Genomic DNA, 142,612 nt, shown 5'->3' with positions numbered 1-142,612 from the left:
CAGATCTTTCGAACTTTTGTTTTTAGATCTGAAAAAGTTGTCTTCAATCCCCAGTTCAATTGCCGTTCCAACAGTGAGAATAATTATTCTTAACATCGATAATTAACAGAGCCGAGTAGTCTTATTAAAGTAACACAATCGAGTTGAATAAAGTTTCAAAAGTTTTGCTTGGTAGTTAAATCTTTAATGTATTACGGCTTTAATTCCTGAAGGCTTGAAGATATCTTTAATTGCTAGCTTTCATTTGCGATGAAAATGTAAGAGCACAAAAATTCAGCGTGTGTCGGTTTGATGTTGATTGCTGAAAACGTTTTTTATTACCCTCAGATTTTTCGAACTTTTGTTTTTGGATATGAAAAAATTGTTTCCAATCCCAAGTTCAATTGCCGTGCCGACAATGAAGTTGTAGAAATGACAAGTTGACACGTTGACAAGTTGACCATTGTTAGTTAACAGAGCATAGAAGTCTAATTGCTGTAACACAGTTGAGTTGAATAGAATTTCGAAAATTTTGTTGGTAGTTAATTTTTTTTAAATTATTACGGTTTTTATTTCCTCCTGCCATGCTCTAACTGCAGATAGAATCAACCTGAAATTAATTTATTCTCATTTATAATGCCTCGGTATTGCATTCGTTTCTTCAATAACATTTTTTTTTATCGACTTTTAACTTTCACAACCAATGGATAAATTTCTGCAATTTGTCTTGCTTTTGAGATATTTCGTTTTCTCAGCGTTCGGATTCAGTTCATAGCTGCTTTAATGTATGAACTAACGTTGTTATGTTTCCTGATAAACACTGTTTTGTAAAGTGTTCAATGTTAGCACAAGAAAATAACAAGCTTTCTTCTGCATATTGTATAAGTTTTGTTTTCCGGTTCAATGAATTTTTGTGGTTGTTAACGTATAAAGTAAATTCTAATTGTTCAAGCATATCTCTCTTTTTTAAATTGATAGCAAATATGGTTAACGTTTTGAACAAGTATTTTTTAATACCTGATGGTTAGATTGCTCTCAATTAAACTCAATCTTTATGCGGACATATTAAATCCAACTCCTTAATTTTCTCTATGAGATCTGAATATGAAATAGTAAAAGTGCTTTTGATATGTCCAAGAAACTTGCAGGCACATATTTCTTTTAAAATGCAGATCATTTTCAATTGATTTGGTTAAAAACAGTAAGGCATCGCTAGTAGAATATTTTCTGAATTGGAACTGCTCATGACTCAAAGATTGTGTGACATTTGTTTTTGCATTTTTTTCTCCAAAACTTTTGAAATTGCTCTTTTAACTTAAAAAATTTTGTAGTTAAACAGAGTTGGGGGGTCGTCATTTTAGCAAAATTCGCAACTTTCAACTATTTTGCGAAAGATCAACAAATTAAAGCTTAATAGCTTCAAATTTTATAATAGAAATCAAGTAGACTAGGCTCACACCTTGTTACAATAGATCCTCATATTTGCTTTTAGCCAATCTAGAGTAACAGAAAACTAATATTTTACCATCAACAGCACTTATAGAGTGATAGTAATACAGAGAAAAAACTATTCACCTGTCAAATACAAAATTATTTATATAACCGCTATTCACCAAAACTATTGAACATTAGATGGTGTAAAGTGTTTCAGTCTCTTTATGGTCGACTACTAAAGTCTCCAAATCGCTGGTTTTGTTCCTATAGGACTTGGCTTGATTTTGATAAAACTAGTTCTCTCAGCGTTTCAACTTTGGTTCATGGCACTAAAGTATGAAATAACTTCGTTAAGGTTTAATGATAAATCATTTTTTTGCGAAGTGTTTAATATTGTTAAAGGAGAAAAACAAGCCTTCATCTGCATGTTGTATAAGTTCTGTGTTAGCGTTCGATGGTTTTTTTGAGGATGTCAACGTTTAATTTAAATGTAAGGGACCAAGAGGAGCTTTCTGTGACGCTTTTTGTTTCACCCGACACCAACTATAGTAGACAACTTTAACAAACACTCGTGTTACCTGTTGGTTAGATAGTTTTCAAATAAAGTTTATTTGCTACGGATTAAACCTGAAACCATTAAGTTTCTGTGTTAGCTCTGCATGAGCAATAGAGTCAAATGCTTTTGATAAGTTCAGTAAAGCCGCTTGTATTTTTTCACACCATGAATTGTTTTTTTGAATTCACTGGGTTAGTAGGAGCGAGTCATTTCTAGTAGAAAATATTCTGAACAGCAACTGCTTTTGACTTTAAGTTAATCTGATATTTCTTTATGAACCGTCTTCTTAGAATTTTAGAAATTGCATCAGTGATTAATATAGGTCTGTACTTAACAACTGAGAACATCTTCCGAACAATTGATACTAAAAAGAGTGTCAAGAAAAATCTAAAAAGGTGACATTTTTGTAATTGCAACAATATACAAACATATATTTTCATAACTCAAGGTTAGTTAAAGATTTGGATTTTTTTTTGTTGGTGTCCCCCCAACTTAGTGGAGCATAACAACTATATTGTCGACTTTTAAAGTCTGCATATCATTGGATTTGTTCCCACAACTTGTCTCAATGTTGATACAATTATTTTTTTTCAAGGTTCATATTTAGTTCATGGCATTTAAGATATGAAATAAATTTGTTAAGTTTTTCTCATAAACCTTGTTTCAAGAAAAGTTCAATGTTATCACAACAAAACAGCAAGCGTTCATCTGCAAATTGTGCAAGTTTTATATGAGGTCCCAATAGTTTTTGAAGTTGTTAACGTATAAAATAATGTAATGGACCCAGAGCTTTTCCCTGATGCCCGCCTTGTTTTACTTGATACCATATATAGTGGACATTTTTTCTATATATATTTGTTGATACCTGTTGGTAAGCTGGTTTAGAATTATGTTTTCTGCCGACGCATTAAATCTCTCTTCCTTCAGTTTGTGCATGATTTTTGAACAGAAAATAGAATCTTTCGGTAAGTCCAGATGGAAAAAAGCTTTTGATATATGTGAAATATAGCTCCCTAGAAACTTCATATATATAAATATATATATATATATATATATATATATTTATATATATATATATATATATATATATATATCATCTAGTTTTTTTGAATTGACGGTGTTACCAAGATTGAGGCATTGCTTGTAAAAAAATTTTTGAATCGAATTTGCTCTTGACTCCAAGATAATCTGATATTTGTTTATGCAGCTTTCAACTGCCTGGGAAAAGTCTACAGATTTTATCTTAATAACTTCAAATATAATTATGGACGGCAAGAATCTCCTTCTTAGTTAACTCTGTGTTCTCAGAGTAGCTCTTAGCTGCTCAATGCGCGTACTTTATGTTATAGGTTGTAAAAAGAACTGTGCTCTTAGCAGGTGAAACTTGTTCGGAGTGCAGAAGAGAAAATTTTGTCACCCATGGGCCGTCGATTAAAGTAACAAAAAAAATCTACGAAAAAGTGACAAGGTTGTGATCTCAACAATTAGCAAAAAAAATGTTCATCTTTCAGTATTAGTGAATGCTTGGGATCTTTTCCTTTTGAGCCCCCAATTTAGTGGCTGCATAACATTTTTTTTGCTGAAAATTGAAATTTCCTAATCATTGTTTTTATTCCTACAACTTGCCTGGAATTTGAAAATTTTTCATCTTTTAACGTTCAAATTTAGTTTTTAGCTCTGCAAAGAATTTCTGGAAAATCTTCTTTTGCGAAGTTTTCAATGTTATTACAAGAAACTAACAAGCATTCTTCTGCATATTGTATAATTTTTATATAAGGATTCAATGAGTTTCCAGTTTGTTAACGTAAAACTAAAATGTAATGAACCAAGATGAGCTTCATGATGCCCGCCTTGCTTCACTTGAGGCTTCACTTGCTTCACTTTATATAATTTTTATATAAGGATTCAATGAGTTTCCAGTTTGTTAACGTAAAACTAAAATGTAATGAACCAAGATGAGCTTCATGATGCCCGCCTTGCTACACTACAGTAGGCGTCGTTTACAAATACTTGTTGTTAGATACCTGTTGATTAGATTTTTTTCTATTAATTGTTTTGCCGACGGGTTAAATCCCGCTCTCTTCAAGTTCTGTTGTACCTCTGAAAGAAAATTGAATCAAATGCTTTTGAGGTGTTCAATAAAGCCGCACCTATATATTTTTCTACCTTAGTTTTTTTCTGAATTGACTGTTTTAGTTAGAATAGGGCATCCCTGATAGAAAAATTTCTGAATTGGAGCTGCAGTTGAAACAAAAATAATCTGATATTTGTTTATGCATCATAATCTCAAAATATTGGAACTTGCATTATTAACCATATAGGTCTGCACTTAGTTACATTTATGAGAACATATTTTTAGCATTATTTGCAAATTTCAACTGTCTGGGAAAGATCTAGAATTTACAATTTAAAAATTTCACTTTTTATAATGAACGGCAATTGGACTAGATTGATAACTTGTTACAAAAGCTCATAACATCTGCTCATGGCCAATCTACTGTATCCGGAAACTAAGATTTTACGATCATTAGCTCTTATATAGTAATATGAATACAGAAAATAAATATTCAGCTGTCAAATACAGAATTATTTTTATAACCGCTAAAAACAAAAACTGGTGAACTTCATGTGTTGCAAATTGCTTGAGTCTTCTTCTTCGTTTGCTCTGTGTATCATTGCCACACTGTTTTTATTTAAAGTCATTATGAGGTGCTTCAATCGCGTACCGTATGTTATAACTTGTACAAAGAAAGGTGCCCCTAACAGTTAATTCTTGTTCTGAGTGCAATTGATGACATTGTCGTTAAAAACAGTGTCAAGGAAACTCTACGGAAGATTGAAAATTTTGCAATTGCAAAGATTAACAAGCATAGTTTTCATATTTTAAAATTAGTTAAAGCTTAGGACTTTTTCCGTTGGTGCCCCTCCCCCACCTTAGTGAGTGGGTAACAACTTTTTTGTAGACTATTAAAGTGTCCAAGTTGTTGGTTTCGTTCTTACAAGTTGGCTTCATTTTAATTGGCAACATAATTATTTTTCTGAGCGTTCAAGTTTTTTAGTTTACAGCTTTTAACAAAATGAGACAATATTGTGAAGGCTTTCTGATAAAAATCTTGTTTTGCGAAATTTTCAAAATTATTACCAGAAAAAAATTAGCATTCATCTGCATATTGAGTAAGTTTTTAATGAGGTCCATTGAAATTTCAGGTTGTTAGGGTATAAATTAAATTTTAATTGGCCAATAGAATTTCTCTGATGCCCGCCTAGTTTCGTTTGTTATCAACTATTGTGGAAAGTTATCTTATATACTCGTTTGATACCTGTTGGTTAAATCCTTTTAGCTTCGATACCTTTGGCAATTTTCATCAAGAAGAAGTCCCGAAAAACCGCAGATATACAAATTTTTATCATCAATTTTTCCGAAATGATTGGGTTACTAAGATTGAGGCAATGCTTTTAGAGAATTTCCTGAAACGAAACTCTTCTTGATTCAAAGATAATCTGATATTTTCTAATTCATCATTTTCTCAAGAATTCTGTAGGCAGCCTTATTGACTGGACTGATATAGTTTTGTAGTTAAGATATTAAGTGGAACTCTTTTTAAGCAAAATTTGCAACTTTCAATTGGCTGGAAAATATCTACAAATCACAACTTAATAACTTCAAATTTTCAAGTGCGTAATCGCATTTGCTCTGAGCCAATATATAGTAGCAAAAAGTTAACATTTTAAGATCAATAACAGCTCTATGCCAACATGAATGCCAAAAAATACACCTGTCAAAGAAACAAATATACTAAACCGCTATTCACCAAAACTAGAAACGCTTGAGTCTTCATAGTTTGCTCTGTGTTCTCAGAATAGTTCTGAATTGTTCAATTCGCGTTTTTTAAAATATAGGTTGTAAAACGAACTGCACTCCTAACAAGTAAAACTTGTTCGGAGTGCAAAAAAAGAAAAAATTTTGTCGCCCATTGGCCCTAAGATAAGGTATCAAAAAAATCTATTAAAGTTTGACAAATTTGTGATCCGAACAAATTGAAAAAATTGATGTTCATTTTTCAGTATTAATTATTTATGCACCTTAGTGGGTGCGTAAAATTTTTTGTCGAAAAATGATGATTTCTAATCATTGATGTTGTTCCAATAACTAGGCTTGAGTTTGACAATTTTTGCTCTCCTAACGTTCAAAATTAGCATAGCATTGTAAAAACTTTCTGATAAATCTTGTTTTGCTTGCATGCTTTCTTCTGCATTTTGTATTAGTTTTATATGAGGCTTCAATGAGTTTTGAGTTTGTTAACGCAAAACTAAATTGTTATGGACCAAGAGGATTTCCATGATGCCTGCCTATCTTCACTTGATAACAATTACAGTAGACGTCGTTTACAAATATTTGTTGGTAGACACCTGTTGATTAGATTTTTTTCTATTAATTGTTTTGCCGAGGGGTTAAAAATTCTGGTTTTGCGAAGTTTTCATTGTTATTACAAGAAACTAACAAGCATTCTTCTGCATATTGTATAACTTTTATATAAGGATTCAATGAGTTTTCAGTTTGTTAACGTAAAACTAAAATGTAATGAACCAAGATGAGCTTCATGATGCCCGCCTTGCTTCACTTGAAAACAACTACAGTAGGCGCCGTTTACAAATACTTGTTGTTAGATACCTGTTGATTAGATTTTTTTCTATTAATTTTTTGCCGACGGTTTATATCCCGCTCTCTTCAGTTTCTGTTGTAGCTCTGAATGAAAACAGAATCAAATGCTTTTGATGTGTCCAATAAAGCGGCATCTAAACATTTTTATAACATAAATTTCTTTTTGAGTCGACTCTGTTAGTTAGATTAGGGCCGATAGAATGTTTTTTTGAATTAGAGCAGCAGTTGAAACAAAAATAATCTGATATTTGTTTATGCACCATAATTGCAAAATATTGGAAGTTGCATTAGTGACTCATATAGGTCTGTTCTTTATAAAAGTTATGGGAACATCTTTTTAGAATTATTTGCAAATTTCATCTGTCTGGGAAAGATCTAGAATTTACAAATCAATAATTTCAGTTCTTATAATGACGGCAAGTGGACTAGATTCATAACTTGTTACAAAAACTTAGAAAATCTGCTCATGGCCAATCTACTGTAACCAGAAACTAACATTTTACGATCAATAGCTCCTATATAGTACTATAAAAACGGAAAATAAATATTCAACTGTCAAACAGAAAATTATTTTTCTAACGGCTAATTACAGCATTTAGTGAATTAAACAGCATTTTGCTGTAAATTCTTTGTTTGCTCTGTGTATCATTGCCACACTGTTTTTATTTAGAATAGTTCTGAAGTGCTTCATTCGCGTACCGTATGTTACAACTTAAAAGGAACGGTGCCCCTAACAGTTAAAACTTGTTCTGAGTGCAAATGAGAATTCGCGGACGGTTGGCGGTAAAATTAATGTCAAGGAAACACTAGAAAAGATTGACAATTATGTGATTGCAAAGATTAGCAAACCTAGTTTTCATAATTCAATGTTCGTTAAAATAAAAAAGAAGCTGTTCAACACCAACAGAGGGGTTCCACGAGGTGATGGACTATCACCTAGACTTTTTACCCTATATAAGGACGAAGCTCTTCAAGAAATTGACCGTGAACTTCGGACAGAAGCGCCAAAAACATCAGATCCCCCGATACACAATATTGATTTTAATAAAAGAATTCAGGCATCAATACCCATACGACGATTGAACTATGCAGACGATGTGTATTTCATCTGGAAGTTCTTGAAAAAGCACAGAAAAATTTCCAAATAGCCGAAAAAGTCCTAAAAAATACAACCTTCAAGTCAATCAGTCCAAGACTGAAAACACTATCTATCACAAAGACACAGACCTAAGAAAAACAAAAAAGGGGAACACCACCAAATGAATGCGTAGGATACCAACGAAGAAAACAACTCGCAACAATGGCCCTGCTCAAATACAGAAAAATACTTCTTTGCAGGAAATAAAAACAAAATATCCTGGAATTTCAAAAACTCAGCGAAAACTTTTTTGATTTATTCAATGTAAAATTATGTAAACTTAATTTGAACTGCAAATATTTTTAAAAATTGATCGATACTTTGCATCATTTCCTAGAATTTGACAGGTAGAGTTAATGATACGTACATATAGTTTGAAAATAAATTTATTCGATTGTGAATCAGTTTCAAGTAAACCTGACGACGAACGCACTGTTCAAAAAAAATGGTTAGCTAGTTTTCGATTAACTTCATTGTCGACGGATTAAATACCATTTTTGTTTCGGTTTGAGCATTGAATGAGAAATAGAATAAAACTCTTTTGATAAGTCCAGTAAAGCGGCATGTATATATTTTATACCAATTTATTCTCGAAATGACTGGAATAGTGAGAGTAAAGCATCGCTAAAAAAATTTTCTCAATAGCAACTGCCCTTGACTCAGTGATAATCTGATTTTTGTTTATGCATCACTTTCTCAAAAACTTTTGAAATTGCTCTATTGTCTGACATAAATCGTTAGTTAAAAAAATTTAGGGGACAGTCTTTTTAAGCGACATTTGGAACTTTCAACTGGCTGGGAAAGATTTAAGAGTTACATCTTAAAATTTTATAATAGAAGTCAAGTTGACTAGATTGGTAACTTGTTACAATAGGTAATCACAAATTTGCTCTTAGCTAATCTAAAGTAACAGAAGACTAAAATATTACGATCAACAGCACTCATCGAGTGATATGAATACAAAGAGTTATTATTCTCCTGACAAATACAAAACTTTAAATAAAACCACTAAACATCAACACTAGTGTACCCTATTTGCTGTAGTTTTAATCTTTTGATCGTCTGCTCTGTGAATCATTCCCAAACTGATTTGTTTAGAATAATTCTGAGGTGCTTCATTTGCGTACCGTGGGTTGTATGTTGTAAAAGAACCGAGCCCCTGAGAGTTTAAATTTCTTTGGCGTTCAAAGAAGAAAATTATGCCACCAGGTGGCCCTTAAATAGATTGTCGAAAAAACTCTACGAAAGAGTGATATTATTCTGATTGCAACAAATGAACAATTTGGATCTTTTACTTTTACGCCACTCCGTACGTTAGTGGGTGCATAACAAATTTTTGCTTACTTTTAAAGATTCCAAATCATGGGTTTGTTTCTTGCAACTTGCCTTGATGTTTATATATTTTGTTCTCTCGGAGTTCAAATGTAGTTGATGGCTTTCAAACAATGAAATAACTTTGTTTCGACTTCCTGATAAATCTTGTCTCAAGAAGTGTTCAATGTTATCCCAACAAAATACCACGGGTTCATCTGCAAAGTTTTATATTGGGGTTCAATGAGTTTTTGACGTTTTCAACTTAAAAATTAAAAAATAAGAGCCCAAGAAGAGTTCCCTGATGACCACTTTGTTCAACTTGATACCAACCTTAGTGGACTTTTTTTAACAAATACTCGTTGACTCCTTATGGTTAGATCCAAAAATAAATGCACTGGAAAAATATGTAAGGGCTGCCATTCCATCTATGCTGGCCAAACCAGCTGACATCTTACCACTAGAAATTTAAAACCTCAAAAGAAAGATTATTCTCTTGTAGGACAAATCCTTGATGAATGTTTTGGTACAGCGCTGAATATTGAATGGCGCGTTCTCGATGCGTGTCGCGAGGCTATAACTCTATTGAAAACGAAGCAATTTACAACAAAAATTTAAAAACGCAACTTGATACTTGGGACTCCGATTGGGGTTGGGAATAGATATTGAGGTATTAGTTCAGACGCAAAAAATTTTTTGACTTTTGAAGTTCAAAAATTTTTCTGGTGTATGTTATTGCAAACTTTTATCATCGCAAACATCCCAAGAGTAACACATTAGATAGAAATAGAGTAAAAACTGTTTCAAAAAATATCAGCAGAAGATCTGAGATTTTCAAAAACTCCGCTCTAAATATTTGTAACCTTTTTTAGTGTTTTTATTGTCAATAAAATATCGCAAAAATAAATTCAGTTGTAAAGCATTTGAAAAATTCTTTGTTATCTTAGTTCATTTTGTAGAATTTAATTGTTATAGTGACAGACAATTACATTTATTTTGAAATAATAATATTTGAGTCTGAATCAGTTCTAAGCCAAACTGACACAAAACGCAATGTTCAAAGCGTTTGTATTTTAAATCTTATTTTTTTAAACTGATATTTCATTTTTCTCTTCAGCATTAACCATTGTCAGTCTGATCATTAGCGAGACCTGAAGAAGGGCAATAGTATGCATGAGTTCAACAATTCTCTGGAATTTTGTTACAGGTTTTACCGGATGGTTCCTATTTTAGCAGCCATAGCGTTCAATCATGCAGTAAAGATTGTCCGATATAAGGAAAAAAGGGGACTTATCTCAGAGACTACAGCACTTCCACAATTCTTGGACTTTCAATTGATCCCGATATTTAAAAATTGGTTTCATAAACGAACAGAATCTTCTGGTCAAAGGCCGATTGAAAACACGGACTGAAATAGTTGTGTGGCGTGATCTAATTATTATTAGCATTTCAAGCCATATATTGAATAACTACAGACCAAATGGTGCACGAGAGCTGACGATCTACTTGACTACGAATAGAAACAAATTTTAAAAGCTCTCATAATGCCCGCGCTGTTGAAACCATGAATTCTTCAAAGAGTTGTTCAGCTTTCGGATACTGGTTCTGAGTTTGACAAAGCACCTGATATCGAAGCGCAAATAGAGAACACAGCCGGAAGAGTACAGTATGATTTACCAGGAACATGCAAATGAAATCATGTCACTGGACATTGTTGTACGTCACTTAGTAAACCTGAAAGCTCTGTTCAAGAAAAAAGGGAAGAAGGTTGAGGAGCGACACAGGAGGTCGGCAGTATAAAAATGAGACTGGTCGAAAAGAGCACAGAACAAAAATTTAGCTCTTGGACAATAGGGTTTCAATTCACCCTGTCTTTGAGCAAGCTTCCGTAATGTGCTAAACGCTACCGAAACAATTGCCCAGGTACTTTTTCAGGCATCAAAATTGCTTATAACAATACATAAAAAATGTCAAACCTTCAGGAAAACAAATAAGCTGTAATCCGATAGATTTTTTGAAAAATTAAAAAGAAATGATGTTTTTGCGGATTTTTTGAAATTTTGTTCCCTCAAAAACGAAGTTTTTGCAAAATAAGTGGTGCAGAGTTTTCAGGTTAAGCTCTTATGAAAAGAAATAGACCGTGCTGAAAAATTAAGTATATTGTTTGACAAGAAAATTTGAGGATGATAATAGAAGCACTCTCAGGAAAGATATGAAAAAAAATTACCATTAATTGTTTACAACATTGGAAAAGAAATGAGATGCCATTTCAAAATGATTGTTAAAAAACTTAACAACAAATTGGCAAAGTTGTCTAAGATACAAGACAGGCTTTTGTGGAATGGCGCAAATTAGAATGTTTTTTTTCAGTGGACGTTGATGAACTCCCGAAAAAGATGCTGGATTTCTTAATTTTAAAGTCCTAGGCGTTCAATCAGAGAAATTTAACAAAGTGCACATCCTTTCGGTTTTAGACAGATTAGATTTTGATTTACAGAAGAACAAAAACGACGATGAAAATTTATGCGAAGAAAAATAATTCCAAAATGGTATGCCAAATATGTGCGTGAAGCGACAATGGGTTGAGAACTTAAGACAATTCGTGATTTTTTGAAAGATCAAAAGTTAATAGCTGTATCGTATGATAACGAGTGAGGTTTTTGTGTGATTAAAGGGACATATTCGGAAACCAAAATGAAATCCTAATGCCAGCATTTGGAGTCTCTAAGTGGGAAAGTGACGATCCAACCGTAAAAACTGAAAAACAGATAAATACCAAATTTTTTATTGATAGAAGATAAGCTAAGTGAAAAAATTCAAATCAGGCCTACGAAAACCGGATTGCAACGGACAAGACTTTATGGACTTTCTCAAGTGTATAAAAAACTGTACTCCGCTTCTGCCTGTTCTGTCAATACCCGACAGCAGTTACCAGAGCCTCAATGATTTCTGTCTCTTTTTCTCCAAAGACCACTGGGGGTAGAAAGTGATACTAACTCGAAAGATGCCAGTGCTGCTCTACCAATTTGAAGCAAGATGAGCAAATAGTGTCCCTCGATGTTAAAAAATTGTAAACCAAAATACTGTTAGACGAGGCTACAAAAATTTCTCTTAAGGAACTGTAGTCCAATGACCAGGTTCCGAAGATTCCGAGGTCGGCTATGAAGAACTTTTTTAGACTAGCCGTAACCCCTTTTTACTTTAGATGTGATAAAATTGTGTACACAAAATTGGAAGGATTAGCCATAGGTGCCTCGTTTGCCGTAAAATGCGCAAATTTTTGGACGAAGTCTTTGAAAAAATCCACAAATACACCAAATGAAGGAGGGAAAAACAAGTTTTGAGACATGGAGGGAACGTTCTTGATTGTAATTGATGCGTTGTTTTCCATGGGAATGGAGTCAAGTGCGAATTATGCAAAAAGTGTTTTCATGCTAAAGGCTACGGTATTACTGACACTAAGTATAAAAATTTGCAAGAAAATGTATTGATGTGTTCCTATTGTGCAGAAAAAGGTAAAACAGAGGACACAGGAATTAAAAATGTTCAGGAGGTATGTGGTTGACATAGTATTCATTGCTAAGGGGAATCCTCGAGAGTACCTTGGGGTTTTCAAATTCTTCAAAAATTACATAATCATAAACAAAAAGGTAAACAATGACAGATAAATTATAAGGATAACGGCATCATATTGATTATTCATAGCTGTGCAAGATTACAACATAAGGTAAATGTGATTCAAGGAATTTTAAATAAGTTTCTTAAGGCAGCCTAGGATGGCAATATTTTGAATAAAGCTCATAATATTAATCATGAGCCCTGAACTAAAAATCAGTATCCAACTAAGTGGTCTCAATTCCCGTGTGTTATGGAGACGCTGCATAAATTAGTCACAAAAGGGAAACGTTGCAACAAAACTCTCGAAGAATGACCAAACTATCAACAAAAATAAAAGTCTCAACGAAAAAGATCTTGATGGGATGTTTTTTGTTCAATACAGACGAAACATGACTCAAATCTTTGCAAGTGGACTGAAAAGAATGTCCTAGATTCAAATCGTTTTCGAAACAAAAACAATAGGAGCTTGTATTTGAATACTGAAATGATGTTTTGATAGAAACTTGCAATCTCATATGATATGTAGAGTTGTTACATATAGTGGATGCAATTCCATCTAATTTGGCCAAACCGATCGACATCTTACCGCTGGAATTTTGGGATCTTTTCCGTTTGTGCCCCCAGCTTAGTGGGTTCATTTTATTTGCAACCCCCAGACACACCTGCCATATTTTTATACAAGAATTTTCTATGTAATGGCACGCGCTCTGTAACTGGGGGCGCATAACGTACGGGGGGTGCACGAAAGGGAAAGATCTGTTTATCAGAACATCAAAAGAAGGATTCTGCTGTGGGACAACACTTTGATTATTGTGGTACAGCACTGACTATGGAATGGGACATGTTCGATGCGTTTCGCGAGTCTCAAAAATATTGAAATTTTTAGCGATCTACATCAAAATGTTAAAACCGCAACTACCAGGGGAGGGACCTGATGTCGAAGTATTAGTCCAGATGCAATTTTTTGAGTTTTGAATTTCAAATTTTTTTTCTGGTGCATTTTAATTTTATTTGCAACCAAGAGCAACCTGAAAACAAGCAAAAATCTTCAAAAAAAGGGAAAAATGAGCTGTAAAGCCTTATGCGGAGAAACAAAATACCATCTTAAAAACGGATATCAAAAGGAACCGCGTGATTCTCATCAACCACTGCGCACCGCACATTGGGATATTGGGATAACAGCAAAAACTCCGAGGAAACAGAGAAAGTCTACCGTGACATAGATGAACTATTGAAATCACTCAAAGGAGAAGACATCATAATTCTGGGTCACTTCAAGTAACTTAAACTAGGTTGTATAAGAAGGACCCCGTAGGTTTGTTCAGATGAAAAATTAGGAACATTTACGGGGAAATGCTATACAAAATTTAGACAGGCACAATTTTATCGAAGCAAACACCATCATCAAGCACCAAGCCAGCCACCTTACGAATTAGGAAGGAGTAATCAACCAGAAAAAAGTTGACAATAGATAAACTACCTTGTAATTCCCAGCTGTCCCAAATTCTCAGGCATAATTGCAAGGTTGAAACGGATCATAGACGTGTAGCACTTAAGATGCACAAGAAACTAGACTGCTAAAGAGCCAAGACAAAGGACACCAGAAGAGCAACAGAGGATTCAGTGCTTATAGATCTAAAGACCAAAAGAAAAAAATCCTTGAAAAGATGGCTCAGGTCAAATCAAACAAAAAAGCGGGCCCAAAAACAACAGCGAAATAGAAGAGTAAGTGCTATCAAACAACGAAAAGCATTCCTCACGACAAAGAGAATGATAGGAAAAGCAGGCAAAATTACTAAAGCAAAAAACATTGAACAAGCAGCGTTAGCCCTAAGGAAGATCATCAAAGGGAACAAAAGAGCAAAAAAAATCGATCTAGGTAAAATCACTCAACACTTCGAGAACCACTTTGCCTCTCCGAAAACAGAAGATACAGCAAAAAAGCCAACAAAATTCTTCAGACTGGTAATTAAATTAGATGACAGAGAAGCATTCAAGTTTCTCTCAAAGAACAAGACATCTGGACCTGACGAAATGACTGCAAATGCCCTGAAAAATCCGACCAGCAAACTGTCACAAAAACACTGAATGAAATGCTCAGGGCAATAGACGAGAAGCTCATGAAGAGATCTATTGTACCGAGTCTTAAACCAGCTAAAAACGGAACAAAACCGGATAGTTACAAACTAGTAAATCTATTATCCACTAACCGGAAGCTGATATCACTCTTAATTTGAAAAAATAAAATAACTTAAAAATTGAAGAATCGATGCTGCCATCTCAAAATGCCTATCGAACAGGGAAATCAACAGATGATATTGTGTTAGCGCACAAATATCTTCTTGCGGGATCATCAACGCAGAGGATCCAGAGGGCTTGTGCAGGAATAGACATGTCCCAAGCATTTGATACTGAAAACAGAAAGAAGCTGTTGGACTCACTGAGAAACAGAAGTATCGAAGAAGAAAATCTCAGCATCATAAAACGCCTACTCAGTCAGACAACCCTGAAAGCAAAATTAATAAAGCAAAAAACAACGCACAAGCAGCGTTAGCCTCAAAGAAGAACATCAAAGGGAACAAAAGAGCAAAAAAAAATCGATCTAGGTAAAATCACTCAACACTTCGAGAACCACTTTGCCTCTACGAAAACAGAAGATACAGCAAAAAAGCCAACAAAATTCTTCAAACTGGTAAATAAATTAGATATCAGAGAAGCATTCAAGTTTCTCTCAAAGAACAAGACCTCTGGACCTGACGAAATGGCTGCAAATGCTCTGAAAAATCCTACCAGTAAACTGTCACAAAAACACTGAATGGAATTCTCAGGGAAATAGACGAGAAGCTCACGAACAGATCTATGGTACCGAGTCTTAAACCAGCTAAAGACGGAACCAAACCGGATAGTTACAAACTAGTAAATCTATTATCCACTAGCCGTAAGCTGATCTCACTCACAATTTGAAAAAAAAATTAACTTAAACATTGAAGCATCGATGCTGCCATCTCAAAATGCCTGTCGAACAGGGAAAGCAACAGATGACATTGTGTTAGCGCACAAATATCTTCTTGCAGGATCATCAACGAAGAGGATCCAGACGGTTTGTACAGGAATAGACATGTCCAAAGCATTCGACACTGAAGACAGAAAGAAATTGATGGACTCACTGAGAAAAAGAAGTATCGAAGAATAAAATCTCAGCATCATAAAACGCCTACTCAGTCAGACAACCCTGAAAGCAAAAATGGTGAAACAATAGGTGAACAGTTTAACACCAACAGAGGGGTTCCACGAGGTGATGGACTATCACCTATACTTTTTACACTAAGTATGGACGAAAATCTCCAAGAAGTTGACCAAGAACTAGGGACAGATGCACCAAAACATAAGACCTTCCAGATACACAATGATGAATTTATAAAAGAATTCAAGCGACAATACCCAGACGTTTGAACTATGCAGACGATGGGTATTTCAACTGTGATATTCTTGAGAAAGAACAGAAAACTGTCCAAATAGCCGCAAAAGTCCTAAAAAATACAACCAACAAGTCAATCAGTCCAAGACTGAAAACACTATCTATCACAAAGACACAGACATAAGAAAAACAAAAAAACGAAGAAAACAACTCGCAATAATGGCCCTGCTCAAATACAGAAAAATATTTCTTTGCAGGAAATAAAAACAAAATATCCTGGAATTTCAAAAACTTAGCAAAAAGTTTATTGATGTATTAAATTTTAAAAAATGTAAACTTATTTTGAACTGGAAAAATTTTGAAATATTTGTCGTTACTTTGACCCATTTCGTAGAATTTGATAGGTAGACTCAATGATAAGTACATATATTTTGAAAATATTTTTATTCAATTGTGAATCAGTTTTTAGTAAACCTGACGAAGAACGCAATGTTCGAAAAATTTGGCAAGGCAGTTTTCGATTATTTTCATTGCCGACGGATTAAATAACACTTTTGTTTCTGTATGAGCGCTGAATGAGAAATAGAATCAAATGCTTTTGATAAATCCAGTAAAGCGGCATGTACCAAATTCTTCTCGAGTTGACTGGGTTAGTAAGAGTAAGGCATTGCTTGTAAAAATTTTTCTGAATAGCAACTGCCCTTGACTCAGAGATAATCTGATTTTTGCTTATGCGTCATTTTGTCAAAAATATTGGAATTTGCACTATTGTCTGATATAGGTCCGTAGTTAATAACATATAGGAGATCGTCTTTTTCAGCAACATTTGGAACTTTCAACTGGCTGGGAAAGATCTACGAATTACAACTTAATAACTTCAAATTTTAAAATAGAAGACAGGTGGACTAGATTGATAACTTGTTACAAAAGGTTATCACGTTTGCTCATGACCAATCTATTGTAACAGAAAATTAAAATTTCACGATCAAAAGCAGCTATATACCGGTATGAATACAAAAAATAATTATTCGTCAGTCAAGGACAAAACTATATATTGTTGTTGTTGTTGTTGTTGTTAATGGGGATTTACAGTTTTCACTGAGGGGATTGTCATCCCAGTCGTCGTCTTAGAAAATTGTCCTATTATTTCTGCAGATTTGACAGTCACAGCATAGATGCCAGCTACAGATATTTTTTCGTCGAATCGATCGTTTACAAACTTCCACATGAAATTTAAAACTCGATTTTTAAGGCCTTTTTTCGTATTAAAATCAATGTATTCTTCTATTCGATTTGCTAGTCCGCATGTACGGAAAAAGCAATCATTTCTCGCTTTTTCAGTTCTGGTTTTCGGGAGCATGAATAATTCATTTAATCTCCCTTTTTCTGAATTTTGTTTCAGCATTGTAAAAAGCTTTCGTCTTCTGTCAATGTCGATAAAAGTAGAATATCATTTAGTTGCATGAACATTGGTAGTAGTAGTATGTTAAGAAGTCTCAGTTGATTTGGATACGGCATGACTTTTTGTCCAAGGATCCATTTGACTACTTTCTTTTGAAATCTTTCAAGCTGTTGTAGCTCACCTCGGTTCGGATTTGTGCATGCATAGCCATATAAGAGTATTGGCAAAATTAGTGACTTGTAGAGTCCGAGCTTGATCTCTTGTCTTACTTGATGAGCTATGTTTAGTCGAAGTAGGTAGAGTACCTTGTTTGCTTTTTTCAGTCGTTCTCCGATGTGTGTCTTCCACGTCAGGTCATGGGAAACATAGATGCCGAGACTTTTGATGACTTTGGAAGACTCTAGTTTAGTGCCCATAAGCTCGTAATTTTGTGTTTGACCTCTTATGCTCAGCTTTGCACATTTGTCCATGGCTAATTTCATTTTATTTTCGTTTACTCACTGTTCAATACCATTGAGATTGTTTTGAACTTGCCAAAACGTTTTCTTCACTGCAAGAATTTTTAGGTCATCCGCGAAGATAAATGGGTCAGAGAAAACTAACACATCAGGTAGGTCATTGATGAATATGCAAAACAGGAGTGGTCCGAGTAGAGAACCTTGGGGTACCCCACTCGTTACATCTAAAGTTTCCGATCTTGTGTTGTCTACCCGAACGAATTGTTTAGAATTGTTTCTAAGTAGTCAATGATAATTTCTAATAGGCAACCTCCCACTCCAATATTTGCAACTTTTTGTGCAAGCTCAAAATGCGGCACTTTTTTGAAAGCTTTGGAGAAATCTTTGTAGAATGCTACAATTTCGGTGCTTGATTCGTTATGGAGTGCGTCGCGAATTGATTTCAAGAAAGATAGCATATTTGTATTAACTGAGCGTTTTTTTAACAAATCCATGTTGGTGTTTTGTTAGGAATTTTTCAAAGTGAGCGTATAAAGCTGAACAAATGCATTTCTCAAAAACTTTACTGTCAATGTCTAAAAAGAGACTGGTCGGTAATTTTCTACTTTACGTCTGTCATCTTTTTGTAGATTGGTGTCACAGCTGCAATTTTCCAGGAGTTTGGGATTTTTCTCAGTCGTTTTATCTGCTTGAAAGGTACATTTAATTTCTTACTTGTTTCAGGTGCTGTACGTTGGAAAAATGCAGGCGGTATGCCATTTGGGCCTCGCGACTTTGTGGCATCTAGCGAAAGAAGTATTTCGTAGATTGCTTTCTTTGAGATTTCGAAGTTTGTAATTTCAGGATTTCTCAATTTTACATCTTGTATACTGAAAGGAATTTTGGGTGAGAACACTGAGTGAAAGAACTCGTTCATCATGTTGACTTGCTCTTGCATTTTTGTGCTCTGTTGATTTTCTTTGATTAGTAATTTTGGAAGGCTGGGTGATTTTTTCAGGCTTTTCAAGTGTTTGAAGATTGTACCGGTATTTCTTGCACGCATGATTTTCTACTGATATTCAATCCTGTCCAGTTCCGATGATTCTATCAATTGGTTTTCAAGTTTAAGAACTTCTTGTTTTCGATAACTAGTGAGTTTTTCGGATAAGAGTCGTTTTTGGGTTTGTAGTCTCTTCATGTTGTAAGAAGTGAAACTTGATATCCAGGGAGGTAGACTTTGTCGGTGTCTAGTTCTTTTGGGGACGTGGAACTCGAATATTTGATCCATGTACTGGTAAAATATTTCGCACATGTTGTTTATGTTAGTGAATCAAACTGGTTTGAAGGGTTCAGTACTTAAAATATTATTTATGCTTTCGTAGTCAGCAATTCCGAAACTTTCCAAGAGTTTCTTTGGCGTCTTGGCGTGGACATTCTAGTGTTAACTGGATTGATTTATGATCCGAGCAGTCGTAAAATGAGGAAAATTTCTCGTCGAGATGTGCCACCACATTACAATTTTTCTAAAATGCTACATCTAGAGTGTTCTGCCCACAGGTGGGGAAGTTTATGATTTCTCTGTATAGGGATTCCTCAAACAATTCAATGACTTCGTTTTCTTCTTCATTTGTACTTGCTAGAGTTTTCCAGTTAACATCAGGACAGTTTATAACCCAACATAAAATGGTCGTTTTTGATTTAGGATTTTCTTAAGGAGTTTTTGGAAATCGTTAACCTCGTAACGGTATGGGCTAGTTCTTGGGGGTTGTAAAAGGCACAAATTAAAATTTCGTTCTCAGCTAATTGTATTTTGCAGACAAGTCTAGAATCCAGTTTCTCAGAAATGACTCTTTCGGAGATGAAGGAGTTCTTTACTGCTATGAGGGCGCCTCCGTGGGTATTTTTGTCTTGATCCATTTGTCTGTCTTGTCGGTAGATGCAATAGTCATTTAGAAATAGTTCAGATGATGGAATGTTATCATTGAGCCAAGTTTCACAGAGACATATAACGTTTTAGTCTGAGTTTATTACAGCATTTGCAAACTTAATTCTCCTTTCTACGTTCACAAAGCTCCTTACGTTTAGTTGCATTTCTACGAAGGCAATCTCCACTTTCGCACCATCGTTGAATAGTTCTAAATTTCGAATTTTGAGTTTATCTCGAGGAACTCCTTCTGTCAACAGTTCTCTTCTTTTTCAGAATCAGGTTTTCTTTGAGGGCATCTTCTTTGAGGGCATATATATCCGCTCTTCACGAAAAACAGTGAACCTTATGTGCTGTGAAGAGCTTGAGTATTCTTCTGTAACTATTTTTTGTTGAGAATAGGTATGATGTGCTTCTGTCGCTTACCGGATGTTGATGTTAAGTTGTAAAAGGAACTGTGCCTACAACAGGTAAATCTTGTTCTGAGTGCAAAAGAGAGAAATTTCGCCGCCGATTGGCCCTAAAGTAGAAAGAAACTGTACGAAAGAGTGACATTATGGTGATTGCTTTAATGGGTGCACATTTTTTGCACCCCCAGACGCACGTGCCATATTTTGGATCCTTTCCGTTTGTGCCCCAGCTTATTTGGTGCATGTTATTTGCACCCCTCAGTTTCACGTGCCATATTTTTACATAATGATTTACTGTGTAATGACACGTGCTCTGTAACTGGGGGGCGCAAAACGTACGGGGGGGGGGGCACAAACGGAAAAGATCCCATATATTTACATAATGAATTACTATGTAATGGTACGTGCTTTCTATCTGGGGGGCGCATAACGTGCTGGGGACACAAACGGAAAAGATCCAAAACTTTTATCGGGTCTTTCCCAATGAGGTATAATTGCGTTATAATGGGGGGGGGGGCTCTTGTACGTTATAGGACCACTAAGCGGGGGAAAGGGGGCTATAACGGAATGACCCCCTTTATCTATGATTGCGTCAGAACATGATCAGTTCTTTGCAGACAGTCATTCACTGTTTAATCTTTGCTGTGACATTTTAGTAAGTAGTTATGAATATTTTAACATCACCAACTCTTGGCTCTAGCATTTTAAACTGCGTTCTTCTGGATCAGAAGCACATTTATGAAGCATACAAACAAGTCCTGTCGTCAAAAACTCAGAGTAAGTGCTCTTATTTAGGAGCGTTGATTTCAGTCTTTATAAGCCTTTACTTCTATTTTGCTCAGCTTTCATTTTCTGGTATTCTATATTCTATTAGCTGACGGGGAATTTGATATCTTCACCTGTTTAGATTCAATATCTCTATGGATGTGGGCATCAAGTGAGGCCAATGCGGCTTTGAGAGATATTGTCATGCGGTTTGCGGAACTTGAAATTCTTGTCGTGAAACTGCTTCAAGGGTATATGAAAAAAGTAAGAAACTGCTATGTAAAACAACATTTTGAATGGTACTTGAACATTGTGTATGTTTTTTTGATTTCCATTAAAGAAACGCTATGACAAAATATGATTTGTCTCAATACTAACAAGACGGCTCCTGCGGGTAGCTCGGAATGTTCCAACATGCACCAAGTTGGCAGAAAAAGGTTCTTTGCTCTGAGACAAAAAACTCCTTTGACTAGCTGAAGCTCATTTTTTGTAGCTGAATTTCTTCAAGCATTTTTTGCGTATCAACCGCAAGTTCGACTTTTTAATTTGAAAGAAAGATTAATGCAGAATCTCCTCATGTTGATATACTTTTACCAGATGAAAAACCAATTACTTTGTCAATTGCCATTTTGTAATAAACAAATTTTTGTAATGAAACAAATTAAAACAGTTTAAATTTTGTGCAAATACTGCCTCCGTTGAACTAAATACTTCACAAAATGGAGTCCCTAAATTGCAAAAAAATAGATTGTTCAAGAAGTAAAAGTAACCAGCAAAAATATGAAGTGGGCCGTAGGAAAATAGGCGAAAACTCGATTAGGCAAAAAAAAATTGTAGCCATAACGCAAAAATTCTGAAATAAGGTTTTGTGGAAATTAGGCGAATACCGATTAAAACACTTGAAGGAGGTACTGCAATATCGGCTGAATAATATGTATTTAAGTAACTGTAACACTAGCTTCAAATACCATTAAAAATATACACGGGTTTTGGTTTTTGACCGTTTTCAAGATGTACGTTTAGCCCAACTCCATCAATTTTTTGTGAGTTTTTGCAGCCAGGGAGCAATTGAACATGTCGTTTAATCGTAGAGAGCTTGTTTTGCTAATACAGATTGGGAAGCGATGTTGTTTTTGACGCAAAAAATACTTTAAATAGTCTCAGCGGTGAGCTTTCCTTAAGAAACATCCAGAAAGTATGCCATTTTCTCCATATGTACTTTATACCGTGAACCAGCAAAATTGTTTATTAACAAACAATCATTACTCTCTCAGGAAGGTACAACACACGGTGACCCCCTTGCAATGTCTGTATGGAATAGCCATAATCCTCCGAATTGATCTTTTTGACGCTTGCTTTAAAGCTCAAAAGTGGTATGCGGACGCTGGTAACGCTGTCGGCTCTCATGATAACCTGAAAATTTTGGCTCGTAGAAAAAACATGGCCCTGCGGGTTATCGTTATGCCAAGCGCCATGTTATTAACAAAGAACATCTTGAAAAAGCACAGCAGATCTTCATTAATGACGAAGTGGAAATAGTTGAAGCCCGTAGAGTATTAGGTAGTGTAGGTTCTGATAATACAAAAAAAAATTGTGAATTGATCAGTAAGACAGCAGAAGTTTTCGTTAAAAAGCGGGCCTTTCATGCCAATGTTTCACCTTAAAATGAAAATGTTTTTAAATCATTCACTTCATCGGTTCAGCATAAATTGAGCTTCTTAGCTTGTACATCAAAGCAATCAAAGATGAGCTATTACCGAATCTGGCAAAGAATCACGACTATAATAAAAAATATATTTAGTTGCCGCAATGGAGGGTAGCCCAAACATCCTTGAACCTGAAGACCGTTCGAAAGAATACAAACGATGAGGTCCAATGTACAATCATTTCCTTGCCCGAAGCCCAACTAAAGCAACAGCAAATAGTGTTTGAATTTAAAAAGGGGAAAAAGCTTGATATCTAATGGAATCCGACAATTAAGAGCGAATTGGATAAGAACTAATCTTTTTTCAGCCTGGTTGAATGCTATGTCTTTGAAGCGATGTCATTTCGACCTAACGAAAAGTGATTTTCGTGATGACCTTACCCTTCGTTGTTTGTGACCCAGTAAAGATGCCTTCAATATGACTGTTGCACATGCTCTCCATTGTGTGAAAGGAGGATACACTTATGAGAAATAAGGAGGATACAAATGAGAAATAATGAGCTTCTTGTTCCTTGAGGAGTCTCTTTAGTGATTTCTTTCAAGATGTTGAGCTCGTACATCATCTTCAGTCGTTGCAAGGGGGTAACCTTTGCTCTAATATCAACGATAATAGTTGATGCAAGATTGGACATCAAGGCCAGCGGACTTTGGGAATCCAGCTTTAACAAAACATACTTTATTGTAAAAAAAATTTCAACCGCTAAATTAGCTAGCACATAAGTAGCATCGGAACTCGCTGTGCGAAAAGAGGACAGCTATGCTGACACAGCTTTGCTCTCCTGAGGAACTTCGTCTTTTAAATTCGAGGCTCTAGGACTCTTAGGCGAACCAGATTGCTGATGCCTCAATTGAAACTGTTTTTGACGAACGGAGGGTGTTATTTTTACTCACCTACTTTCGCCATTAGATCTTGGTTTTCAATAGATTATCTTTTTGTAATGTTTTCATTTTATGAATTTGAAAAATATGAAATGCGTCGTGAAGGCTTGCTGGGAGGGCCGCTGACCAGACAATATTCACCCAGTTTTGGGGAAGGCATTTCTTATTTTAGGTTATTTGAAACCAGTGGTTCTAAGCAATTTGCATTGAAGCTATTGATAAGCGTTTTGATCACCATTTACCACCTTTTGAGTGCAGTAAAAGAGATGCAAAACATTTAAACAATGACATCTTTTGCGTGTACGTTTAACATGTCGTTAGCTTGTAAATCGTTTTCTCGGTTGTTTAGGGTTTTTGTCAAATTTGTAGCTTTGGGTTGATTTTAAAGTATCTCTGTAAAGTATTTTAATTGCTATATCGAATATGGCCTAATCGGATTTTCGCCTAATATCTCAAACCACGAACGCGTATTTGAATTTCATTTTTCTTCTCGAAATGACAAAATGTTCGTCTTTGCGTACTGTTTTAATTAAAATCAAAAGTATCATCTGCGGGCTCCAAATTTTTGGTCATCTTTGTTCGGTACGATGCCTACTAAAAATGAAATATTCCCCATTTTGAAAAATGCGTGAAAAAATTATCCACAACTGCTGCTGCTACTACATTAAAAGAATCAAAAGAATTAACAACTGTTTTTTTCTGTCAAATTTTCTGAACTCAAGTAAAAACTGAGGGGAGACATTCATCAGCGATGTTGTTGCCTATGCTTGCACTGTCTTTTACATGAAAATTTGCTCTGATTAGGCTGTGATGTGACACTTTCATGTCTCGTTTTACCTTTTACTTGAGCCACAAAAATATGTGTTCTTGATGAAAGCACAATAGTCGATCATGACATCAAGTTAATATTTAACTGCATCTTTTTGGTCTTATGCTCAATGCTGTCGTCATGCGTTTTTGCTATTGTTGCTTTGAAATTCACAACGAAGATGTCGATTAATCTTGGCTCGCTGTTTCATCAGACGTACGCAGTTCGGTCCAAAACCCTTCAGATTTGATCTGTATTTTTCCCAAGAAATAGAACTGTCCCGACGAGGACTGACATTCTGAACAATCGGGTTGTTCACAGAGTTTGTCGACTATTACGTTGTGCCATATTTCACTATTCGTCGCTCATCTGCGAAAAAATGGGGATTCTTGCTGATTTAGTTTGAAACCCATGTTATTAGCGTTCCATTGTAGCTGGCTCATCGAATGCTTCATTGATATGAATGGTCTACAACAGCCAAAGGTATAGTGCCGAGAGTTTTGTGTTCTAGATGGTATTGCGAGTTTAGCTTGAAGTCGATAATATCATCGAGTACGCTAACCCGTCTCATTTTCAACGGTGATTGGATGAAGTTGTGAAATCAAAGGTAGCGAAAAGGGTAGACCAACTTTTAAGTCCGCATAGATAAGTTCATACGTAAAGTGGTCGTCCCAGCCTGGCGCTCAAAAACGGCGGTGGGTTTAATTCACAGCTAATAATTTCATCTGGGCCATTAAGTTTTCTTTTTGCTACCTCAAATTTTACCGGAAGTACTTTTTGTTCAGGTTGCGTTTTGACCTAATGGTGAAAGTGAGTAAAATTGCCATGTGAACTAACTTTTTCTGAGCGAGGGAAGTTTATTTCATGCGCGGCGATGAGTGAATGACTTTTTGACGCTGAAAAGAGTTTTTGAGAGTTTTTTGTAGAAGTAAATTTTGATCGATGCCGCATGAATATGCAGCCATCTGAAATCGATACCACATAATTTTTGAGAGCCTGATAATGCGTTTCAAGTGCAAAATTGGCACATATTTCTCATTTTTGTCAATTTTTGGCTTTTTCAATTTCTTCATTTTTTGGATCGTTGAGCGAACTTTCTTTGTCTAAGAAATTAGATACCACAATGTTTTTGAGAGCCTGATAATGCGTTTCAAGTGCAAAATTGGCACATATTTCCCATCTTTGGATTTTTTCAATTTCTTCATTTTTTGGATCGTTGAGCGAACTTTCTTTGTCTAGCAAATTCGTAAATATGGCAACGCTTTTTTACTAATTCTCGAATTGGATGCCTGTTTTTGACGTGGCGTTTTAGTTTTTATAAAATTGTACACATAATATTCCGACACATAATATATTGTCCCAGTTTTCTAAGTTTTTTGGTTGTATTTTGAGTTAAATTACCATGAAAAGTTCTTTGGTGCACCGTCGGTGTTTTCAGTTTCGTGTTGTTACTACTTGATTTGTTTTTGGCGATAACTCTGAAATCCAGTAAAATTGTTCACCATATTTTGAACGTTTTTCCAATTGTTTTACTGTTTCGCAATTGTGCTCATTTCACTTCTTACTGAGGCAGGAAGAACGCTATATAATTTTTTTTAAACCTCGATTGCTTAATAACGAAAAAGCCATATTTTTTACCTCATGTTTTCAATTTCGATTTTTAATTAGTGTTTCCAATTTAATTTTTAATTTGATTTTTCAAAGTGCGAATTGGTTTTTTCTATCTTCTTCACATATTCTGTGTTCTCCACATTCTAGCATGTTTTGAACATTCTCCTAAGACCTATAGTTTTATTTGACATACCTTCATTAGATGGAAAATTATCGATTTTAGCTAATAATTTTTTTTTTGAGTTTTTGAGGTTTTTTGTTTGCAATTGATTTTATTTAATAAAATTTGGCACTGAATTTTTGTTAGCTTTACTTTCCGAATTTTGAACGACACTATTTTTCTGTGTCTTGGTTTTTGTAATATACGATTTTTTGCGTTTGAATATTGTTCTTTCTCTTTAGTCTCTTTCATTATTATTTTCGGTTTGATTAATTCTAGTATTCTAGTTTTTCTTCAAAAAAAGAAAGTTTTGGGATCTTAACCTCGCTTGACTTTTGCTGCTGGCGCAGTTTAGTGTTGTGAATTGCGTACGAAAGTTTGGCTTGTTTTATGTATATTAATAAGGCAATTTTTTTAGTTTAGTAGATTTTATGGGCTATTTATCATTTTTGTTTTTTTGTTTTAGTAGTCACTTTAGTAGGTACCGGTTGATTTAAAAGGTAATTTATTCACCAATATGACTCTTTGAGCCGTTTCCGGAATTCTTCCGTCGATATTTTCATGCAATTTTTTGCTTGACCTTTTTGCGATTTTCTTCTGGAACTTTCTTTGACTTCTCAAGTGACTTTTTCACGCTTTCGTTCTTCATTTTTGATTGATCTCTATTGCTCTCACACCGAAGTAAAGATTTTTGCTAAAATAAAGTCGAATGCAGCATTGCAAGAAGAAGGGCTTGATAGACGAGTGGGCAGTGCTTCTGGTCAGGGAGCGGGTGGTCAATGGTTCGAATCCCGGCGTACTAAACGCACCCCTAAAAAATTTATCTAGGCTACAGCCCCTGAATTAAATTGCCTCGTCTGTCGTTCAAGAGCAATTCCTCCGATATTTAGTCGGTTTATGTTTATTTTTGAATCGAGGATTAATGCTTTTTTCAACCTCATATTCAGAACTCAGAGGTACGAGTGGCGCAGCATTCAGCTATCAAAATCTCCTTCCTGCCATGCCTTAGGCTAAAAAGATTCAACAGAAGTCTTGCCGTTGTCAAATATTTTCGTGATAGATCGATTGTTTGAAAAAAGAGTTCCGAATGGTTTGTTTTTGTTTTGAATGTTGTGTAAACGCGTGTGTTTGTGTATGTGTTTGTGTGCGGGTGGAGAACAATATTTGCCAGTCTGAGCTTATTTTATACTATTAATGATTTGGAAATCACTTGGAATTGGTTCATCTTTGTGTGTCAATAGGTAGAAATTCTGTGATTTAAGTGCGTTTGTTTTCAATTTTTGCTGAAGCTACGGCAAAGCTGCAAATTGTTTGTCGCGAATGATAAGCCATTATATTGAAAAATTTTCTTGCTGTTGGTTTTAAATTTGGCAACTATCTTAAAAATATCAGCTGTCTAAAGCTCAATGATCGTTTCTGTTATCCCTGAACTCTGCAAAACCTGTTCAATACAGCAGCTTTTTAGTTGATCTCAGACAAACTTTGAAGCTATTATTTCGGACTTGTTGGTCTGTTACGCGATTTTTTTCTATCAGTTTTTCATCTGACGATTGATTTGACTTTTTGTCGAGAGAAGCGGATAAATCGGCGAATCTCAAGATTAAGTCTAGGCGCAGATTTGTTGCGGATTTACTCTAAAAGAATTAGAGATAACTGTATAAGAGATTTACTGTCCCTATATGAGATGATCGAAAATTGGAAAATTGTTTCAGTTTGTGGAGCACAGACGAGTTTTGAAGCAAGTGGTGGAAGAAGAACATAATGTTGCTGATGTTCGCAATCAACACCTAGATTATTCAAAGAAAGCTGCCAAATTGTCTTCCAAGGTATTGCCTCTACGTTTTGGACAAATGCAGAGGGATTACATTCATGATATAGATATATGGGAAAACAGAATTAATTAATCGAATTTTTTCGAGAATTAAATTTCAATTTTTGACGATGAGAAAATTGGGCGATACATTTCTTTTTCAGAATAGTCGCATCATTTCTTGGCCGCTTAGCTATAGGTCGCACATTTTTGGTTCTTTTTTCAAAGTTAAACTGATCAGGCTGGGTGCAAAAGTTGCGCGTTGAATCAGAATAGCTGGAAAGGAGTAAATTCAAGGTAACAAGGCAATTTTCTTAGTTTTGACGCGCAGCGTGGTACATTTATCAAATGTTTTCCGAAATCAGCGCTGGAGTGATTTGTTTCAGTAGGAGTGATTTGTTTCATTTGCTTGAAAAGTTAACGCGTGAAAGATCACAAATAATTCCGCAATTTTGTTCATTTGATTAGGAATGTTTCTCTTAATTTTGAAGACATTATTTCAAGAAGCATTCAGCAAACTATTCGTTCTCTGTGTACTATGTGCCTGTTTAAGTTTGTTTAGTCAAAATGATTGTAATTTGAATGTTTTTTTTATTAGAATTTGGCCGAGTTTTCGAACGAAGTTTGAAGCAGTTATTGTGAACGTGTTGCTCTTAAGCTAAATTTTCGCTTGACCGTTTTGATTTTAAGCGTGACTTTTACGCCCTTGACTTTTTCGTCTTTCGGGATTTAAATTTTGCTCTCATTTACAAGTGTCAGCGTCTGAACTCAAGTGGCGGAACTTCACTACTAAAAGTCAAATGAGAAGTGCGCCGAAATTGGAGTATTTTTTTACTTTAAATTTTATTAGTGGTTGTAGAGTTATATGACATTTGATGATCTCATTTAAAGCCCCGCCTCCTCCTAGTGATTTTAGTTACCCCAACCCCAATTGAAGCAGGTTGCAATAGATTTGAGCTCCCATTAGACGATCGAGAGCAATTCTTCCGGCGTTTGTAGTTTGTTTAAATCTTGGAATTTTGCTGATAGCATTTAGTTTTACTGATATAAAATTAAAGAAACACCGAATTTGCAAAAAGACATTAGATAGTTAGATAATCGTAGTATGGAAAAGGTAGTGTGATTTTACTACGAAGAAAACAATATAACAACATAAATGCTTATTAACGCACAAAGAAAAGTAAAGTAATGCTAACCATTAAAATCATTTCTTTCTTTTTGCAAATTAAATTTCTTCCAAGAAATTGAATCATGTGTTACATTTCTTGGGTCACTTGCAAGCTCATTCCAATGAAATTTTTTAAGCGTTTTGGCAATTACTTTTTTGATTGTAGGTTCGGTGAAATTTTGTTCTGTAGAATAATACCTTGACGCATAACGCTTTTTTCGGCTAACTTACAGTTAACCGTTTGTTTGGTGTATAAATTACCTGAGTGCTTATGACAATAGTATTTTTCAAGTTGCCGTTTTTTTTCCTGTTTGTTTAAAAGCTGTTTTCGAATTTAGTAGAATTTCTTTTATATAATAATTTTTTATTGGTAAAATCGAATATATCATTTTCAAGTCACTTTTTTCTATTAAAACAAGCTTTAACAGCCTAGTTTAATTGAAGTTCTAGTTCAGAAAGCAATTATTTATCAATAGTTGACAGAAGTATGGCTGAGTATTGCAGTTGACTTAATACAAAACAATCTATAAATGATTTTTATTTTCTTAGGAACTTAACAGTCTTGTAGGAGATAGAAGATTTTCTTCCTTGCGCCTTTTTGCTCAATAGCATTTTCACTTGATATTGATAGTTTAGTTTATTGTTAAGATCAACGTTCAGATATTTAACACTGTTGTTCCGAAAGTTCGGTTATTTACCTGTAAATCAACATTGCACCTATATTGAAGACATTGAAACAAAAATATTAACCAAATAATTTTTGTTGCATTTGTTTTTCATTTTGAGGGGTTTATTTCGTTCTGCTTATTGGCGTTTTCATTTATGCCTTTTTAAATTTCCCAAATTTTTATGGCAAACACAATGTCCTGGTCATGTCTTGAACCCAATGAAGAACTATGATTCATACCCCGCCTCCCACAATGCCAACCCCTGGTCGGTTGATTGAGAGCATATCATCTGACATTATTTGATTGTGTTTGATGTTATTTTGTTTGAATACATGAAAACTAAATGTTTTTTTGAAAATATTGTTGCTATCGACTTTAAGATATTAACAACAAAAACGTTCAACTGGTGAGTTACGCGTAATGTGTTACTTACTAGTGAACAATCTAGAAAGCATTTTTCTACGAAAGTTACCTAATTACCAGTTTTTTTTTGCTTCAGAGCTTGGATTTTTTGAATCGTAATTTTGTCTTATTCGCGAATTTTATTAGTCTGTCAAATTTTGACGTGGCGGTTTCAGTTTGGCTACGTGTCAGTCGCGAAGTTTTGATCTTTGACTATTTTTAGAGGATTAGAGTTATTTTTTGAAGGGTTAAAGGGGGATGTTAATTAGATTTTTGTTTTGTTTAATTGGGTTGAGACTGGATGTACAAAATTTAATTTTTGAAAGAACTAAATGTCATCTTGATAATTCAGCTTCAATGCGTTTTTAAAGGAATTTTTTTCCATGTAGTTGTCAGTGTTTTAAGTTTTATGAAAATTGCCTGATTTCTGATGTTTTATTCACATTTTCCGTATTTTTTGCTAATTATTATTATCAATTTTGCTCAAAATATGCGTAATTTAAAGATAATATTACTGGTTTTGCGTTCAGTGATAGAAATGAGTTTTCTGGATACTATTTTGGCGAAACTTTTCAAAATGCTGCTTTTATGAAAACTGACACTAAATATGCTTCTTTAGCCCACTTTGTCCAAATTCAACAAAAGTACAAACCAGAAAACTGAACACAATCTTCGTTTACTCAAATCAGGGCTGCTTTTAGCTTCTTTTCGTAACAAGGTGTCCGGAAACTAAAATTTTGCCGGCATCTCGCCTATTTTATTTTGTTTTTTTTTAAATCAAAAATTCAATTTATTGCATTGCGCGTTGGTTGAGAACAATTACGTGTTTATATAGACGCTCAGTAATAGCAAGGCCAGTTTTGCTCTTTATTCATATTTTTTAATGATGTTTCCAGCAACATCTGTTTTCGTGGAGGTGCAATTAATGAGCGGTCCCATGTACGTTCAAATGATGCACCTTGAAGGTATACCATAATTTGAGAGAATAGGTCATAATTTTTTGGGCTTTGACACTTTTTTCGTACTTTAAATTAATTGTTGCATGTTTTCGTTTTATTTTTAGTTTTGTAAATCTGTCTCATTAATCAGAAGCCTCCTATTGAGCTGTTATCGAACATATCTAATAATTTGAGCTGAGCTGATACCTAAAGGCTTATATCACTTCGAATCATTTTTTTAAATTAGTTTTTCTAAAACTTGCTTCTCAGTGAACCTTTTGCTTTTTCTCATAATGGTAGGTCCAATTTTATTTCTAGTCAAACAACAATTATTTGTGTTGGGCGGTTTGAAGTTTTTAAGTAATGTTTTTATTACTTTGATATTTTTTTGCATATCCGAAACACATCTTTTAAAAAAAGAACCTGAAATATCATTTAAAACTATTAATGAAAAGCTAGATGGATCAATTTTTGGTTCACTGAAAAGAGGATAAGAGCTGTCTCTAATCCAACTGAGATACAGTTTGGCTGAAATAAGATTAAAAAGAAAACAACGCTGAAAAATTCAATGAAGTTTTTGAAATATATTCGGAGCGAGAAGAGGCCTTGGTATCAACTGAAAGCAGCAGATAGGTTCAGTTTTAACCCCTTTAGGTAGACAATTGCGCTTTATGTTAATGACACTCGGTCTGAAAGCTACAAAGTAGAACAACAAATGCAGGAAAAAAACTGAAAAATTTGTTGAGGAATAAAATAAATGTTTCCAATAATTGTGGTTTTTGATGTGTTGTCACAGTATCAATTCAATTTTATAGACTGGTCTGTTTTGTTGAACGTAGACCAAGTTTAACATATATAACGTTTTCAGTGATTACGTTAAGGTTTTAATAGCTTGAAGGTCTCAATGGATGTCTATAGAGGTACCAGTGAACTTTTTGATGGTCTTAAGCTGATAGTCATCGGTTTGGTGATCAATTTATTGAACGGATTTTTATTTTTTTAATATATTGAACTTGGCAATTTTTTGTCAATTTGTAACTTAAATCAAGACAGGTCCCAATCAAGTGCTTGTGACGAAATTTTTAGTCTCCACCTGTTTCGTGTTTTAACCGACTTTTTTGACGTTGACACTATGAGTTTCACTGAAATTTTTGTGAGCTTTCGATACTGGTAACTATTTGTGGTTGCTTTATTGTTTCTCATTGCCACTTTAAAAATCGGCCTTATCGATGTCCAAATGAGGCTGAAGTAAACTTTTATAATCTTTTCAGTTAATAGCTTAGCGTTTGTGTCTTTGATACTGTGTTTTTGTGATAATGTATTTGTGTATTTTTGGGTCTTGCCTCTATTATTTTGTAATTTCAACATTTAGTCTCACCAAGGACATGTTCCATTGGCTTCACTTTTAATGACATTTGAATCCCTTTTGTATTTTGTAGTAGAAAAGTATTGGTTAGAATGACTTTGATGTTATTTGTTTTCCAAAAGTTCATTGTATTATTGAAAATTGGCCCTTTTGTTTTTTGCCGACTTGTTGAATATTCCCGTTAATGACAGGCCATAAATGCTTTGCAGTATAGTACACGTTCATTTGTTTAGTTTCGGTAGTCTAATACTATATTGACATTGCTACTAGACTACTGGAAAAAGATACTGAGTTTTGTCCTTAATTTGTTTTTTGCCGTTTTTTCTTGTCGAGTAGTCTCATTGATGTTAGGGGCCATCGGTCCTCTAATATGGGTTTATTTAATTTATATAACTGTTTTATAGCCGCCTCAGCTTCTCAGCAGGCCATTATAGCGCTCCTAATTTTTTCTTTTGCTTCGTCGAATAAAAATTTTTTGCTTTAGCTTAGTTCACAGCTTGTTCAACATTTTGCGTGAAATGTTATGACTTCTCTAGGCTAGTTTCACTCTTCTCTCATTCTGCTAAAAGTGTTTTTAGACAGCGGTTGCTCAGCAAAGCAATTCAGAATGAACAGAGTCAGTATAAAAAAACGAAATCAAAATTGGAAACGGATAAACCCAAAAAGCCCAATTTGTGGCCCGTTACTCGAACTTTGTTCTTAGTCACCATCTCTAATGCTTATTGGTATTGATACTAACTCATATTTGGTCTCACTACGAAACAGGAGTATGTTTAGCTCCAAAATGACACTATTTTGATGTCATTTTGGAGCTGAACATACTCCTGTTCGCACTTTAAAATTGTTTGTGTACAAAAACCATTCTTTTCATTAGTTTTTTCTCTTCTTTCAAACCCAATCTTGGTTATGGGAATCAACAAGGGCTATTTTCGGGATATCTGCCGGGTATGTTTGGTTTTTTACTTTTTACAGTTCTTTGCCCATGCTCCATTTGTTTTTTATTGGTGTTGGAGTTTTTGAAAGTTTCCTATCTTCTTCATTTGATTCATAGCCGCCGTCAGACTCTCAACGGCTATTATTTAGGCGCTCTCCTTTTTACATTTCAAAGAATTTGAATTGTATTGGGGCGTTGTCTTTTTTTAAAGATGTGTTCACACATTTTCACGATTTTTAAAGTCAAATTGGAGTAGTGATTTGGGTCACGTCGGAAAAGAAAGTGGAGCGAAAAAGCGAGTGGTTTTGCGGCGTGACTTTTTTCGCTCTAATTTTAAAGTAGTGAGAAAATAGTGTTTTGAACAAAAATTCGCTTTCTTGTTAATGGTTTCTTGTTCACATGCGGCAATTTCACTTTCATTTTTGCTGTTTTTCGATTTTTTGAATCGGATTTTTCTTTAAATGGTTTTCCCAATCCATTCATAGTTCATTCAGGTCTAGTTATTTGATTGAACCAAATTTTCATTTCTCGCTAGTGGTTATTTGCTCACATGTGGCATTTTGACAATGATTTTCTATTTTGGTTTAACTTTTTGTTTTTTTTTAGAATTGGTTTTCCCAATTCACTCATAGTCCGTTCTAAATCTAGTTTTTTTTATTCAATGAAGTTTTTTTGAATTTTACGTCAGGACTTGTCCTGTTATGTTTTATTTTATTTCGTTTTGCCTTTTGATCACGTTTTTCGTTTTATATAAGTCATGACTTTCACGTTTGACTTCTGACTTGCCTCACTCACTGTTTCAACATTTTTAGAGGATTAGAGTTATTTTTTGAAGGGTTAAAGGGGGATGTTAATTAGATTTTTGTTTTGTTTAATTGGGTTGAGACTGGATGTACAAAATTTAATTTTTGAAAGAACTAAATGTCATCTTGATAATTCAGCTTCAATGCGTTTTTAAAGGAATTTTTTTCCATGTAGTTGTCAGTGTTTTAAGTTTTATGAAAATTGCCTGATTTCTGATGTTTTATTCACATTTTCCGTATTTTTTGCTAATTATTATTATCAATTTTGCTCAAAATATGCGTAATTTAAAGATAATATTACTGGTTTTGCGTTCAGTGATAGAAATGAGTTTTCTGGATACTATTTTGGCGAAACTTTTCAAAATGCTGCTTTTATGAAAACTGACACTAAATATGCTTCTTTAGCCCACTTTGTCCAAATTCAACAAAAGTACAAACCAGAAAACTGAACACAATCTTCGTTTACTCAAATCAGGGCTGCTTTTAGCTTCTTTTCGTAACAAGGTGTCCGGAAACTAAAATTTTGCCGGCATCTCGCCTATTTTATTTTGTTTTTTTTTTAAATCAAAAATTCAATTTATTGCATTGCGCGTTGGTTGAGAACAATTACGGGTTTATATAGACGCTCAGTAATAGCAAGGCCAGTTTTGCTCTTTATTCATATTTTTTAATGATGTTTCCAGCAACATCTGTTTTCGTGGAGGTGCAATTAATGAGCGGTCCCATGTACGTTCAAATGATGCACCTTGAAGGTATACCATAATTTGAGAGAATATGTCATAATTTTTTGGGCTTTGACACTTTTTTCGTACTTTAAATTAATTGTTGCATGTTTTCGTTTTATTTTTAGTTTTGTAAATCTGTCTCATTAATCAGAAGCCTCCTATTGAGCTGTTATCGAACATATCTAATAATTTGAGCTGAGCTGATACCTAAAGGCTTATATCACTTCGAATCATTTTTTTAAATTAGTTTTTCTAAAACTTGCTTCTCAGTGAACCTTTTGCTTTTTCTCATAATGGTAGGTCCAATTTTATTTCTAGTCAAACAACAATTATTTGTGTTGGGCGGTTTGAAGTTTTTAAGTAATGTTTTTATTACTTTGATATTTTTTTGCATATCCGAAACACATCTTTTAAAAAAAGAACCTGAAATATCATTTAAAACTATTAATGAAAAGCTAGATGGATCAATTTTTGGTTCACTGAAAAGAGGATAAGAGCTGTCTCTAATCCAACTGAGATACAGTTTGGCTGAAATAAGATTAAAAAGAAAACAACGCTGAAAAATTCAATGAAGTTTTTGAAATATATTCGGAGCGAGAAGAGGCCTTGGTATCAACTGAAAGCAGCAGATAGGTTCAGTTTTAACCCCTTTAGGTAGACAATTGCGCTTTATGTTAATGACACTCGGTCTGAAAGCTACAAAGTAGAACAACAAATGCAGGAAAAAAACTGAAAAATTTGTTGAGGAATAAAATAAATGTTTCCAATAATTGTGGTTTTTGATGTGTTGTCACAGTATCAATTCAATTTTATAGACTGGTCTGTTTTGTTGAACGTAGACCAAGTTTAACATATATAACGTTTTCAGTGATTACGTTAAGGTTTTAATAGCTTGAAGGTCTCAATGGATGTCTATAGAGGTACCAGTGAACTTTTTGATGGTCTTAAGCTGATAGTCATCGGTTTGGTGATCAATTTATTGAACGGATTTTTATTTTTTTAACATATTGAACTTGGCAATTTTTTGTCAATTTGTAACTTAAATCAAGACAGGTCCCAATCAAGTGCTTGTGACGAAATTTTTAGTCTCCACCTGTTTCGTGTTTTAACCGACTTTTTTGACGTTGACACTATGAGTTTCACTGAAATTTTTGTGAGCTTTCGATACTGGTAACTATTTGTGGTTGCTTTATTGTTTCTCATTGCCACTTTAAAAATCGGCCTTATCGATGTCCAAATGAGGCTGAAGTAAACTTTTATAATCTTTTCAGTTAATAGCTTAGCGTTTGTGTCTTTGATACTGTGTTTTTGTGATAATGTATTTGTGTATTTTTGGGTCTTGCCTCTATTATTTTGTAATTTCAACATTTAGTCTCACCAAGGACATGTTCCATTGGCTTCACTTTTAATGACATTTGAATCCCTTTTGTATTTTGTAGTAGAAAAGTATTGGTTAGAATGACTTTGATGTTATTTGTTTTCCAAAAGTTCATTGTATTATTGAAAATTGGCCCTTTTGTTTTTTGCCGACTTGTTGAATATTCCCGTTAATGACAGGCCATAATTGCTTTGCAGTATAGTACACGTTCATTTGTTTAGTTTCGGTAGTCTAATACTATATTGACATTGCTACTAGACTACTGGAAAAAGATACTGAGTTTTGTCCTTAATTTGTTTTTTGCCGTTTTTTCTTGTCGAGTAGTCTCATTGATGTTAGGGGCCATCGGTCCTCTAATATGGGTTTATTTAATTTATATAACTGTTTTATAGCCGCCTCAGCTTCTCAGCAGGCCATTATAGCGCTCCTAATTTTTTCTTTTGCTTCGTCGAATAAAAATTTTTTGCTTTAGCTTAGTTCACAGCTTGTTCAACATTTTGCGTGAAATGTTATGACTTCTCTAGGCTAGTTTCACTCTTCTCTCATTCTGCTAAAAGTGTTTTTAGACAGCGGTTGCTCAGCAAAGCAATTCAGAATGAACAGAGTCAGTATAAAAAAACGAAATCAAAATTGGAAACGGATAAACCCAAAAAGCCCAATTTGTGGCCCGTTACTCGAACTTTGTTCTTAGTCACCATCTCTAATGCTTATTGGTATTGATACTAACTCATATTTGGTCTCACTACGAAACAGGAGTATGTTTAGCTCCAAAATGACACTATTTTGATGTCATTTTGGAGCTGAACATACTCCTGTTCGCACTTTAAAATTGTTTGTGTACAAAAACCATTCTTTTCATTAGTTTTTTCTCTTCTTTCAAACCCAATCTTGGTTATGGGAATCAACAAGGGCTATTTTCGGGATATCTGCCGGGTATGTTTGGTTTTTTACTTTTTACAGTTCTTTGCCCATGCTCCATTTGTTTTTTATTGGTGTTGGAGTTTTTGAAAGTTTCCTATCTTCTTCATTTGATTCATAGCCGCCGTCAGACTCTCAACGGCTATTATTTAGGCGCTCTCCTTTTTACATTTCAAAGAATTTGAATTGTATTGGGGCGTTGTCTTTTTTTAAAGATGTGTTCACACATTTTCACGATTTTTAAAGTCAAATTGGAGTAGTGATTTGGGTCACGTCGGAAAAGAAAGTGGAGCGAAAAAGCGAGTGGTTTTGCGGCGTGACTTTTTTCGCTCTAATTTTAAAGTAGTGAGAAAATAGTGTTTTGAACAAAAATTCGCTTTCTTGCTAATGGTTTCTTGTTCACATGCGGCAATTTCACTTTCATTTTTGCTGTTTTTCGATTTTTTGAATCGGATTTTTCTTTAAATGGTTTTCCCAATCCATTCATAGTTCTTTCAGGTCTAGTTATTTGATTGAACCAAATTTTCATTTCTCGCTAGTGGTTATTTGCTCACATGTGGCATTTTGACAATGATTTTCTATTTTGGTTTAACTTTTTGTTTTTTTTTAGAATTGGTTTTCCCAATTCACTCATAGTCCGTTCTAAATCTAGTTTTTTTTATTCAATGAAGTTTTTTTGAATTTTACGTCAGGACTTGTCCTGTTATGTTTTATTTTATTTCGTTTTGCCTTTTGATCACGTTTTTCGTTTTATATAAGTCATGACTTTCACGTTTGACTTCTGACTTGCCTCACTCACTGTTTCAACTGAACTGTTTTTAAATCCATTCACTCAATGAATTAAGCAAGATAGTGAATTCAGTAAAGGTTAAAAGAGCAAAATTAAAAGCGCCGCGACGGGGTAAATCGATAAAGCCCGGTCTTTGAGAATTAGGTTATCAAAGTTCATTAAAGTGTTTGCTAGCTGACATTGGTATTAAGCTTATTGGCTTTCAGTTTAGAAGCTGAATTGAGTAGTTTTAGTTACAGAAACCAACTGAAACGGCACGCCGATTCAGAACAATTTTTGACACTGAAAAAAAAAATAGAAAAAATTTGGTCGATTTATCTCTTTTTCCTTATTTTGTTTCAATCCCTATGTGCTTCAAGCGCGTCAACGGGGGCTATTTTCCGGCAATCTGCCGGCTATGATAGATGATTAAGTCAAAATCAAGGATGAGCGGCACATCACCGAGCGTTTTTATTCAATTTTAGTCTGGTTAATAGCTGCGTCAGCAACTCCAGACGGCTATTATTGTGCTCCTATTTTTTTTACTTCGTCTAACAGATTTTTGTTTCGTCTTACCCTGAGTTCTTGGAATTGACTTTTTCAATGACTTCAGTGACTTCTACTGCTGTGCAGTTAAATTTTGTGTTCGTGACGTCATTTCTGTTTTTGGGTCAATTGCGGAACTTACCACACTAAAAAAATGACTTCTGAACTCACTTATGGAACTTCAAATTTTATGAACATTTACTAATTAAAGGTTAATAGTGTGCATCTAAGTAGTGCCAAACTTATTCGCCCTAATTCCTGAGTATTAGAGTATTGAGTTTTAATATCGAATATTATTTTTGAAAATGCTCCATTAGGGTTTTTTCTTTTTAGAGCAAACGTGTCTCATAAAAATGACAGTCGGAATCTAACCCAAAAAGTCTAGTGGTCTATTACAAAGCTGGTGGTCGATCTGTCAATCTTATTTCGATAGTTTTTTCAATTCATGGTAGGCCACAAGTGTCTATCGCGGCTGTGTTTTATCGTTTTGCATTCATAAAATGAAAGTGTTTTTTCTTATGCGCGTTTTAGACTTTTGATTTTGAAGACATTGACAATAATTTCTCTGCTTTTTTCCGTGCTCCCACAAGGTTTCTTTCTAGTTGCATTTTTGTTTTGACGACAAGCTGTTTTTTGTACTGTCCTAAGTTCAAAGATACTATAAGTAGTTTTTGTAGTAATTTTGTTTTATGTTTGAGTTGCTTCTAATTGGAATCAATAATAATAATTGAATTCGTCTTGAACGACTAAAATTACAAAAATTAACATTGATAAGTATATAAATAGCAGATTCTATAAACATTTTGCGTTTTAGGTTTTCTTTTTAAAAGTTTTATTTGTAACCATTGTTTTTGAAAAGCATAACTTTGTGTTCGATGAATCTTGGTGGTAGATTTTTTCGTTCTAGATTGAAAATGTATTCTGTTAGCTCGTACTTCTGTAGCTCTTGCTGATGCTGGCTATCCCTACTGCCTGTTATAAATATTTATACCAAATGGTGATTTCTTTCAAGCTACCGTTCATTTGGTTTCAAATGTATCACAGAAGGTTTGTGGTGTTTGACATTTCATCCTGTTTGAAATTTCATCACCATTTCAAGTTGTTAGAAAAATTATCGCGATTTTTAAGTTTTGCCTCATTTTTTTTCTCTACGTATTTTCTGGGTGTTTGAAATCTTCCAAGATTTCAATGCTTGACTATTTCCCAACAAAATTTGCAAACATTCTGTGCATTGTAGTTTTACACACGGAGTTAACATTTTCTTCGGAAAAATCTAGTGTGCTGTCATTTTCTATAGACAGTAACTTGTTAGTCTAGTTCTTCTCAAACCATGATGGCAATTTGCAGTTTTTCAAAAACATGAAATATTAGGACATCTCCTGGTATACGTATGGTATACGTATTAAATTATTGAGCATAATATAAGCGAATTTTTCATTTTCATTACTAAGTTTTTATTAAGTCACAAATCACCTCACTCTCCTCACTTACCACCCTCAATCAAAATTGACTTTCCTCACTTTCAAGATGACTTGTGCTGACTTGAATAGAAAGTGATAAGGTCAATTTAATGTGTTACTATAATATAAGGTCATTTGAGGACAGCTAAGGGAGAGAGGACACATAAGCCATACAATTTTTTGAAATAAAAATGAGATCTCAAGCAATTAATAGAAAAAATTCTCTTCGATCTTGTTTTTTTTCATCGTCTTTTGGAGACGGCAGGTATACGACGCTATTGCAGCTATTTTTGGGTAACCTGTGACATTGGTTTTGGCAGGACATCTTATCGCCGTAACAACAGTCCGAGACTAATTAAAAATGAGACGTTATAGCACATCTTATGGAGCAAAATATATTGGTCTTACCACTCCTTGGCGGAAAATTGAAACAATTAATTTGCATCATGTAAACAGCAGGTGTATCATTGATTTTGCCTGCCATGTCGTTGATTTTTGTTTTGGTAGAAGTTTTCAAAACGAAAATAATTTAGTGCTCCTTAACCTAGATTTACGTGTTTTTTGATTTTCTGGGGAGCATGAGTAAGGATAAATTGATGTTTTGTTTTGTTCCAAATCTAAGGAGAAACGAGGAAGTTGAAAGAAGAATATAAAAAGGTGGCACCATCTCCAAATTTGAACTAATAGTGTTTTAAAAATACGATCTGATTTGTTTTTAATTAGGTAGATCAGCATGCAAAGAAGCGCGACAGTACGAAGCTGAAGAATTTGAGGAGCGAACTGCAAATTGTAAGTTTCAAATACATCGTAATCAACATTCATTCATTTTAAAGCTTGTATTGGTGTACCATTAATGTTTCTAAGGTCCCTTAGCACAAGAAGCAGACATTGAGTAATTGGGAGGCATTATGTTCATCATAGAATCATCAGTTGATCGCTCGCGGGCAGTGAAGTTAGTTCCCGGTGGCTTGACCTGCTCGCTAATTGTTAGTTCTTGTGATGACGTTATACGTCTCTGAAGCATCATAGTTCCTTGCTCTGAGTCACGACCGAGGGTTAATCCGGAACAGCCGATGTCTTTTTGGAACCCTATGCTGTCCGGGTGAGGTGGAGGGGATGGTACCGGAATGTAGTTTCTGGGGGAGGGAATATCTCGAATAGGTTTCATAGTCATAATTTTGGGGGGCAGAGCTGGGGGAGTTTCACGGTCGATTGGAGTTAGAGCAAAACAGTCGCCACATTTTTGAGGTTGACTGGAATCTGAGAGGTATCCATGAGGCGCACTTGCAGCAGGAGTAGACTGTTTTGCATTGTCATCGTGAGAACCCATATTGATGCCTTTTGATTTCTCAATGTAGAAGTCAAATAGATTCTGGGTAAGGTCAGAAATAAAAAGGCTTGTAGTGTTTTTGGATAGCATTTTAATAATGAATATCCCATCTGATTTCAAATATCCGCGTAAGAATCGTTTCATCAGTTTCTTCTCAGCTGTTGAGTTCAACCGACCACAAAATTTAAGGTGCTTCCGAATGTAATCATGCCTGAAATGCGAACTAAATTTGACATATTTCTGTAAATATAACCTCTGTTTTAAATTAATTAAATGCTATATAGTAGTTGTGATGCCGTCCAAATAGTTAAGTTGATGTTCTGTTCATTATTTACAAATTAAAAATTAGAGGTGTTGAAAACTTTCAAAAGTTGTAATTATTCTCAGACTATTTTATGCTTTTGCGCTTCATCGATGAAGTTCAGGTCTCTCCCCCCCCCCCCCCCCCCCCGCGAAGCTTAATGGAGCTAGAACATAAGGTACCACTGGATTGCTGTCATGCGGTAATAAGGGCTCTTGTGTGCACAGTGCAGGAGTTTGATAGTAAGTGAGTTGATTACTTACCCTCCTACGGTTGTGCAGTTGGCGAACCATCTGATAATACTGACTGAGGAGACGATGAAGAGTAGGAGTAGCCAATACCAGATGAAGAGGAACACGTACTCGTTGAAGATGTTGATGGGTAGTACACAGTGCATGTGATAACCGTGAACCTCCTCTATCGCACGGCCTCTCACTGTACACCAAGTCACCCGAGGGAACAAATAAATTACGTCGCCAAAGCGCATTCTGAAGTAGGGAGCAAGGAGAAATTAAATTTCATCAAAATTTATTTAACCGATGTTGAAGTACGCTAGGATATTTTAAGTAAAGAATATACTAGTGAAAATCTAAAGCCTTGCAGTTGAGATAAACTCAAAACACTCAACTCAAATGGTGGTCATCAAATCTGCCAGTTTCAATTTTCAGCAATTAAAAGTAGTGTAAAAAATTGCTAACCCTTTGTAGAAAACATCAGTAATGACCGTCAATCCGTAGAAAGAGTAGCTCTGTCCTATCCAACATGTTAGGCAGTAGTACTGGAACAGAATGTTGAGTAGAAAGCAACATTTGACCATGGGATACATAATGGTCAAGTAGTTGCCATTGTGTCTGCTCACGTCGACCACACACTTGCCAGTAAGGAATGCTCTCACTTTACCACAGAATGAAGGTTCCGGCTGTTTCTGCAACTCCAGGTACCTGTCTATGTGTCTGGTGATCTTGGATATCACACTCTGCCACTGTTCTGAGTCAACCATCGTCTCAAACGAAGTAGCCATCACCGTTATCTCCTCGAAATTGAAACCCGCGCTGAAATGCGAACAGTGCAAAAGTTCTTTAAATGCTGAATGACCTAGCTTGAATTGTGTTTGTAGTTAATTGAATCTTTTGAGCCAAATGCGAACAACGTGAATGCAATACGGAAATGTAGAAATTGAATATACAGCTCACTGTGATGTTAAGTTGAACATTGATGAGCTTTCTGTCATTTTTAAAACCTGTTTGACGTGTAAACTTGTTTTTGGTTCTGAGTAAAATTTCTAGAACAATACAAAAGGACAATTACTTGAAATCGGTGCTGGGGTTCTTCATTGGCAATCAGCATAAACAGTTCGCTAAAAATGAATTTGCTCTTTGTCTACGATGCATTTTGGAAAAATCGTGTATGCGTTCCTTTTGCATGATTATTTGTTAGTCGACAGATTCATGTAATTTTTGTGCAATAATGAACCAATACGAGTAAAACGGTCAGTAAGAACTCAGCTAGTCTATAAACGATCAAAACGGAATGAAACTGGACTCAAATCTTATTGGCTTGAAAATTAAGCAAATTAGGCTGCTGCATTTCAATACTCGTTATGATCGGTTTCTCATCGGTCTAGAGGCCTTTTTTCAATCCATTAATAAAGCGATACATGAAAAACAGAAGTCTAATTTATACACAATCAACTGAAAAATGTGATAATTATTAAGTATAGCAGCTAACTTGTCGTATACAGATTTCCAGAGCAGGTGTGGCATGGTGAATAGAAGAGACATGAGGAATAGGATGAGGGGTGTCCATTGGTAGTACTCCACCATATGTCCACCCACACTGGGAGTGTGTGTCTGCATGTTGTTGTCGTAGAAGAATCGGGTATTTGAGATCCAACAGTAGTTGTCCGCGTATGTGATCCATTGTCCAGTGAACTGCTGAGGCGACCAGCAAATTATCGCTTCTCCCACAAATTGACGAGTGGTCACTAAAAGATAAAATTTGTGTAAATCATCCGAACAGGTTTTTGCTCTTTAGCAACGCACCACTGTACCGCCAACAGCAATTATTACGAATATTTAGAGCTAAGCGGTCTCGAACTAACTATCTCCTGAACCGCAGTCTTGTGTGTTACTTTTTACAACTCAATAGTAATAATTTGGCAATTATGTTGTGTTGGGCTTTTACCAGCTGGTGGCTGTTAGCTCTATTTTTAAGAAAATCTACAAGAAATCTGTCTCTCGATCTGTTGCTGATTTTTGCGTGTTACAGTTCTCAAAAATTCAAATTTAATTGCTTTCATTAAAAAGCACTCGAATAGAAAAACTGCAAACAATATGAGTTCATACCAATTCCCAAACTCATGCTAGTTTTCGAGAAATAATGTATTTTTTGGATCTATTCTGTTTCGGATAGATCCCCCCAGTGTTTTTACCCCCAGTTACAAATTATATGTTGTTATATTGCACATTACTATGTAAAAAAATAGCACGTGCGCCTGGGGGCCGTAAAAATTATGAGCCCATTAAGCTGGGGGAAGGGGGGGGGGTTTGGGGCTTGGCAAAACAGAATTGATCCATTTTTTTAAACGTAACAGTAGCTCCTTTTGTAATGTATAGTAATTAGGAACTGCTGGTAATGTTCAAGGTGAAGAGGTCATTTTGAGATTTTTTTGTTCCTATATAAGTCACCCCTAATTATCTAAACTACACCGCACAAACCCCCCTCCCCCCACCGGCTATCTACCCCCTTCACCTAACTACCCCAGCACTACCCACCTCCCCAACCTATCTACCCACCCACCCCACCTACCCCCCCCCCCCCCCCTATTCTACCGGCTATGTTTTTTCTGCAAAATTTTCGCTTGACCGTTTTGACTTTTCGAGTGACTTTTACGCCCTTGACTTTTTGTGTTTTGCGTGATCTAAAATTTCCTCTCAATCACAATTTCAAGCAGCTGAACTCAATTGGCGGCAATTTAGTACGCAACGTCAAATGAAAAGTGCGCCGAAACTGGTGCCATTTTCACTTTAAATCTTAATAGTGGTATTTATTAACATCTAATGTGTTTATTTGAAGCCCACTGTTGAACTTCGTAGTCCCATTTCGGCTTCCTCCCCCCCCCCCCCCCGACTGAAGCAGGCTGCAATTGATTAGAGCTCCCACTAGTCGTTCGAGAGCAATTCTTCCGACTTTTAGACGGTTATGTTTAAGCAATACTAATCATGTAAAGTAAAGTTATCAGTAGGTTAAAAAAAAAACTAAATGAAAGCAAAATATTGTAAAATAGGAGCTTTCGATGTGTTAAACTAGGGTCAAATCAGTTTCAGCTGAAACAGGTGTCCAAAATTGTTGCTAATATAGTGAAACATGGATTGAATAAAATTACCGAGTATTCCTAGTCCGATGAGAAGAGCGTTAGTGTATCTGAAGTTGAGCCTGTCTGAAAAGTCGCTGTCCAGGCCACGGTTCACATTGCCCAAACTGTGAATGATCTCCGTTATCATGGCTGTCTCTCGTATTCCGTGTATGAAACTGTTACATTCGGGGCAATACTTGGAGATTCAGATCTCAATTAGAAAGCAGTGCGAGCCATTTCTGTTGCATGATTTTAGTAAAAATGTAATGACTTTGTGATAATTTGGAATTCAATACATGCTTGAAGGTTGCGCAATTCTGTATAGAATAGAAACCAAATATTCCGGTGAAAAAAACTGTGACGATATAAAGCTTTCTTTACTGTATTACTTGTTTTGTTGTTGTTTAGAGCTGTTTTTTCAATGGCGTATTTGCAATTAGCCTCTTGACACAAATCCGCCCTGTAAAAATTTATTAGCTGGTATTTGTTTGAGTGCCGTTACCCTACACACACTGCAATGTAGTTTAGTTATTAAAATCGTGTCGCTCGACGGTGCTGGTTAAGAAAAAAACGTGGTAATGATTTCGGGGGCTAAGCGACGTACTAACATGGGAGGAAGTGTAAATTGAATTTTAACACGTTTTTATCACAAAGTTTCTTCAGGGAAGTCTACGTGTGTTATTTCGTTTTGCATATCTGTTCATTTTTCACTGGCATATGTTGTTTATCTATCTGTGCAAATATTGATATTAAAAAGTACGAAGCGTGAACTACCTTCATATACTAGGAGGAAGGCAGGGTGAAAATGAATTCTTTGGTCATTTATTATAATCCAATATTGGCTGGTGTGATCCACAAAAGAAACGGAAATACCGGGGAAAGTTGTGCATGTAAAAACCTTCCCTTGGTGTCTTCCAGTCGTTTTTTCTGGGAGTTTTATTAATCAAAAGTGATGAAAATTTGCGGAATGAAAAAATGAGAAAAAAAATGAAAAATTTTAGATGGTCAAGGTGCGAAAGTAAACGGAGAGTAGTGTGTTGTTGTTTAGGCCTTTGGGGAATTTTGTTTATTTTATTGATGGGCTTTGAAGAATGAAAATATGATATTTTTCTCAAGTTGGAAAACTGCTCCTGGAAATGGCGATGATGAAAAGATGAGGTGGAATTAAGAGAGCAGCAATAGAAGTAATGTAGTTAATGAATGGATTAGCTAAGCTAATGTCAACTTGACTAGTAGTGGTTAATTATACACTGAGTATTTACGTAAGCGCCCTTCTATTCCTGTTGCCTTTGTTGTTTCTAGGAACTTTTCCTTTTTTCCCTGTTGTGCGATTTGAGTCCCAATTTACAAAGTTGGGTCGAAATTCAAATGAGGCTGGTGTGCGTTTGTGCTTTCCCTCTTAGCTGTGCAAAGTGGTGGAAAAGGTACAGGGAGTTATAATAGGTAGATAAAACGACAACATAGATGGGGTGCCACTGCAAACTGCACCAACAACTCGGGTAAGGTATAATGGGGGGGGGGGGGGGTACGGAGAAGTTGTCGGTAGGTAGGGTGGCGCTAGTGAGCAAGGCGGTGATGAAGCTATCTGTGACTATCTAGAGTAGGTGGTTACTACTGCTGCTTTGGGTAACTAGGAAGGAAGAAGGCAACGGGCGCGCGAAGCAACAGGAAAAGAGATAGTCAAGTTAAGTTGAGCAAGTAAGTTAAGTTAAGGGCCAACTGGCATCTTATTTGCATAGTGTGCTGTTGTGTGAGGGATAGTAAAATAGGAAAGGGAGGGGAGGGGGTAGACTTTGAGAGCCGTGTTGCTTATTTATTTTAGTCTCTTAAATTACGCTTCATTAACTTTTCTAGCCATTATGTGCCACAACTACCAACAAAATGTTTCTGTATTCATAGCCTGCTTCCTCTTCTACTTCAGCTTAACTCACTAACACTCATTCACTCTTTCTACACCATTGTCGCAGCATTACCACCATCAGTACCTTCCCATTAACCTACTTTTCAGCCCCCACCCCAAATGTTTTCGTTTCTTCTTTCCTATCCCGGCTCTTTTATGGCACAAAGTCACTGAACCATGAATAATAGCTCTTTCGATTTAACTGTACACTCAGTTTAAACTGATTAATCAAAGGAGAATTTTGTTGCCTAACTGACGCAGTGATCATAATTTGAAGCTAACAAATTAATGCGCTGAATGATGACGGAGGTCAGAAAATATTGATAAAAGCTAATGCGTTGTATGTCACAAAACGTTTCGTTTCAGGCGAGAAGTTACGAAGAGGAGAAGAAAGAACAGCTGGATGCGGCGGTTCTTCGTTTAGAGGTGCTAAAGGTAAGCTAACTTTGATCACGAATCGTAGTAATAACTGGAAACTAATCCAAAGTTATCGTGTTGTGTAATGCTCGAAATGGAGTGAAAAATAATGATAAACAGTAGCGTTAAATCTTTTGGTGGCGGTGATGGCATGGCGTCTTCATGTAAGTGAGATTGTTAAGAATTGTGTTTATGGAGCGGAGCTAATTTGATACGCAGGGGTTGAAAGTGGGATAGAATTGATTAAAGTGCCAGTTTCACTGTGCTCCTCTCTCTCTCTCTTTACTCCCCACCATGACTTGCCGACTGCACCAACCACTTATCTCTAATCAGAACAAGGCAGAAAAATCTTAAGGTGCTGCTGATATCAGGGCTGTAAAATTTCAAAGTAACTTCCTTGTTTCTCACCTTTTTCTTAGAATTGTTTAATATCGAGCCCAAATTTGAGCAACTTTGATCGCGGCGAGTAATTTCATGGTGAATGACGTGTCACGTTTGCATTACCACCATTCAATAAACAACGCAAATTTTAGCCACAGTAGTTGGTAAAAAAACGTGACTTAAGTTACTAATTGGCAATTTAACCCTGACATTTAACATCCGAAAGGCGTCAGTGGCTAGTGGAAAGAGTTCATCTTTTCGTCATTTAAAAATTCACTGCTAAAATGGCTAGTCATTTCAAAGTAGGTAGCAAAGACTAAAGTATTTAATTTAACGTGGGTCCGGTTTTCTTCATAATCGATGGAAATGAGAGGTGAAGGAAATAAGTTGATCCACTGTTACAAATTAAAATTCTGTTTGGAAACGGTTATCATGACTTGATGAAGGTGGATGGCATCAAACAGGATAAAATCAATCTCCCGCTTCTTGTTAGACCAGATCGCTCCCATCCCCAGTTTGATAGTTGGACAGAACCTAGCTCTTTGATTGGACTTTTGATTACCGCTGTTCCGTTCTGTCTGGGACATAGGCAGGTACCAGTTTGAGGTCCACATTGCTTCTTTATAATGAATCCTAACATTCTTGTTGGCTCTTAAGAACGATTTAGATATGAAATCGAACATGTAGACAGAGATCGGCGCCAAAGTTTTTTTTCGACAAATTTGATGTCCCCTTTTTACCCCCTTTCAAAAAGCAATCTGAGAAAATCTTGCTAAAAATTTCTAATGAAAGCAAAATTTAATTCCCTTTGATTGAGAATTAAATTTTGCTTTCATTAAGCAAACGCATTAAGTGCTTCAGGTAATCTATTATAGATGAAAAACGGCCATGTTCAGCTTTTTTTGGTTTGATAAAAGCATTCGGTGCCATAAACCAATTTGAGCTATTTTAATGCTTGAAGGAGAGGTTTCGGCGAAGGCTTTTAAGTTGAAGTTGCTTTCTTAATTGATACTAGTACATTGAGAGTCAGTCACACAAATGACCCAGCTGAAAATTCGCGATGTTGCGCAGGTCTCTATCCTTGGTCTACTTTCGATCCACATTTATGGCATCAATTTTGACTTTGATTTATGAAAAATGTAATTGCTGTTGACTCCTCTTGTAGGGTGTGCGGAAAGTGGTGACTGCAGTTTTTTGAAGATGAGTCATGAGGAAATTTTTCTGGGGCAAATTTATCTGACTGTAAAAGCCAGAGAAAACTATCAATTGTATTTGTAACAAGCCCAGAAAAAAGATAAAGTCTGCTTTGAATTCTGGAAATACATATTTACTTCATCAGTGATGAGTAAATGTCGAGATATTGAGATTAAGCTAAAAAGCAGTGGTCACGTTACAAATTCGAAAGTTATATTATCCATGGTAAGCAATAAAAGAAAGATCTTATTTAAGCAGGGTCCATTTAAAAAAATGTGTTAGTCTTTTAACCCTATCTAATCTTTTGTTGTTGAATTGTTAATTGCTCTCAAACGAAGTTTGTAGCAATTATATTGGTCCTGTCGGTCTTTTTTTATGCGATTTTTCGCTTGACCGATTTTTTGTCTGACGCTTTTGACTTTTCGTCCTCAAAAACGGAATAAAGAGGTAGCGCCCAGCGGGCAGTAAGTGCTCTTAGAGCCTTTCAGCTCAAACTGTTTTGGAGACTTAAACTGATACTTATGGTGTGAAGGGCGGTTCTTAGAGGTTGAAGACACCCCCACTGTTAACCCCCCTCCCTATTGCCCCCCCCCACCGCGCTGTTGTCCCCCACCCCAGGGTTCCCCCCCAATCTGCCCCAGGTGCACCCCCTCCCCCTCCGTGGCTAGCTACTGACGAACAACCGCTTGCTAAAAGCGCAAAATATACTTTTTTTGCAATTTTTTCAAGCTTTTTGAAAATTTTTGTAATTTTTTGATTTTCAAGGTGCTAGGTGTCAAAGAACCTCCTCTAGGGTTTGATAGTAGGTTACTGCATTGTAAGAGTGGTAATGGAATGTTTTCAACACTTTAACATCACAAATTTTTCGACAAAACGTTCAATTTTTTCAAATTTTGTGACATTTTTTTACCTTATTCAGGTCTTTCCAGACCCAGGGGCCAGAAAACATCCTAAGAGGGGGGTTGATAGTAAGTTGCTGACAAATTTTTGTTGGCCATGGAAAAGTTTTTCAACTTTTTAATGTCACAAATTTTAGCAATTTTTTTGATAAAACTTGCTTTTTTTTGAAGTTTTTTTCGAATTTTTTTGTAGTTTTTTTTAGACTTTTTCAACCTCAAGAGCCAAGGAGCCTCCTCTAGGGTTTGAAAATAGGTTACTGAATAATTTTTAGATTAAATGGATTGTCTTGCAAGATTTTAACATCACGAATTTTAGCATATTTTTCATATTTTTAGCCATTTTTTTTTCCAATTTTTTTTACATTTATACTCATTATTCAAATTTTTTGAACCTCAAAGGTCAGAAAGCCTCCATTTGGGTTTGATAATAAGTTACTGGAAAATTTTTGTTGGTCATGGATTAGTTTTCATCTTTTAATATCACAAGTTATAGCAATTTTTTTTATAAAACTTCCATTTTTTTGAAGTTGAAAATTTTGGTCATTTTATAGGATTCTCTAGCCTCAAGGGCCTCGGAACTTCCTCTAGGGTTCGATAATTTCTTACTGCATAGTTTATAGATGTAATGGAACGTTCTTCAAGATTTTAATATCACAAATTTAAGCGATTTTTTAAAATAATTGCAATTTTTCATGTTTTTGATTTTTTCCGGCAACAGAGGCCCTCGAACCTCCTCCGAGGTTTGATAATGAGCTGCTGTATAGTTTCTAGAGTTAAAGGGATGGTGATCAGCGTTTTTTATGACTCCAGTTTTAGTAATTTATGGATAAAGTTTAAACTTTTCAAATTTTTGGAAAATTTGTATGTTCCAAGTGTATGGATTTTTATGAGCCTGTCAAACTATTTCTGGCTTCAAACAGGGATACCGAATAGTCTCTTGAGACAATGAAATGGTTCTTTAGATATTAATGTCTTGCGTAATGTCATCATCTTTTTTGCGTAATGTCATCATCTCTGATTCTCATTATCGATGAGTTATACTTGAAATGTTTTTTATCATAACTGATCTAACAGGCTTTTTTTTAGGAAACCATTGTTAGTTGCTCTCAAAAGCAATTTGTAGAAAATTTATTAACCCTGTTCGTCTTTTATGCAATTTTTGCTCGGCCGATTTTTCGTCTGAGCCATTTGACTTTCGACTTCAGAAACGGGATAAAGATGTAGTGCCCTGAGGTCACTAAACCGTGGCTAGCTGTTGACGAAGCCAACCGCTCACCGGTCGTTTGAGAGCATTTCGCCCGACGTTAGTCGGTTATGTTTAATTGCTCTCAAACTAAGTTTTTAGCAATTGTAAAAGTCCGGTTGGTCTTTTGAATGCAATTATTGTACTAGCGACATTTCGTCTGATCGTTTTTTTATGGCTAGTTGATTTTTTGTCCTCAAAACGATGTAAACAGGTAAAAGCCGGAGGGCTTGAAGTTTCTCTTAGACCCTGGTTTACTTGTCTCTAAGAGTGCGATTCAAGAAAACTTTAGGAGACATAAATTCATACTCTGGAGGTTGGATCTTAGATTTTGGCCGAGCTCACAAATTCTGCATTTACTAACATGGGCAAACAACCTAATAAGTGTTTTTGCGCCATCATTGTTCATTGTTGAAGAGGAATCTTCATGAAGATAGGGAAACATTCCTGGGAGTTTTGAATTTGAGGGTTATTGTTAATTGTGTACTTTTTGGTATACTTCAAGCACATGCGTTCCATTAAGTTGCACGAAGGACACGCCGTTATTATGCGCGTTTTTTTGCGTTGGCAAGTTGTCAGGGAAAGTTGTTTGGAAAACTGCTCTTTTGAGGAAACGAGATTTTTTATCTCAAAAACTCAGCTGTTCATTCGTTAGCTTTTTCGCTGATTTTTTTTTGAAATAATTTTGGTTTCATTAGTTGAAGCAGAAACGCTTTGAACTCAAACTTCGGAGATAGTTTCTTTTTGTTTGTTCCGGTCCTACATTTAGTTGGAAGAACTATATGCTACACTCAGTCCATGCTCCTTCGGTAAATTTTGGCCGACCGATATGTTTATTGTTGAGCTGTGAGTGGTATCACTAGCTAGCGTGTCAAGCGTGTAGAGATAGAATTAAGGCGTTTTTTTCGTATCAAGGTTATCAAGGTTTTGGCGTTTTCAAGGTTAAAGATTTTGTGAAGTTGACATTATACTGATTTTGTTCAAATTTAAGACCATTTTCGGGCATTTTTTGTTAATTTTGGAGCAGTTATGTCACTATTTTCCGCATTTAGGTGTTTTAGTAGCCTTGAAGTGACAACCAGACAATTATTGGTTTTAATCTTATGGTGCATAGTTTTGTCTGAACTCGTCTGTAGTCAATCGATTTTTTTTAAAATTTGCCGCTGTTTTCATTAAAATTTTTGCATTTTGCCTGTTTTTTGTTCGTTGTTTAATAGCCGCAAAGCGATAGCTGGGGCTATTATTGGCCCTCTCTTGGTTTTTTATTTCGTTGTCAAGATTTTTGTCACCACCAAATGACACTTCAAATCTGCTTTTTGTTCATTCGTTTATGCAATTTCAACTGAATTGCGTGCATGACGTCGTTTTTCACTCTTAGTTGAGAGAGTTTTTTTATAATCCAAGAATTTTATTGTAGTGCTGCTCTGTCTTTCACACCTTTTTTCATGACTTTGAGCTTTCAAAACGGGATAAACCGGTAAATCTCAGCGGGCACCAAGTTTAGAGGCCCTTAGCCACGTTTTGTAGTCATTCAAGTGCTTAGAGTGGTCAAGCTACTGGGAAGATTGCAATTCAAGGTTAAAAGGTTGCATTTCTTCGCCCTAAATGTTGCAATTTTCTCGCCCTAAAAGGAGCCCCAAAACGTTACAATTTTTTTCGCGTTTTTTCGTCTTTTTTAAATTTTTTGTTGGTCCAGTCTACAATTAAGGTTCGTAAAAGTTGATATAGGTCTTTTCCGAGGCTTAATTACTTTTTATGACAATTTTTTGATCTCCAAACATAGCACGCAAATTTATACTAATTTTTACAATTTTTAAAATTATTTGAAATTTGTGCCATGTTTTGAGTTTTTTCAGCCCCACGTGACATCCAACCTCCTCTAGGGCTTGATAGTAGGTTTCTGCATATTTTCTAGCAGTAATGGCGTGGTTTTCGACATTTTGATGGCATGAATTTCAGCAATTTTAGAATTTTAGCAACATGCATATTTGTTGGGTTAGGGATTCAATGGAATGGTATTCAACTTTTATTATTACGCATTGCAATTTTTTGTGACAGAGTTTGAAAATTATCATATTTCGACTTTATCGATCTTTTTGGGCTAGTGAAATTTTTCACAGGCTTAAACTTGGGTTACTGGTTAATTGGTGAAGACTGAAAATCTCTGAAGATATTATTATCATCGTTTTTGCAATAATTTTTTTAAAAAAAATGGAATTTTTCAATTTTTTGAAATTCCATTTTCTTGAGTTTATTGATCTTTATAGACCAATTAAATTTTTAAAATTCTTGCTGATAAAGCAGTAGACAGATTTGAGAGGCAGGCAGCAGAAATGGCTTTGAACATAATAATTTTGGAATAATTAGTAACTTTGAAAGAAAATTGCAATCTTCTGTTTTTCATGTTTCTATCTTCAGGTTTTCCATCGTTAGTCGCCAATTAACCCCTTTTAAGGTTTGCGCTTGGGTTAATGGGTATTATCAAGTGGAAGCATTTTGCCATTGAAGGTAAAAGCTTCAAGAGTTGTAGCAATAAGTTTGTTTAGTTCCTAAACAAATAATTTTTTGTTCCAATTTTGGGACTGTTTGCCTTTTTAGCTGCCGATGTTAATTGATACGTTGGTCAGATGCAGTAGTTCTAACTTACTCTTTCAGTTCTCTGGATTGTTTTTCCGGATTTGTCCTGCTATGTTTTTCATTCGTGGGAATATTTTGTCACACGTGACCTACCTCACTCAAAAATAACCTCCTCGCTCTGAAATTGATCCGTACTTTAATTCAAACAGGTGAAGTCAAGTGAGTGCGTGTCATTCTAATTTAAGGGTATTTGAAGGGATCTAATAGAAGCAGCAATAAGTTAAACAGATTCTTGACCAAAATATAACATCTCAACATTTAAGAAAAAGAAGTTTTTTTTGGTTTGTTTCTTTACTATCTTTTTGAGACTGCAGATCTACGAAGCTTTTGCTGCTATTTTCTATCAATCTCCCAGCTGTGTTTTGTTGTTATAGTCTCATAATGGTCTCTCGGGATGGCTATTGAGGTCTAAAGGTACCTATAGAATGTTTCGTTAATAGTTTTGGGTATTGATTACTTTGAAACTATTTTTCGTAAAATTTCAGTGAATTTGCGAGTTATGACTATAATGGTTATTTTTCTGTGGCTTTTATCTTGTCTTGCTTTAGTGTCATGGAACTTACTAATGGTTTGAGTTCATAGCTAATAGTTTTGTGACTGCCATACGAATTTTAAAATAAACGTGAATTTTGAATTTTGTTCTGACCGTTTTGTTGTCCTGCCTTTTTTCATAAATTAGAGTCTTCATTGGAAACTAATAAAGAATTTGTAACTCTAATTTTTGTTTCCAGCAGATAGTTTATATATAGTTTTTGAGATTTGACATTTGTTTTTTATACTGCCTTATCTTTTAGGTTGGTTTTTCTTAGGTCCAATTGGCTTTCTAAAGAAGCGGAAGTAAGGGATCTAAGAGTGTCCTTTGCTAATGGGTTTGAAACTTGGTTTCTAAACCTTAATAGAAAGTTTTGTCTTTCTGTTTTTGTTTCTTTGTTGTGTTTTTGGGGTTGTAAATTAATCTCATTAACAACAAATTGTAGCGGATTTTACTTTGAATTTTTTGGCAGTTCTTTCAGTTTTTTTTCCACATATGTGGGTTTACTTGATTTGATAACCATTTTGTCGGAGCGATCATTTGATAAGTTCCATAAAGAAAAACTTGGCTAACCGCATTTTTGACTTACCTCGTGATTCTGTAGCGTTGGTGAACTCTATTTAAGTTTGATCTGATACTACATTCTCAATGTAGTTTTACAAGAGTACAGAGGTCATTAGTTGCTCTCGAACGATGTTTGAAGCAATTTTTGTGAACGTGTTGGTCTTGTTTTGTACATTGTTTGCCTGGCTGTTCTGACTTTTTCGAGAGACTTTTACGCCTTGATTTTCCTGTTTTTTGCTGATCTAATTATCTCTGTCATTCAAATTTGTCAGCAGCTGAATGCAAGTGGCGGCGCTTCGCTACTAGTCAATTGAAAGGTGCGCCAAAATTGGTGTTATTTTTTAATTTTTTTTATTGATTACAGTTGTGTATATAATAACCTCCAATGACGTCATTTGATGCCCCCATTAGTGAATTTAGTTGCTCGCCATCTCCACCGACTGAAGCAATAGATTCGAGGTCCCACTATTCGTTCGAGAGCAATTCTTTGACGTTAGTTGATTGTTGTTTTTTACTTTCGCACTGTTATAAATCTGAAACGAGAAGATGAAATTTAATCGAAATTAAATAGAGGTCACGCAAGTTGAAAATAATGAAAGCTTGTAATAGTAATAGTTACGTAAAAGACAATATTGTTTAGCATTTAGTTTGAAATCGGGATAGAGGTTGATTTGTGAATCTAGTTTTTTGTTGTTTGGTGAAATTAATTGCTTGACAAAATTGCCTTAGAGCTGGTTTCATGTATGTCGTTTCGTTTGTTTTAATTCATTAGAGTGAACTACAGAAGTTTGATCTTGACCACCTCTTTTTACACGGCTGTCCATAGTGATTCAGCCAATAACGTGCATGAGTGGGGTCGGAACATATGTGCCAACGCAAATTAGTGAGCCTCCTTGTTATTTAGGTTTAGGGTATATCTTCATCTAACGCCTGTGCTATTAAAATTTCTTTTGAACAAACAGTTAGCAACCAGTTATTCTTCAGCATTATGCGTCTGCATCCCTAAAACCAACCACGGAAAATCCTAACCATATCGTTTTTATCAGTTAACCATATTTCATCCTTTCCAGTAAAACTTGTTAATAGCCGCGAAGCGATAGCTGAGGCTATTATTGGCCTTCTCTTGGTTTTTTATTTATTTCGTCGTCACGATTTTTGTTACGACCATATGACGTCACAACCACTTCAAATCTGCTTTTTGTTGATTCGTTCATGCAATTTCAACTGAATTGCGTGGGTGACGTCATTTTTCGCTCTTAGTGGAGTGAGTTTTTACAATTCAAAGAATTTGAATTGTATTGGGGCGCTGTCTTTTTTTTTTTTTAAGATCTGTTCACACATTTTCATGATTTTTGAAGTCAAATTGGAGTGGTGATTTTGGTCACGCCGAAACAGGAAATGGAGCGAAAAAGCGAGTGGTTTTTAGGCGTGAATTTTTTTCGCTCTAATTGTAAAGTAGAGTGAGAAAACAGTGTTTGAACAAAAGTTCGGTTTCTCGGTAGTGGTTTTTTGTTCACATGCGGCAATTTCACTCTGATTTTTACTGTTTTTTTCGATTTTTTGGATCGGATTTTTTTCTGAATGGTTTTCCCAATCCATTCACAGCTCATTCTGGACCTAGTTTTTTGTTAGAATAAAAATTACATATCTCACTAGTGGTTTTTTGTTCTCCCTAGCAGCATTTTGACATTGATTTTCTGTTTTTTTTTTTGTTTTTTTTATCTGATTTTTTTAGAAATGGTTTTCGCAATTCACCCATTGTCCGTTCTAGGTCTAGTTGTTTGTTAAGTCAATGAAAATTCTTTGAATTGTACGTCAGGACTTGTCCTGCTATGTTTTTTTTGTTCATTCGCGTGATTAATTTTTTGGTCACACTTGACATACCTCACTCTCAAAAATGACTTCCTCACTTTGAAATTGACTTTATTAACTTTAATTCAAAGAGATAAGGTCAAATGGGCGTATGTCACTCTAAATGAAGGTTATTAGAGAGCAGCTAATAGAAACAACAGTAAGTTATACAGATTTTTAATCAAAATTTAACATCTCAGCCCTTAATGAAAGGAATAAGTTTCTTTTTTGGTCTGTCTTTTTTACCTTTTTTTGAGACTACAGATCTATGAAGCTATTGCGGCTATTTTCTGGCAATTTGCCAGCTATGTTTTTAAACTTTCTTTGCAATTTTTTTTTCTGCTGTGCTCCTCAATCGTGTGCTATTTAGTAGGCATGATACTGGTTACAGGCCAAAGGTTCTTGTAACTTCGGCTTGCTTTTAGTCTCATGCCAACTCAAGATCAATTTTAAAAAATATTTCTCCTGAAAAACTTTTTAAGTCAGAAGTAGTAACTCGTGAAATAAGTTTCCAAAAGAAAGTTTTGAAAAATAAATTTTTCAAAAAAGACATTGTTTAAATGTGAAATGGAAATAAATTACTATGGTTGGATGAAGAAAGATCCAGACCAACAATGCTGAGATCTTAGCATAACACTGAGTTTTACGGAAAATTACAGTTCAAAATCTCCCGTGTCTATTTTCACAGATAGGGATTTTGTTTTCCTTCACGTCGTTATCAATAATAAGATTGTTGCTGATTGAGCTGTGAATATCATGGCTTTTATACAGTACTGGAAATTGTAGGCCAAAGTTTTAAATATTTTAGGCAAGCCTGGTGCGAAACAGTCTGGTGATGATTAGTGATGCTGGTGCTCGATTAGCTCAAGGTCTTGAGAAGATCAGCCTCAGTCAGCACAAAGTATCCAAAATGATTCCAGTCATTCCAGTGCATTTGGCCACTCCTACACCTAACAATCCGAGCAACACTACGTGTTACCCTGGTCCGGACGCAACAAACAATTTGGTGGAGAATGTTGCACAGGAAATAGGAATTGTGAGGTCTCTACCTCAAGAGTTGAGTCATCTATGCGAGCCTTTGTTCAAACGAACACAGTACCAGTCACATGCTTCGGCATCGGGCTTTTACAACAATGCTCCAGTTTCAGCCCTTGTAAATCACCCGTTAGCGAAACTGAACCTCGCGCCCCCTCCTTACTCGCCTCCTTCGCCTGCTCTCCAGCGGGATTACCAGTCAACTTCACAACAACACCACTCGCACCCCCACACTCCAGGTGTTCACACGTGCCGTCGCATGAACAGAGTGAAATACTATCAGAATAGAGAGAGTAGTTACAATTCAGACGGGGCCAGTCCTAGACTACGAACCGCTGGAAGGTTCACTGATGGCTACGACGAAATCCACAGTGATGAAGCGACATTCGATTTGAATGATTCAGATTTTGACGATAACTTTGAAAATATTGACCTGGATCATATAAGACGCAGTAGAAGCCAAACAGATGCGGTTACTGGAGGCGGAGCGATGACATCTAGTTCTATTATGACAACTCCCTTCTCGAGCGAGAAGCATTTCTGCGCCTCACCGTCAGTAGATGCTAATGGCTCAGGCAATGAACAGGAGCACTATTCCCAGCCATTGGGCTGGGATCCGGCTAATTTGTTAAAAGATGCGGCCACAACTAATAAGATTTTTGCAGGTCAAGATAAACTCTTTTTACTGGGAAGAGATAGTTGAATTATAACAGGGAGGAATATCCCTTATTCAATTATTTTAGTCTTTCTATCCTGTTATGGTTTTCTGCTGAGCTGAATGTTTCCTGACCGATTATGAATTTTGCATCAAAATGTTCGATGTATCTTATTAAAAGCCGCTCAGCGATAGCTGGGGCTATTATTGGCCTTCTCTTGGTTTTTTACGACTCGAAGAGGAGTATTGGTTTTCTTAAGGTTTTTTACCGGAAGTACTATTCGTTCAGACGGCGTTTCGACCTAAACGCCAAATAGTAAAATTGCCGTGTGAACTAATTGCTTCTGAGCGAGGGATATTTTTTGATCTTGCGATTCGATCAGTGAATGAATTTTCGACTTTGAAAAGTATTTTTTGACAGATTGCCGCATATAGATAACCATTTTTTCGTCCATTTGGCCTATTTTTTCGCTTATAATTTAGTTTGTTGTGTAGAAATAATTCTTAATAGAAGCTGTACTAGTTTGTGAGCCTCTGAAACTGATACTACAGTGTTTTCAGTGTCTACTAATGTGTTTTAATTTCTAAATGAGCACATTTCCCAATTTTTAAATTCATTTTGTTTTTAAATTAATTTCATTATTAGATCTTAAAGCGGATTTTTTTTCAAAATTTTTATAAATCGGTGCATATGGCAATTTACTTTCGATAGTTCATTCATTAAATGCTTCTCTATAAGGCCAGGTATTTTTGTTTTATATAATTGTACACATGCTTGCCCAATTTTGGCAGTTTTTTTGTCTAATTTTCCTGTTTTTTTTAGTTTTCTATTTGTTTTTTGAATTAAATTATTGGAACAAGTCTTTTGGCACACTGTCAGGTATCCTCATTTTCTATTAATAATAGTTGAATTTTTGCTTTCGGTATTTGAAATTCTGCGACAACTTTTTCATAAGTGCAATTTTGGAAATTTTTGACAATTTTATTGCAAATTTTAGTTTCAGATCTATGTTTCCATGCTCTATCTATGCAGGAGGATAGTCATAAAATTTTATGCTAAATAAGGAATTGTAATTTTTTTTACTTCATTGAACTTTCAAAAATCAAAAACTATTCTGTTTTATTCGTGTGTTTTTTTCTGCCCTTATTCTCCGCATTCTAGCTTGTATCAGTCTATAATTTTCCTGAAACCTATAGTTCTGGTCAGCTCTGCTTTTATCATTCGTTACAAGGTAATGATTTTTATTTTGTTTGCAATTAACTTCATTTGAGTGAGGCACTGAAAATTTGTTTGAAATGCCGCTTAAAATTTTTAACTGATAATTACCTTCTGCGAGTTTTATTGCGGTCTTTGAATTATTTTTATTTTGTCTTATTGTTGACTAATTTGACGGTTTCTCAGCTATTTTTTCTCATTTTGAGTCTATTTGCAATTTTTGGCCCATTATATTGTTTTTATTGAATTTGATTGTAATTGATTTCAAGTCTCCTTCCTGTAGGTTCTGTTTACTCTAAAGGATACAAGTTTGTTTTGCTTCAGAGTGGTTTCTTTCTATGCAATTTGACAAAAAAATGAAAAATTTAAAACAATTTTTCCTCATTTTTTTTTCAAAATTGGGACTGTATGAGGACATTAAGGGTTGGCTGATAATTTGTGATTGCAAACTTGTTTGCATTGCATGAAACAACGGTTTTCCTTTGTATGTAATACTGTACTACATTGAAAATAAATTGAACTTTCCTAATTTTACATGTTAATTGTTTCGCCCAAATTTTGCTTTGTTCTTTGACTTAAGACTGTTGTTTTCTCTGTATTGATGCCTTATGCAAGAGATATTAGCTTTTTGAACAGCTAGTTTTTTCGGAGGATATGACCTTAAATCATTTCCGGAATTCTTTGTGTTTTTTATTTTGATAAGGTTTTTATAACGACCGTATGACGTCAATCACTTCGAATCTGTTTTCATTCGTTCATGAGATTTTAACTGAATGGTGTGCGTGACGTCATTTTTCTCTCTTAGTGGAGCGAGTGTTTTCATTCGCGTATGTTTTTGGTCAAACGCGTGACTTACCTCACTCTAAACAATGACTTCATCTCCTTAAAATCGACTATTCAAAGAAAGAAGGTCAATGGAATGTGTCACTCTAAATGAGGGTTATTTGAGAGCAGCTAATAGAGGCAGCAATATTTTATACAGATTCTTTGTCAAAATAACATCTCATCATTTACTGAAAGTAATTTTTTTGGTCTGTCATTTTTATAGCTGCGAAGCTGTAAGCTGAGCGAATATTGCGGTGCTCTTGGTTTTGTTGTTTCGTCGTCTGACGCTCTTTTTTCGTTTTATAATTGTTCACGCAGCAAAGCTGAAAAAATCAAATTTTCTGAATGACTTCTTCCTCTAAATAACGGCATTTGCGCGCGTGACGTCATTTCTCAATCGCTTTAGCAAATGTTTTTAGGTTAATTGCGTGACTAGATTTTGATCATACGTGACTTACCTCACTCAATAAAAATGACTTTTGCACTTTAAAATTTAAGTTTAGTTTGAATTTGTTTGAGGTCACAGGAACTCATTTGTGCATTAAAGGTCCCTAATAAGAGGCTTCTGCGGAATGAATTTTAACAAACTTTATTTATCGCTGAATGTTTTTTACCTAGTTAATAGCCGCCCTCATCTTCTCAGTCGGCTGTTATTGCACTCTTATTTTTTTTACTTCGTCGAACTTTTTTTCGCTTTACCATTTTGCCGCTTTTTCGAAATTTTGCGTGAAATCTTTTTGACTTCTGTAGGCTAGTTTCTCTCTTCTCTCATTCTGCTAAAAGTGAATTTGAACATCAGTTGCTCAGCAATGCAATTCAAAATGAACAGAGTCAGTATAAAAAATTGAAGTCAGAAATAGAAACGGGATAAACCCATAAAGCACAATTTTAGATGCCCGCTATTTGAACGTCGTTCCTATAAGTCTTAGTTACCATCTCTTATGCTTATTGGTATTGATAATAGCCCTTGTAGCCTCTCTCTAAGAAACAGATGTATGTTCAACTACGAAATGACATCAAAATAAATCGGACTTAAAAAATTCTTTTGTACAAAAGTCTTTTTTTTTCAATATCTTCTATTCGTTCAATCCCAATCATGCTTATTGGAATCAACGGCGGCTATTTTCCGGCAATCTGCCGTGTATGTTTTTTTGAGCGGCGTCGATTTTTTTTTTCAATTTAGATCTGTATCTGTTTCTATCTCTATTATATGGCACGCAGGTCTATTCTTTCGCAGCTATTCCGGAAATCTGCCGGCTATATTTCTCTTTTTGAGACTGCAGATCTACGTAGCTATTGCGGCTATTTCCTGGCAATCTGCCAGCTATTGTTTAAAATTTTCATGATTTTAGAAGTTAACTGGTGATTTTGGTCACGCCAAAACAGGAAGCGAAACAAAAAAAGTGGTATTGCGGCGTGATTTTTTTCATTCCATTTTCCGCTTTTTCAATTTGTTTTTGTTCACATGGTGCAATTTGACTTTGGTTTCTGCGTGTTTGATTCTATCTAAGTGGTTTTACCAATCCATTTATTGTCCTTTCTAGATCTAGTCTTTTGTTAGCCAATGAAAGTTCTTTGAATTGTGTCAGGACTTTTCTTATTATAGTTTAATAGCCGCAAAGCGATAGCTGAAGCTATTATTGGTCTTTTCTTGATTTTGAATAGCCGCCGTCAGCCTCTCAACGGCTATTATTTAGGCGCTCTTCTTAATTTTTAATTCGCTTTTGCTTTTGATCACGTTTTTCGTTTTACACAAGTCACGATTTGTATGCTTGACTTCTGACTTACTTCTTTCACTTTCAACTGAATGGATTTTGAAATCTTTCAGGTATTGAATTACGTAATCCAGTGAATACAGTCAAAGTCAAAAGAGCAAAATCAAAAGAAACGGTATAAACATGTAAAGCCCAGTCATTAAGTCGGAAAGCAATAGTTTATCAAAGTCTTTAAAGCCTTTGCTAGCTGGCATTAGTATTATGCCCAATAGCCTTCAATTTCGATGCTGAATTAAGTGTAATTTTAGAATCTTAACGAATATGCAGAATTTACACACGAAGCAAGAACAATTTGACTTTTAGAAAAATTCTGTCAATTTCTATCTCTTAATTTTCTTTTTCAATCCCAATGTGCGCAAGCAGGTCAACGGCGGCTATTTTCCGGCAATTTGCCGGCTATATTGTATATTACTATTATTATACAAATGGAACTAAGGAACCAGTTAAAAACGGCAATAAGCGCCGATATCCCGCCAAAATTACCCGCGAATTGCTGCTGTGCGACAGCTACAACAACAACAGCATGTATCTTATGTGATTGTAGGTGTTTACAATCAAATAAGTGGCCAAAGTCTGGGCAGAATTGATGGTGCCAATGGCGATGATAACGAGGATGACAGTGAGTCTCGTGAGCCATACTTGAACTTGGCTGCTAACCAGTGCAATGCCACAAACTGTGTTAGGTGCAGCCGAGAGGGAAAAGAGCAGGGTCTCCAACTCTTCTCAGACGGAGACAAACACAACAGCAGAATGTCTGCTGCCGAATTTGATGGTAAGGTTGAAATTGATTGAAAGAGGGATCAGTTTAAGTATGAGCTATTAAAGCAATAAAGTTTTGATGTGACCCCTATGCTTGTAACCTGGTGAAATGATTTTATAGGTCTGGTATTGAATCTTATTGTCATTCATCATCATCAAAACAATGCTGGTTTTAATTTAGGGACGATCTTTTAACCTATCTAAAGTTCATGATTCTCGACTTTAAAGCTACTGGAGATCTCATTTAGAATTTTTTGTGAAGTTTTATGGAAATTGTATAAACATATTGTTGACTAAAATTTGCATGACTTGACCAGAATATTCGCAACAACAAGCAGCATTAAAGCGCCGCGATGGAATAAAAGTGCGCTCAGGATCGCTCCACACTCAAACTCTAATGGTGCACAAGTTAAAACGACAGCAGCTTCAATCACATAGTGGAAGCGTTGATCTCTCGCCTAACGTGAGGAACTCGTTTAATGAATCGAAGCTGGCCCACTCAGATTTGAGATTTTCCAAAACAGGCAGTGAAATTGAGAAGTCTTCTAATTGCAGTTCGGAACACGTGGACTTACTCTCTCATATGCTAGACACAGTATTCTCTGTCGAAGAGAGTGAGCACTCTCTAGGAGGAGTAGGCTCTTCACTCCCAGGTCAAGATAGCGGTAGTAGTGGCATCCGAGCGTCTATTTGTAAATCATGCTTCCTTTGTTGCTTTTAGTTGCATTATGTCCTTTATCCTCTTTGATGTTCATTATTTGTTAGTTCAGCTACAAATGGAAAGTTCAGCTTAATTTATGCGTTTATGTTCGCAAGTCATTGTTAGTTTTCGTAATAGATTTTTGTTGTTAGTTGCTCTCAAACAAGAAGTTTGTAGCAATTATGTTAGTCCGGTTGGTCTTTTTTGATGCACTTTTTTGGTACTGTGGTACTACCGACTTTTCATTCGATATTAATAGCCGCCCTCATCTTCTCAGCCGGCTATTATAGCGCTCCTATTTTTTTTTACAATTCAAAGAATTTGAATTGTATTGGGGCGCTGTCTTTTTTACAATTAAAAGAATTTGAATTGTATTGGGGCGCTGTCTTTTTTTTTAAGATCTGTTCACACATTTTCATGATTTTTGAAGTCAAATTGGAGTAGTGATTTTGATCACGCTGAAACCGGAAATGGAGCGAAAAAGCGAGTGGTTTTGCGGCGTAAAATTTTTTTGCTCTAATTTTCAAGCAGAGTGAGAAAACGGTGTTTGAACAAAAATTCGCTTTCTCGCTAGTGGTTTTTTGTTCACATGCGGCAATTTCACTTTGATTTTTACTGTTTTTTCGATTTTTTGGATCGGATTTTTTTCTAAATGGTTTTCCCAATCCATTCATAGTCCGTTCTATGTCTAGTTTTCTGTTTAGTCAATGAAAATTCTTTGAATTGTACGTCAGGACTTGTCCTGCTATGTTTTTTTACTTCGTCGAATAAAAAAATGTTTCGCTTTACCTCATTTTGCCGCTTTTTCAACATTTTGCGTGATATCTTTTTGACTTCTATAGGCTAGTTTCTCTCTTCTCTCATTCTGCTAAAAGTGATTTTGAACATCAGTTGCTCAGCAAAGCAATTCAAAATGAACAGAGTCAGTATAAAAAATTGAAGTCAGAAGTAGAAACGGGATAAACCCATAAATCCCAATTTTAGATGCCCGCTATTTGAAGTCGTTCCTATAAGTCTTAGTTATCATCTCTAATGCTTATTGTTATTGATAGTAGCCCCTCTCTAAGAAACAGAAGTACGTTATGTTCAACTACGAAATGCCATCAAAATAAATCGGACTTAAAAAATGTTTTTGTACAAAAAATCTTTTTTATTTTCAATATCTATTCTTTCAATCCCAATCTTGCTTATTGGAATCAACGGCGGCTATTTTTCCGGCAATCTGCCGGGTATGTTTTTTTTGTGTGAGTTTTGCGTGCTCAAGAATGGGATAAACCGGTAAAGCCTTGAGGATATTAAGTTGTTGAGCATTTCTCTTAGTGCTACCTTATTGGTCTCTAAGTATGCGATTCACGGAAACTGTTGAGGAGACATAAATTGATCGTGTGAATTGATGGAGTGCGGTTCTTTAGAGTGACCCCCACTGACACCCTCCACAACCCCTCCGCGCACCCCTTTCTTTTTCATGAAAGAGACTCAAGTGTTCTTGCCCTCCTTAATTGTTGATTTTTATAGAAAAATTGGGGTCTTGGTATGCGGTTCACCAAAACTGCCGTGGAGAATTAAATTTATGGCGTGCAGGGCATTTGGACAGTTTTGGACCCCCCCCCCCTCTCTAACCCAGCCAGCCTACCCTGCCTAAGCTTAAGATAGCTGCAACAACCAAAAGCAGGCGCACGCCAGTCGTTTGAGATCAATTTGACCGACCGGTTATGTTCTGTTTTCTCACTGTGATGTTATTTCATAGATACAACATTCAGCGTCAGACATTATGTTGCATGTTACCTTGCGTGTAATTAAATTCTTCCAATTTTAGGACAACTAAAATGACGTATAATTTTAGGCATTCAGCGACCTACTGATTCACAAGCGAATATTGACAGAACAGAACATCGCCCGTTGAGAGATACTATCACTAGTTCAGATGTAAAGCGAAATGTTGAGAATGCCTTTACTGGAACGAGGGCTCATCCTGTTGTAGAAGCTGTGCAAGTAACAGAAGATTCAGCCATGATGGCACTTCAGCATTCCTTGGGAGATAGTCAGCATGAAGATGTAGAGGAGGGTATCTACAGTAATCTGATGCACCACACTTGGTCATCGGCGCCTTCATTGCCTGATTCATGCAGGAGTTGTATCTGTAAACACTGCATCGAGGCTGCCTCAAACGAAGGTTAAAATTAAGAATCAGTAACTTAAGAGCGAGGTTCGAAGAGTTATTATAGCTGCGAAGCTGTAAGCTGAGCGTAGCTATATTGCGGTGCTCTTGGTTTTTTACGACTCGAAGAGGAGTATTGGTTTTCTCTCGGTTTTTTTTTTTACAGGAAGTAGATTTGTTCACGCGGCATTTTGACCTAAAAGCGAAAGTGAGAAAAGCTGTCTTGGTGAACAGATTTTCGCTAAGCGAGAGAAGTTTTTTGATCATGCGCTGCGTTTAGTGAATGACTTTTTGACTTTGAAAAGTAGTTTTTGACTGAATTGCACATATAGATAACCGTTTTTAGCCGTTTTTTCGTCTAAGTGGCCCAATTTTTTTGCTTTTAATTTGGTTTCTTGTAGAAATAAATTTTATTCGATACTATATTAAAATGTCAACCTCGGAAATTGATACCACAGTGTTTTGCAGAGCCTGAAAATGCGTTTCAAGTTGAAAATTGACACATAATTCTTGATTTTTTAGTTAATTTTTAGCTTTTTTAATATTAATTTCTTCATTTTTGGATCTTTTAACCGTCTTTTTGTCAAAAATCAATTAATATTGCAACTTCTCTTTGATAATTCCTATACTCAACGCCTCTTTCTACCTCGATGTAATTTTGTTTAAAAAAATTGTACATATGCTAATCCGATTTTGGTCGTTTTTTTTTTCCAATTTTCGTCAGTTTTTCGTTTGTATTTTGGTTGTAATTGCTAGAAATAGCTTTTTTGTGCAACATGAGGGACTTTAATTTCGTTTCAATAAAAATTCATTCATTTTTTGTCGTTAAGTTTTGAAAAAACAGTTTTAAAATTTTTCATAAATGCAGTCTTAACTTAAAAGTTCTTTGACCATTTTTTTGCAAAATGTTTCAATGTTTCGTATTCATGAATTCTGCTTTTTCCTGCTTTTTGTTCTCTTCAGGAGGATAGATCTTTGTATCGGATGACTAGTTATCTTTTCTATGTCTTGAATGCTGAACAATGAAATGTATTCGTTTTTCTTGAGTTTTTTAAATTGACTTTCAACTTTCAAAAATCAAGAATGGCTTTTTGTTACGGTGTTCATAACATTGTGCCCATATTATTATTCTAGTTAGTATCATTCTAGCTTTGTCCTGGCATCTACATTTTTTTTTCGGTATATTGATTTTTTCAGTTGTAAAAAATCAATGATTTCAGCTTTTTCTTAGATTTTCGTCATTTCTTTGGTTTGCAATTGATTTCATTCAACATAAGGCAGTACTGAGAGTTTGACAGCACGCTTTTTCCAAAATTTCTACTTCTGATCAATTACTACAGCTTTCTTCCGGCCTTGATATTAATTTAAACGATTTTTTGCCTTTGAATATTCTGCTGCTTATGTCTTTTCTATGATCAATTTTATTTTTGATTCAGTATGAAATCTTGTTGTCTAGCTTATGTACAAGAAGGAACAGGTGTATGTTGTTTTTTGTCTTAATTGCAGTGATTAGAAGTGTAATTATAGGTGTTCTCTGATTCTTAAATTTGAGCTTTCTTTTTTGAAAATATTAAAATTAGTTTCTAAGATTATTATCTGCCGTTTGCTTTCACGATCTTTTTCAGATTAGAATATTGAATTATTTGAGGGCTATTGATAACCTTGTCAGCTTTTTCAGATTATCAGGTTTTCGACCACCTTAATTATTTTGGATTTTTTAACGTTACCAAACGTTTTCAATAATATAAAATTTTGCTGCATTTTGTTTCTCTTGTTGACAGTGGTTTAAGTTTCACCAATTTTTAGAGCAGACCTGGGGAGGTAGTGAGTTAATGGTTTAATACAAAAGGTAGTGGCTTCCGTTGCAATTACGGTTTTGTTAGTGAAGTTCTGACGCTTCGAGTCGCTTCCGGAATTCTTCCGGCTATGTTTTTTTGTTTCGTCGTCTGACGCTTCATTTTCGTTTTACATTTGTTCTAGAACATTCTGTCTCGTCACTGCTTAAATGGCTTTTTCGCGCTTGATTTCACGCTTTCTGCGTGACCTAAATTGCGGTTATTCAGAAACAGAATCTGTTCCTAAAACAAATTTGATTGTAAGAAAACAGATTGTATGGTCCGACAGCCGAGTGGTTAAGGCGACTGGCTGTTAATCCGGAGATCGCCGGTTCGAGACGCGACAGGGAAACTTTTTTTGCACCCAAAAACAACCTCCTTTGAAATGAACTTGTAAGTTTTATAGGCGGCGGCGATAACTATTATCAACTCCCTTCTGTATCTTTTTCCATCTGTATTTTACGGCACGCAAGTCTATTTCGCAGCTATTCCGGCAATCTGCCGGCTATGTTTAAACCCTTTGCATTTTGATTTGTTCTGTGAAATTGTTAGCAGGAGCTTAAAGTATATAAAAACTTGAGAATCAGTTTTTACAACAAAAATAAACACTCGAGCCATTCTCTTATTGATTTTATAAAGTATCTGGTTCTGGACTGTAAAAGGAATACGCTCAGGTCAAAATTATCAACATTGAGAATGAATTGGCTTTACTTATCTTTTTGGCTAAAAACTATTGGTTTTTTTGAGATTTTGAAAACGTTTTTCTGTGGATTGTTTGTCTTTTTACGTCCGTGGAGGTAGATTGTTTGTCTAGCTTAAGGAAACGTTCATAACATAAGAGTCTAAGCTAGCAGTTTTTTGCATATCAACTTATTCGATTTAGTTTATTTTATGATTCTCGAAAGACGACAGAATCGAATTTCCAAGCAGTATTGACAAATAACGACAATGCAATGCAAAACAATAATGGAATTTTGTCTCCAAAGATTAGCGTTTTGTATATATTTGCAAGACAAGTGAGTGAACAAGATATGATTCAAAAATTTTATCGGAAATTCAATGAAAAGATTGCGGCACAGCTGATAATGGCTTTTTTGCATGCTGATAATGGTCATATGTTGGTTAAGACTGATAATGGCCAGGGAGGAATAACGGAAAAGACTCGAAGCATGCGTCAAGTATTTTCCGTAATTCTTCTGGTTAATTGCTCTCAAACTATGTTTAGCAATTATATTAGTCCTGTTGCACTTTTTTAATGCGATTTTTCGCTTCACCGATTTTGTGTCTGACCCATTTGAATTTTCGTCCTCAAAAACGGGATAAACAGGTAGCCTCTTATAGCCTTCCAGCTCTTATAGCCTTTCAGCTCACTAATCTCCAGGTATGCGGTTGACAGAAACTGTTTTGAGAAAATTTCAAGGTGACTTATTATTAGGCGCGAAGCGATAGCTGAGACTATTATTGGCCTTCTTGTTTTTTCATTTCGTGGTCAAAATTTTTGTTACGACTATATGACGTCACGATCACTTTGAATCTGGTTTCTGTTCATTCGTTCATGCAATTTCAACTGAATTGGGTGAGTGACGTCCTTTTTCACTCTTAGTGCAGCGTTTTTTTTTCAATTTCGTGAATAAGGTTTGGTCAAACGTGACTTACCTCACTCTCAAAAAGGACTTCCTAACACTGAAATTGACTTATTTTTACTTTAGTTCAAGGAGATAAGGTGAAGTGAGTGTGTGTCACTCTAAATGAAGGTTATTTTAGAGCAGCCATTTGAAGCAGCAGTAAGTTAAACAGATTTTGAATCGAAACATAACATCTCAGCATTTAATGGTAAGTTTCTTTTCTTATAATATTTTTTGACTATGCAGATCTACGAATCTATTACGGCTATTGGCGCTATTTTCCGGCAATCTGCTAGCTCTATTTTTGTTTTTTAGATTATTATTGTGACCCCATGACATCAAGTTATTTTTCAGGAGCCAGGTTTATTACAGGAGCCAGGTTATTTTTCATTCGCGCGGTTAGGTCACACGTGACTTACCTCACTCTCAAATATGATTTCCTCTCTGAATTTAACTTTCTTTATTTACTTTATTTACTTTCATTTTGAGACCTAAGATCTACGAAAATGGTGGTCAGTTAAATTCAATATATCTGCTTAAGAAGTAGAAATTGTAGTAATAATGATAGTAATGGGGTGATGTCTATACGTTCCTCTTTATAAGTAAAGAGGGTTACTCTGGTCTGATCGTAATATTCTGCGTGGCATCGTTCCTTTTTGTCTCTGTGTAGCTCTCTTCGAGCCTTAGAAAGCTTCATGTATGATGGGCAATTTTCTACCCATAATTTCTCCCTCACTTGCCCAGTGCGGCTGGCCCTCTAAGCTTAAGTCAGCTCCAATCAAAGCCAACCCTTCTACAGTTTTCGAGCAATTCGTCCTTATGTTCTGATCGTCTTTGGTTGGACTCTTTTGGGCTAAACAAGGTTGCGTTTTAAGAATAAAGTAGTAATTTATATGGAAACATTCGTAAGATATCAACGAAGAAGTAAGTTCAAAGAAACTTTTTTAACCGTTTCGGAATTTAATTATATTGTGTTATAGAGGGGATTGGTAGCGAAGGACATGATGTAGATGGCTCTGCTGGTGATGACCAGTGCTCCAATTGTTACAGCAGTTACTGTAATAGCTACGTCAACTACAGTAACAATCGGCTGAGAGAAGTGTCTGTATTCCTTCTGGACGAAGCATCCGACATAGACCAGAGGAACCCTCTTTACGAGGAGTGTAAAGACATCACAGACGAGACTACTCTCACTACTACCACTACTTCTCAAGCAGAGACTGAGTTCAAAGGCAGCGTTGTCAATGTGTATGAAAGAAGTGAGTACTCCATCTTTCGTTAGCTTATTTCTGACTCGATCATAAGAAATATAGGATCATTTTGGTTACAGTTTAGATCAAGGCGCATAACCATACTTCAAAACAGTCTGACAAAAGCCCCTATTTCTGACAATTTACCGAGTTCTAAATCAGCGTGTTTGAATACTGAGAGAACATCCAGAGCAAGTGTACGGGGAAAATTAATAGCATGTTGCTTTATTCCAGGAATTGTATTCTACTTTGAAGATAAGTACTTTCAACAGAGTTGTTTTCAGCAGCAAGTCGAAACCGCAGTAACTCAGGTAGTCTGAACGACAATCTAGACGATGCAGATAAAACTACTACAGTTCAGAGGCGACATCCAAAAGTGCACACAGAGTCTAATGGCCAGCAAAATTTTCCCAATGTGCAATCACTACTTGACGAATGCTTGCAACCTTCTCCGTTGACTCAACAAAATGTTGCTGTTAACGAGGCAGAGACAAGTGATTCGCGAACTCGCAATATTTCGGAAGACACTGAGAGAGATAAAAGTGGAGCTGAGACCCCAATGCAAAAGACACCCTTAACACCTAATACCAACCCCAAATACCCCTCTCACCAACTCACGCGACCGCCGAACAAATTTGGAATCAGGAAAGCCCTCTTCAGGCTGAAAAACTCTCGGCTCTCTACAAGCGAACCAAATTTAGCAAAAAAGTGAGTTAACTGTTTACGCACCGCTACTTCTTTTGAAGACGTAGAAGCTAAATTAAAGTAATAACTGATATATCGGGATTCGTTTGTGACATCAAGTATCAAGTGGTTAACTAACCCTTTCGATTATCTGTTCTTTAATCCCCCCACCCCTACATCAAATTCCATGGTCTCGAAGTCATTTCAAATCTCTACTGAATGATTCCAAGTGTGTCGGCAGCAATTCTCTTAATAGATATCGTACCTACTTCAGATATTTTTACTTTTAGTTTATCCTTTGGCCGAGTTGTGCAAATTGTTTTAGGGTAAGTTTTTGAACATAGAACTTATTGGTAACAGCACAGATGTGAAAGGGGAGCTAGAATGTAGCTGTTATTTAGTGTTGGACAAAATTGTTTGCTTCATATTTACATTTCGAAAGTGGTCGCATGGAACTAAAAGATCGGCTTTTTAAACCCTTAAAAGTATCAGAGAAAGAATTGAGTGTTGCTTTGGTTGATACTTTTGTGCATTTAATTTTACTGGGGTGTTGCGACGCATCAAAAAATCTTGTAGACGCTGTCAGAAAAGTTGAAATTAAGGGTGAGAGAAATATAGATAATAAAAAAGACGTTTCTATTTAAAGAAAAAATAAACGAGAAAGTAATTGATACGAGGTTTCTGAGCTGTGTAATTGTTTCTCTGAATATCAATTATTAATAGCCGTCGTCAGCCTCTCAAAGGCTTTTATTTAGGCTCTCTCCTTTTTACAATTTGAAGAATCTGAATTGTATTGGGGCGCTGTCTTTTTTTAAATTGCTCTCAAGCGAAGTTTGTAGCAAGTAGTCCTGTCGGCCTTTTTTTAATGCGATTTTCTGCTTCACGGATTTTTTGTCTGACGCTTTTGACTTTCTGTCCTCAAAAACAGGATAAACAGGTACCGCCCAGCGGGCATTATGTGCTCGTAGAGCCTTTCAGCTCTGTTTCAGCCAAAAGTATTTTGGAGACCTATGCTAATGGTGTGAGTCGCGGTTCTTCCCATTATTGACCCCCCCCCCCCACTATTGCCCGCACCCCCCCCCACCGCGCTGTTGCCCCCCACCCCTCTGTTGTCCATCCCCACCCCTTCCTCCCCATCAGCCCCCCCCCCACACCCCGGTGCATTCCCCCTGACAAAAATTTTCAAAAAAGTTTTGAAATTTTTTGTCAGTTTTGGAGTTCTTTCAGCCCTAGGTGTCAAGGAACCTCCTCTAGGTTTTGATAAAAGTGCAAATTTTGACAAAACGTGCAAATTTTTGTTTTTTCATTTTTTTCAGTTATTAATAGCCGCCCTCATCTTCTCAGCCGGCTAATATAGCGCTCCTATTTTTTTTCACTTCGTCGAACTTTTTTTTGCTTTACCCATTTTGCCGCTTTTTCGACATTTTGCGTGAAATCTTTGACTTCTCTAGGCTAGTTTCACTCTTCTGTCATTTTGCTCAAAGTCCATTTAAACAGCAGCTGCGCAGTAAAGCAATTCAAACTGAAGAGAGTCAGTTTTGAAAAAAAATCAGAGTCAGAAATAGTAACGGGATAAACCCGTAAAGCCCATTTTTAGATGCCCTGTACTTGAACTTTGTTCTCATAAATTTTAGTTACTATGTATAATGCTTATTGTTTTTGATACTAGACCCTGTAGCCTCTCACTGAGAGACAGGAGAATGTTCTATTACGAAGTGACACCATAATAAATCGCACTTAAAAATGTTTTTGTACAAAAATAAATTTTTGTTGATATTTTCTTTTCTTTCAATCCCAATAGAGTTATGGCAATCAACGGCGGCTATTTTTCGGCAATCTGCAAATTTTTCCAATTCTTTTCAGTTGTTTTTCATTTGCCACGTCTTTCCGGAAGCAGGCGCCAGAAAACGTCCTTAAGGGTTTGATAATAAGTTACTGAAAAAATTTTATTTGCCATGGAATAGCTCTCAATTTTCTAATATGACAAATTTTAGCAATTTTTTTGATGAAACTTTTTCTCAAATTTTTTGTCGGTTTTTAGGAACTTTCTCTGAGGTTTGACAATAGTTTAATGCATAATTTCTAAATGTAATGGATTGTTTCTCAAGATTTCAACACCACGACCTTTTGCCTTTTTTTTTTTTACAAAACTTGCTATTTTTCATTTTTTTGACATTTAATGTCATTATTCAGGTTTTTCCGCTTAACGGAAAATCTCCGTTAGGATTTGATAATAAGTTACTGGAAAATGTTTTTTTTGGCCATGGATTAGTTTTCAACTTTACTCACAAATTTTTGCAGTTTTTTATGCAACTTGCAATTTTTTTTAAGTTTTTTGAAATTTTTGGTCATTTTTAGTTTTCTCCAATCTCAAGAGCCATTTAACGTCCTGTAGAGTTTTTTTATAGGTTACTGCATAGCTTCTAGATGTAATGCAATTTTCAAGATTTTAATATTAGCAATTTTTAAAAATTATTTGCAATGTTAAGTTTCTGAATCTTTCTGAATTTTTTATCATTTTTTTCCGGCACCAGGGTCCTAGGGACCTCCTCCAATGTTTGATAATAAACTGCTGCATAGTTTTTAGAGTTAATGAAATGGTTTTCATTATCTTAATGACTCCAGCTTTAGCAATTTTTTGATAGTTAATTTTTTTTCAAATTTTTGAAAAATTGTTATGTTCCATATTTATGGACCTTTGAGCCAGTGAAACTATTTAAAGCTTGAAATAGGGATACTGAAATAGGGATAGTCTCTTGAGACAATGAAATGGTTTTGAAGATTTTAATATCTTGATTATTAGCAAGATTTTGTTAAAATTTGCTATTGTTTTCCAATTTTTTGGTTATTGTCTTTTTCTGAGTTTAACGATCATTACTGGCCAACGAAACTTTTCAAGTCTTGCAGATGGGTTACGTGACCTAACTGCAAAGACAAAAACTAGTTTTGAACATTTTCAGTGCGAAATCTGGAAGCTCCTCTTTTAAATTTTGCAATTTAAAATATCAGGTTTTTTATTCATTTACTAACAAGGCTAGAAAACTCAAAGTTAAAGCTAGCTACTGACGAAGCTAAAATTTTAAGTCGAATTATAAAATAGAGTAAGAAAACGGTGTTAGAACAAAAATTCCATTTCTCGGTAGTGGGTTCTTGTTCAGATGCGGCAATTTCACTTGGATTTTTAATGTTTTTTAATGTTTTGGATCGGATTTTTTTCCTAATGAGTTTCCAATCTATTCAGAGTTCATTCTAGGCCTAATTTTTTGAATTGAAGTTCTCCTTCTCGCTAGCTGTTTTTTGTTCACAAAAGGCATTTTGACATAGATTTTCAGTTTTCTATATTTTGATCTAATTTTTTGGAAATGGTTTTCTCAGTTCACTCATAGTCCGTTCTAGGTCTCGTTTGTGTTTATTCAATAAAAATTATTTGATCTGTACGTCAGCATTTGTGCTGCTATGTTTTTTAATTCGCTTTACCTTTTGATCGCGTTTTTCGTTTTACATTTGTCACTATTTTCACGCTTGACTTCTGACTAACCTCACTCGTTGTTTCAACTGAGTGGATTTTATGTTTTTTCAAGCATTGAATTACGTAATGTAGTGAATACTGTCAAAATCAAAAGATCAAAAGAAACAGGTGAAACCGATATAGCACGGTCATTAGGTTATCGAGCATTAGGTTATCCAAGTTCATTAGAGTGTCTGCTAGCTGAAATTGGTATTAAGCTTTTTAGCTTTCCCTTTAGAAGCTGAGTTAAGTATAGTTTTAGAATCTAACTGAAACTTCACGCCAAATTATTACACATTTTGACACTGACAAAAAATTGTGGTCAGTTTGTCTTATTTTTTTCTTTTTCTGTTTCAATCCCGATGTGCATCAAGCGCTTCCGTGGCGGCTATTTTCCGACAATCTGTTCAACATTTGTTGTTATTTTTGACCTAAATTTATATCAGTCCGATTCAATTCCTTTAAGAAAAAATAGAGCCTTAGAAATTAACTTATGAAAATGTTGATACACTATTCAAGAACGCAACTAGTCAGTTGGGTTTGCCAGAAAAATGACAGGAACCGAATTGTCGTGCCACAGTAGTCATTTTTTTGTATTCTGGGAGTTTTTTCAGGATCACTAATTTTTGTAACAAAAATTGGGGAAACATAATCTTGTGGAGGAGTTCAGAAGTTCTGCTTAATTTAATTGTTTGTGAAAAGAAATTATTTCCGAAAAAATTAGAAAATGGTCAGTTTTTAACGAAGTTTCTTCAGCCTTCTCTCCATTCTTCACATTTTGTCTTTACTTTGGTTTTGTAAGAACAGATAGTTGATAGCTAAATGTACCCAAATTTTGATTGGTGCGGTATTTGCTACAAAAACTCAATTTCAACCGCCTTATTTTTCTCGGACAGCGAGCAAATGTTAGTGTTATTACTTGGTATCAAAAGTTTAGCCATTTATTTTTATCCGGTTGGATCCTTTTTATACGATTTTTTATTTGACCCCGTTTAGGCGCCTGACCTCTTTTCAAATGACTTTTTCCGGCTCGATTTCCTGAATTTCGTGTGTTAATTTTCTCTCATTCCAAGTGTAAAGCGGCATTACTTAATCGGCAGCAATTCACTGCCAAAACACCTTCTGAACCATCCTTCATGTTGATACCATTTTAATTGATTACACCGTACGCTGGTCTTTTGAGAGCATTTGTGCTGACATTAGTTGATTAACATGATTTTCTAACAATATTTAGTCAGTGTATATAATTAAAAACTTCCTGTATAGTGAAGTGACAAGTCACATTGCCATGGCGAATAGAAAGCTTCTCCTAAATGAAAAATGTTAATCAAAAAAGCGTGGCTAAAGTTTCGTTTGAGCAAGGGACTGATAATAATTTGCTCAATCCTGTGTATCTTTATTTTAGATTGAGACATTTTTAAATTAAAAAAAAACATGTAAAATTGAAAATCATGTAAAAATATGAAAATTTTTTATTCTTTGCTATTCAAATAGGCAAATAGCAATGATTGTTAGAAGTAGATTTTAAGTGCTATATTTAGTTACTGATCCCAATTAATTATTAAAATTTGCTCTTAACGTATGTTTCCACTATCATAGTTTATGAAAGATACTATAGTCGTTTTTACAAGTTGCATTACCAGACAACAGGTTAATTTTTCTGGGCTGTAACATTTTTTATTTTGGGTCAAATAGCGGATCGATGGATTGGTTGAAAGCAGAAATTCAGCTTGAAAAACTGCTAATTAAGAGATTATGATGCACGACTCCTGGAGTTGTTTCCTGTATGGACCAGCTCTGTCTTTTTTGTTTGCCGTCTCAAGCTTTTTTCGTTTTTTTTTTGTTAAGGCGTCAAAGCTGAAAGCCACATTTTTTGAATGACTTCTTCCTCTCAGTAATGGTATTTACGAGCGTGACATAATTTCTCATTCTCCACTTAAAAGTTTTGTAGGTCAATTGCGTAGTTAATTTTTGGATCATATGTGGCTTACCTCACTAGTAGTAATATGCGAGCAGATCAGGGGGGGGGGGGGGGGGTAAAAGGATGTACCTATGTATTAACATTAGGTATAGCCCATAATCCACCAAATTCCAAAGATGTACCTCCTCACAGCATGATACTCAAGCTGTTCACACGAAGGGGATTAGTAGGTCATTTACCCTTTCCCATATTACACTTTACTAATGTAAATTTCCAAAGATGTACCTCACAGCGTGACACCCAAGCTGTTCACACGAAGGGGATTAGCAAGATAGAGCCTTAACAACAAATTAATAAGGTCATTTACCCTTTCCCATATTACACTTTACTAATGTAAATTGCTAAAGATGCACCTCACAGCGTGACACCCAAGCTGTTCTCTCAAAGGGGATTAGTTAGGTAATGTTTTAATATTAAATTAGATAGGATGACTCATTTACTTACGTACGGTTTACTAGATTTTCAAAAGTGTACCTCACAGCATGATACCCAAGCTGTTCACACAAAGGGGATTAGCTAGGTAATGTTTTAATACTAAATTAGATAGGGTGACTCATTTACAGTTACGTATGGTTTACGTGATTTTCAAAAATGTACCTCACAGTATGATACCCAAGCTGTTCACACAAGGGGGATTAGCAAAATAGTGCCTTAACAACAAATCAGTAAGGTCATTGAACCTCTACCATTTTACACTTTAATAATGCAAATTTCCAATAACGTCCTCACAGCATGACACCTAAGCTGTTCACACGAGGGGGATTAGCAAAATAGTGCCTTAACAACAAATCAGTAAGGTCATTTACCCACTACCATATTACACTTTACTAATGTCAATTTCCAAAGACGTACCTCACAGCATGACACCCAAGCTGTTCACACGAAGGGAATTAGCAAGATAGTGCCTTAACAACAAATCAGTAATGTCATTGACCCCCTACCATATTACACTTTACTAATGTCAATTTCCAAAGACGTACCTCACAGCATGACACCCAAGCTGTTCACACGAAGGGAATTAGCAAGATAGTGCCTTAACAACAAATCAGTAATGTCATTGACCCCCTACCATATTGCACTTTACTAATGTCAATTTCCAAAGACGTACCTCACAAAATGATACCCAAGCTGTTCCCACGAAGGGGATTAGCAAGATAGTCCCTTAATAATAAAATAAGAAGGTCAATTACCCATTCTCATATTACACTTCACTAATGTCAATTGCCAAAGACGCACCTCACAGTTTGATATCCAAGCTGTTCACACAAAGGGGATAAACTAGGTAATGTTTTAATATTAAATTAGAAATGGTGACTCATTTACAGTTACGTACGGCTTACGTGATTTTCAAAAATGTACCTCACAGCATGATACCCAAGCTGTTGACACGAAGTAGATTAGTAAGATAATCCCTTAATAATATTATCCCGCGTAGATAAAAAATACCCAATTCTAAAAATTACCCAAAACTTGCTAAAAAGTACCGAATTCTTGCCAAAAATAGACAACTGTTACCAAGAATTTTCCAATTATTACCAAAAAATACCGAATTCTTGCTTAAAAATTCACAATTCTTGCCAAAAATATCCAATTCTTGCTAAAAAATACCCAACTCTTGAAAAAACACCCAATTCATGCCAAAAAATACCGAATTCTGTCTAAAGAATAGCCAAAACTTGCTAAAAAGTACCAAAAATTAGACAAATGTTATCAAAAATTATCCAATTATTGCCGAAAAATATCAAATTCTTGCTTAAAAATGCCCAATTCTTGCCAAAATACTCAATTCCTGATAAAAAAAATCCCCAATTCTTGAAAAAAATGCCCAATTCTGACAAACACTTTCCAAAACCTTAAAAGAAATTAACCAATACAGGTTGAAAATAGCCATTTCTTACCAAAAAAAATTCATTTTTGCCAAAAAAAACCTAATTCCTATCAAAACCGAAACAATTCTATTAAAAAATTTCCAATTCCTGCCACTTATATTTACCAAAAGTAGCTGAATCTTGTCAAAAATACTCAAATTTTACCCAATTTTCTTTAGTATTGTCGAAAAACACCCAAATTATATGCAATATAACAAAATTTTATCAAATATTTATCCAAAATATATCAAAAATTATACAACTTGCCATCATCTGTATTTATTTAAATTCATTCTGTCAATCCAATTATTTAGTGATCTTACAAACATCATTTTTTGACATCTTCTTTTGTAAGAGCGAATCTTCTCAGGTGATCGATAGAGGTTTTATGAGCACAAATTTATCAGGAATTTTTCACTATCGTTAGAAATTAGTCGTAAATGTATCAATTAAGTCCTAATACCAAAAAAATCACGTTATACTGTCTTCGCAAATACGGACAATTAGGTGATTTCATCCTTGCAAGGGAGCCGCTCAACAAAATGTAGGTCAACTAACACGTATGATTACCACAATTACCGAATTACAGATACCTAGGTATTGTATGGGTCAATGAACTCATGTGACCCACATCGAAAACAAAACTTTACAAGTCTCAGACAACATGGAACTAAGCAGATTCGTCCGTGGATATTTTTGTGACTATGAGTTTGCTTATAGATCAATGTATAAAAATTTACTCAGATTTTTTGAGCAGGAGAGAGAACTTAAATTCCTCTGGTGTTTGTCTGACTACTTTGAAAATTTGCAGAAACCTGATAAGGATTGTGACGAGTGGGAAAATGTGTCACTGACAGAGAGTTTTATTGCAATTAGAGAAGAAGAAAACGCAATTGACCCCAAGTTTGGCATGAAAAAATTTGACAAGACAGCTCCCTTATCGTGTTTTTCTACGGAAACTGGGCAAGATGCAAAGGAAGAGGTACAGGAAGCGTCGGCTGTTAAAAAACACTTCACTAAAGTCTGTCGGAGCCAACCTTAGTACAATCTAGCTTGCTGGTATGCCTCGCTATACTCTCCCTCACTTGACTAATGAAAAACTTATTACTAACATCACGTGACCTTACTAAAAACAGAAATGACATAAACACGAAATCATTTTCTACACAACTTTCATTGACTTAACAAAATGTTTTATAAGATCTTATCGGCTACGAGGTTTTTTGTTCCCAATTCTTCTGTTTTAATTAAGTTTCATTGGTTCGATATATCGAGGTTAATTTTCAAGATATTTCAGTCATTTGTTTCTTTACCCTTACATTGTTCAGTTACCCTTATTCATCCAGGTTTTCTTATTTTCTGCTTCCAGATCTCATCTTTTGCTCAATTCACCAAAAGTAACTACCAAAAGTAGTTTTCTTTACTAGATTGAAAGTTTTTCGATTACTTGCTGTACTGCACGATTCTGCCGAAGGGTCCAGGATACTGTTACATGTTACCAAATTTTCCCAGCTCATGTTTCATGGTTAACTGGGTTAATCTTTTTTGTTCTTATTAAACTTTTTTTCCATCCTCAATTTTTCAAAAGACTAGACTGCTAATCTTTTTTTCATATTGTAATCTAGAAAAAGGAATGTCTTTCGTTGTATTTGATTTTGAGTGCTTAGAGGGGAAAATTGTTAAGGAGTTGGGTGTTTTTAAGGACGGAATTGTTTTGGGATTCAGTTTCCTGCCACCCAAAGACTACCAACCTAATTTTCAAGCAAGGTGGAACACTAAAAATTTGCATGGGATCAATTGGAGCAGTGGAAAACTGGAATATATTGAGTTGTTATCAATCATTCACCATTATTGTTCACCTACAACAGAATACTTTGCGAAAGGTTTGGAGAAATGTAATCTCCTCTCAAATTACTTGTGTAAAGATGTGGAGAATCTAGATGATCTTGGTTGTCCAAAAGTTTCCAAACTTCTCAACAATTTGGATACTGACTGGGATTGCAGCAACTATTCGTATCGACACGAAAAAAACCTTTCACTGTGCAGAGAAGAAAGCTTATGCTTTCGGAATTTGGACTCTTGATCATTTGATAACGTATAATATTTGTAATTTCTAATTGTATTTGTGATCGTTTTGTAATTGTTTTTATTTTACTACTTTTTAAATCAGAGAAAGGTCCATTGGAATATGATTAGCTCGCTGCAGATTATATGATGACATAATAACGCTAGAAATTGACTAGTTTTCAAAATAATAATAGATATTTCTTTTGAAATTGGGAACCAAGAAATTTCAGTTTAAAAGGTCACAGTAAAATGAAATATTAAAAATTAAATTAAAAAACATTCGAAAACTTCAAAAACTGGAGATTTGAAAAGGAGAAAAATTTAAAAAACACAATTTTTGTTGAAAACCTTATGTCTAAAACGATATTTTGATTCAACATGTATTTAAAAAAACGACTATAAAAAAATTTAATTGAACAAAAGTAGCTTAAAAACATCAAAAACTAACAAACCGAAAATAAAAAAAATCAATATACGCGTTTTTTTGTTTAAAACTTCATGTAATAAAAAACAGTACGTTTTTCATTGTTTTTTATGTTAACAGTGCCTTAAAAAATTAGTTTTAAACAAACAATAAAAAAATACTAAAATGATAATGTATAAATATTACGTATAGCCCATTTTACCTCAAATCCCAAAGACGTACCTCACAGCATGATACCCAAGCTGTTCACGCGAGGGGGTTTAGCAAGATAATCCCTAAATATTAAATTAGTAAGGTCATTTACCCATTCCCATATTGCGCTTTAATAAGGTAAATTTCCAAAGACGTACCTCACAGCATGACACCCAAGCAGTTCACATAAAGGGGATAAGCAAGATAGTGCCTTAACAACGAATCAGTAAGGTCGTTTACCCCTTACCATATTACACTTTAATAATGTAAGTTTCCGAAGTCGTACCTCACGGCATGACACGCAAGTCGTTCACACGAGCGGGATTAGCAAGATAATCCCTTAATATTAAATTAGTAAGGTCATTTACCCATTCCCATATTACAGTTTAATAATGTAAATTTCCAAAGACGTGCCTCAAAGCATGACACCCAAGCTGTTCAAACGAAGGGGATTAGCAAGATAGTGCCCTAACAACAAATTTGTTAGAATGAGTCATATGTTCACCAGAAGGAACTAGGGGTATTATTAGGTATTAAAGAAACAGCGGGTATCCAACTGTTGGGACATAAGCTAATTACTCAATATCATGGGTCTTTTTTGAATTGGGTATATATTGAATTAGGTATTTTATTGTAAAGTTGTGAATTGGATATATATTGAATTGGGTATTTTTATGTAAAATTTTGAATTTAATTATTTTGTTTGAAAATGTTTTACTAAAATAGTTTTTAATCAAAGATTTCGTTTTCTACATAAGGTTTTTATCAAAAAATGTAAATTCTAATGTTTTTTATTTTTCTATTTTTCAATTTTTCAGTTTTTGAAGTTTTTCCAATGTAAAATTTTCATTTTTATTGTTTTCTATTAAAAAATATTGTTTTACTAAAATAATTTTTTGTTCAAAAATGTCGTTTTTTACATAAGAGTTAACAAAAAATGTAAATTGTTTTTTTTTTTTTAATTTTACATTTTTCAGTCTTTGAAGTTTTTCAATGCAAAATTTCTAAATTAATTTTTTTTTCATTAAAAAGTGTCGTTTTACTAAAATAACTTTTTTCAAAAATGTCGTTTTTCATATAAGGTTTTTAACAAAAAATGTAAATTTTGTTGTTTTTTATTTTTCTATTTTTACATTTTTCAGTTTTTGAAGTTTTTTAATGTAAAATTTTCAACATAATTATTTTTTTATTAAAAAAATGTCGTTTTTTACATAAGGTTTTTAACAAAAAATGTAAATTTTGTTGTTTCTTATTTTTCTATTTTTACAATTTTCAGTATTTGGAGTTTTTTTCATGTAAAATTTTCAATTTAATTATTTTCATTAAAAAATGTTGTTTTACTAAAAATTTTTTTTTTTCAAAAATGTCGTTTTTTACATAAGTTTTTTAACAAAAAATGTAAATTTTGTTGTTTCTTATTTTTCTATTTTTACAATTTTCAGTATTTGGAGTTTTTTTCATGTAAAATTTTCAATTTAATTATTTTCATTAAAAAATGTTGTTTTACTAAAAATTTTTTTTTTTCAAAAATGTCGTTTTCATAAGTTTTTTAACAAAAAATGTAAATTTTGTTGTTTTTTATTTTTCTATTTTTCCATTTTTCAGCTTTTGAAGTTTTTTCATTGTAAAACTCATGTAAAAAACGACATTTTTGAAAAAAATTTTTTAGTAAAACAACATTTTTTAATGAAAAAAATAATTAAATTGAAAATTTTACATGAAAAAACTCCAAATACTGAAAATTGTAAAAATAGAAAAATAAGAAACAACAAAGTTTACAATTTTTGTTAAAAACCTTAAATTTTGTTGTTTTTTATTTTTCTATTTTTCCATTTTTCAGCTTTTGAAGTTTTTTCATTGTAAAACTCATGTAAAAAACGACATTTTTGAAAAAAAAAGTATTTTAGTAAAACGACATTTTTCTAATAAAAAAATAATTGTTGAAAATTTTACATTAAAAAACTTCAAAAACTGAAAAATGTAAAAATAGAAAAATAAAAAACAACAAAATTTGAATTTTTTGTTAAAGACCTTATATGAAAAACGACATTTTTGAAAAAAAAGTTATTTTAGTAAAACGACACTTTTTAATGAAAAAAAATTAATTTAGAAATTTTGCATTGAAAAACTTCAAAGACTGAAAAATGTAAAAATAGAAAAACAAAAAACAATTTACATTTTTTGTTAACTCTTATGTAAAAAACGACATTTTTGAAAAAAAAATTATTTTAGTAAAACAATATTTTTTAATAAAAAACAATAAAAATGAAAATTTTACATTGGAAAAACTTCAAAAACTGAAAAATTGAAAAATAGAAAAAAAAACATTAAAATTTACATTTTTCGATAAAAACCTTATGTAGAAAACGAAATCTTTGATTAAAAACTATTTTAGTAAAACATTTTCAAACAAAATAATTAAATTCAAAATTTTACATAAAAATACCCAATTCAATATATATCCAATTCACAACTTTACAATAAAATACCTAATTCAATATATACCCAATTCAAAAAAGACCCATGATATTGAGTAATTAGCTTATGTCCCAACAGTTGGATACCCGCTGTTTCTTTAATACCTACTAATACCCCTAGTTCCTTCTGGTGAACATATGACTCATTCTAACAAATTTGTTGTTAAGGCACTATCTTGCTAATCCCCTTCGTTTGAACAGCTTGGGTGTCATGCTTTGAGGCACGTCTTTGGAAATTTACATTATTAAACTGTAATATGGGAATGGGTAAATGACCTTACTAATTTAATATTAAGGGATTATCTTGCTAATCCCCCTCGTGTGAACGACTTGCGTGTCATGCCGTGAGGTACGACTTCGGAAACTTACAGTATTAAAGTGTAATATGGTAAGGGGTAAACGACCTTACTGATTCGTTGTTAAGGCACTATCTTGCTTATCCCCTTTATGTGAACTGCTTTGGTGTCATGATGTGAGGTTCGTCTTTGGAAATTTACCTTATTAAAGCGCAATATGGGAATGGGTAAATAACCTTACTAATTTAATATTTAGGGATTATCTTGCTAAACCCCCTCGCGTGAACAGCTTGGGTATCATGCTGTGAGGTACGTCTTTGGGATTTGAGGTAAAGTGGGCTATACGTAATCTTTATACATTATCATTTTAATATTTTTTTCTTGTTTTTTGTTTAAAACTAATTTTTTAAGGCACTATCTTGCATTGTTTAACATAAAAAACAATGAAAAACGTACAGTTTTTTATTACAAGAAGTTTTAAACAAAAAAAACGTGTATATTGATTTTCTTTTATTTTCGGTTTGTTAGTTTTTGATATTTTTAAGCTACTTTTGTTCAATTAAATTTTTTTTATAGTCGTTTTTTTTAAATACATGTTGATTCAAATCGTTTTAGACATAAGGTTTTCAACAAAAATTGTGTTTTTTAAATTTTTCTCCTTTTCAAATCTCCAGTTTTTGAAGTTTTCTAATGTTTTTTTAATTTAATTTTTAATATTTCATTTTACTGTGACCTTTTAAACTGAGATTTCTTGGTTCCCAATTTCAAAAGAAATATCTATTATTATTTTGAAAACTAGTTAATTTCTAGCATTATTATGTCATCATATAATCTGTAGCGAGCTAATCATATTCCAATGCGACCTTTCTCTGATTTAAAAAGTATTAAAATAAAAACAATTAATTACAAAACGATCACAAATACAATTAGAAATTACAAATATTATACGTTATCAAAATGATCAAGAGTCCAAATTCCGAAAGCATAAGCTTTCTTCTCTGCACAGTGAACGCTTTTTTCGTGTCGATACGGTTAGTTGCTGCAATCCCAGTCAGTATCCAAATTGTTGAGAAGTTTGGAAACTTTTGGACAACCAAGATCATCTAGATTCTCCACATCTTTACACAAGTAATTTGAGAGATTACATTTCTCCAAACCTTTCGCAAAGTATTCTGTTGTAGGTGAACAATAATGGTGAATAATTGATGACAACTCAATATATTCCAGTTTTCCACTGCTCCAATTGATCCCATGTAAATTTTTAGTGTTCCACCTTGCTTGAAAAGTAGGTTGGTAGTCTTTGGGTGGCAGGAAACTGAATCCCAAAACAATTCCGTCCTTGAAAACACCCAACTCCTTAACAGTTTTCCCCTCCAAGCACTCAATATCAAATACAACGAGAGACATTCCTTTTTCTAGATTACAATATGAAAAAATGATTAGCAGTCTAGTCTTTTGAAAAATTGAGGATGGAAAAGTTTAATAAGAACAAAAAAGATTAACCCAGTTAACCCATGAAACATGAGCTGGGAAAATTTGGTAACATGTAACAGTATCCTGGACCCTTCGGGAGAATCGTGCAATACAGCAAGTAATCGAAAAACTTTCAATCTAGTAAAGAAAAAGTCAAGAAAGGAACTTGCTTAACCAATAAGTCCTCCATGAGGAAATTTCTGGTCATTTTATTCGGAATTTTTATTTTTGTCCCATATTTTAATGAAACTACCAAATGAAACTACCAAAAGATATGACTGGAACTACTACTTTTGGTAGTTACTTTGGGTGAATTGAGCAAAAGATGAGATCTGGAAGCAGAAAATAAGAAAACCTGGATGAATAAGGGTAACTGAACAATGTAAGGGTAAAGAAACAAATGACTGAAATATCTTGAAAATTAACCTCGATATATCGAACCAATGAAACTTAATTAAAACAGAAGAATTGGGAACAAAAAACCTCGTAGCCGATAAGATCTTATAAAACATTTTGTTAAGTCAATGAAAGTTGTGTAGAAAATGATTTAGTGTTTATGTCATTTCTGTTTTTAGTAAGGTCACGTGATGTTAGTAATGAGTTTTTCATTAGTCAAGTGAGGGAGAGTATAGCGAGGCATACCAGCAAGCTAGATTGTACTAAGGCTGTTTCCGACAGACTTTAGTGAAGTGTTTTTTAACAGCCGACGCTTCCTGTACCTCTTCCTTTGCATCTTGCCCAGTTTCCGTAGAAAAACACGATAAGGGAGCTGTCTTGTCAAATTTTTTCATGCCAAACTTGGGGTCAATTGCGTTTTCTTCTTCTCTAATTGCAATAAAACTCTCTGTCAGTGACACATTTTCCCACTCGTCACAATCCTTATCAGGTTTCTGCAAATTTTCAAAGTAGTCAGACAAACACCAGAGGAATTTAAGTTCTCTCTCCTGCTCAAAAAATCTGAGTAAATTTTTATACATTGATCTATAAGCAAACTCATAGTCACAAAAATATCCACGGACGAATCTGCTTAGTTCCATGTTGTCTGAGACTTGTAAAGTTTTGTTTTCGATGTGGGTCACATGAGTTCATTGACCCATACAATACCTAGGTATCTGTAATTCGGTAATTGTGGTAATCATACGTCTTAGTTGACCTACATTTTGTTAAGCGGCTCCCTTGCAAGGATGAAATCACCTAATTGTCCGTATTTGCGAAGACAGTACAACGTGATTTTTTTGGTATTAGGACTTAATTGATACATTTACGACTAATTTCTAACGATAGTGAAAAATTCCTGATAAATTTGTGCTCATAAAACCTCTATCGATCACCTGAGAAGATTCGCTCTGGCAAAAGAAGATGTCAAAAACTGATGTTTGTAAGATCACTAAATAATTGGATTGACAGAATGAATTTAAATGCAGAATGAATTTAAATATAAATACAGATGATGGCAGGTTGTATAATTTTTGATATATTTTGGATAAATATTTGATAAAATTTTGTTATATTGCTTATAATTTGGGTGTTTTTCGACAATACTAAAGAAAATTGGGTAAAATTAGAGTATTTTTGACAAGATTCAGCTACTTTTGGTAAATATAAGTGGCAGGAATTGGACATTTTTAATAGAATTGTTTCGGTTTTGATAGGAATTAGGTTTTTTTTTGGCAAAAATGTAGTTTTTTTGGTAAGAAATGGCTATTTTCAACCTGTATTGGTTAATTTCTTTTAAGGTTTTGGAAAGTGTTTGTCAGAATTGGGCATTTTTTTCAAGAATTGGGGATTTTTTTATCAAGAATTGAGTATTTTGGCAAGAATTGGGCATTTTTAAGCAAGAATTTTATATTTTTTGGCAATAATTGGATAATTTTTCGTAATAATTGGCTTTTTTGGCAGCAATTGGGTACTTTTTAGCAAGTTTTGTGTAATTTTTAGACAGAATTGGGTATTTTTTAGCATGAATTGGGTAATATTTTTGCATTTTTTGGGTATTTTTTTAGATAAAATTGGGTATTTTTGGCATGATTTGAGTGTTTTTCTCAAGAATTTAATACTTTTAGCAAGAATTGGGTATTTTTGGCAGAAATTGTGTGTTTTTAGGCAAGAATTGTGAATTTTTCGGCAATAATTGGATAATTTTTGATAACATTTGTCTAATTTTTGGTACTTTTTAGCAAGTTTTGGCTATTTTTTAGACAGAATTCGGTATTTTATGGCATGAATTGGGTGTTTTTTCAAGAGTTGGTTATTTTTTTAGCAAGAATTGGATATTTTTGGCAAGAATTGTGAATTTTTAAGCAAGAATTTGGTATTTTTTGGTAATAATTGGATAATTCTTGGTAACAGTTGTCTATTTTTGGCAAGAATTCGGTACTTTTTAGCAAGTTTTGGGTAATTTTTAGACAGAATTGGGTATTTTTTTTATCTACGCGGGATAATATTATTAAGGGATTATCTTACTAATCTACTTCGTGTCAACAGCTTGGGTATCATGCTGTGAGGTACATTTTTGAAAATCACGTAAGCCGTACGTAACTGTAAATGAGTCACCATTTCTAATTTAATATTAAAACATTACCTAGCTTATCCCCTTTGTGTGAACAGCTTGGATATCATACTGTGAGGTGCGTCTTTGGCAATTGACATTAGTGAAGTGTAATATGGGAATGGGTAATTGACCTTATTTTGTTATTAAGGGATTATCTTGCTAATCCCCTTCGTGTGAACAGTTTGGGTATCATTTTGTGAGGTACGTCTTTGGAAATTGACATTAGTAAAGTGCAATATGGTAGGGGTCAATGACATTACTGATTTGTTGTTAAGGCACTATCTTGCTAATTCCCTTCGTGTGAACAGCTTGGGTGTCATGCTGTGAGGTACGTCTTTGGAAATTGACATTCGTAAAGTGTAATATGGTAGGGGGTAAATGACCTTACTGATTTGTTGTTAAGGCACTATTTTGCTAATCCCCCTCGTGTGAACAGCTTAGGTGTCATGCTGTGAGGTACGTTATTGGAAATTTGCTTTATTAAAGTGTAAAATGGTAGAGGTTCAATGACCTTACTGATTTGTTGTTAAGGCACTATTTGCTAATCCCCATCGTGTGAACAGCTTGGGTATCATACTGTGAGGTGCGCCTTTGGCAATTGACATTAGTGAAGTGTAATATGGGAATGGGTAATTGACCTTATTATTTTGTTATTAAGGGATTATCTTGCTAATCCCCTTCGTGGGAACAGCTTGGGTATCATTTTGTGATGTACGTCTTTGGAAATTGACATTAGTAAAGTGCAATATGGTAGGGGGTCAATGACATTACTGATTTGTTGTTAAGGCACTATCTTGCTAATTCCCTTCGTGTGAACAGCTTGGGTGTCATGCTGTGAGGTACGTCTTTGGAAATTGACATTAGTAAAGTGTAATATGGTAGGGGGTAAATGACCTTACTGATTTGTTGTTTAGGCACTATTTTGCTAATCCCCCTCGTGTGAACAGCTTAGGTGTCATGCTGTGAGGTACGTTATTGAAAATTTGCTTTATTAAAGTGAAAATGGTAGAGGTTCAATGACCTTACTGATTTGTTGTCAAGGCACTATTTTGCTAATCCCCATCGTGTGAACAGCTTGGGTATCATACTGTGAGGTATATTTTTGAAAATCACGTAAACCATACGTAACTGTAAATGAGTCATCCTATCTAATTTAGTATTAAAACATTACCTAGCTAATCCCCTTTGTGTGAACAGCTTGGGTGTCATGCTGTGAGGTGCATTTTTGAAAAGTCGTACGTAACTGTAAATGAGTCATCCTAAATTATTATTGAAGGATTATCTTGATAATCCCCTTTTTGTGAACAGCTTGGGTATCATGCTGTGAGGTACACTTTTGAAAATCTAGTAAACCGTACGTAAGTGTAAATGAGTCACCCTATCTAATTTAATGTTAAAACATTACCTAACTAATCCCCTTTGAGAGAACAGCTTGGGTGTCACGCTGTGAGGTGCATCTTTAGCAATTTACATTAGTAAAGTGTAATATGGGAAAGGGTAAATGACCTTATTAATTTGTTGTTAAGGCTCTATCTTGCTAATCCCCCTTGTGTGAACAGCTTGGGTATCATACTGTGAGGTACATTTTTGAAAATCACGTAAACCATACGTAACTGTAAATGAGTCACCCTATCTAATTTAGTATTAAAACATTACCTAGCTAATCCCCTTTGTGTGAACAGCTTGGGTGTCATGCTGTGAGGTGCATTTTTGAAAAGTCGTACGTAACTGTATATGAGTCATCCTAAATTATTATTGAAGGATTATCTTGATAATCCCCTTTTTGTGAACAGCTTGGGTATCATGCTGTGAGGTACACTTTTGAAAATCTAGTAAACCGTACGTAAGTGTAAATGAGTCACCCTATCTAATTTAATGTTAAAACATTACCTAACTAATCCCCTTTGAGAGAACAGCTTGGGTGTCACGCTGTGAGGTGCATCTTTAGAAATTTACATTAGTAAAGTGTAATATGGGAAAGGGTAAATGACCTTATTAATTTGTTGTTAAGGCTCTATCTTGCTAATCCCCTTCGTGTGAACAGCTTGGGTGTCACGCTGTGAGGTACATCTTTGGAAATTTACATTAGTAAAGTGTAATATGGGAAAGGGTAAATGACCTACTAATGCCCTTCGTGTGAACAGCTTGAGTATCATGCTGTGAGAAGGTACATTTTTGGAATTTGGTGGATTACGGGCTATACCTAATGTTAATACATAGGTACATCCTTTTTACCCCCCCCCCCTGATCTGCTCGCATATTACTACTCTCACTCAATAAAGTGGCTTTTGCGCATTTTACCTTAATTTTAATTTGAATTAATGCTAAGTCAAAGAAAGTCTTGCGTAACAAAAGTCCATAAGGTGTCTGCAAATTGAATTTTATTAAGCCTTTTTATACCTACAATCTGACGGCTATTTCAAGACTTTGTTTTCTTTTGATCATGTCTGAACGATATCATAACAGTCCCTCCTCGTGTATTCAAAGTACAGTCAAACCCATGCCTACCTACCTTTTTACCCTGCACCCACACTCAGACACACCTTACCTTTGTCATTGCCACCAATCTTCCCTCCCTACCCCGATCTACGTACCCCCTCCCCCCGTGGACTCCCCCATCTCACAACTCACTTAACCCCGGGGCCCACGAGGTGGCCCAAACAGACCCACCCAAACGAACGCCCCAACCCCCCCTGCACTGGTACTAGTCATACCTCTGAGCTTAATTTAATATCTGCATTTTTTGAAAAAGTTTCTAGTTTTCTTTCGCTAGTAATCTTAGTTTTTTGGTAGCTCTTTTGACTTTGCATTTTTTTATACAAGGAAGGTGTTTTGAAATATATTGCACGACTCTTCCCATCGGTTCCGGTGTTCTGTCGGCTGTTTTTATCTGAAGCAAAATTATTTATGACTTGAACTTCTGACTTTTGTTTTAGGACATACGACTTAATCAGTACGTTAATTATTATTTCATGATAATAAGGAACTGCTGGTAATGTTAGAGCTTCAATGGTCATTCCGAAAAGTTTTGTTCCAATCACAATCCCTCGTCTCCTTGCAAACTCACCTTAAATTGTTCTTTCCACCACCTACTTAATGCCCGTACCCACTCGCCACACCCTTTCCTCTCCTAGAAGTATTGTCCGATGAAATTGAGCCACCCAACCCAAATTAGACATCCCGCAACCTACTTACACCCTTGCTATTTACCCCCCATCCCACCTACCTACCCTTCTCTTCACCGACATAACCCTATTCACCTGCCTGCCACCGTCGCCGACCTATCCACACCATTAAACTAAAATATGTCGGTAGTTTTTTGTTTTGGAACGTTGACTTGTTTTGACTTCGGTCTTAGAACGTTAAATCATTTTTTTAAACCTTATCTAACTGCTGTTAATATTCAAGATCGAAAGGTAATTTTGTGAAGTTTTGTTTCCATAACAGTACTCTTCCCTATGCAACCTACAACCACCCTATCTCTCCTCACACGCACATAACATACACACGCGCACCCCACCCAAAATTTTTTTCCTCCACCCTAACACCCTATCCACTTCTCACCTCCCCCCGCCCAGAAGACTTCTTCCCATAACATTTCCTCTACGCTCTTCAAAGTAGACACTATCCCCCACCTACCACTCTACGTCCCCATCTAACTATCCCACATCCACGTAATCTTTGTCTGCTAAAATTTCGTTAAGAGATTATATTGCACGACTCTGGGAGTCATTTCCAGTTTGCTACCACCTATTTTGTTTATTCATTGCCTTGCTATCTTTGTTCTTTTTACATTTGTTCATACTGCAAAGCTGAAGTCAAACTTTTCGAACCTCTCTGTAACAGTATTTGGCGCGCGTGGCGTCGGTTCTCCCTCTGGCTAAAAATTTATAGATCATTTGCGTGGTTAAATTTTGATCATACGTGGCTTACCTCACTGAATAATGTGACTTATTCACCTTATAACATAAATTTAATTTTAGTTAGCGCAAGGTCAATGGATTTCTTGTGTAATAAAGGTTCATAAGGGTTATGAGAAATGAATTTTATCAAACCTTATTATTCCGGCAATCTGACGGCTGTTTCAAGAATTTGTTTTCTTTGATCTTGTCTTAACTATACCATATGCGGTCAATTTGTACTTATGATTCAAATTATTCAAATTACTCATCATTCTTATCAATCAAAGTTCTTATCGGTTGATTCTCGAAATAATTGAGGGTCATGGGTTTTAGTCTCAGCGTAAGTGCTAACGGAAATTTAAAAAAAAACTGGATTATCGTTACCATTTCAAAAAATTTATGTAGGTTTGTGCTGTTCCCATTGAATCAATATTTTATTTTTAGGCCATTTTCACTACTTAGTGACGCCAACAAAGTTCGAACAAAGTGTCAGATTTGATGTATTTGTCGTTCTCTAGAAAAATTATTGAGTAGTTTTCTTGTTCATCGAGTTTCTTCTTAATTTGTGCATGTTGTCTGACAAATAGAGTTTTAGAAGTTTAAAGTTTTTGACATATAGAGTGTAAGAAGTTTAAAGCTATGGGTTAGGTTAAAAAAAAGGAGAAAATATTTTTTTAACGTTTTCCAAAATATTTTGTCCGTTGGATTATTTGTAAAGAGTGAAATCTTGTCTATTTGTTGTAGTTATATCCGGAACCGGTTATAAGGTTCCGGATATACCCCCTCCCCCCGCCCATACAGACATTCTTTCTTTTTAATAGCCGCCCTCATCTATTCAGCCGGCTATTATAGCGCTCCTATTTTTTTTTTACAATTCAAAGAATTTGAATTGTATTGGGGCGCTGTCTTTTTTTTTTTTTTAAGATCTGTTCACACATTTTCATGATTTTTGAAGTCAAATTGGAGAAGTGATTTTGGTCACGCCGAAACAGGAAGTGGAGCGAAAAAGCGAGTGGTTTTGCGGCGTGAAATTTTTTCGCTCTAAATTTAAAGTAGAGTGAGAGAACGGTGTTTGAACAAAAATTCGCTTTCTCGCTAGTGGTTTTTTGTTCACATGCGGCAATTTCACTTTGATTTTTACAGTTTTTTCGATTTTTTGGATCGGATTTTTTTCGAAATGGTTTTCCCAATCCATTCATAGTCCGTTCTTGGTCTAGTTTTCTGTTTAGTCAATGAAAATTCTTTGAATTGTGTGTCAGGACTTGTCCTGCTATGTTTTTTTACTTCGTCGAATAAAAAAATGTTTCGCTTTACCTCATTTTGCCGCCTTTTCAACATTTTGCGTGAAATCTTTTTGACTTCTCTAGGCTAGTTTCTCTCTTCTCTCATTCTGCTAAAAGTGATTTTGAACATCAGTTGCGCAGCAAAGCAATTCAAAATGAACAGGGTCAGTATAAAAAATTGAAGTCAGAATTAGAAACGGGATAAACCCATAAAGCCCAATTTTAGATGCCCGCTATTTGAACGTCGTTCCTATAAGTCTTATTTACCATCTCTAATGCTTATTGTTATTGATAGGAGCCCCTGTAGCCTCTCTCTAAGAAACAGAAGTATGTTCAACTACGAAATGCCTTCAAAATAAATCGGACTTAAAAAAAATATTTTTGTACAAAAATCTTTTTTTTTCAATATATTCTATTCGTTCAATCCCAATCATGCTTATTGGAATCAACGGCGGCTATTTTCCGGCAATCTGCCGGGTATGTTTGATTTGTAATTTTTAAAATGCCCTTTCCTAACCTGCGATAATTAGACTTCAAGTGCAACAAAATGATATTCTTCTTTTGTCTCTGCGATGCATAAACAAGTGATAATTTAGTGAAGAAAAGAGGGGTGCCTCAAATATATGTCAACCCATTTTGGAAAACTGGAACAATTACGTCAGTAATTCCAACTGATTCACATTCTTTGGCTAATTTTACCGCGCAAATAATTGAGAGGTCAATTTTTTGATATCTATCGGAAAAATAGATCGTATCTCAAAAGCATTCAAATTTTCAGAATCACTGTTTATTATTTACAGACATAAGTTTTATAATAGTAAACAATAATTGGATCTATTCTGTTTTGCCAGAGATCGTAGATCCCAATAATTTAATAGAGAGGGCCAGAGAATTTTGTCAGTTGTCTAGCTTTGTTATTTTCTTATCGGCCCCGCGATCGGTTTCTTCGGTTTGCATCTTATGCTTGAGTGCTGCGTTTGAATACCGGGCATTGCTTGACAGTCGACTAATGGGAGTTGTGTGCGAGCTTAAATGGCGTGTCAAATGGTGACGCTCCTTGAAGCATTCGCCACATGAGGAGCACTTGAAGTTCTTCCCATTTTTCAATCCGTTCATTTTCAGACCCCCTGTTGAATTCGTGGGAAATTGTGTTGAAATCTGGTTTCTGATTTGCTTGTCTGAGCTGCTGCTGCTATTGCCACATGCGTGAAAGTTGCGCATATGTTGAACTAAGTCGCTCGTTAGTCTGAAGGTCATGCTGCAGTGAGCACACCAGTTTACTGCTTCGATTCCAGATCCCAAACTAGGAGATAAGATTGGTGATCCGCCTAGTTGGACGGAAGCGTTCAGTGAAGGGTTCAAGGATTCCCTGTTGAAACTGCCCAGGGGCACAGCATACTGAGAGAAACCTATACTTTGAACTGATTTGACGCTGGGCTGCATTTGTGGACCTCCTTTCTCGATAAAGCCAGGTATCTGACTTCTGTTTTGCGCCATCTGCAAGGAAGTGAAATGGCTATTCGCCACAGATCTGTTCATGTCAGTCAAATTATTTGGTTGCATGTAGATGCTGCTGGGATGCATAGATTGTTGTAGCGCCGTATTCCAAGTTTGCTGGAATTAAGAGAAATTTATTAACGAACAACTAATGGGCTAGTATGTTATAATGAATTGTTTGTGTGCTTACTGAGATGTTGATCTGAGATTGGCTGCATGAATGTGTAGCTCTTTCTTTCTGGATTGTCGAGCTGTTTTCACATAATGACGTACCTGAAATCGAAGAAAAAATTGCACCGAGAACTTATTTGCATTTCAGCATTCAAAGGCTTACATTTCAGCAAAAACCAAATTATTTTCTCAAAATGAATTCTCAAATTAAGATTTATATAAGATTACTGTCGTACTGAGTCTATGGTGCAGATAACTTTGAAGAAATGTTCCAGTATGATCTCGAGATGATTCGGTGTCTTCAAGCGTAAAATTCACCAATTTTCTCCCAAAAAATGTTTTTGTTCGGACCTCATGTAATGAGGGAAGGAAATCTATGCCAGCGTGAGTTTTTATTCTCTTTTTGACTCATCTATCGGCCCCATACTTATCTATCGGAGATAGACTTAAACGGCTTTATTTAAAAGCGGTATTATTTGAGATATGGAAAAATCTAGATTTTCCCTGGCATTTTAGGTAAAATTAACTGAAACGCTGACATTCACGAAGGCTCTCAAGTTTTGTGACCTGTTCTGCGAGCATTTTTTGAAATAAGAAGGCACCAGTAAGCTGCTTGACTTTATTTCTTAGCAAAAAAAATGAAAACCTAAATTTGTTCAGAACAGATTTTGTAGAAGTGTACTAACTTACATTCAACTGAGAATACCTTAAACTATCACAGAATTACAAGAAGTACCAAAACCATCAATTTGATCCCAAAGAAGAGAGAGGTAGCTGGGCTTGATTTCAATTTAGGGTGTCTTAAATGGAAACAAATGGCATTTTCGCACTTGATTTTTTTCTGGTTACGACATCAATTTCAGCGTGACTACTTTTTTTTGAAACCACAGTTGCATCTGGCCATGAACAGGTTGCTTTGAACTGCCTCTTTTTTGAAAATTGGTTGTAAACTCGCATTAGTTCAAAGAATATTTCGCTTTCATTTAAATTTGTTCAAAATTTTTGTAAGCAGTTCGATAATCAGATCATTAGATGATAAAGGCTGTATGACATGCTTATCGACTCGCTTTGATTCTATGTGAGCCGTCTCATGTATTTTTTTAAAAACAAGAATGAAATTGTCAAGAGGAAAATGTCACATACGGCAATTTGACTTTCATTTTCTGTTTTTTTTCGGCTTTTCTTCTGGAATGGATTTTTCTAAATGGTTTTCCAATCCATTAGTAGTTCATTTTAGGTCTGGTTTTGACGTACCTGAAATCGAAAAGAAATTGCACCGAGAACTTATTTGCATTTTGCAATTCAACAATCAAAAGCTTACATTTCATCACAGGTAAAATTAAGAGTTCTCAATTTAAGATGTATATAAAATTAATGTCGTACTGAGTCCCTGGTGCAGATAAACTTGAAGAAAATTCCGGTGTGGGCAAAAACTTCCAGTGTGATCTCGAGATGATTCGGTGTCTTCAGGTGTAAAATTCACCAATTTTCTCCCAAAAAAGGTTTTTGTCCCGACCTCATGTAATGAGGGAAGGAAATCTATGCTAGCATGAGCTTTTGTTCCCTTTTGAACCCCCTCCCCATATTTAGCTATCGGTGATAGTCTTAAGAGGTTTTATTTAAAAGTGGTATTATTTGAGATTTTGAAAAATCTAGGTTTTCCCCCCGCATTTTAGATAAAAATTAGCTGAAACGCTGACTTTCAAGATGGCTCTCAATTTTCGTGTCCTATTCTGCAAACATTTCTTAAATAAGAAGGCACCAGTAAGCTGCTTGACTGTTTTTCAGCAAAAAAATAAAAGCCCAATTTTTTTCAAAAACGGATTTTGTAAAAATGTACTAACTTACATTCAACTATTCAACTGAGAATAACTTGAATTATCACAGAATGACAAAAAGTATCAAATCGAGTCATTTTATCCCAAAGCAAAGAGAGGTAGCTGGACTTGATTTCAATTTAGGGTGTCGTTAATGGAAAAAAATTGCATTTGGCACTGGATGTTTTCTGTTTAAGACGTCATTTTCAGTGTGTCTACTTTTCTTTTGAAATCTCAAAAACAGTTGCATCTGGCCGTGAACACGTTGCTTTGAACTGCCTCTTATTATAAAAATGGTCATAAACTCGCATTAGTTCGAATATTTCGCTTTCATTTCAATTTGTTCAAATTTTTTGTAAGCAGTTCGATAGTCAGATCATTAGATTATAAAGGCTGTATGACATGTTTATTGAATCCCTTAAATTCTATGTCAACCTTCACATGTGTTTACAGAAAAAATCAATTTGTCGAGAGGAAATTTTCACTTACGGCAATTTGACCTTGATTTTCTGTTTTTAGATTTGTTGGGGTAGGTTTTTCTAAATAGTTTTCCAATCCATTAGTAGTCCATTTCAGGTTTTGTTTTGAGGTACCTGAAATTGGAAAAAAATGCTCCGAGAACTTTTTGCAATTGGCAATTCAGCATTCAAAGGCTTACTTTTCCGCAAAAGTCAAATTATTTTCTCAAAATGAATTCCCGAATTAAGATGTATATATGATTACTGTCGAACTGAGTTACTGGTTCAGATAACCTTGAAGAAAAGATCCAGTGTGCTCAAAAACTTCAGTGTGATCTCGAGATTTTTGGTGTGTTCAATCGTAAAATTCACTAATTTTCTCCCAAAAGGTTTTTGTTCGGACCTCATGTAATGAAGAAAGAAAATTAATGCGAGCATGAGTCTTTGTTCTCTTTTTGATCCCCCCACCTTCGCCATACTTATCTCTCGGAGATAGACTTAACTGTTTTTTTTAATAAAAAAGTGGTATTATTTGAGCTTTGGAAAAATCTAGATTTTCCCTGGCATTTTAGATAAAATTAACGGAAACGCTGACATTCACGAAGGCTCTCAAGTTTTGTGACCTATTCTGCAAACATTTTTTAAAATAGGAAGGCACCAGTAAGCTGCTTGACTTTATTTTTTAGACAAAATATATAAGCCCAATTTTTTTCAAAACCGATTTAAAATGTACTAACTTACGTTCAACTGAGAATTACTTAAATTATCACAGAATGACAAAAAGTATCAAAATCATTCATTTTATCCCAAAGCAAAGAGAGGTAGCTGGACTTATTTCAATTTAGGGTGTCGTTAATGGAAAAAAAATGGCATTTTGGCACTGGATGTTTTCTGTTTAAGACGTCATTTTCAGTGTTTCTACTTTTCTTTTGAAATCTCAAAAACAGTTGAATCCGGCCGTGAACACGTTGCTTTGAACTGCCTCTTATTATAAAAATGGTCATAAACTCGCATTAGTTCGAATATCTCGCTTTCATTTCAATTTGTTCAAATTTTTTGTAAGCAGTTCGATAGTCAGATCATTAGATTATAAAGGCTGTATGACATGTTTATTGAATCCCTTAAATTCTATCTCAACCTTCACATCTGTTTACAGAAAAAATCAAATTGTCGAGAGGAAATTTTCACTTACGGCAATTTGACCTTGATTTTCTGTTTTTAGATTTGTTGGGGTAGGTTTTTCTAAATTGTTTTCCAATCCATTAGTAGTCCATTTCAGGTTTTGTTTTGAGGTACCTGAAATTGGAAAAAAATGCTCCGAGAACTTTTTGCAATTGGCAATTCAGCATTCAAAGGCTTACTTTTCCTCAAAAGTCAAATTATTTTCTCAAAATGAATTCCCGAATTAAGATGTATATATGATTACTGTCGAACTGAGTTACTGGTTCAGATAACCTTGAAGAAAAGATCCAGTGTGCTCAAAATCTTCAGTGTGATCTCGAGATGATTCGGTGTGTTCAATCGTAAAATTCACTAATTTTCGCCCAAAAGGTTTTTGTTCGGACCTCATGTAATGAAGAAAGAAAATTAATGCGAGCATGAGTCTTTGTTCTCTTTTTGATCCCCCCACCCTCGCCATACTTATCTCTCGGAGATAGACTTAACTGTTTTTTTTATAAAAAAGTGGTATTATTTGAGCTTTGGAAAAATCTAGATTTTCCCTGGCATTTTAGATAAAATTAACTGAAACGCTGACATTCACGAAGGCTCTCAAGTTTTGTGACCTATTCTGCAAACATTTTTTAAAATAGGAAGGCACCAGTAAGCTGCTTGACTTTATTTTTTAGACAAAATATATAAGCCCAAATTTTTTCAAAACCGATTTAAAATGTACTAACTTACGTTCAACTGAGAATTACTTAAATTATCACAGAATGACAAAAAGTATCAAAACCATTCATTTTATCCCAAAGCAAAGAGATGTAGCTGGACTTGATTTCAATTTAGGGTGTCGTTAATGGAAAAAAATGGCATTTTGGCACTGGATGTTTTCTGTTTAAGACGTCATTTTCAGTGTGTCTACTTTTCTTTTGAAATCTCAAAAACAGTTGCATCTGGCCGTGAACACGTTGCTTTGAACTGCCTCTTATTATAAAAATGGTCATTAACTCGCATTAGTTCGAATATTTCGCTTTCATTTCAATTTGTTCAAATTTTTTGTAAGCAGTTCGATAGTCAGATCATTAGATTATAAAGGCTGTATGACATGTTTATTGAATCCCTTAAATTCTATGTCAACCTTCACATGTGTTTACAGAAAAAATCAATTTGTCGAGAGGAATTTTTCACTTACGGCAATTTGACCTTGATTTTCTGTTTTTAGATTTGTTGGGGTAGGTTTTTCTAAATAGTTTTCCAATCCATTAGTAGTCCATTTCAGGTTTTGTTTTGAGGTACCTGAAATTGGAAAAAAATGCTCCGAGAACTTTTTGCAATTGGCAATTCAGCATTCAAAGGCTTACTTTTCCGCAAAAGTCAAATTATTTTCTCAAAATGAATTCCCGAATTAAGATGTATATATGATTACTGTCGAACTGAGTTACTGGTTCAGATAACCTTGAAGAAAAGATCCAGTGTGCTCAAAAACTTCAGTGTGATGTCGAGATGATTCGGTGTGTTCAATCGTAAAATTCACTAATTTTCTCCCAAAAGGTTTTTGTTCGGACCTCATGTAATGAAGAAAGAAAATTAATGCGAGCATGAGTCTTTGTTCTCTTTTTGATCCCCCCACCCTCGCCATACTTATCTCTCGGAGATAGACTTAACTGTTTTTTTTATAAAAAAGTGGTATTATTTGAGCTTTGGAAAAATCTAGATTTTCCCTGGCATTTTAGATAAAATTAACTGAAACGCTGACATTCACAAAGGCTCTCAAGTTTTGTGACCTATTCTGCAAACATTGTAAGCTGCTTGACTTTATTTTTTAGACAAAATATATAAGCCCAAATTTTTTCAAAACCGATTTAAAATGTACTAACTTACGTTCAACTGAGAATTACTTAAATTATCACAGAATGACAAAAAGTATCAAAACCATTCATTTTATCCCAAAGCAAAGAGAGGTAGCTGGACTTGATTTCAATTTAGGGTGTCGTTAATGGAAAAAAATGGCATTTTGGCACTGGATGTTTTCTGTTTAAGACGTCATTTTCAGTGCGACTACTTTTTTTGAAATCTCAAAAACAGTTGCATATGGCCGTGAACACGTTGCTTTGAACTGCCTCTTATTATAAAATGGTCATAAACTCGCCTTAGTTCGAATATTTCGCTTTCATTTCAATTTGTTCAAATCTTTCGTAAGCAGTTCGATAGTCAGATCATTAGATTATAAAGGCTGTATGACATGTTTATTGACTCCCTTAAATTTTTGAAAAAAAATTGAGATTTGAAAAAATCTGCTTTTTCCCTGGCATTTTAGGTAAAATTAACTGAATAGCTCACATTCACGAAGGCTCTAAAGTTTCGTGACCTATTCTGTAAACATTTGTTAAATAAGAAGGCACCAGTAAGCTGCTTGATTTTTTTAGCAAAAAAAATGAAAGCCTAATTTTTTATAACGATTTTGTAAAAAGAACCTACTAACCTACATTCAACTGAGAATAACTTAAATTATCACAGAATTACAAAAAGTACCAAAACCATCAATTTGATCCCAAAGAAGAGAGAGGTAGCTGGGCTTGATTTCAATTTAGGGTGTCTCAAATGGAAAAAAAATGACATTTTCGCACTTGATTTTTTCTGGTTAAGACAACAATTTCAGAGTGACTATTTTTTGAAACCTCAAAAACACAGTTGCATCTGGCCATGAACAGGTTGCTTTGAACTGCCTCTTATTAGAAAAATGGTCGTAAACACGTTCGAAGAATATTTCGCTTTCATTTAGATTTGTTCAAAACTTTTGTAAGCAGTTCGATAATCAGATCATTAGATTATAAAGGCTGTATGACATGTTTATCGATCTCCTTTGATTCTATGCCAGCCTTCACATGTATTTACAAAAAAATCTAATTGTGAAGAATGAAAGTTTCACGTACGGCAGTTTGACTTTGATTTTTACTGTTTGTTTTATTTATTTCTGGATTGGATTTTTCTAAATGGTTTTCCAATTAGTCCATTTTAGGTCTGGTTTTCTGTTCAATCATTTAAATTTCTTTGCATTTTAGGTTGAGACTTGTCCTGCTCTTTTATACCGTCGAATAAAAGTTTGTTTCGCTTTTCCTTACTTCACAGCTTGTTGAACATTTTGCGTGAAATCTTTTACTTCTCTGGGCTAGTTTTACTCTTCTTTCATTCTGTTCAAAACGCTTATAATGAGAAGTTACTCAGCAGAGTCGTCTAAACTGAACAGAGTCAAAAACGAAATCAAAAATGGAAACGATAAACCCATAAAGCCAAATGTTCGATGCCCGCTACTTGAACTTTGCTTTTATAAGGTTTTGTTACCATCTCTAATGCTTTTTGATTTTGATACTGCCCCCTGTATCGTACCATTATGAAACAGGAGTCTGTCTAACTACGGAATGAAATAATATTTTTTAATTAAATGTTTTGGTTTCAAGAATCGGGTTTATGTGCCGGCGATTACCTGAAGGGGGGTGACTTTTTTCTTGTAGCCGAACGTAACTAGAGCAATGGTTCAAATTTTGTGCGGAGTCAAGTATTTGCAACTCTCAACACATTTATTTTTACAAACCTTATTATGAAAATAAAGATCAAATAAAAAATTTTCTCAAAATGAATGATTCTGCTGATCTGATTTCTGTATCATACATTCATGCATTTTTAATGGAATGAAACCAATGACCAATGTCAGAGAAGATTTTTTCCAAGTGTAATTTTCTCTTTTTCCACTGAATCTGGTTTTACAGTTGACTCCGGAGACAATAATAAATAGACTACTATGCTTTAAGAAAATTTATGTGTATCAACGGTTACGGTACTGAAATATAATACTTTTTCCAAAATGTTTATTTCACTAATTTGACGTAAAAAAGGAAAAACTATTTGAATTGTATTGGGGCGCTGTCTTTTTTTATGATCTGTTCACACATTTTCATGATTTTTGAAGTCAAATTGGAGAAGTGATTTTGGTCACCCCCAAACAGGAAGTGGAGCGAAAAAGCGAGTGGTTTTGCAGTGTTAAAATTTTTTCACTCTAATTTTAAAGTAGAATCAGAAAACGGTGTTTGAACAAAAGTTCGCTTTCCAGCTAGTGGTTTTTTGTTCACATGCGGCAATTTCACTTTGATTTTTACTGTTTTTTCGATTTTTTGGATCGGATTGTTTTCTAAATGGTTTTCCCAATCCATTCATAGTCCGTTCTAGGTCTAGTTTTCTGTTTAGTCAATGAAAATTCCTTGAATTGTACGTCAGGACTTGTCCTATGTTTTTTATTTCGTCGTCAAGGTTTTTGTTACGACCATGTGGCGTCACAATCACTTCATATCTGCTTTTTTCCCATTCGTTAATGCATTTTCATCTGCATTGCGTGCGTGACGTCATTTTCACTCTTAGAGGAGCAAGTTTTTTTGTTTATTCGCTCAATTAAGTTTTTGGTCACACGTAACTTACCCCACTCTCAAAAATGACCTCCTCAATCTAAAATTGTTTTTTTTACTTTAATTCAAAGAGATGGGGTCAGGTGAGTTTATGTCCCTCTAATTGAAGGTTATTTTGAGAGCAGCTAATAGAAACAGCAATAAGGTATGCAGTTTCACATCTCAGCCCTTAATGAAAAGAATAAGTTTCTTTTTGGTCTGTCTTTTTCCTTTCTTTTTGAGACTGCAGATCACGACGCTATTGCGGCTATTTTCTGGCAATTTGTCAGCTATGTTTATTTTGCGAATTCTGGTAGTTGTTTATTTGTTCTGTAACTTGGTCTCACTAATGATATGTGACACAAGCAGCTATTCCGGCACACGGTTGGCTGTTTTTATGACAAAATTATAAAAAGTGTTTCCTGAGGCTAGCCGAAAAAGCTTGAGCTAATTACAAACGAAGCCCAACCCTCACCTTTCGTTCGAGTAGTTCTTTTGATTGTAGCCGGTTGTTTATTGGTTGTAGTGCTCCGCTGCCGTTTGGAGTTAGCTGACTGTGCAATATTTATTAGCCAATTTTGATTTTAAAAACGCTGTATTTCCAAAATCAGCTATAAGATAACATGGCTTTGTGATTGTATATGCAACGAAAAGTTGAGAGTGAAAAAAAACATGATATAATTGTGAACATAACTACAAAATTTAAAATAAAAAAGTTAGATTAATAAGTTTACCCAAGTAAACATATATTCGCTTGCCTTAATGCTCTTATGGTGGCGGAGTAACATTTTTTGCTTAACTGTTCGAGAATTTTCACCACCGTCATAAGATCGTTACGTGATCATTCTGCAGACGTTGCAAAAAAGTTATTTAGATACCTGGGCTCGTATTTGGATAAATTTAAAGTGGAAGAAATTACTGCAAATATTTTTTTATCCCCGAGACGGCATCGTTAGTTTTTAAGCCGGAGTGCGTACGGAAAAGATTTCGTACAAATAAGTTGTTTGCTTGATGTCCGAAATTATTTGAAATGGAGTATGATGCTGAAACTTTATATCGTGAGAAGTCATATTTTACAGCCCACCTAAGTTCTTTCTACACCAAATTTATAGGTAATTGATTAATTTACTAGGACGGTGTTACAGTGAAAATGAATGAGTACCAATATTATTTTCCGACCTGACTTGGGGGTTTAGGGGGCGGAACTATATACTCAAATGGGTTTTTTTGTTCAGACAATTTTGGCCGATCGATATATTCATCGTAGAGATATGTGAGTGGTATCATTAAAAAGCTCGTCCAGCGTAGAATTCGAAATTAAAAAGAATTTTTTGAATTTCGTATTTTTCGAGGAGTTATCAAGTTTTGAAGTTTTATGTGACCACGTGATATTTGCATGATTTTGTTCACTTTAATCGTAATTTTTGTTCAAATTAAGGCTTTTCTATAAAAATATTATTTTAAAATTACATTTCACGCTACAAAAAGAAACAATTTTGTGCTACCAATAGACCGATAAAAACGCTAGTTCTGGTCTCATGAGGAAGTTTACTATAAAAAAAACTCGAATTCAATTTCAGAGCTGTTGTCTTTTTAGAAAACTTTTCCTATTTATTATTGTATTTTTAGTCACTTAGATGCTAATCACTTTTCATATCGAGATTCCATTAATGACAAACCTCATTTACAGTCAAATGATACCCATTGAACAAAATATTCGTTTTCAAGGAATCTATCATGTTTTTTGTGTCTTCGACTGAGTTTTCGAAATTTTTAATGAAATTTTGATTTACTTTGAGATTTTACTAAATTGTGGAGTCCTACGGTATAGATTCGCTAAAAGTGCAATCGGCTTCCTAATGTGCATTAGGTAAACCAATATAGTGCTTTGAGTGGACACCTATGGCTATTAAGACTTTAAAACATAATTTTTTAAGTTTTTATTTGAACTTTAACCGATATTAAACTTATTTTCTTCGTGAACAGTAAGTCAGTTTCTTTTTGAAATCTTATCTCATTATCCTTAGAATGATAGTTCCCATTGGCTTAGAAAAGGCGTGCAGTGGATCATAGATAAAGTTTTCAGAGAAAAGGTTATGGTTTAAATGGCTTCAAAAGTTTCCTCTCGCATTTCTGCCTTTTTTGGTTTCTGCCCGTATTTGTTGTTCTTTTCATAATCATAGGACTTATTGTGACGCCTTATTTATGACAAACATCCTTGTCTTACCATCCAGGCCTAATGTGGTGTACTTTCTGACTTTAGTTGAAAGCTCTTGAATTTAATGGCTGTTAAGACTTATTTTTTAGAATATTTGGACATTAACCAACCTTAAACTTATTTCATGAACTCTAAGTCAGTCTCAGTAATGTCAGGACCTCCTTCTTTTCTACTGCAACTGGAATAAATCTGCTTAGCAGTTTTGTCTTCTCACTATTGGTTTTATGACATCGACGCCACGAGTTTTTATAATTCTTTTAATTTTTAGATGTTTTTTTAGTTTTGAAATTTTAACACATTATCCTAACATTGATAGTTCTCAATGAATTAGAGAAGACGTTCAATGGATCATGGATAAAATTTTATGAGAAAAGTAAATGGTTTAAATGACTTCGACACTCACTTTTCTACTGACTTCCTGGTTTTTGCATGTATTTTTTGTTGTTTTCTTAAGCATAAGACTTATTGTATTGGCCCGTTGACAACTTATGATTGACAAACATCCCTGCCTTCTCATTGAGGCATAACTTAGCGTATTTTTTGACGTCCGTTGAAAGCTATTGGATTTAATGACGTTGATAAAACGGGTTTTCTCCAAATTTTATATTTGTTCATACTTGTTGATTTTTTGAAGTCATTTTGTAAAAAAAGAGAAGAACCCCATTGCTGTTGAAAAACTATTTGAGGTTAGAAATTTTTTTTCTAAAAATTTTGGTTTTGGTTTCGACACTTTTCTCCCTCAATTTTTTGTTGAATTTGCTGTTTTTGCTTTTTTTTCTTCATGCAGTCGTAAAATACTGACTGGTCTCATAGGCTTTTAGATGAGGATTAAATTAATGTTGTTTTTCAATGCAGTCAGTTTATAGCGAATAGTATTACATTTTATGATATTGTTCGTTTTCAAATATTTTCTTATACTTTTCAATTTTTGTCTCTTTCGCTAACTCAAAACTTATTTTCATCACTGTGAGGTTCCATCCAATTTTTTGTTGTTCAAAAACTATTTTTCGATTGATATGTCGTAACTATTGTATTGTCTGCTGGACAATATGCGTTTTCATAAAATTTTTGTGAGTTGTCAATATTTGTTCCTTTTTCTCTTCTTTTATAGCACATTCGCTAATTTTGTTTTTGCTTATTTTGTTTGTTTTTTTCCCGCGTAATCTTTCTTATGGCAGATCTTTCGAGCGCCTTAATGAGGCATGTTATTGTGTAATTCGGTTGTGTAACGATTTTTTAAACTCAAATATCTGTTTTTTATTATCTCATTAGGTTTAAAATTAGGTCAAAAATGTAGATGAGCTCGGGTCGGAACATCATGTGCCAACGCACATTAACGACCATCCTTGTTTTGTTTTAGTCTCTTAGAGCCGTACTGGTCTCTAAGTATGCGATTTATCAACACTGCTTTGAGGAAACAATTTTATGGTGTGAAGCACTGTTCTTAATAAGTTTGGCCCCTCCCCCCTAATGCTGGCATCCCTAAGCCCAAACTGACCACTAACGAAGCGATCCGCTCGCCGGTTGTTTGAGAGCAATACGCCCGACGTTAATCGGTTATGTTTAATAGCATATATTGCTTGGATTCCACAAGCCATTTTTCGCAGTAGATTTGTCACCGATAAATCGAAAATTTCTGAGTACATATTTCCAGCTCGCAAAATGCATGCTATTTTTGGTCAGGGAAAATTGGGTTCGGGTGCAGTTTTTGTTTTACTATTCAGCTGCATTACGCAGGTAATGAGTTGTTGAAAAACATTTTTAAATTTTTGCTGCAAGACTTCTCCAATTTGCTGTTATTCGAATTTTGCTTGGGGAAATGTGGAACGGGCCTCCCGTTCACCTTAACTGACATTTGGTTCTTTATTCTCGCTTTGAGTGATTGTGTGTCCGATTTTCACTATGTGCTGAATCGCTAACGATCTGTAGTGGATGACTCTCCGCAATCCGTCTCAAATCTTATCTAATAAATGCGATCTGGAAACAGTAGAACTTTTCTAAACAGATTCAATTGTTTTGGCATGGAATGGCAACGCGGTTGTATCTGGAAACATGCAAAAACTTTTATGGCGAATTTCTACAATGAGTTACTTGTACATTTTTTTGAGTGGCTGGTTAAGCTATTGAAATTATGAGATGGATTACCTTTTACATTTGGGGTGGTACTGCCGGTTGGGCCAAAGATGGACTGTATTAGTAATGGGCTTATGCCTCTTGTAGAGTACTCCAACATGAGATGGTCTCGAATACTGTTGGTGTTATTGGGAACTGAGAGGAAACAGTAGGGACATCTGTAGAACTCCTCTTCTCCTCTGGTCTCATCTCGCTTTTCTGCTTCTGATTCTCCTGTTTCAGTGTCTCGCTGTTCTTGCGATTCTGTTGTGTCTCCTTTAAGCTTTTCGGCATTTGACTGCTTTATAGCAGCAACGTTGACAAGTTCACTGTTTGTGGCGGTGTTTGCGTCAACCTCTTCTTCTGACATGGTTTTGTGAAATCGAATTGAAATGTCGCTGCCTAATCGATTGCTAAAATTGTCAATTTTAAAATGAATACAATCAGTCGCACCCAGATGAATAAGGTAACAGGCGAGCAGATTAAATAAGGAAGTTATGAGGTTGTGTAGCAGTGTTGAAGTAATTGAGAGTAATTGGTTGAAATCTGTCAATGCATCAATTACTGTTTACCTCATTTTCCTCTCCCCTTCAACTAACCCTCCCCCTACCCTCCCCTTTCATTTGCTACTTGTGGCTATTCAGATACAATACAGCCAGTAGCGGCATAGTTTTGAATAAATTAGGTGCAGAGTATATGTGCTGGATTATGTTCTGTTGTCAATTAGGGGAGCTCATTTGACTGTAATTAATAGAGCAGGAGGAGGAGGCATCGTTTTGTTGTATCTTTTATGGTGGTGAGGTTGTCAGTAATTGATAGAGAGAAGCAGCTAGTCGCATCAGTCAGTCATATTTGACTGATGCGACTCCCTGATAAGCTAGATATGGGGCGAGCATTACACCTAGTGTATATCGTGCACCTACCTATGAACAGCAGAAGCAGCAGCCAAGTCGTCTGGAAATGTCAAGTGCGCCTCATTTGTTCAAATTTAATCTGACGCAAATTACTCTCCTCTCTCTCACTCTCACACAACTATGCGTCAGTCGGGCCACCCGAGCTGTTCAGCTTTACCCTCACGTCTTTGCTGATACTGCCGTCTCAAGTTTATGCTGATGGGAAGGGAAATTGACAGACTATATCAGTAATGAGATTCGATACAATTACTTGTTATGATCAACGAGTTAAATTGGGCATTGGTTGCTTTTCTCTGCTAAAGAGATGTGTGCAATATCAATCAAGGATATTGTGCTAATCTCATAAACGGAAGCTAAAGACAATTGGGAAGCGCAAAGGATGAATAAAAGGTATTTGTTATTGTGATTGTGATTGCACTAGTTGTATGCGTCTGTATGTGTGTGGGGAATGTTTTACCGGAACAGATTTGATGACAATTTGGAGGCGATAATTCAATTTGAGCTCAATTGATAACCTTTTGTTAGGCTGATTAGTTTAAAATAAGATTTGCAGAGCTCCTTAAGTCAATTGTGCAAATTATCCTTTCCCTCTTTCTGGTCGCCATTGTCCACGTTATGCGGAGGTTATCAATTTAACTGCGCATTATGTTCGCACAGTTTTCACTTGACAGCTACGCTCTTGGGAGAACCTCGCAAACCGGTCCCATCAACCCCCCCCCCCCCCTCTCTCCTCCTCTACCGCCCACTCCCACCCGAGTAATAGCTCCTCCCCTTTTTGTGTCAGCCGTTTCCAATCTAATAGTTATACAGTTGATGTTAACATGATTTTCAGCCTATTGTAGATTTTAGGACAAAAATGAAAAGTAATACAACTGTTACTTTCAGTTTTGAAAAAATAACTAATTCTTTATTGTTTATATCTTGTGTTTAGAATCATTATAATTTAGTCGCTCATTAAGACACAAGATGAACATTAAAATCCAAAATCACTGTGAGAATGTTTCTAAGAATGTATCGGAAATGGAAGCGAAATTTAAGTACGCGTTCAAATTCTCATTTATTAACGAGAACAGCTTTTGTTTCATCAGTGATAGGGTCTGATATGAACGTCGCTTGTGTAGCGCTTATCAAGGTGTACAATCAATTACTAATCCAAAAAGCAGCCTTGCATAACCGTACATGATTCATTTTTGTTTGTTAGGAAGATCATCTTTTTTATTTAGACCGTGATGATGGAATCATCCTTGAGGATTCTGGTACAACACGCGTTTGCATTTGCAATACAACATACTCGATATATTTGGCGAGAGAATGCAGCTGATCGTCAAAAGGGAAAAGCATCACAAATCTCTTCTTTCTGTCGCGCCCAGCAGTGTAATATAATTATTTTTCTGTAAAGTTGTAAACTGTTTGCACCTGTACTCCTTCAACAAACTCAATTATCTTCCGTTAATTCGTCGCCCAGCCACCCAGTGCAATTTTGAATTCGTGTATTTGTATGCATGGTTGCCGCATTATTAGTCATTCATTGTATGACGCTTTTGAACTACTTGGCTTTCTTCATGTATTGCCGCAAAACTGTCATCAGATTAGAAAAATATTTATATTGATTGAATGTCGCAATTGGAATGTTTTTTACTTGATAAATAATTTTATTCCTCAAAATTACTGATAGATTTATCTGTTATAAAGTTTAATAAATTATCTCGTCAAATATTCATTTCGTGTGCTTGAGAAGGTAGTCCTGTGAAATGATTAGCACCATTACGCTGCAACAAAAAAGAACAAAATGATGGCATCTTTCAAAAAAAAATCAAAATCAAATATATATTACAGATTGCCTTCTGTCACTTTGTCGATATTTTGTAACGTAAATTACCCTCATTCTTAAAAACTATGAAGGCCCTTTTGAGAAACTAAATGAATAGGCCTAATTTTACAAAAGGTTTTCCTGGCAAGTTTCTGACACCTACGCAGAGAGATGTTCGGAACAATGAGAAAAACAATCCACTCTTTTGGCATAATGCTCAATACTCCTGGAGAGATCCAATGGACGCTCTCACTGCGCACAGCAGTGAAATTTTTGCTGTTATTTATTCATGCTAACTTTGTAATTCTCTCGAATTAATTTTGAAACAAATATTGTGATGATTCTGTTTATAGCTGTGAAGCTGTAATATGAGCGGAGTTATATTGCGGTGCTCTTGGTTTTTTCTCTTCGACTCGAAGAGGAGTATTGGTTTTCTTAAGGTTTTTAGTTGCTCTTGAACGATGTTCATAGCAATTATTGTAAACGTGTGTCTTTTTTATGCAAATTTTTTGCTTGACAATTTTGCGCTTTTCTTTTAGAACATTCTTTGACTTCTCAAGTGATTTTTTCACGCTTTCGTTCTTCATTTTTGAGTAATCTCTATTGCTCCGAAGTAAAGCGTGTTGCTAATATAAAATCGGTTGAAGAACAGCAGAGGTAAGTGATTCGTAGCGCAGTGGTTGTGGAGCGGGAGGTCAGTGGTTCGAATCCCGGCGGGGGATAAGTTATTGCACCCATAACGAAAAATTGACCTATGGTACAGCCCCTGAATTAAATTGCCTCGCCTGTCGTTCAAGAGCAATTCTTCCGACATTTCTTGGTTTATGTTTTTTACCGGAAGTATTATTAGTTCAGGCGGCGTGTGAAATTGCCGTGTGAACTAACTTTTTCTGTGCGAGAGAAATTTTTTGTTCATGCGCTGAGTTTAGTGAAGGACTTTTTGACTAAGAAAAGAGTTTTTGAGAGATCGGCGCATATAGATGAGTCTTTAGCCGTGTTTTCGTCCATTGGGCCCAATATTGTAACTTGGTTATTGTTACTTGGTTATTTTGTAGAAGTAAATTTTGATCAATGCCGCATGAATATGCAACCATCTGAATTCGATACCGCAATGTTTCTGAATGCTTAGTAATGCGTGTCAAGTGCAAAAATGGCCCATATTTCTCAATTTTTTGGTCAATTTTTGCCTTTTTTCATAATTTCTTCATTTTGGGTCTTTGAGCGACTTTTTTTTAACCAAATAGCAATTTGTCAACATCTTTTTTTTTAATTCCGGAATTGGATGCCTCTATTTGGCATGATGTGTTTTTGTTTATAAAATTGTACACATACTAACGGGATTCTGACGGTTTTTGTAAAATTTTCTTAGTTCTTTGTTTGTACTTTATTTGAGTTTATTTACCGTAAGAAGTCTTTTGCTGCACCATCGGTGTTTTTGGTTTCGTGTTGTTTCTAATTGAATTGTCTTTTGGCAATAATTCTTTCTAATTCATTGAAAATTTTTTAACATATTTTGAACGCTTTTTTTTAATTTGTTTTTTACTGTTTCGATTTTGAGCTTTTTTTCACTTCTCAATTAGAAAAGAAGATAACTATGTAACGTTCTTAAACCTCGGTTACTTGTTCTTAAACCTCGTTTTTTTCATGTTTTTTGAATAGAGTTTGCAGAAATCGCGAATTGTTTTTTTTAATCTTTTTCGCAATGTATGTATTCTGTTTCGCATTTGAGCTTTTTCACTTCTTAATGAGAAAAGAAGATAACTACGTAATGTTGTTAAACCTCGGTTACTTGTTCTTAAACCTCGTTTTTTTCATGTTTTTTGAATAGAGTTTGCAGAAATCTTGAATTGTTTTTTTAAATCTTTTTCGCAATGTATGTATTCTCCACATGCTAGCATGTTTTTTTCTAACCTTCTCCTAAGATCTATACCTTTCTTTGCACTGCCTTTAAAAAATTGAAATTTATCAATTTCAATTAATATTTTTTGTGTTCTTTTCTTTGAATTTCATAAAGTTTTTTTTGTTTGCAACTGATTTCATTTAACAAAATAGAACTGAGGTTTTGCTAGCTTCACTTTACAAATTTAGATCGATGCTCTTTTTCTGCAGATATTCTTGGGGCTTGGTTTTGCTGGCATACGAATTTCTGCTTTTGAATTTTGATCTGTCTCTTTAATCTTTTCCATGATTAATTTCGATTTAATTTGTTGGTCATTGTTTAGTTTTTATCGCGTTAATTGTAATTTAAAGCGACAACTAATGATTATTGTTAGAGCGACAGAATTTATTCAGATACCAATTCATTTTTTTAATTTAAAAAAAGTGTTTCTATTGAGAGAACTTAAGAAAATTGATTAATTTTGTTACACTTATTGGCCATTTCTTGCAATATTCAAAACTTTTCAAAAACAAAACTTTTGGGAGCCTAACATGGCTTGAATTTTGCTGCTCGCCTACTTTGATGTTTAATAGCCGCCGTCAGAATCTCAAAAGTCTATTGTTTAGGTGTTTTCAATTCGCCTTTTAATTCGCTTTACTTTTTCCACCACGTTTTTCGCTTTAAATAAGCCACGAGTTTCACGTCTGACTTCTGATTTACTTCAATCGCTGTTTCAACTGAATTGATTTCAATTTCTTTCACTCATTGAATTACGCTACGTAGTGAATACTGCCAAATTCAAAAGATCAAAATCAAAAAAGACTTGATAAATCGATAAAGCACGGTCATAAAGTCATTGAGAAATTGGTTATCGAAGTTGATTAAATTGGTTATCAAAAAATTGGTTAGTTTTTGCTAGCTTATATCGGTACCCAGTTTATTAGTTTCCAGTTGAGAAGCTAAATTAAGTATGATTATTGAATCTAACTGAAACTGCACGCCAAATAAGAACACTTTTTGACACTGAAAAAAAAAAGAAGATAAAAATTCAGGCAATTTGTCTCTTCTTTTAATTTCTGTTACTATCCCCCTGTGCATCAAGAGCGTCAGCAGCGGCTATTTTCCTGCAATATGCCAGCTATGTTTTAGTTGCGTACGAATAATTTGGCATGTTTTATATATAGGAGTATTGTTTTTTTTTATATTTCACCTAGTTTTTTGGGCTATCTTTTTCTGACTAGTTTTCCCCTTTTTAGTAGCCAGTTTAATAGAAACCAGTTGATTGGAAAGGCAATTCTTTCACGAAGACGTCTATTCGAGTCGTTTCGGGAATTTTTCCGGGCATGGTTTTTGTTTCGACTGACGCTCATTCGTTTTACATTTGTTCACACCTCAAATCTGAAAAGTCAAATTTCCTGAATGATTTCTTCCTCTCACTAACTGTTTTTGCGCGCTTGACGTCAATTCTCACTCTCAAGCAAAAGTTTTTGCGCGACTAGATTTTGGTTATCAGTGACTTACCTCACTCAGTAAAATGACTTCTGCACTTTAAAACTTAGGTTGAATTTGAATTAGTTTAAGGTCAAAGGAACTCATATGTGTAAAAGGGGTCCCTAATGAAAAGGCTTCTGCGCAATGAATTTTAACAAGCTTTATTAATTTATCGTTTTTATAGCTGCGAAGCTGCAAGTTGAACGTAGCTATATTGAGGTGCTGTTGGTTTTTTACAATTCAAAGAATTTGAATTGTATTGGGGCGCTGTCTTTTTTTTTAAGATCTGTTCCCACATTTTCACGATTTTTGAAGTCAAATTGGAGTAATGATTTTGGTCGCGCCGAAACAGGAAGTGGAGCAAAAAATTGAGTGGTTTTGCGGCGTGAAATTTTCTCTCTCTAAATTTGAAGTAGTGTTTGCACAAAAATTCGCTTTCTCGTTAGTGGTTTTTTGCTCACATGCGGCAATTTCACTTTGATTTTTACAGTTTTTTCAGTTTTTTGGCCCGGATTTGTTTCTAATTGGTTTTTCCAATCCATTCATAGTCCGTTTTAGGTCTAGTTTTTTTAATCAATGAAAATTCTGTGAATTGTACGTCAGGACTTGTCATGCTATGTTTTTTTGTTTTGTCGTCTGACGCTCTTTTTTCGCTTGATATTTGTTCACACAGCAAAGCTGAAAAGGTCAAATTTTCTGAATGACTTCTTCCTCTCACTAACGGCATTTGCGCACGTGACATCATTTCTCACTCGCTTTAGCAAAAGTTTTTATGTTATTTGCGTGATTAGATTTTGATCATACGTAACTCACCTCACTCAATTAAATGACTGTTGCACTTTAAAACTTAAGTTTAATTTGAATTTGTTTAAGGTCAAAGGAACTCATATGCAGTAAAGACCGCTAATAAGAGGCTTTTGTGGAATGAATTTTTAGAAGCTTTATTAATTTATCGCTGAATGTTTTTTAGCCTAGTTTTTTGAGCGGCGTCGATTTTTTTTTCAATTTAGATCTCTATATGTTTCTATCTCTATTATATGGCACGCAATTCTATTCTTTCGCAGCTATTCCGGCAATCTGCCGGCTATAATATTTTTTTCATAGCATTTTGACCGGCGTCGAAAGCTTTTTTAACTTATATCTTTATCTGTTTCTATGTCTATCATACGGCACGCAAGTCTATTCTTTCGCAGCTATTCCGGCAATCTACCGGCTATGTTTATGCAATATCTTCGCTTGACTGTTTGCCATCTTGCTCTGAATTTTCGCTCGCTTGAGTGGTTTGACATTTCGTCAACAAAAACGGTATAAACAAATAAAGCTCACAGACATTCCCACTTCCATAAAGTTGATCTTGGAACCGAGCTGTACGGGAAGAGACAAAAAACAAAGGTGGTTATCAACTGGAAGAAGTCATTTTCTTGCAAGAAGTTATTTTGTTCATTTATTTCATTCTTGTCCACAAACCTAATCACATTTTTGCTGACAATTATGAGCTACAGCGATGTGCGCATCGAGAAAATTTGAACACAATTCTTTAGCGTGTTGTATCAGCATGAAATAAACAATTATTGCGCTTTTCAAACAGAAACTGCAAAATTGTGGTTTAAAGAAACGAGAATAGTTCTTGAATGCTTAAAGGAATTCATAAGTTGACTTGTATGCAATTGTCCCACGCCTTTGAGCTCTAAATGCCATAAAGTTTTTATATATATTATTGTAATATATATTGCAGATTTGGAGATGCGTGTTGTTCGTAAGCGCAATTCAACATAGCCGAACTTAGAGGTAGTCAAGTGCTAAAAATCAAATGATACGGCAGAAAATTTCTTTTCCGTTTTTTGATTTTTATAGGTGTATTGTGGTCTGTTTTATCTCTAGGAATATTGATAATATGTAGCTGTTCTATTTCATTTAAAATCTCTGATCGGTCGGGTTTTAGACCGATCGAACAAGTTAAGGTTCTTTAGAATCTCACATTTATTGCTTTTTAGATACGTGGCTTAATGCCTCCACAGCAGCAACAATTGCGAAATCCAACCCTGCCTATTAACAGCAATTGGCTTAAAATCTTTTATTTTTAATAGCAGCCTCAGCTTCGGCTATAATAGCGCTCCTATTATATTTACAATTCAAAGATTTTAAATTGTAATGGGGTGCTGTCTTATTTTTAAGATCCGTTCACACTTTTCACGAGTTTTAAAGTCAAATTGGAGTAGTGATTTTGGTCAGGCCGAAACAGGAAATGGAGCGAAAGAGCGGGTGGTTATGCAGCGTGAAATTTATTCACCCGAATTTTCAAGCCGAGTGAGAAATCGGTGTTTGAACAAAATTTCACTTCCTCGCTAGTGGTTTCTTGTTCACATGCGGCAATTTCACTTTGATTTTTACTTTTTTTCATTTTCTTGGATGGGATTTTTTCTAAATGGTTTTGCCGATCCATTCATAGTTCATTCTAGGCCTAATTTTTTGTTTGAGCCAAATTTCGCTTTCTCGCTAGTGGTTTATTGATCACTTGCGGCATTTTGACATTAATTTTTGTTTTTTAATGTCTTTTATCTGACTTTTTTGAAAATGGTTTTCCCAATACACCCATAGTCCGCTCTAGGTCTAGTTTTTGTTTATTCAGTGAAAATTTTAAAAATAGATAATTTTTTTCGCTCTACCTTAGTTCACAGCTTGTTCTTTGTTTTGCGTAAAAGTTCTGGCTTCTCTAGGCTAGTTGTTCACTCTTTTCTCATTCTGCCAGCAGTGATTTTATACCGCAGTTGCTCAACAAAGCAATTCAAAATGAACAGAGTCAGAATCGAAAAACGAAATCAGAAACAGAAACGGGATAAGCCCATAAAGCACAATTTAAGATGGCCGTTACTCGAAAATTGTCCTTAGTTATCATATCTAGAGCTTATTGGCATTGATACTAGCCCGTGTTGTCTCACTCCGAAACAGGGATATGTTCAGATCTAAAATTACATCAAAATAGTTCGCACTTTAATATCGTTTGTACAAAAATCATTCTTTTCATGAGTTTTTTTCTTTCAATCCCAATCTTGGTTATGGGAATCAATGGCGACTATTTTCTAGCAATCTGCCAGATATGTTTGAGTTTATTTATATAATTTTTTGGTTTTTAACTAAATCTCAGAGACGTTCATTTCTTCTTTAATAATTGATCGATTTGTTTTTAATGGCAGATATATTCAAACGCACTTTCTGAGCTTGAAATTTCATTAAGTTATGCGCAAAATCAAATAACTGGAGGCTCAAAATCTTCAACATCCGCCTGAATTTTTTGGGGGCTCATTGATTTTTGGATGGAGATTGCGAAATAAAACATAAGGAAAAAATTGTTAGAACTAATTTTTTCGGCCACAAGAGACTATTTAGCTTCTTTTGTTTTTATTTTGCTGTTCCCTAAAACCAAAACATAGTGATTTTTGCATTTTTTCGAAGATGTTTTAGGTTCTTTGTTCATATATTATTGTCACTGACATGACTTCTTTTTCCCGAAAACGAAGGGAAGTGACTTTTGACTTGAGACTCGGAACACAGAAACAGAATCTTTCAAAACAGTGGCAATCAAAGAAAACTAATATCTAAATCCAAATAACGAACAACTTTTTAATAGCACATTCGAAAGATTACCCACACCCAGATTCAGTTATTTTAATAACATGTTTTTGCGCCCAACGTGGGGCGACGCATTGCACCCCTGAAAATGCTAAGTATTGCTCTAAAAAATTTATTAAAATGAAACACAATTGATCTGCCCCATGACATTTTTTGATGTTTGTATGCAAAGATCTAGAAACTTTACAAAAACAGTCCGAATTTAAATTGTAATGGGTTGTGGTCTTATTTTTAAGCTCCGTTCACACTTCTTCATGATTTTTGAAGTAAAATTGGAGTAGTTCTTTTGGAGCGAAACAACGGGTGGTTATGCAGCGTGAAATTCGTTCAGCCGAATTTTCAAGCAGAGTGAGAAATCGGTGTTTGAACAAAATTTTGCTTCCTCGCTAGTGGTTTCTCGTTCACATGCGGCAATTTCTTTTTGCTTTTTACTTTTTTTTCAATTTCTTGGATGGGATTTTTTCTAAATGGTTTTGCCAATCCATTCATAGTTCATTCTAGGCCTAATTTTTTGTTTGAACCAAATTTCGCTTTCTCGCTAGTGGTTTATTGATCACTTGCGGCATTCTGACAGTAATTTTCTTTTTTAAAAGTTTTTTATCTGGTTTTTTTTCAACATGGTTTTCCCAATACACCCATAGTCCGTTCTAGGTCTAGTTTTTGTTTATTCAGTGAAAATTTTATAAATTGATAATTTTTTTTGCTCTGCCTTAGTTCACAGCTTGTTCATTTTTTTGCTTGAAATTTTTGACTTCTCTTGGCTAGTTTTTCACTCTTTTCTCGTTCTGCCAAAAGTTATTTTAGACACCAGCTGCTCAGCAAAGCAATTCAAAATGAACAGAGTCCGGAAACGAAATCAGAAATAGAAACGGGATAGTCCCATAAAGCCCAAACTAAGATGGCCGTTACTCGAAAATTGTTCTTAGTTATCATATCTAGTGCTTATTGGGGTGTTGATACTAGCCCTTGTGTCGTCTCTTTCCGAAACAGGAGTATGTTCAGCTCCCAAATGACATCAAAATGGTTCGCGCTGTAAAATTGTTTGTGCACAAAAATCATTCTTTTCTTTAGTTTTTTCTCTTTCAATCCCAATCTTGGTTATGCGAATCAACGGCGACTATTTTCTAGCAATCGGCCAGATATGTTTGAGTTTATTTATATAATTTTTTGGTTTTTAACTAAATCTCAGAGACGTTCATTTCTCCGTTAATAATTGATCGATTTGTTTTTAATGGCAGATATATTCAAACGCACTTTCTGAGCTTGAAATTTCATTAAGTTATGCGCAAAATCAAATAACTGGAGGCTCAAAATCTTCAACATCCGCCTGAGTTTTTTGAGGGCACATTGATTTTTGGATGGAGATTGCGAAATAAAACATAAGGAAAAAATTGTTAGAACTAATTTTTTCGGCCACAAGAAACTATTTAGCTTCTTTTGTTTATATTTTACTGTTCCCTAAAACCAAAACATAGTGATTTTTGAAGTTTTTCGAAGATATTTTAGGTTTTTTGTTCATCTATTATTGTCACTGACATGACTTCTTTTTCTCGATAACGAAGGGAAGTGACTTTTGACTTGAGACTCCGAACAAAGAAACAGAATCTTTCAAAACAGTGGCAATCAAAGAAAACTAATATCTAAATCCAAATTACGAACAACTTTTTAATAGCACATTCGAAAGATTACCCCCACCCAGATTAAGTTATTTTATTGACATGTTTTTGCGCCCAACGTGGGGCGACGCATTGCACCCCTGAAAATGCTAAGTATTGCTCTAAAAAATTTATTAAAATGAAACACAATTGATCTGCCCCATGACATTTTTTGATGTTTGTATGCAAAGATCTAGAAACTTTACAAAAACAGTCCGAATTTAAATTGTAATGGTTTGTGGTCTTATTTTTAAGATCTGTTCACACTTCTTCATGATTTTTGAAGTAAAATTGGAGTAGTTCTTTTGGAGCAAAACAACGGGTGGTTATGCAGCGTGAAATTCGTTCAGCCGAATTTTCAAGTAGAGTGAGAAATCGGTGTTTGAACAAAATTTTGCTTCCTCGCTAGTGGTTTCTCGTTCACATGCGGCAATTTCTTTTTGCTTTTTAATTTTTTTCAATTTCTTGGATGGGATTTTTTCTAAATGGTTTTGCCGATCCATTCATAGTTCATTCTAGGCCTAATTTTTGCTAAAGGTTTATTGATCACTTGCGGCATTCTGACAGTAATTTTCTTTTTTAAAATTTTTTATCTGGTTTTTTTTTAACAGGGTTTTCCCAATACACCCATAGTCCGTTCTAGGTCTAGTTTTTGTTTATTCAGTGAAAATTTTATAAATTGATAATTTTTTTCGCTCTACCTCAGTTCACAGCTTGTTCATTTTTTGCTTGAAATTTTTGACTTCTCTTGGCTAGTTTTTCACTCTTTTCTCATTCTGCCAAAAGTTATTTTAGACACCAGCTGCTCAGCAAAGCAATTCAAAATGAACAGAGTCAGGAAACGAAATCAGAAATAGAAACGGGATAGTCCCATAAAGCCCAAATTAAAATGGCCGTTACTCGAAAATTGTTCTTAATTATCACATCTAGTGCTTATTGGGGTGTTGACACTAGCCTTTGTGTCGTCTTTTTCCGAAACAGGAGTATGTTGAGCTCCAAAATGACATCAAAATGGTTCGCGCTGTAAAATTGTTTGTGCACAAAAATCATTCTTTTCTTTAGTTTTTTCTCTTTCAATCCCAATCTTGGTTATGCGAATCGACGGCGAATATTTTCTAGCAATCGGCCAGATGTATTTGAGTTTATATATATATTTTTTTGGTTTTTAACTAAATCTCAGAGACGTTCATTTCTTCTTTAATAATTGATCGATTTGTTTTTAATGGCAGATATATTCAAACGCACTTTCTGAGCTTGAAATTTCATTAAGTTATGCGCAAAATCAAATAACTGGAGACTCAAAATCTTCAACATCCGCCTGAATTTTTTGGGGGCTCATTGATTTTTGGATGGAGATTGCGAAATAAAACATAAGGAAAAAATTGTTAGAACTAATTTTCGCGGCCACAAGAAACTATTTGGCTTCTTTTGTATTTATTTTGCTGTTCCCTAAAACCAAAACATAGTAATTGTTGCAGTTTTTTTGAAATTCGAAGATATTTTAAGTTTTTTGTTCTTCTAGCATTGTCACTGACATGACTTCTTTTTCTCGAAAACGAAGGGAAGTGACTTTTGACATGAGACTCAGAACACAATAACAGAATCAATCAAAACAGTGGCAATAAAAAAACTAATATCTAAATCAAAATAGCGAACGACTGTTTTTAATAGCAGATTCCAAAGATTACCAGCACCTAAATTCAGCTATTTTAATAACATGTTTTTGCGCCCAACGTGGGGCAACGCATAGTACCCCTGAAAATGCTAAGTATTGCTCTAAAAAACTTATTAAAGTGAAAGACAATTGATCTGCACCATGAGATTTTTGATAATTATATTCAAAGATCTAGAAACTTTAAAAAAACAGTCCGAATTTAAATTGTAATGGGGTGCAGTCTTATTTTTAAGATCCGTTCACACTTTTTCATGAGTTTTGAAGTCAAATTGGAGTAGTGACTTTGGTCAGGCCGAAAAAGGAAATGGAGCGAAAGAGCGGGTGGTTATGCAGCGTGAAATTTGTCCATCCGAATTTTCAACCAGAGTGAGAAATCGGTGTTCGAACAAAATTTTGCTTCCTCGCTTGTGGTTTCGTATTCACTTGCGGCAATTTCACTTTGATTTTTACTTTTTTTCAATTTCCTGGATTGGATTTTTTACAAAAATGGTTTTGCCAATCCAATCATAGTTCATTCTAGGCCTATTTTTACGTTTGAACCAAATTTCGCTTTCTCGCGAGTGGTTTATTGATCACTTGCGGCATTCTGACAGTAATTTTCTTTTTTTAAAGTTTTTCTGGTTTTTTTTTGAAAATGGTTTTCCCAATACACCCATAGTCCGTTCTAGGTCTAGTTTTTGTTTATTCAGTGAAAATTTTATGAATAAATACCTTTTTTTTCGCTCTACCTTAGTTCACTGCTTGTTCATTATTTTGGGTGAAACTTTCGAATTCTCTGGTCTAGCTTTTCGTTCGTTTCTCATTCTGCCAAAAATGATTTTAGACAGCAATTGCTCAGCAAAGCAATTCAAATTGAACAGAGTCAGAATCCGAAAACGAAATCAGAAATAGAAGCGGGATAACCCCTTAAAGCACAATTTAAGATGGCCGTTACTCGAAAATTGTTTTTAGTTATCATATCTAGTGCTTATTGGTACTGATGCTAGCCCGTGTGTAGTCTCAGTCCGAATCAGGAGTATGTTCAGCTCCGAAATGACATCAAAATAGTTCGCGCTGTAAAATTGTTTCATTGGGTTCTTTTCATTCTTTTCATTGGGTTTTTTCTCTTTCAATCCCAGTCTTGGTTATGGGAATCAACGGCGACTATTTTCCAGCAATCTGCCAGATATGTTTGATTTTCTTTATATAAATTTTTGGTTTTTAACTAAACATCAGAGACGTTCATTTCTTCGTTAATAATTGTTTGATTTGTTTTTAATGGCAGATATTTTCAGGCGCGTTTTCTGAGCTTGGAAATTCTTTAAGTTATGCACAAAATGAAATAACTGGAGACTCAAAATCTTCAACATCCGCCTGAGTTGTTGGGGAACATTGATCTTTGGATGGAAGCAACATTTCGAAACATAGAACATTAGGAAAAAATTGTTGGAACTAATTTTTTCGGCCACAAGAAACTATTTTGATTCTTTTGTTTATATTTTGCTGTTCCCTTAAAACAAAAAAGTAATTTTCGCAGTTTTTGGCAAATTCGAAGATATTTTTATGTTTTTGCTCTCTATTATTGTCACTGACATGACTTCTTTTTCTCGAAAACGAAGGGAAGTGACTTTTGACTTGAGACTCGGAACACAGAAACAGAATCTTTCAAAACAGTGGCAATCAAAGAAAACTAATATCTAAATCAAAATAACGAACAACTTTTTTTAATAGCACATTCGAAAGACTACCCCCAAACAAATTAGGTTATTTTAATAACATGTTTTGGTGCCCAACGTAGGGCAACGCTTTCAACCCCTGAAAATGCTAAGTTTTGCTCTTAAATTAAAAATTTATCTGAAAGACAATTGATCTGCTCCATGAGATTTTTTGATCTTTGTATCCAAAGATCTAGAAACTTTACAAAAACAGTCCAAATGTAACAGCAAGAGGTTTGGCAAAACATCACAAAAGATTGAAAGCAGAATCCACAGATCAAAAGACAGCCGCTGAAACTTCATCTTATTATTTACCCCCGCGCTTTCTTTGCTTTTCAGTATTGGTATTTTACCCACCCTAGATCCCCCCAATTGGTTGCCCTCCCAACACCCCCGCGCTTTCTTTGCTTTTGGTTTTGAGGTTTTACCCACCCCAACCCGCAAGTGCTGACCTCCCAGAGTTCAGCCTACCAAAAGAAAGCCATTACGTTTTTCAAACTACAAGCTTAGACTTCTTAGGACCCTTCCCAGTTAAAGAAATTGGATAAAACAGGCCCAGATACATACTCTTCTTCACGTGCTTTGCAGTACGCGCTGTTCATCAAGAAGTTGCCGTCGACTTGACAACAGATTCAACAATTAATTGCATCCGTCACTTTATAAGCCGTAGAAGACCAAAAAAGTTTGTTTCCGATTGTGGAAAATCTTTTGGATCAAACAACTCTTTGCAAGCGAGTATTGCAAATCTTAGAGATAGCCAAGATTTTGCAATTCATTTGCATCTAATGGAGGTTTAAATTGCGTGGATGTTCAACCCTCCTGCGGCTCCACACTTCGTTTGAGGTTGGGAACGCCTAGTGCAGATATTTGAGTTGTCTCTGTACAAAAGAAATGGGCCTAGAACCCTTTCAGATGATATTTTGTGGACACTGGTATTTGAGATTGAATCCAATTTGAATTCTAGACCCCTAACAAATGTTCCGAGTGAAATTAACGTTCCTATGCATCTCCATCTCGCGGCTAACCACATTTTTTCGGAAGAGCGTCAGTTAACTACCCTCCTGGTCTTTTCAAAACGCAAAAAGCCACCATATCCAGGTCATGGAAGTCTGCTCATGAACTAGCTGCGCATTTTTGGAATAGATTTCTTCTCGAATACATCCGTAATCAACAGAAGAGGTCGAAGTTGAACAAAAGTTCTGAAAACCTCAAGGTAATTGGTTTTGTTTGGCTACCTGAAAACTTCACGCCGCGAGGTCTCTGGCCTCTTGCGAAAGTTAAAGAAATCTACCCCAGTTCAGAAGGTTCAGTACGCACCGTGAAACTGAGAACTCCACTTGGTGAGGAAATGAGACCAGTCATCAAGGTAAGCAAAGTCTTAATAAACAAATGACTCGTATTTGTGTTCCTTTCGTCACGAGCGGATGTATTCTTTAGTTTTTCAATAGGAAACATTTAGAAGCGTAAGTCAAGTCGTCTCTAAAGTTTGATGCAAGCAGTCTCAATATTGAAAATTTTACATCAAATATCTAAGTTTTGCGATAAATAGTCTTGCACCGTTACATTATTTGCAGTCCCTTTTGCGCGCCAATTTAGTTTGTGAATATTCTTTTGTGCTCGATTACATTTGTTTCTTTGCCATACTTTTAGTTCGTCCCACACTTGCGCCTCCGATTACTATATCTGCGATTGATTGCTTATCTTGTTGGTTTTACACCGATGTGATACAGTACAGCAACACTTCGTAATCCTACAATTGGAGCCGAGGATGTCACTGGCATAACTTCTTGTCGAAAAAGAACGGAAGGGACTTTCAACACGAGCCTCAGAACACAAAAACACAATCCAAAACAGTCGCAATCAAAGGAAACCAAATATATGATCTAAATCAAAATAACAAACAGCATTTTTTAATCGCACATTCGAAAGATAACATGCACACAAACTAAGTCGTTTTTGATAACAGGCATCAAGAATTGAAAATTATTTGTTTTATTTCCAATTACTTTCTAATTTCATTGCTCTATTTTTCTGGGTTAACAATTGTGTCTTTTTGTATTAATATGCTGGTTTTAAAAAGATTTTCATTTCAAATTTTCTTTACCTCGCATAGTACTACTAATAGATGGTCATTTAATTGAGACTTAATGGAAGCATAAATTCAGCCTTGTTTAAGTGCTGCCCTGCTGCTGCTTCAAAATTTACAAAAGCGCAAACATTTGGAAGTCAGTAAACTTTGGAAGTCAGTCATCAAGCTAAGCAAAGTCTTAATAAACAAATAACTCGTATTTGTGTTCTCGTCATCACGAGCATATGTATTCTTTAGTTTTTCGAAAGGAAACGTTTAGAAGCGTAAGTCAAGTCGTCTCTAAAGTTTGATACAAGCGGTCTCAATACTGTAATGTTCACATCAAATATCTAAAATTTGCGATAAATAGTCTTGCGCCGTTACATTATTTGCAGCCCTTTTGCGCGCGCATTTTTTTTTGAATTTTCTTTTGCGCTCAATTACATTTGTTTCTTTGCCATGCTTTTAGTTCGTCCCAAACTTGCGCTTCCGATTATTATATCTGCGATTGATTGCGTATCTTGTTGATTTTACACCGATATGATACAGTACACCAACATTTCGTAATCCTACAATTGGGGCCGAGGATGTCACTGACATGACTTCTTGTCAAAAACGAACGGAAGTGACTTTCAACACGAGCCTCAGAACACAAAAACACAATCCAAAACAGTCGCAATCAAAGGAAACCAAATATATGATATAAATCAAAATAACGAACAGCATTTTTTTAATCGCACATTCGAAAGATAACATGCACACAAACTAAGTCGTTTTTGATAACAGGCATCAAGAATTGAAAATTATTTTTTTTATTTCCAATTACTTCCTAATTTCATTGCTTTAGTACTCTGGGTTTACAATGGTGTATTTTTGTATTATTATGCTGGTTTTAAAAAAGATTTTCATTTCAAATTTTCTTTAACTCGCATACTACTACTATTAGATGGACATTTAATGGAGACATAAATTGAGCCTTGTTTAAGTGCTGCCCTACTGCTTCTTCAAAATTTACCAAAGTGCAAACATTTGGAAGTCAGTAAACTTTCACAAATGTATAATATAATTTTAAATATTTACAAAGATGCAAACATTTGTAACTTTTTTCCCAAATGTATAATATAACTACAAAAATTAAATCCCGCAAATATGACAAATATTCACTGGCAAAAGAAAGAATGGAGGAATTTGGCAGTTAAAGTTAATAATAGTCAAACTCAGACATGAATTCTGCGGCTAATATAAAGAAGAACTATATGAAATGGGACTATTTTGGTTTTGGGTGATATATTGGGGGATGAGCGGTTTCATAACCGCAAGATCAAAGATTATATAATGCTTCTCCGGCTCTCTGCCGTGTTTAATCCGATTTTTTGTTCTATTAAAAATTTTTGAATGTTTTGTATGCAAAACATAGCTGTTTTTGCTTTAAAAGTCAACATTAAGCGTGAAACGATCAACCGTGCGAAAAATGAATCTGCAATCAATCGTGTTTACTTGCTGTTACTTTCGCCTCAGGAGCGGGCAATTCTGTTTCCAATCTTGCTCAAGTGCTTTATACGTCCTTAACTGGAGTATTAGTGGCGCGTTGATTTCAGTCGATATTTTGTTGGAAGCGCTTAATTCGAAACTTGAAATGTCACGCGTGAAGAAAATAGCTAATTTTGTTAAGAGAGCGGACAATTTTGTAAAAAGACAATATTTTTTAAGACGATTTGGCAACTGCCTTAATTCAATAACTTTTTTTAAAATTTGCCGGAAATGCAATCAACTGCTTTTTTTCCTTGCTTTTATGTTTGTCAATCAAAGTTGTAAATCAAAGTTGTAGCTATGCACTTTCTGCTTTTCTTCTTTGATTGTTTTGTTATTAGACAATAATACGCGATTAATTTTGTTATTTAAAGATTAAAACGCTAAACATTTCAAACGGATTTCTTGGAATGAATAAAAAATCTTTGACATGCTTGAGAATTACATTGCAGGACTTATTCGAAGTTAATTTTTGAATTTATTCTCCAAGTTGTCTCGGCACAGCTGTCTAGTGTTTTTGTTGAGCATTAATAAAAGCTGGGGTGTTATCATCAGAAAATCTGCTTTTCTCGAAATCTATTCAGGTTCTCACTACTCGATCACTCTATGGTTACAAAATTAAATCTGACAGAGTCGAAACTAGATCTGTAAAAATTGCTAATATTTTCTTCAAATTTCTATAGGTATTTCCAGAGGCATAATTTTATTGTGTAATAAATTGAAACAGAAGAATAGACAGAAGTCAATTTTCTCTTAGACATTCTTCCATAAATTCCACCCAGAGAAGTTGGCGCTGCCACGGGCCAATTAATTGTTTTCAAAATTGGAAGAGTATGAATGTTAAATATTTCTTCATTATCCGATAAGAAAAACAAGTTAATCACGTCTTTGAGCATTTAAAAATTCCTTGATTAGCATATGTCACACCCGTTCATGTAGTTACCGACGCCTTCTCGCAAGGCAAAAAATGGGCAAGGAGAAAATGTTGAACAATTCAGTCTTGCCCGCCCACGCCCCGAAAAACAAACGTGTCTATAAATTGATTTCAAAATTTCAACGGCCTTGATTGCAAAATTCATCCTTTGCAACGTTATCGAAGGCTCAAACTCTGCTCCTAAGTAAGTACTCGGTTAAAGTTATCAAATTGGGCTCTGTAGCTCCCATTATGCCCTGTTAAAGGTAAGTGGGTGGTATACGTTAAATTACCACTACGCTGCGGGTTTTAACGGTAAAGACCCCCAAATTGTTCTCCAAATGCCTTCCTTGACAATATCTGAAAACTCGTTAAAAAAACTTTTGTCAGAATCAAAAGAAACATTGCGTTAAAAACAGCTCAATATATGCAGAAGGCGCAGGGGAAAAATTTTTGCAATTTTATCTCGAAAACGAAGAATACTGCGCTTAACAAAACTCACAGGTTGCTAGAAAAGATTATTCAAATGCTTAATCGTTTGGAGAAAGCTAAAATAAATGTAAAAGGAAACTAGCAGGCAGTTTTAGGATTTTGCAATTTTTTGCAAATTTAAGATCCACGTCAGGATTCTGCAATAATAAAGTGTATTCAAACTCCAAACTTTTCCATCTTAAGGGGACTTCAAAATCAAATGTTTGGCGTTTTCAAAAAAAAAATTTCCAGCTATTTCCAAGGGACTCATAGAAATATGTTGATGTTACTTTTCGAAAAATAGGTTAACTTTGTACAGTTTTTGTCTCGATTTCCGATGAAGACAACTGAAAAACTGATTGATTTCAATAAATTCTAATCTATTGATAATCACCAAAATTTGCAATCAACGGTAACTTCTACAGGCTTTTAGAGACGAGATAAGAAAATATTTTATCAGGATGGAAGGTTGCTCCCGTAAACGTATTATCTCTGAAATCAATTTTTTTCCGACCCACTTTAGTAAACAATGTTTTTTGGCCGAAGGTTCAATCAATGTTTATTGTTCAGTCAATTTTTGCCGATCAATATATTCATCCTAGAGGGTTGTGAGTGATATTATAAGAAAGCCCGTCCAGCGTAGAAAATATAAAAAGATTTTTTTGTTTTTTCCAAGGAGCTATCATGGTTTGGAGTTTTGTGAAATAATGACAGATTTTTGTTGTTTTTGTTAACATTTCAAGTTTTTACGCAATTTCTTGACAATTTTGTGAAAAAATATGTAACAATTGTGAATCATAATGTTGTTGGTTTTAATTCTAAAGATGAAAACTGTTGTGCACTCTTTGTGACAATTTTTTGAAATATGTTTTTGCGATTTTTTTTAAATTCCGCCGTTGTTTTTCATCAAAAATGGCGCGAAATAGGATTCGTTAGTCAATTAATTAAGTTTGCCAGATTAACGGTACCTACAAACTGCTGACTCAAACTTTGTTAATTCTATTTATATATATATATATATATATATATATATATATATATATATATGTATATATATATATATATAGACTTTTTTGTCAAATTATTCACAACCATAACATTTGGAACAATTACCAGTTCCTTATGGACGAACAACAATAGCTAGGCTAATTTTGGTTTAATGGTTGGTTTTTAAAGTAAAATTCGGATTGTAATCAGTCTTTGCCTACTTGAATTTTTTTCCATTTTATTTTAAATTAAGGAAAAGAGCAATTCAAATCAATTCTTCAAATGACAAGTTCAAATGGCTTCCTAAGGAGTTTCATAGCATTTTGACTTTTAAAAATAATTGTTTTCAAAAATTTATTGTATATATGGGCTTTCCCACTTTTGTATTTCTTGTTCAACTCGTAGTCTAAAGTCATCAATGGCAGAATGAATCATCATTCCAATAATCTAAGATTTGGTGTTCATTTCGGTTTGACCTTTGAAAAAGTTTTCTGCTCTGATACTACGAGTTTACACAATATTTTTCCAATTTTTGGACATTTTTCCATCTTTGAGGTGCTTTCTTTCATCTTGTCACATTATAGACCAATCAGATATCATATTTTTGGCGTCTAAAAAGAAAAAACAATTGAACTTATTAGTGATCTTTTTTGAACTTTTGAATGTTTCTCAGTGAACATTTTTTTAACAGTTTTAACGGCTTCGACACCGTCTAGTAGCAGAACTTAATGGATTTTTTTATTTTGTTTTTATTAGTTCTCTTAGTAGTCGTATAAAAGATTCTGGATAATTGCAGGCTTTGCATGAAATCTCTCAACGGAGGCACCTGTTTACTGATTTCAATTGATAGCTAAAGTTTTTGCATGCCTTTGAAATCAAAAAAGTTTAGAAATATATATTTATGTTTTTTGCTTTGCACTTCGCTGCTTTTCGTTTAATTGTTACCTGGTGTCAATAATTACACGTAACATACCACGTTATTGTTGTCCAGAAAGTAAAATTGAACTCAACTACTTTTTTAATGCAATGGTTTTTGTTTTAACGGTTTCGAAACCTTTTTCGCAAAATTTAATTTATTTTTTGTTTTTCGTCGGTATTTGTCATTTGGTTTTGTAGTCGCACAACATGCTCTGTATAATTTATTGTCTCATTATCTTAATATGGAGGTTCCATTGAACAAAAACCTTTTTGATGATTTCAATTGATATTTAATGGTTTTCTTTATTTGAAATAATTTGTCTTCAAAATTAGTTTTTTTTAATTTGCTGTTTTTTTCCTCATTTGTCTTTTTGTCTTATTTTTCCTCAGTCTCATTAACGGCTGGTCCTATGTCTTCCTCTGATGAATAGCAATTTAATTTACTTTAGTTGGGTCTTATTTGACGATAATTTGACTTTGTTATTGACTTTTATATCCAAAAAATAGACACTGATATTGTTTGTTTTTGTTATATGATTTTGTTGTTTGACTTTTCTCGTAGTCTTAATAATGGCAGGTCTCATCGGCCCTGTAATTTAGCAATATTTACTTTACTAAGTTATTTGAGTTGAAAGCATTTCTTTTTTTTTCAATCGAATCTATTTGGACAATATATGAATTTTTGAAATTTTTCCATCTCTTCTTTGATTGGTAAAAAATTAAGCAAAAAATGTGGATGAGTGGGGTCGGAAACAGTGACAACCTATCAATTTAAGGTATTTCAGAAAAAGTGACAAAAAAATTTAAAAGGAATACATTTTTGATGAGGTATGATATTTTATACCAATATCATGAGCCGAAAAGGTTTTTGCATCAAAAAATGGCCTATAAACTATTAAAAATGTAAAATTCCTGAATTGGAGGAAAAGTCAGAAATTTTGCGTTTGTCATATTGCTTCTTATTGTTTGCTTACAGCTCCATCAAAAAAGTGCTGAATTCAAACTAAAAAAGTACAAAAATTATTAGAGTTGTTTATTAAGAAAAAGCCAAAGGCTTCAGTGTGTTCCCTATAAATAAAATATGACCGAATTTTTTCCTCTCTGCTCCAGAAGTAGTCAACTTTAAATTGTTGTAAAATATTTAGCATGTTCTGGTTTTATAGAAAGGAAAATATCGGTATGTTGGGTTTTCAAATGAAGAAGTTTTCTGTAAATTGCGTTTTAAGTATAGAAAATTGTCTGTATGTTTAGTTTTTCAAAAGCTGAAAGGTGTTGCTATATTAGCGCAGGAAATATTCGGTACAATTGTTTTGACACGTGAAGTAGGAACTGAAAAGGTTGAAAATGGCGAAAGCAGAAAATGGCGAAACACTGCTGAATTTTTTAACTTGCGTTTTTTGGAGTTTAAATTCCTTGATTGTCAGTGGTTTTAGCGCATTCTACACCTTCTACAGTAAATTTTCTAAAGTTTTGTAGGTTTTTTAGCGAGCGTGTTCAAGACTTAATTGGGTTCTATAAATGTTGATTAATTTTAATGGATTAGATTCCAACCTAAATAGATTATCTCGCTTTTATGTTTAATTTTGAGCAAAAATGAAAGAAACTAATTGTCGTCGATAACACGGGTCGAAGAATTCAACAAAATGAACTTTAAATTAAAATTGGAAATGAAAATATACAAAATTGGCTCGTATTTGTAGTATTTCTCCACATTTTTGAGAATTGTCGCACTTTTTCACAGGTGTTGCATTTTTTACTTAGCGCAGGACAGGATCTAGTAGAGTGTGGCTTACCTCCACACCTAATTCACATGTTGCTTTTATAAGCCGTAAATTTTTCATATGGTTTTTGGAAGGTCATTTTGAAGTTGAACCCAGCTTCTTCTTTCACAGTAAAAGGCCTATTACCTGATGAAGAACTTGCAAAAGCCATTGCTCGACCTCTGAACTGTAAATTCTCATTCATTTCATTAACCAACATTGCTCATTTTGCTCTAATACCGTCTAATAGTCTAAGTTTTGCTTCAAGGTCCCTCAAACCTGAGATAAACTTAATTTTCACCAACTCCTCTTCAGGGTTGGCAGCTGTTTTCAGTTTTTCGAAGTCACAATAGCGTGCTTCCTCTCTAAGACGCGCTTGGAAATCGTTGTCTGACTCCCCTACAACTTTGTTTTACGGACAGAAATTTAGCCTTTTCTGCTGTTAATTCTATCTGTTTAGGAGAAATAAAATTTTGAATCGCCCATCTGATGTCTTTATACGGAGTGTTTATCAAATTCCTTAGACTAATTATGCAACTAATAAGTTTAATAATTGATTCTTGGCCGCACATAATAAGAAAGAGATTGGTTACTTGTAGGTCCTGTATAATACCATCGGTGTTGATCTTATCATCTTTTTTCTCTGTACGACATTTTGCCACAAAATACATAATCCATGCAGTAGCTGATTCTGCTTTCTGCAGATACAAATTTTGTCTCCCTGTAGCTGGTCGGGACACCATTGTCATGGTCGATAACACGGTTCAAAGAATTTAATGAGTTGAATTTTAAATTAAAATTGGAACTGAAAACATAAATAAATTAGCTCGTGTTTTTAGTCCTTATCTACGCGAAAATATACAGAGAAAAGTTAGATTACCTTAAAACTTTTTACTTGATTGACATGTGAATAGATTTTCGTTCCGAATCCCGGAGATAATTTTCTATTTTCATCATTATTTCGTGCGAGTAATAGATGGCCGAGATACAGCCGAGTTCATTAGTTGGATGTTGGTGGTTGTTAGAATCAGGTTTCTGTTGGTGGGAGAATTTACTTCTGACATATGATTGATAGGTCAATAAAATAATGATAGCGCTAAAGCTGAATTAGATATTATTTTAGTTTTGTGATCATTGCTTATTGACAAAGCTCGTCAGCTAAGTTCTTCTTTTGTTCTTCGAAACTTTAAAAGAACTTCTAAGTTTCTTGATGTTTGTTTGCAACCATAACATCCTCCCTCCATTTTAAGCAAGTTTGTATGTATAGGATCTCCAAATCTGTCGGTTTGTTTTCTATTTCTTGTCGATGTTCGTGAAGGCTCTGATGGTTCGGCTTGTTGGTGCTCTGCAGAAGGTGTGGCTACAGAAGCTTCATCTTGATGTAAAGGTTCCACATCTGTGTTCTGATGTTGTGGTTCTGATTGAGATATGGTCTCCTCCACTGCTGGCTCAGTTTTCACATTGTCCTCGTCTAGTCTCGTAATTTGGTTGTCGCTCACAAGAATAATCCGTGCTGAGTTTTTGGGCTGTATGAAAGATGTGTTCAAGCCCTTCCTGATGATGAAGGTAGCAGGAACTGTCTTTGCCTTTTTGTTAGCCTTGAATAGAATGGGTTTGCACAAGTCGAAATCTGCTATTGCTGGTAGTCTCACTCTGCGTTCCAACAAGAGTTCAACTGGATTTTTGCCCCTCGTCTTTGAAGTGTTGCGATGTGTCATCACTGCCTTTTAGAAGAATGCTTCAAATGACACACTAAGGTTGGGACTCCACGCTTAAAGTGCCCGCTTCACTGTCTGGACTGCTCCTTCAGCTAGTCCATTAGCTCTTGGATGATAGATGGGTGATTGCATTTTCGTAATTCCCAATGATTCACACTACTGTTAAAGATCGCCACTTGCAAATTCAGGACCAGTATCAGATAATAAAGTTTTCCGAATCTTGCAAAGATTTGTCTAAGATATACTTTAGCTGTCTCTGTTGTCCTATTTCCCGCGGCGAAAACTTCTATCCAGCCAAAATCAGCGTCAACACGAATTGGCCTCTGGCCACGTAGAGAATGTTTTTCCCAGGTTATTCCTGTTCAATTGACAACTCTTACATTGATTAACAATGTTAGAACGTCTTGGGAAATGCCAGGCCATTATTCTATCATTCTAACTGATGCCCCAGTTGCATTCTTCCCAGGATGTGTCTCATGCGCTTTTACCAAAACCAAATGTCGTTTTTTGGGTTGAATGAAAAGAACAACACCTCTGAATATGGTTCCATTGTGTATGGTCAGTGGACCTTTGTGTTGTTCGAATCCTTTTTCCGCTTCTGAACATTTTTTCCAATTGCCGCTTTTGGTTCGTTTCATTATGAAGAGTCTGTTTGTTCCGAGTTTAGTTTTGATTTCTCCTTGGGTCACCAAATCACACTAAGCGAAGTAGATGTTATTGATTGCGAAGCACACTCGATCGTTGTCGGATTCGTCTTCGTAAAAATCCATTCTGCTCAAAGCATCTGCGTCGGGTATCTGCTCTCCTGGTGTGTACTTCAACTAATAGTAGAAACCTATTAGAGCTATTGCTCATCTTGTGATTCTAGCAGATGCTGTCTTCGGGATCTCCTCGTCTGATGCAAAGAGATAACTGAGTGGTTTGTGGTCCGTTTGTAGGGTAAATTGTGTTCCAAGAAGGAATTGCTTCAATCTTGAGACCACAAACACAATTAACAGTGCTTCCCGCTCTATTTTCGAGTAGATTTGCTCCGCTGGAGTCAACTTTCTTGATACATATATGAATAGATGCCTTTCTCGGGAAAGAACACCGCCAATGACTTTTTCAGAGCCATCAGAAGTAACCGCTGCTTCTTTTTGTAAAATATAAGGCTGTACAAGTCGATTAGCACAGAGTTCAATTTTTTTTGTCTTCAAAGGCTTTTGTTGCATTTTGCCCAACCGAAGTCGTTACTTCTCATTTTATTTAAGAAGAACATATTTGTTGCAAAATCAGGAATCATTCCGCCAAAATTAGCTAGCCCAACAAACTATTCAAGTTGTTTGTTGCTAGTTGGTGCTTTTTTAAAATTTTTTTCAACACATTTGAGATCTGGCGCTAATACCATCTGTGAAATGTAGTATCCCAATAAACTAACGCTATCAACTGATTTTGAGTTAGATTTATTCTCATTACTGGTAAAGTTTTTTTTACCTAGTCGACTCTTGACTGCCAGCATTCTCTTGTCGAACTGCTCCTTGGTAGTTCTATAGACCAACACATGGTCTTGAAAGATCACAACAGCTTTGATTCCTTTGAGTGTTGATTTGATGCAATTCTGGAAGGTTGAAGAAGAATTTTTTAAAACCTGATGTAGTCGGCACATCTTGAACAGTTCATGAGATGTGTTGATTGTGCATATATCTTTTGCCTCTTCGTCAAGTTCAATTTGATGGTAGGCATCTGAGAGGTCAATTTTGCCAAAGTATGAGGCCCTATGTAGGCTCTGTAAGATTGTTTCCATGTCTGGTATTGGGTAGTCCACAACCATGACTTGGTCATTGATATGCACTTTAAAGTCCACGCAAAGTCTCAGTTTTCTACTCTTCTTTCTCTGCCATACCACTAGAGATGCGTCAGTGACTCATCCTGACTCTGTTCCAACTTCACTGTGACCTTGTCTTGAAAAGGTAGAGGCATTTTTCTGGCTTTCTTGAACATTGGCTGTGATCCTGGTATCAGTTTACATGACCATTGTCACCCTTCACAGAAAGTAGGTGCTTGGCTGTGATGTTTTTCATACCGTGCTTGGATAGACCAAGTAGTCCAAATTCTTTATCAGACTGCTAGTTGTTTTGTGTGAGCCTGCTTCCATTTAACTCAAGGTCGTAAGTGATCCCAGAAGCGTGAATTGATGATCATCATAAGCTTTGAGATGCTTTATTTTACCATCCAACTAAGGTTTACCAAGCTCTGTCCATATTTTTGGTAATATCAATGTGCTATCTGCACCTATGTCTATCGCTTTTTTACTTTGCAGTTATTAATTGAGATATATTCCCATCTCGCAGACTTGTTAAAGATTTGTTCTTTAGTAAAAAACATTCCCATCACCGATTGTGAATATGCTTTCTCTAAAGAAACATTTTCTTCTACGCAAAAGTTATTCTGTTTATTGTACTTACTTGAATTTGGTTGTGGTTTGCTTCTCCACATTTTTGGGAATTGTCGCACTTTTTCACAGGTGTTGCATTTTTTACTTAGCGCTGGACAGGATCTAGTAGAGTGTGGCTTACCTCCACACCTAGTTAACATGTTGCTTTTATAAGCCGTAAATGTTTCATATGGTTTTTGAAAGGTCATTTTGAAGTTGAACCCAGCTTCTTCTTTCACAGTAAAAGGCTTATTACCTGATGAAGAACTTGCACAAGCCATTGCTCGACCTCTGAACTGTAAATTCTCATTCATTTCATTAACCAACATTGCTCATTTTGCTCTAATAGCGTCCAATATTCTAAGTTTTGCTTCAAGGTCCCTCAAACCTGAGATAAATCTAATTTTTACCAACTCCTCTTCAGGGTTGGCAGCTGTTTTCAGTTTTTCGAAGTCACAATAGCGTGCTTCCTCTCTAAGACGCGCTTGGAAATCGTTGTCTGACTCCCCTACAACTTTGTTTTACGGACAGAAATTTAGCCCTTTCTGCTGTTACTTCTATCTGTTTAGGAGAAATAAAATTTTGAATCGCCCATCTGATGTCTTTACACGGAGTGTTTATCAAATTCCTTAGACTAATTAGGCAACTAATAAGTTTAAAAATTGATTCTTGGCCGCACATACTAAGAAAGAGATTGGTTACTTGTAGGTCCTGTATAATACCATCGGTGTTGATCTTATCATCTTTTTTCTCTGCACGACATTTTGCCACAAAAGACATAATCCATTCAGTAGCTGATTCTGCTTTCTGCAGATACAAATTTTGTCTCCCTGTAGCTGGTCGGGACACCATTGTCGTGGTTGATAACACGGTTCAAAGAATTTATTAAGTTGAATTTTAAATTAAAATTGGAACTGAAAATATATATAAAATAGCTCGTATTTTTAGTACTTATCTACGCGAAAATATACAGAGAAAAGTTAGCTTACCTTAAAATTTTTTTAATTGATTGACATGTGAATAGATTTTCGTTCCGAATCCAGGAGATGATTTTCTGTTTTCATCATTATTTCGTGCGAATCATAGATGGCCGAGATACAGCCGAGTTCATTAGTTGGATGTTGTTGGTTGTTAGAATCAGGTTTCTGTTGGTGGGAGAATTTACTTCTGACATATGATTGATAGGTCAATAAGATACGAATAGACTAAATTAGAATTCAGTTTTGTGGTCATTACTTTTTGACAGAGTTCGTCAGGTAAGTTCTTCTTTGGTTCTTCGAAACTGTAATAAAACTCCTAAGTTTTTGATGTTTGTTTGAAACCATCACACTAATCCTCTCACATAATTCAGAGAGATTATATACGGTTGAAGCAATGAAGAAGTACAAACTAATTTGCTTAAAAACCTGTTTAGACCAGTAGACATTCTGTAATCAAAATATTTCAGACCGTCGCCAGTCCGCGCCAAGACCTCGCCACGGGACTAACATTTAATTTTCTATTATCTAATTATCTAACGTTTTTCACCATAATATCTTATCGAGTTTTAAATACAATTCACAATTTAACTCTTGTCTTATTTGAAGTGAGACAGTTCCTCAAATTTGAATTATCCACATTGTGAAGAGTTTTCAAGGCAAACAAAGCTATTTTGTTTATTTTGAGCTGTTTCTATGTTATAGCATAATAATGAGGTGGAAAATTCTCCCAAAAAGAGGACAACTTCGCAAAATCTGAGCATATTCAAACTTGGAATGTTAGATGGTTAATTTATTCCTGCGTAAGGGGCCTGCACATTTATTGTTCCGACCCCCCCCCCCCCCCCCCTTTAGTGGGGAGGGAGGAACTATATACTCAACTGGGTTTTTTTTGTTCAGTCATTTTTGGCCGACCGATATATTCATCGTAGAGAATTATGAGTGTCATCATTAAAAAGCCCGTCCGGCGTAGAATACGGAATTAAAAAGATTTTTTCGATTTTTGTGTTTTACAGGAAGTTGTCGAGGTTTAAAGTTTTGTGAACATTCGACTGTTTTTGTTCACAATTTCAGTAATTTTTGCTAAAATTTGGCACATTATCGCTAATATAATTCAAAATAAGTTAAAATTTTTAACGGCAGAGTGTTATTGTTACCGTTAAAGATAAAAGAGCGTTGCTGAATTGTTTTATTGAAGTTTCATTTCGCTAAAAATTTTGATAAAATTTTCAAAATTCAAACTTTTTAAATCAAAAATGGCACAAAATATGCTTTTTTGGTCCACTTTGTAAGAGTTTGCCAGAATTGGTGACCTAGAAACCTTAACACAGACTCCCTAATTTCAAAAAGAGCGCTAGTTGCAATTAGGCACCGTATGAAATTCTTCTGGAATTAAAACTTTGCCGTTTTTTGCAGATTTAACTCGATAATTATACAAAATGTATCTTTTTTTTCAATTTTTGAAGAATTCCACTCAACAATTGGTCTAATTCGCAAAATATTGGAACACTTGGTCGGTTTGCAGGGCGCGCGACAAAATCAGGGAGAGGTTCGATAATATCATGGACTCTTAGAATCAGAGACTTTTTGGTTTTTATTTTGATGCTGCCTTTTTTCAAGAAACTTTGCTTTTGTTCTTTTAACGTTAATTACTGACAATATTTTTTATTCACGGCTCCATTAATGACAGCTCTAAATTACGTAAAATTGAGGCCGAATGTAGATACAATTTGATTTTTAGAGAACCAAAGGGTTTTTATGGCTTTGAGGAAGAGTTTTGGTAAAATTTAACTGAATTCTTGTTTTTTGCCTTCAATTGTTATTCTTTTGGCAGTCTGATTTTTGAGTTTGACAACTCAAAGATCTAAATTTCTTCCTCATGAGGTGCAAGTGAATCTTTTCTATTCATTCGGTTGTTATCTAATGTCTCTTATGTTATTGAATGTATTTGTTTTAAGGAAAATTCTTCTGTGATTTTTTGAAATTGTCTTTTTTTTAATATTATTTTAGTCAACATTTTGCTTATTCTCAGTAAGTACAGGTCAACCCTTCCTCTTTATAGAATAAAAACTAATTTAGTGGCCGATTGTTTACACAGAAGGTTCTCTTGCTTTTGATGCTACGAGTTTTTATTTTCTGATTCTTGCGCATAATTGCCCATTTCTGCTGTTGTTTTTGTTTTTTTTTTGTAAATTGTCACATTATTTAAAAACCTAAATCTAAAAAACCCTAAAACCTAAAAAACAACATTTACAACATTTGAAACTGAAAATATGTTTTGTTTTTATAACCCATGTTTTGAAGGGCTGCGACACCATTCTCTTGCAGAAATTGGTAGAATTTTTTTTAATTTTGCCCGTTAATTGTTACTAATTTTTGTTGTCATATGCCAAATATTGTGTAATTAAAAGTCTCATTGGCCAACTATAGATGAACAATTGAACTTAAATAACTGATATCGATAAATAACGAATGGCTGTTTTGACTTTCGAATTAAATTTTAAAAAAAGAGAGTAATAGTATTCTTCAACTTAACCCTTTTTGTTCTGAACTGCGTTTTTTTCGTAATTTACAATGTTGTATCATTTTCGTAAATTATGCTCATCATTTAGAGCTCTTATTAATGTTTTGTTGAATCAAACAATATTTTCTCTGTTGTTTAAACTTTTTAAATGATGTCATCAGGACTTAGACAATTTGTTTCTGAAGAGTTTTGTGGAGTTTCGATACTTTTCAGTTTTTGTGGTTCTTATTGTTGTCATTTTTTGATAGTCGTTTTACAAAAAGATGTTATGATGATCAAAGGAGACGCAAATGAAGATGTTATATTGTCGCGGTTAATATCTTATAAATTTAATGGCTTCAAAACTGTGGTTTCGTAAAGTTGTTTTTGAAACTTATTAGCTCAGCTTGTATTTAATATTTTTATAGTCTTATGATTTAGTCTCCTTGTTAACAGTCGCAATTAGTTTTCCGAGTAGTGCACTTTTTTAGTCGTAAGAGAAACTGTGCACTCTTTTAGTCGAAAGCTTTTGTTCGCTCTGAATTTTGAAAATATTTGTTTTTAATAAAGAGGAGATAGATTTTTGAGATCCGCCAATTTTATTTCTTTTAAATTGTAGCTAAGCTTCTCTATATACAATTCACATCTTTATCTTTTGAAATACTATTTGTTCTTCATAACGGTTTTATTTTCGTCAAATGGTCTTTCTTCTTGGAACAACCAGTTTTCATAGAACCAGTTTTCGTGATTTTTACAAGTTTGCCACGTTTTTGTAGGTTTTTGTTTTGTTTTCACAGTACCACAATAATGAGCGTCTTTTGACTTACAAATGTTGTAACCTGCAGAAAATGCAAACGAAGAATTTTATTGTTTTTAGTGATCACCTTAATCTTTAATTGGTTGGGGGGACATCGTTTTCGTGCACAATTTTTCATGCAAATTTTGCCTGTGTTTGCAGTCCTTTTTGTAGTCGTATGACATATCCTGGATAATGAACGGCCTCTGTCGTTCTATATTGTGGTATAAAGGACTCTCTCAATGATTTAATTTGATGCGTAATGTTTCTAATCATTTCGAATTTAATACTTTTTTAAAAAAAGCAATGTTTCAAAAAACTTTTGCCGCTTTTGCTTCCTTATTGCTAGACAATCTCTTCCTCACTTGGTAGACAACTAAGTGAAAAATGTAGATGAGCGGGGTCGCAACTTAATGTGCGAACGCACATTACCGAGCCTCCTTGTTGCTCTAGCTAACCAAATAGCTCTTTTCGACTGTATGAGGCTTGAAAATTAAAATTCTCTTTTCTGGTCTGAGCCTTCGAACACTGCTAACCAAAGTCACTAACCCAGCTAGATGGATAACGAGGCCAAAAGATTAAACCAGGAGTACCAGCTTGCAACGAATTCGACATGGATGTCTGATGAAACACCTTTTGGATTCCAACCGGATCTGCGAGCCACTTTAGGTGCTACGCTGGTTTCCACAATCTGCATTTTGTCTCAGATTCCAGTTATTCTAATGGGCGCTGGTCTGGAAGGTGACTTTTCGGCTAAGGTGCTCATGTGCGTGCAAGCAGCATCTGATATTGCTAAGCGGGTCATGTCCATTTATTTTGCAGCAGGGGCATCTATCGGTTAGTCAAACAATCTGCTTTTTTTCTGTGGTGAAACTGGACTGCCATACAAATTTGGTATTCTATAGCCTAGCTGAGACCCAGCGTTCTTGCAAGATGAAGAAAGATGTTATTCAAGCATAACTTGGAAGATGCTGTTAATATAGGCGTTTATCTTTCAAGATCATGCAGGATTAACAACGAGTCTCTTTACGACAAACAAAAAACAGTGAAAGAAAAACAAATTAAAAAACTATTAAACAATTAAACAAACTAGACAGCTAGCTGTCAGGCTCTGTGAAAAAAATTTTTTAAAAATAATTAACAGCATATGCATTTACAACCACTAAGATAAACAAAAAATATCAAAACCTCACTTAACAGTTTTTCTCAAGGAACAACTGTTGATTAAATCATTGAAAGCATTGACAAAATATTAGGTACAAGTTTACACAACAAAAATATAAGCGGTAAACACCACATTAGAAAACAAATGAGAGACCACATAAAAATACAACAGACATCACATTCGGAGACAGTTGCATTCAACTCTTGGTGGCATAAAAATAAACAAACTGCAAAATTAAAACTGCTGAGCTTCACACCATAAATCAATTGCTTTTAAAAAAGCGCAAAAATTTAAATACAACCAAGCAATAATTTAGCAAAATTAAAAAAAATGCAGGCAACCAAAACTAACTCATTGAAATCTGTTATTCTTAAACAAATGTTTTCAGAGTTAAAAAAATATTAGCTCCGAACAGGTCCCTTTAATCAGTTCAAATTCTGTCTCATTCCCGCAAGGACAATAAACAATGAGAACGCAATAGCGAGACTAAGAGTCTAGAAAACAAAACAATTAAAAGGCACGGTTCTGGATTTTGAAAACAAATTTTCTCGAGAAAAGTAACTAGCAAATTAGACCACGAAATACTGTGTTCTCTTACTGGAAGATTCTGTGACATTTGTCAAAACTAAACCTAAGTAGCAATAAAACAAAAATAATAACACTAACTAACAACACAACAAAAGTTGGTCAAAACTCAGAAAACATTCCCGCAAGGACAATAAACAATGAGAACGCAATAGCGAGACTAAGAGTCTAGAAAACAAAACAATTAAAAGGCACGGTTCTGGATTTTGAAAACAAATTTTCTCGAGAAAAGTAACTAGCAAATTAGACCACGAAATACTGTGTTCTCTTACTGGAAGATTCTGTGACATTTGTCAAAACTAAACCTAAGTAGCAATAAAACAAAAATAATAACACTAACTAACAACACAACAAAAGTTGGTCAAAACTCAGAAAACACTGAAAATTTGATGAAAAGAAGAAAGCTCAAATTCGTATAAAGGTTTGATATGAGTTGAAAAAGTATCAAACTTTAATTACTCCTCATTATATAGACAATCAGACCTGCTTTTAATGAGACTAATTAACGGGACAGCAAAAGAGATAAAATTGTGGTAAATCGTAAAAAATCACCCTTATTTTATTGAACCAGTTTTTTAGTTATATAAAAAAATTAACTGCAAGGCGATGAGTTCAAAAAATGCAGCTACTCACTGTTGGAACATATTTATGAAATTTTAAAACTATAATGTAAAAAAAGGCGAAAAACATCGAAAATAGAAGTCAAATTGCCACCCGCGATGAAAAGTTCAAGAACCAAAATTCGTAGAAAAACCATATTCTTAATCCATCTTTGAAGCATTTTGCAAAAAAGAAAAATTTCACGCTTAAACTACGCTCTTTTTACTATCTCAGCATGAGTAAGTTCTTTGACAACAAAAGGCGTAAAAAGTTTGAATATAATAATCTCGCCAGAACCTGCAAGAAGATTATCGCAACAATTGTTTTCTGAATGAAATTAAAAAAACGGAATGACTAAGACTTCAAACTCAAAACAAAAATATTGCATTCCATCTTCTTTTAAGCATGTTGAGATTTCTGCATCAAATGTATTTTTGATTCTGCTAAGAATTTTAGTTGTCATTTCCAAAAAAATTAAGTTATTTAGAAACAACAATGTTTGTTTTGAGCGAACTCAATCTTCCAAAATCAGTTGAAACATAACCAGATGTTTGGTTTTCTTTTCATAATGCGCTTATAATGCGTTTGATTTTGCTGAAAATCTAAAACTAAATTTTTTATACGCCCTATTGATGCTAAGATTAACGGATTGTAGAAACTTTATGTGATAATCTTAGTGGAGGAAACAATGCTCATCCCAGGCTCTAAAATAAGGAAGGAAATAGTGAAAAAGTTTACTAGTAGTTCAGTCACAACAAGGCGTAGGACATAAGTCGAGAACTCGGTTAGGTGAACACATTTTTTCTAGTCGATAGGCAAAAGTTTGAACTGAAGTTTTATGGACATTAGGCAATTACTAATAAAAACCTATAAGCGCTACTTCAAAATCCAATTGACGCTATAGAGTACTCAGGTGTCCCTAACAAATGTTTCTACATGATAATATTTTACAAAATGGTCACAAAAATGATCACAAGTTATAAGCGGTACTTCAAAATCCACTTGACGCTATAGAGTGCTCAAGGATACCTAACAAATGTTTCTACATGATAATTGTTTACAAAATTGGTCACAATTTTCTTTAACATTGAGCATTTGTGCGTCCTGCAAGTATAGCAGCAATTGTTTTACCTCTCATAACTCTGAACTGTTAAAGTTAAAAAAATATGATTAATTTTAATCATGTTTTCGACTTTTGCCTTCGTTTTTTTTGCCAAATATTTTGGCAGCAATGTTACCGAGGGGCAAAATATTTTGCAAAAAAAGATACATTTTAGATGTATTTTACTTACTAATTTTCATGTGAGGACATTTTTTGGGAACAATTGCGTACTTTATGGCGTT

The 142,612-nt window shown here is 34.9% G+C and overlaps 3 protein-coding genes across 8 annotated transcripts; 1 reads left to right on the top strand and 2 right to left on the bottom strand.

The window, feature by feature from the left end:
• Window positions 1-20,940: 20,940 nt before the first annotated feature.
• LOC142334591 (uncharacterized) lies at window positions 20,941-109,744 on the top strand. Of its 4 annotated transcripts, none has more exons than XM_075382745.1 (12): window positions 20,941-21,067; window positions 21,198-21,319; window positions 27,931-28,044; window positions 40,827-40,892; window positions 47,356-47,424; window positions 57,516-58,407; window positions 62,758-62,985; window positions 63,311-63,625; window positions 65,516-65,845; window positions 70,271-70,549; window positions 70,828-71,248; window positions 109,254-109,744. In XM_075382745.1, the coding sequence occupies exons 1-12, from the start codon at window positions 20,956-20,958 to the stop codon at window positions 109,258-109,260; spliced, it is 2,955 nt and encodes a 984-aa protein (XP_075238860.1). In that variant the 5' UTR covers window positions 20,941-20,955; the 3' UTR covers window positions 109,261-109,744. The 4 variants fall into 4 exon arrangements, with proteins under 4 accessions (XP_075238860.1, XP_075238858.1, XP_075238861.1 ...); XM_075382743.1 differs by having other exon boundaries at window positions 70,825-71,248; XM_075382746.1 differs by lacking the exon at window positions 63,311-63,625 and having other exon boundaries at window positions 70,825-71,248.
• On the bottom strand, window positions 40,736-46,583 carry LOC142334593 (innexin unc-9-like). Of its 2 annotated transcripts, none has more exons than XM_075382751.1 (6): window positions 46,352-46,583; window positions 45,120-45,549; window positions 43,463-43,718; window positions 42,433-42,786; window positions 41,998-42,222; window positions 40,736-41,644 (listed from the first exon to the last, which is right to left on the bottom strand). In XM_075382751.1, the coding sequence occupies exons 2-6, from the start codon at window positions 45,235-45,237 to the stop codon at window positions 40,963-40,965; spliced, it is 1,635 nt and encodes a 544-aa protein (XP_075238866.1). In that variant the 5' UTR covers window positions 45,238-45,549; window positions 46,352-46,583; the 3' UTR covers window positions 40,736-40,962. The 2 variants fall into 2 exon arrangements, with proteins under 2 accessions (XP_075238866.1, XP_075238868.1); XM_075382753.1 differs by having other exon boundaries at window positions 45,120-45,406.
• LOC142334594 (uncharacterized) lies at window positions 93,772-108,120 on the bottom strand. Of its 2 annotated transcripts, XM_075382754.1 has the most exons (4): window positions 108,040-108,120; window positions 107,150-107,529; window positions 94,934-95,016; window positions 93,772-94,860 (listed from the first exon to the last, which is right to left on the bottom strand). In XM_075382754.1, exons 2-4 carry the CDS (start codon window positions 107,484-107,486, stop codon window positions 94,144-94,146), a joined length of 1,137 nt encoding a protein of 378 aa, XP_075238869.1. In that variant the 5' UTR covers window positions 107,487-107,529; window positions 108,040-108,120; the 3' UTR covers window positions 93,772-94,143. The 2 variants fall into 2 exon arrangements, with proteins under 2 accessions (XP_075238869.1, XP_075238870.1); XM_075382755.1 differs by lacking the exon at window positions 108,040-108,120 and having other exon boundaries at window positions 107,150-107,776.
• Window positions 109,745-142,612: the final 32,868 nt, after the last annotated feature.

The sequence above is a fragment of the Convolutriloba macropyga genome, chromosome 2 (assembly GCF_964194025.1).
Source record: "Convolutriloba macropyga chromosome 2, txConMacr16.3, whole genome shotgun sequence".
NCBI lineage: Eukaryota > Metazoa > Xenacoelomorpha > Acoela > Convolutidae > Convolutriloba > Convolutriloba macropyga.
The sequence above is the reverse complement of the archived record's forward strand: the minus strand, read 5'-3'. Positions and strand labels throughout refer to the sequence as shown.

Coding starts and splice junctions, on each gene's coding strand:
- LOC142334593 (XM_075382751.1), bottom strand. CDS start 45,237: ATGATAACGGAGATCATTCACAGTTTGGGCAATGTGAACCGTGGCCTG. Junction 43,719..45,119: donor CATCGGACTAGGAATACTCG/GTAATTTTATTC, acceptor TTTATCTTTTAG/TGACCACTCGTCAATTTGTG. Junction 41,645..41,997: donor AACTGCACAACCGTAGGAGG/GTAAGTAATCAA, acceptor TTCGCATTTCAG/GCATGATTACATTCGGAAGC.
- LOC142334594 (XM_075382754.1), bottom strand. CDS start 107,486: ATGTCAGAAGAAGAGGTTGACGCAAACACCGCCACAAACAGTGAACTT. Junction 95,017..107,149: donor TACCACCCCAAATGTAAAAG/GTAATCCATCTC, acceptor CTTCGATTTCAG/GTACGTCATTATGTGAAAAC. Junction 94,861..94,933: donor AATCTCAGATCAACATCTCA/GTAAGCACACAA, acceptor TCTTAATTCCAG/CAAACTTGGAATACGGCGCT.
- LOC142334591 (XM_075382743.1), top strand. CDS start 20,956: ATGAATATTTTAACATCACCAACTCTTGGCTCTAGCATTTTAAACTGC. Junction 21,068..21,197: donor CCTGTCGTCAAAAACTCAGA/GTAAGTGCTCTT, acceptor TCACCTGTTTAG/ATTCAATATCTCTATGGATG. Junction 47,425..57,515: donor TTCGTTTAGAGGTGCTAAAG/GTAAGCTAACTT, acceptor TAAATATTTTAG/GCAAGCCTGGTGCGAAACAG.